The following is a 144,179-nucleotide window of genomic DNA, read 5'->3' on the forward strand; positions in this document are numbered from 1 at the left end:
AGTTGCATCATATGGAGGCCACACCCGCCCCAGCAATGCAAAAGTCACGCTACATGTACTGCTTTTAAATTGCCTTCAAGAACTTATCATGAGTTTGCACAAAATTGTATTTTTAAATTCTACACTTAATCAATGCCTGAATATTTACACTTTATTTTCTTCAACAGGCACGTAGAGTTGAATAGCCATCATGATTACAAAAACTACAGAGAGACTATACTGGGTCGGCCATTGGTGTTTTTCATTAATGTCAGAACAAAACATAATTCTACAAAAGGTATGTATCATAAGGCTGTTGTAAAATGTACAGGCTGACTGCCTTGCTTATAAAAAGATAATTGGATTCTTACTTTAAAATGGCATGATTGATTGAATTGGGGTAAAGGGGCAGGTTGTGATGTCTCTGTGAGACTGGTAAGATTAGATTGTAAGGGTATGAAATATTTTAATTTTATAAAAACATGGCTCTTGCTCTAATAGAGTTATGTTTTAAAATGCCAACTTCCTAAGGAGCATGTTGCTTATGAAAGTGTTTTTACATACCTTGGGTTCTTATATATGGTTAAGTAGGTTGCTTTTCTGTAAGAGATTCTGTAAGTAAAACAATAGCACCTTTAATTGAATCCAAGCCTTTCTCCAGCCAGCTGCAAGAAAATGGAGTAGTCTGTATAACTTAACAGCAGTTGAGCTTGTTATATCAACAAAGGTGCTATTCATAAGATTTACTAAAGTGGAACAGGATAATAAAATAGTCTTACAAAGTCAGAGAAGAATTCTGTTCAGTATTAAACTCTAAATCAGAAATATGTAGCATAAAAGCAATGAACTATACAATAGACTTTAAATAAGAATTCTCTGATGTGGCTTATTTGTTTTGAAAAGTTATTATTTTGGCTCTCCTAAGATAAAAATCATTTATAGTAGAAGGCAATAAAACAATTTAACTGACCAAGAACCTTGAAACATCAATAAACCTGTTAATAATTAAGCAAAACAGAAAAACCCTAACAGATTTATTTATAAAACGTATATTCCACATTCTTGTTTTAATAACAATACTAACAATATTAATTATAAAAATATTTACAATTAACCCTTTAGAATAATTATAATTAAAATTAATAATTGTAGTGTTATTAGAAAGCCCTATTTAGTTTATTTCCAATGCAACAGACCCAATTTTCATCAGGCAGATTGGTTAATCTTAAATAGTCCACATGTAATGTCATAAATTGAGATATATGATTTGCCTCATTTACCACATGGCATTATTACATTAATGACACAAATCACAATGACTTTCATATATATTATGTAGTTAAAAGTAATGGACATCCTCTCCCCCTAAGAATCTGTTAAAAGTGGTTTTACTGAAATTCAGTATAAACACTTAAAATGAAAGATATAAAACCACAAATTTCTTGAAAAGTTGTAAAATGAAGGCATTTCTATCCTGCTTAAATGCCCAGTTGTGGGGCAAACATAACTGAATAGGAGGGAATTCAAACATCATATTTACCTGTACTGAATGAAATTGTTTCTAAACAACACCAAGATAAGAAAATATTTTAGAAAGCGATAAGGAAGTCTGAAGAAGGCTGACTTGTTCCCCATAAAAATGCCTTCTTAGGAATGTACAGGATAAGAAAAAATAGTTTAAGAAATGCTTATTTTGTAGTGAATAGAACCACTCGGGGCAAAACTGTATTATGTATAAGTAAGAAAAATATTTGAGATCTGCAAAATGTTTATTATTATTGTCAACATTACCAATGTTAAATCCCTTTAGAAAAAACATACGCTTTGCTTGTGAATACTCGACACCCAAAGATGAGAAGGCAGATGGAGAATAGCATGAACAATGTAATCTCATCTGTGATTGGGGAGAGCTATAAACTTCATGTGAGTTGGGCAGATTTTTTGTTTAATGTAAGCTTGCTATCTTCAAGTTAGTATTTTGGATATGTTTTAAGGAGCAAAGGACATTGTTCTTTGGATAAATTAGAAAAGCAAAGTCTTTCCCCTAGATCAGGGGTAGGCAACCTTGGCTCTTTTATGACTGGTGGACTTCAACTCCCAGAATTCCTGAGCCAGCCATGCTGAGGGGAAAGGGACAGGTTTCCAAGCTGAGCCATGCTGGCTCAGGAATTCTGAGAGTTGAAGTCCACAAGTCATAAAGCGGCCTAGGCCTAGGTCAGAGGTAAGCCACTCTTTTGTGACTTGTGGACTTCAACTCCCAGAATTCCTGAGCCAGCATGGGGGAATTGTGGCCTCTTCATGACTCATGGACTTCAACTCCCAGAATTCTTGAACCAGTCTGGCTCAGTTTGGAAACCTCTCCTTTTCCCCTCAGCATGGCTGGCTCAGGAATTCTGGGAGTTGAAGTCCACCAGTCATGAAAGAGCCAAGGTTGCCTACCCCTGCCCTAGAAGGATATTCATACAACCATAAATCTACCCAAAGACAGGGACAAGTGAATGTGGATTCAAGTTTTCTAATATTTTGCTAGGTAGCAGCTCAGGCTTAATTATCCAACAGTTATTAAAACCTGAGCTGGAGCTCAAACATGCTCCAAAAACAGATTTAAATTAAGCTCTAGGATTCTTTGTGATAGAACATGTCTACATGTATGTTGCTAAATGCATAAAAGTTAGTGGATGGCAACATTTCTGATGGTCTGTGTGGAGATGTGCTTTATTTCCCCCCTCCCCCATTTTGTAAAATACAGTATACCCAAGCAGGCATTATTATATGGTACTTTCTGATGGCCATTTTAAACGATGGTAACAGACAAATTAAAGTCTTTATTGATTAGCCCTTGGGCCATATCAAAGTGCAAAGTTCCAGCAACAAATTGTTACTAAAATTTGATAAAAGCAATTTAAAATGGAATTTGGTAACAGACAAATTGCATTTCTACAATGTTTCCAGCAACCTTAATTCTACTGTCTCGTGTATACTGCTAAGCCCTCCCAAATTTCTGGAAGACTATATAATATTTGGCAATACCACGTACAGAGCAGAAGAGGAAGAAGCAGAACAGTCCAAGAATGAATTCAGATGTTGTAATAGCCATGAGGCCTGTCGTTTAAAATCAGATCTCAAGCTGAAAAATGTAGACAAATTGCATTAGTAGTCACCTGTTAATATTGCTGGTATCAGATTTTATCTACCATTCTGGAACGAAAATGTAACAGCTAATCTTCAGTTATAAAGATACAAAGGCTAACTGAAACTCAACTGTTTAAGGCATTGAGATTTAATACTACTGCTGTCATCCAAGTTAATCACCTGTTTGTTTGTTTATATGGCTGAACAATTTGCGGGGGGTCTCATTTTAGTTTTTGGTGAAGTGAGAGATAGTATGTCATGAATAAATATGGCTAGAATTTTGAAAGCTCTTTTCTAAGTGTTCAGAAGCATAGTTTTTTTAGAAGTTATTGTATGTTAAATATAGAGTTACAATTATAATGCATTTCCTAGTTCAAAATGGGAAGAAACCATGAAGTTAGTTTTCAGAAATGGTAGCTGTAAGGAGCTCCAAGGTTGGGGAGGCTTTTAAGGGCTGCATCCATTCTTGGAGCATTAGGCCAATCAATCAATCAATAACCATTTTTCTTTTCTCTGTACAGTTTAACTTTCAAGATGTTGTAAAGAAGTTTTTTCCTTCGGAAGCCTATCTGGTTAATGAAGAAAGTTTAAGTTTCTCCTATGAGTTCAAAACTGATGCCTTATTTGATTTCTTTTATTGGTTTGGGTTCAGCAAGAGCACTGTTTCAATGAATGGGAAAGTTCTTAATTTGTCAAGTACCAATCCAGAGAAGAAAGAAATTATAACTAAATTTCTGGATAAAATGAGTGAACCAAATTTGCGTTCAAACAGCTGTTCAGACAGGAAGTTCAGCATTATCTCTAGAGGTGAGTTGGTAAACTACTATGATATTTTAAATATTACATTCTTCATAGGTAGAACAGCTTTATTCTATGATTAAGTTCACACATTGCAGTAAGGCATTGCTGTTTGCTGAATAAGACACAATGGGTTGTGTTTCTACAACATGGTAAGATATAAGCGGGAGTTTACAAACCATTAGGTTTATACACTTTTTCAGTTTTTAAACATCCAGCGAACTGGAATATCTGGAAAATATTAATTTTTTGGATCAATATATTTGGTTAGGGTGGAGAAGTTTACTTTTTTAAAAAACATTACATATGTATTTATATTATCTTGCAGTTTCAATAGATGACGTGTTTAATGGCAACTTGACATCACAATCGACTTGGATGGAGTCTCCTTTAGCTCTCTGGACAGTTTCAGGCTCTCAGAAGTCTGAAGACAGGTCAAGTATTGAAGTTTGAGTCTCTTAACATTGAGAAAATATGTTGAAGAAAGAAGGAAGATAACCACAGTGGGATTATCTTATTGCAGAATGCAAGGAATTTCTGCCTTTTGTTGCAAATAATAGGAGTATCTGCATTCTATGTTGCTTTCATTGATTCAGGGTAAGACTCCTGATTACTGAAGTGATATTTACAGAGCTGGTTCTACATTCAGCATTAAAGGCTGTTGAAGCCTAGAGTTTTTGGCATTGCAGTTAGCCGTATAGCTAGAATGATTTTAAATCTTGGATTATTTCAGCAGTTTCTAAATAACTGCCAGGTTTTCAGAATCATGGAAAAATACATTATCTTTTTATTGCTCCAACATTTATCATACCTTGGCAAGTTGATAATTCCAAACAGCTTTGAATTGTAAGCAGCTACCACAGCAACTATGAACTGGAGGGTTTTTTGTTTGTTTTTGTAAAATGGTGATAAAGAACTGGCAGACCGAATCCTCAAATCCATGTCTTTGGATCAAGAAGTCAGCTGCTGTCAGAGCTTGGCTGTACTCTGGCTTGGAAACTTTTACTGCGTAGCCTAACTTTCACTCATTGGGCATTATTTTCATAAGGGTTGTGCAATGCTTAGATTTAATCCAAAAAAGAAAATTCAGGATACTCAACACAGCATCTGTTCAGTTCTTTAAAGCAGCTACATCTTTTCCAGGATTATCTGAATGCAAGCTGTGGTACTGTCCCAGGAAAGACAGGCTGCTTTAAATAGCAGCGGACAGGTGCTATATTATGCACTCCATATTTTGTTGTAATTGAATCCAAAGAGGGGTGCGGTGCACACATTTATTTGTCCCTCTCAAATATAGAATAAACTTTTCAGATACGTATGTAAACATAACACATTAAAAGAGGTGCTTTGAATCAGAGCTTAATATCTTGGAATGTTATAGAAAACATCAGTGATCTGTAGTCCACAGTAACTGGGAGGCGTATTGGCTGAATGGTTTTAAATTTGAGGAGTCACCTTGGGGCTACCTGATGAATATTTTACTTTTTATGACTTAACATTAAAACAATATTTTGACAAAGTATAATCTTTACATCATGAGGGCTTATAGCAGCCTTTCTCACTGTTCTAAAATTCCCAGCTGAATGGCTGCCTGGCTGTAGGCTCACCCAATCTGGAGAGTGCCAGCAGGTTTAAAGAATGACTGGAATGAATGTGCCATAAAATTATCTCTCTTTTTCTTAGTAGGCTTTTTATCATGTTAAATGTGTACATCTTAAGGAATGCAATATGCAGTCCCTTTATATTGAAGAGACTTCATGTATAAACAATTGCCTAATCAGTGCCTTCATTGTTTCACAATAAACAGAGGTTATATGGATCTCTTTTTCTTTTCTCAAGTTCACTTTCCATGTTGCACAATGTCAAAAACCACAGTTCATCTATAAACAAGCTAGATTACACTGCAGGAATTTAAATAAGGGTTGGAAGTAAGTAGTGAAAAAACCCACTAAAAGGTACTAAGTATGTAAAATCTTGAGCTATGAAATAGCTGAAATTAGCCCTAAATCTAGGGGGGGGGGGCTAATAAATGCTAAGAGCTATCAAATTAGAAAATGGAGAATATCATTGAGAGATTAAAAATTAGAATTAAAAGTTTGAAGGACAGGAAGGTTTATAAACATGATTAATTAGAATTGCAATCCTCTCTATTGATATGAAACCCAGTGAAACTTAATGGCTATTCAGGCACTAAATCTGGCTGTAAGAAAGGCTACTGAGAAAGTTGAGAGTTCCTTATTTAAAGACGTCACTTAGCAACTATTCAAAGTTACAATGCTCCCCCTCCATACAGGTGATTGTAGGATTCTGTAGTTACATGACTGATTTATTATGTTTTTTGCCGGTTTCCAACCTTTTCAGCCCATGGTAATACATTGGTTTGCTTAACGATCATCACAAACAAAAGAAGTTAAATTGGGTCTAATCACGTGGGTAAAACTCCATTGTGGTCCTAAGTCAAGAATTACATTTATTGCAATACATTTTTTCAAAAGGAAATTAATAGCTGTAAACCACCATCTTTATAGGGCGGTGCAAAATTCACTTGATTGGGCATAGAGTGTTCCATACATCTTTGGAACTTTCCGCTCTTCCAGCAGATGACATCAAACCTCTTTCCAGTCACACAGTTCTAGAGGCAATTTGGGAGTTCCTAGAAGTAAATCCTGCAAACTAGAAGCAGTTCAATGGAATACTGGACAAAACAAATGCTGTATCTAGGATACTCTAGGATACTTCAAACTGATTCCAGCATGGAGGATTTATTTTTGGAAATGATACACCACCCTAGAAGAGTATTCTTCAATATCTTCATCAATGACTTAGATGAGGGAGTTGAAGGGGAACTCATCAAATTTACAGATGACACCAAACTGACAGGAGAAGCAAACACACCAGAAGACAAACTCAGGATTCAAAAGATCTAGACAAACTTGAACAATGGGCCCTATCCAACAAAATGATTTTCAATGTGGAGAAAAGCAAAGTTTTACATTTAGGCAGAAAAAAAATCAAAGGTACAAGTACAAACTGGGTGAGATCTGGCTTAAAAACAGTAACTGTGAGAGGGATCTTGGAGTCCTCTAGTGGACGATCGCTTGACAATGAGCCAGCAGTGTGCAGCAGCAACTAGAAAAGCTAATACAATCCTGGGTTGTATAAACAGGCATAGAATCAAGATCACGCAAAGTATTACTACCACTTTATAAAACCCTAGTAAGACCACACCTGGAATACTGCAGCCAATTCTGGTCACCATATCACAAAAAAGATGTTGAGAGTTTGGGAAAAATTCAAAGAAGAGCAACTAAGATGATCAAAGACCTGGAGACTAAAACATACGAAGAATGGCTGTGGGACTTGGGTTTGGCTAGTCTAAAGAAAAGAAATAGGGGAGATATGATAGCAGTATTACAGTATTTGAGGGGCTACCACAAAGAAGAGGGGGTCACTTTCACCAGAGCACCAGAGGAAAGGACGAGAAACAATGGTTGGAAACTGATCAAAGAGAGAAGCTGACAGTGAAGACAATCAACCAGTGGAATAGCTTACCCCCAGAAATTGTGGGTGCTCCATCACTGGAGATTTTTAAGAAGAGACTAGACCAGGGGTGTCAAACTCAATTTCATTGAGGGCCGCATAAGCATTGCGGTTGCTCTCAAGGGGCCGGGTGGGTAGGGCCAGGGTGGGCGTGGCCTGATGGGTGGGCGTGGCTAGAGTGCATATGGCCTACTGGGTGGGCATGGCCAGCTCTACATTGTTCGCATCAAGGGTGCCTATGGGGGCCTGGGCAGGAGTGGGACAGATCTGAGGGTCTCTGGCTGAAGGAGGGTCTCTGGGTGAGGGCCAAGGCAGTGGGGGCCGTTCCCTCCCTGTTTCCAGGATGGCTTCGCGGGCCACAAGAAACCACTTCGCGGGCCGGATCTGGCCCCCGGGCCTTGTGTTTGACATGTCTGGACTAGACAATCACTTGTCTGAGATGGTATAGGTATAGGAGAGTGGGGGCTGGACTAGAAGACCTCCAAGGTCCCTTCCAGCTCTATTCTATTCAAAATATGCTTTTGAGGACAAAATTCATCAAGCACAAAAGCCCCTCACAAAAAACAGGAACAGTTAAAATTCAAGCTTTGTAGCACAAGTCTATTGCTACTTGCACATCAGTTCTTTATTTTGAACATCTATTGTCCCCAGCAATTTGACAAATTCACAGGAAGAATTCAGATTCCTATTGGCGAAGCTAGAAATGCAGTGGAATCCCTTGATATTTTTAACAAATATATTATAGAACATAAATGTGCTATGCAGATAGTTGTTATGCCATATTCCTGTTCACTGTTCCAGCTGGCTGTATTGTTTCAGCGGTACTCCATTCCATGTTAGTGTGCTGTGCCTTTTCTTCTCAACACAACCATGATCTGGCTATTAAATGACAGATTTTGAAAAGAGTGCAATTTTTTAAACTCATTTTTCCCCAGTCAATTTTAAGGTTTCTTTAGGCATGCATCTAATCTTTTATTTCTCAGTGCCCCTACTGGGGCTAAAAAAAAAATTACTTCTTTTCTAAATTTATTATTAGGAAGAGTTCTGATTGATGCATCTTTGCCCCATGCCACATTATATCAATTTTCCATTGTGGGTTTCCAATGACTCCTGTTCCCCTATTTAAAAGTACTCAGACTAAGAAAAATCTAGGACTGGGCAATCAGCCAACATCTGGTGATTCCCACAAGTAAAATCTTGAAAGAATGAACTCGTATAGTAAATCTGAAAACAATTTGGCGGGATAAATGGTTTGCATGAATATTAATAGTTTTGAATTCGGCTCAACAGATCTTGCAACTAGAAAGCTATGCTGCATGACCTTTCTAGCATATGAATAACAAAAGATTTTAATTATACCTTCATTTTCTAGTAGCGCTTGTGTTCCTAATTTTTTTTTAATCTTTTTTTAGTTCAAACCTAACTACAGAATAGGCCATTTTAAGGATTCCAGACAATGATGGACACAAAGAACTTCCACTTAGAGGCCTTGAAATAAAACAGCATAAATTGGGACTTATGGTTACTCATAGTATAAATTTGGGCTCTATCATCACACTAGAGATAATTTGCAGCAGAGAATTTCTATGTGCTTCTTAGTATCTGCCACCTCTGTCAAGGTAGGCCTGAGTGTGCATGTACACCCTCACATAGCACTATCCATTCGAAAACACCTCAAAGCAGTTTACAATACAAGCTAGACAATAAAATCATAAATTAAAAAAACAAGACATCCATGTGCAATAAAAGAGATGGGGATAAGACGCTTCATGGGTCAGCCACCCCACCCCCACCATCCTGCCAGAACCAATGAAGCTTTTTGGATAAGAAGTGAAACATCTTTTTCAAGGAAAAAACAGTCCAGTTGCTTTGAGATTCAAGAACTTTCCAGACCCCTCAGGTGGCCTGCCAGGAAACAGAAAAAGTAACATACACCTTTATCCTCTGCATCTTAACAGTGCAAGCCTTTCTCTAAAACCTAGAATGGGTCTGTAAATGTTGGTGGCTATCATAGCGAGAGAAACTAGTGACTACACAGCCATCTTTATAAAAAGGGCAAAAGTCTGCATTGCCTGCTCACTGAAACATTTGCTTTGACATAGCGGAATGCTAAAAAAAAGCCTGCACAAATAGTCCTTTGTAGAGCTGATGATCACAGCATTAAAGAGAGCTTACAAATTTGGGGACTTGTTTTAAACAATTAGGAACTTGATGGGTTGGTTAAGTCCAAGTATTCCTCTCTGAGGATGGTTTAGAACAGGGGTGGGCAATCTTGGCTCTTTTATGACTTGTGGACTTCAACTCCCAGAATTCCTGAGTCAGCATGGCTGGCTCAGGAATTCTGGGAGTTGAAGTCCACGAGTCATAAAAGAGCCAAAGTTGCCTACCCCTGGTTTAGAAATATGAAATATGAATAATTACATATGTAGGACATGATAGGCAAAACGTTTTACCTTTATTACTCCCTAATACAAATTCGTTACTACATTACATATACTATAATGTACTTGAAAGGGAATTTCAAACGATATATGTAATGACTGAAAGTGCAGAATAAACACTCGTGAGCACATATTTCATCTAATGCACAGATTTGAAAGTGTCTGTTAAGCACACCCATAAAGTGATCCACTTGTGTCTTCTGATGCATCTGCTGAAGTAAGCTGCAGCTCAGGAAAGCTTATGCCTTTTAATAAAATGTGTTGATTGGAAAAAGATACTACCAGATTCCTATTTTTTTTGCAACACAGACCAACACTTATCTCCTACATGTTTATCTTCAATCTGTCATATATCAAAAGCGTGTACATTAAGTTCATTGCCATAAAGGCTAGCACTGCTAAGAGATGCCTTTATAAATTCAAGCATCTATTCCTAGTTCACAGCTGTTTCCACACTTCCCCTTTTAATCAGAAACATAAACATTTGTAAATGAACTTTTCTATTACTGTGTTTGCATGCCAAGAAAAACTGCATTACCTATTTTTTCCTTAATATGGTTATTAAAGAATAAAGATCTTACTTTTAAAGAAGGTGACAACCTTACCTTGCTAACCATATTATTACTGCATTAGATTCAATGTAGAGCTAAACTCCTTATAATTATTGTTTTCTTGGAGAAAGAGGAATTTTGGCAGAGTCTTCCATGTGACCCACTGGCTTCTATTCTAAATTCCTTCACTTCACTCACCATCTGAAGGCTCAAATTCCAGAAAAGTCACAGTGTTCCTCTTTTAAAATATGAACAATTACGAAAGAAAGAAAAAAAATCTCAGTGAAATCTCAAATAACTGAGGCATTGCAAACTTAAAATATTCCCCATTCAAAACGCTCTCCTTGTCCCTTTCCAGTTAAATAACCCTTTTCACAGAATAATACTCCATTCTATTTTAAGATGCCACAACAGTCTTTGTACTTTTATCAGATTGCTCAAGCTAGGCCAGATTATGTTTGGCTACTTTTGTTGTGGAGTCTACATAAAGATAAGCTCCAAAGAGATTTTATCTGATCATAAGAAAATGAGAACTGTAACTATCACCCATCCCTTATTGTGGTCCTTGGGGGTCAGGCCTCTGACTATATACTCTACTCTTTCTGAGTAGAAGCGGTGGAAAACCTGGAAGCAGAGTTTTGTGCCCCTTTCACGCTACAGTGAAAATGAGAGCATAATAATGACATTGGAAAACGCCAGCACACATCTGAGCTGCAAAAATCCAGACTCTAGTAGATGGAAAGAGAAATGCAGAAAACTCTTTGAAGACTGCCGCTTATAAATAGCAGCCGTTCATCACAGATAAGAAAAAAAAAGAACCCCATCCCTCAAAACCCAAGTTTGAGGGGTGTCCCCTTTTTCTGCCCTCTGCCCAATTTGTGACTAATAAGTTGCCAATCCTTCAAGGAAGCATGCGTTAGTGTCTATTGGCATTTCTTTCGGCGTCCATCCCGTCCCTTTGTTTTTATTTCTCCCCATCTTCTGGAGTCGACCAAACGTCAAGCAGGGAGCGCGCGTGAGTGGGGAGGAAGGTGTCCCCATCCCCAAATGGTTCTTGGTTTGCATCCAGGAACCAAGTCATTTTCGTTTCAATAATAACACGCGGGCCTAAAATGCTCGCTGACGAGACCCAGTCTTGCTTTGCCGCAATCATCCCCAGCGCGGTCGTTCCCCAGAGCTCTGCCCAAGCTGGAGGGAAAAGGGTGCAGCCTGCTCGCTCCCTGGGTCACAATCGCAAAAGTGGTGTCTGGGCAACCGGCAGGTCTGCCGGGAGCAGGGAAGGAGGCAGGCAGCAGGGTTTATTGCGTCTCCCGCTTGCCAGCGGCTCAGTGACAGGACGGCCTTCCCCCACCCTCCAACCCCCGTCTCCTTTCCCAATTCTTCCCTGCTCCAGAGCCAGGCGGAGGCCGAGTTGGACTAACCCACCCGCATGCAGTTCCCGGAACGCGATAAGAACGCTGTCCTTCCCCCGATTAATGGGGCCGCCCCAGCGCCTCCCGCGTCCCTTCCCGGCGCACCACCATGGAGACCCAGGTCTGCGCGAACAGCGCCGCCGCCGCCGCCGCCTGCTGGTGAGAATCCTTCTCGGGCCGCCTTGGAGGGAGGGAAGAAGCGGGGAGATCCGAGCGCCGCCATCGGGAGTGGGTCTGCGCCTTGGGGAGCTTGGAAAGTGCGCCTCTAAACTCTTGAGAATACGAGGAATGCTGGAGGCGAGGGTGATAATAACAATCATAATAATGCAGCGCCTGGAGACAGCAGAATAGACAAGAAAGAACTGGAGAAGATAACAAAATACAAAGACCTACAAATAGAAATAGAACAATAGTGGCAAAGGCAGGTCAGGGTAGTACCAATAGTAATAGGTGCTTTGGGTACAATCCCAAGACAACTGGAGCACCACTTGAACACAATTGGCATTGACAAATTCGCCATCAGTCAATTGTAAAAGTTGGCCTTACTAGGAACTGCTTCCATCCTGCGAGGATATCTGTAATACCATCAATTCAAACATCCGCATCTACCTATCCCAGGTCCTTGGTAAGGACTCGATGGGCTGACAAAAATGCCAAACCAAGGCCTAGAACAATGTTTGACACCTCTCAGTGTGGTTATTCAGTAGCCCAAAATTTCTGTTGCTAAGCGAGACAGTTGTTAAGTGAATTTTGTCCCCTTTTACAACCTTTCTTGCCACAGTTGTTAAATCACTGTGGTTGTTAAATTAGTAACACAGTTGTAAAGTGAATTTGGCTTTCCCATTGACTTTGCTTGTCAGAAGGTAGCAAAAGGTGATCTCATGACCTGGGATACTGCAACTCTCATAAATATAAGCCAGCCGCCAAGCATCCAAATTTTGATTGCACGACTGGGGATGCTGCAACAGTTGTAAATGTGAAAACAGTCATAAGTCACTTTTTTCAATGCCGTTGTAACTTTGAACAGTCACTAAACAAATGATCGTAAGTTGTGGACCATCTGTACTGTAACAGGCAAGAATTCGTTGCCCAACTCTCCAGTGTAAGCTCTGTGAATTCAGATTGTGCACCTTTGCATAACGTTACAATGTGGTTTGTTGCGTTGAATGTAAATCGTCGGGGGACTTCACCCAGGCATTGGAAGTGTCCAAATCTTGTTGCTGGTTTAGAATACAATTATATTCTAACCAAGCATGGCTCTGCAAGCCATGGCATAGTGCAATATTTGAACCAAAATATATTTTCTTGCAGTAGAGCTGACATAGTCAGGTATGAGGCCTGCATTGTAACAAGAATCTCTTGGTCTGAGTAATACTTACAGTGAGGAAAAGGCGCAATATCTGCATTTGCCTTGTGTTTGCCTTTGGCCTGAAGTGCCAGGTGAGTGCAGGGAAACAGAATAAGCCAAACAGAGCAAAAAGAGCATATTCCGAATGGGGATCGTAAGAGTGTTCTGGAATTGGAGAGGTTACTGCTTCAAGGAAGTTTGGTCACTGCAATTCCATTGGAAGATCTCAAGTTAGAGAAGGAAAACGTGTAAGGTCTACCTGTTTTAGATTACTCTTACAAAAGCAACAATGATACGTGTGGCACTTTAAAGAGGAACGCATTTATTGTGGCATCCTGTGAGCCATTTTCATAGCTTTTTTCTATCCCCACTCCCCTCCATTTCTGGAACTGTGATGGGTACAGTTAGGAGATACAGTTAGGCATGAAAATCGGCTGGGTGACTTTGGGTCATTATCTCTCAGCCCACAATGTCAAGCTCCAGCAACAAGCCTGTCAGTCACTTTCTGATTTAACAATGGGTCAACATTCAATTGATCCCTCAAAAGTGGACCCTGCATTTGTGAAAAATGCTAGAAAGAAATATGAATGAATGAATGAATGAATGAATGAATGAATGAATTGAATGAATGAATGAGTTTCTGTCACTTTGATGAAGAGAAGAAAGCCTCTGTGATACCGTTACTTTAAAACAAGTTAGGTGAGAAGCCTGAATGTTGTGTAGTAAAGGTTCTATAATTGCCAGTTGGCAATGAAAAACAGAAAAAGAAATGCAGAAAAGAGATTTTCTTCAATTTGTTAAACCGTAAGTGTTTTCTTTTTTTCTTTAGAGGTGGTAGATAAGTTATTACTGTTATACGAAGCTGTTCAATTATTATTAATAGTATGATGAAAGTAAATAGTACCTTTGGGTGGGAGAAAAATGAACTGGATGAAAATTATAATGTGGAGACAGATACTGTTTCTTTGTCTATCAGAAACCTGATCCAGATTCCCCACCCAATTTGCCATTTACTTTGATAAGTAATTCCCATCGATGCCAAGACTTTTGGAAAGATCTGTTGCCTAACCGTAATTTTGTTCATTCTTGGTTAGTAAGACAAGAAACTTTAGGGACTATTAAAAAGACTAGCACTTAACAGATACTGTTTTTAGTAGGTAGACTAAAGTGGGATCCTTATGAATCGACAATGAAACATGATTTTGTCTTTAAATCTACAACAGACCCTGAAGCAGATTGGTAAGAATATACTAATTTAACTGATGTAAACTTTTTATTTATGTTTGGTTTATTGATTTCTTTTGAAACATTCTTATTTTCTTTTATTAACCTGTTTCTTAAAAGTTTATGTTATTTTTTTCTGGTGGCATATGAGACTAGTTTTAAGATTTTTCATGTTTTATGTGTGCTGGAGACTATTTAGATTGAGAACAATTCTGTTTCCTTTTATTTTATCTATATTTTTTGCACCAAACCAGTGTGTAATTGCAATTTCCACCCATCTTAAGCTTTTAAAATAGGTTAAATTAATATTTTCAGAATCCAAATGATACATCCCTCATGTTGTTGTTTTTAAGTGGGTTTAAGCCACGTCTCTTCTGAAGAAAAATATACCACATACCGGTAAGTTTCTAGTTTAGAACCGGCTCTGAGCAAGATTGCCATGCTCATTTCTTGCCAAAGATTATCCTCTCACATCTGCTGTTTGTCATAATAGATACAGTTTATTTCAACCAAAAGTCCACATAAAATGTAATTTCCCCCCCTGTAAATTCAGGGTATGTTATTTTCAAATTGGAAACATATTTTCAATCAGAACTATTTTTCTGGAATAGAATTAGCTAGTTTAAACATGTAAATTACAGTGTGGAGGTAATATCAAAAACTCATAATGCTCTTCTAGATCCTTATGACCCAGATGTGGATGGAAATAAAGTCCTTACTTCTTAGTGGAACATATTTTGTTTAGGGTTGACAATTTTTTAGCCAGGAATGTTGATTCTAAAATTCCTCTTGAGAGAGAAACATCCTCAGTTTATGAATTTTTCCATGATACACATTTCCAGAGTCTGGATCATCTTATTTTCATGTAATATGCCATTGAAAATAGCATCAGCTAGATTTTTTAACATTCAGCCCAAATAGCTTTTGATTACTGTGAATCAAAATATCTATAGTATTTTCATATCATTTATTGCAGATATATACAGGTATAAGAAAAATTGTAATATGTCATACAAACTTTCCAGTATATTCATAGGTTTACCAATTTCCCAAGTGGTCAAAAGTTCAAATTATGGGCTATCTAGATTTATTTCCCTTGGAAAGGAGAGGTATTTATACATAGGAATAGACTATAAATAAATCAAGTAGGATAGCCAGTCCTAAATTTGTTTTCTAGAAGATATATATCTCATGGAAATATGCTTTTAGTCTTCAACTAATTCTCTGCCCATTTGAAGATTCTGTTGCTATAATATATATCAGATGTTGTTGATATAAAGCCAGAAAGACAGACAGAAGGCTATTTTATTGCCAATGTTTTGGCCTCATTGATAAGGTATCCTTGTATCCTAATGGCTAGTCACACCTCAGAGGACACTGTTTCAATAAATTATCTACTACCAAGTAGAAACAATAGAATAAATCTACTACTATGCTAGCCATTCTCTGCCTTTAAGAAATTCCCAAGACAAAATCCATTGTTGTAATAAGTTTTTCCTGTTAAAACTCTGTGCCAACAAAATTACCGTACATTTTTAAAAAATTTCAAGACTGGCTAGAAAAAATTAAAATCATAGCTGCATGTACATAGATAGATCACTAAACCAAGATTTTCTAATCTAGGGTTTGCTAAACAAGATGCTCAGCTAGATGGAAATAACCTGTATAGTGGCTTAGCATTATATACAGCCCAAGTATTACATAACCCTTGATTGCAGATCTTATGATCCATATGTGAATCTGCTATAGAAGAGAAAGAAAGACTGGTTCACCAGTCCTACCAATCATTTGTTTTACTAAACAATCTATCAAGAGACCTCTGTTCATTTAATCTAGCACTCTGTTCCACCCAATTCCACCCTTTGTATTGCAAAAATAGTTTCTTTTATCAGTCTTGAATATTTTTGTATTTAGTTTCATGGGTCTATGTCCATGTTCTAACAACTCCTCTTTTTTACAGCATATAATTTTATAGACTACAGTTTCCTAGCTTGCTTTTATCCCAGTTATTGTCATCCTTTCATAGTCTGCATTCAATAATTCCCACTGATTCTCAGTTGATGTCAGGGTAGTTGTCATGGTGTTGTATTTCCTGGATCATGGTCATCTGGTTTGCAAATATTTCATCCTTTAGCTGAGTTGCCCATGGCCATACTGAGTGGGAATTCCCAACACACCAGGAGAGTTAGGTTGGGGAATGTTAATGAAGACAATAACAAACTAGATAAACTTATGGTATCAAGTCAGTTTCTTATGGGCCTATTTATTTAATAAGAACTCATATGATGTTTAGATACACTTTATTGAAAAAAGATGTTGAGTAGAATTAGAGATAGGTGTAGGTTCAGGTCATTGACATTGTCTTGTTTCTTGCAGTGCCAGAGCAGGGACAGGACACGTCATTCCCTTTCAAGTAGATGAACCGACTGCAAAAAGTATCTACAGAGATGAATTCTGCTGGAAGCCATATTCCAAGGCAGAACCTATAACGAACGGGTTTGTGACAGTAAAGGACAGGAACAATCCTCAACCTGGAGAAGTAGGATTCAAGTTATTGTTGGTTCAAGTTATTGTTATTTCAAAAATGTCTTACTTATGGTTCATATTTAAATTTTTGATGATTTTGGATATATGATAACTTGGTTTTGAAATCATTGTTCAAATATAATATCGTGGGAAGGGAAAGGCTTAGTTATAAGAAATATTTAATAGAGTTGTGAAAAGCATTTGAAATGTCTTTGACGTGTTAAAACAACTGGATCTGCTTACAGATCCAACACTGGAAGTTTTTAAGAAGAGACTGGCCAGCCATTTGTCTGAAATGGTATAGGGTTTCCTGCCTGAGCAGGGGTTTGGACTAGATGACCTCCAAGGTTCCTTCCAACTACTTCTTCTTCTTCTTCTTCTTCTTCTTCTTCTTCTTCTTCTTCTTCTTCTTCTTATTATTATTATTATTATTATTATTATTATTAGCCAGGCTTATATGCTTCAAGACTTCCTTTTTTTCTGCACTTAAATTTGCACCTACAGACAACACTTCCACTGAACTGAAAAGTGCCAGTAGAGTGAATTGGCTATATACACATATCTATCTGCATCTAGAGATGTGAACAATATGCAAAACAGCCATGTGAGCCTTGTAAAGGATGCAGATATTTTATTTTTTTTTATTAAAGAGTTTTACAAAAAAAATTTACAATACATATCCCCAAAACCCACCCGCCCCAAACTACCCCCCTCCCTCCACTTCCCAGAGCTGAATACAGGGTCATAGATATAACAATCATATTCTAACTAAAAGTATCCATTATAAAATTAACCAAATTCATAAGGATGCAGATATTTTAATAGTATGCTCCACTCTTGCTATTACACTTTGCATAGAATTTATTTCTATTGCTTTGCATTGCCTGAATTTAGTGTCCAATTTTATATGTATTTATTTATCACTGAGTTTTATGGAGTCTCATGATATTTCCACCAAGTGTGAAGCCTTCAGTTCTGATTAGAATTACACTCAGGGCAAAAAATTAAAACCTTTCTCCATTCAAACTTTACTGCTTTTTAACAAAAAATTATATGCACAGAGCCAGGTATGTGTGTAGCATCATTTATGGCAAGTCTGTTAACAACCGTGTGTTTAGCAATCACTGAAGTTTTGATGGTGCTGAACAAAGGGACTTATGACTAGTCCCTGAAGATATGGCTATTGCAACAACCCCACAGTCATGTGATGGCAGTTTGGGTGCTTGGCAACATGTTTGCACTTACAACTGGTTGCCAAGTACTCTGAGATCATGTGATCCCCCTTTACAACCTTCCTTGCCAGTTTCCCTAGAAAATCAATGGGAAAGCTGACAGGGATGGTCACTGGGTTAAGCCTCCCTCACCAGCCTTTCTTCACTTGCACACACCCCTGCCCTCTTTTCATAGCCTCCCTGTACTTGCATACACATATGCATGCACACCACATCCTCTTTCCATGGCCTCACTGCTATTCTATGCATGCATACATCCTGCATCCTCTTTCCTTGGTCTCCCTTATGCATGCACGAACCCCGTATCCTTTCCATGGACTTCTTATGATCTTATGCATGATACTGTCTCCTGGTCTCTCTGTGATCACATGCACCTCACACCCTCTTCCCCTGGCCTCCCTAGGATTGCAAACATGCTTGCACCCTGTACCCTTTTTCCATGGCCTCCCTGTGATTGCACACGCCCTGCATGCTCTCTCCATGGCCTCTCAGAGATTGCATGCACGCTGTGCCCTCTTTCCTTGGCCTCCCTTAAATTGTGTACACGCACACACACACACACACACACACACACACACACACACTCCTTTTCCCACGTCCTCCCTGCAATTGCATGCAGCTGAGCCCTCGTTCCCTGGCATTTTTGAGCTCTCATCACACCAAGCACCCTTTCTCTAACTCTTGTGTGGCCTGTGCTAGGCCTCCTCTCCCCACTGCACCCCCACAGTCCTTCCTGGGCAACTTCTCCACTTTCTACTTAATGACCCACATGTCTAGGGATATGACATCAACAGGACAGCCTGGATTGGCATTGCTGAGTGATGTAGTCACATTACATCACAGCTTATAGCCACATCAGTTAGCAATTCCAGTCCCAATAGCTGTTGTAAACTCAAGGTTTATCTATAATGCTAAATGTGTACCCAGACAATTGTTCACCAATTATTTTACTGGAGTACAAAATTGTATTTATCATTTCATAGTATACAGGTATACATGGTGTATGAAAATTTCCCCAAAGGAGACAGGGGCAGTTGTAGAGTTTAAGTAGGGCAGGAAAGAAGCTAGGAAAGCTTTTTAGAAACAAGATTCTCTGCCTAAAAAAAAGTCAGTGGCCCAAAATTGCTCTTCTAATACATATGTGCTCAGTTGTTGATGATGATGTTATCCATTCAGTCACGTCCAACTCTTGGCCAGGTCTCTCCACGGCTTCCAATCACACACTGCTTCTTTAAGTTGTTCTGTGCTCTTGCTGGTTTCAGCTTTGATGGTGTCCAGCCACCATGTTCTTTGTCAGCCTTTTTTTCCTTTAACTGATAAAAATTTAAAAGAAGCAGTTCAGAGTTATGGAAGATATAAATAATATTTATGATCACAGGCATCTTTTAGAAACAACAAAAAATTAAAATGCTGTAAAAAGACATAATTGAAAGCACATTTGGATGGATTCTTTAAAAAAATCAAAGTTTTTGTTCTTTATCATTTTCTTCTTTCCATTTTTTAAGCGTTTCCTGATATGGCAACTGCCTCGAGAAGAAGCAGCATTACCTACAGATAGCTTTTCACCATGGACAAAACCTTTTAGGAAACAAGATTTGGAGGAGGTACTAAAGAAGCAGTACAAAACAGTATACACAAGAGATTATTTAGGAATACAACCAGGTAAACATTGTGCTTCCTTCCTTCTCTTGAAACATGTATGAAGTACACATGAAAAGTTTTGACTAATAGCTGAAAATATCCCCAGAAAACTTTATGATTAAAATATTAGTAGGAGATTATAAAAAGTAATTGCACACTGAACTCCTGTCAGGGTGTAACCCTGGAGTACTTGAAAAGAAGAATTCTTGGACAAAGTCATGCATTAAACATTTATAATGTGAATTTGTGGTGAAATACATGTGGGGTACATGTAGGGTACCATCATTCAGTTTGAGCCTTGGTGAGATCAATAGGATTTGCTTTCAAGTGTTTCTAAGACTGCAGTTGAAATAATTTTCTGCCATTTGCTTTTCACTTAATACCCCTTCCCCATCCCTTTCACAATAATACTATTATTAAATCTTTTCAGGTGCTCCAAGGGATGATGTTGCTGTCCCTCCAGATTGGAAAACATTACTGCCAAAGCCGCCAGATACTGAAGTCAGGCGCCATTATCAGCCACAAGTCTGTGCACCTGAATTAATGGACTTTACTTGGAAATATGGATGTAACGCAAAACGTAAAATTCCGGTCAAAGGTGCTGGTAAGCAGTGTTTTTCTACAGCTGAACTATATAGTGTCATAAATGAACTATGCAGGTTTTTTTCTTCCATTGTTAGAGTTTTCTTTCCAGCTCCCAATGATCACAGATGCAGTGGACAGAATGGGCAGAGATCAGATTTTTAGGCTAATATTCAATATCTATAACCTAAGGTGTGAAATAGTTCTGTGTTAAATTTCATGGACTCTACACGACCCATTTTGTCCCTTATTGTAATAAAAGGAAAGAAAGAGAGAAATGAGGTTTTAATCAGATTTGTCACCAAACTTCAGGAGACACAGAATAAGTGCTGGGCGGTGTGTGGGTGTGTGTGTGGGGGGGAAATAAGCATATGTGCTCCAGCTCTGAGCTAAAGAATGCTAGTCACCATCATGTTGCAAGTATTCCTACTCTCCTGGCAGAAGATCACCAGTCCATTACGTTGCTCCTCATTCTCGCAGGCATCTTCTCCTTGGATTACTCTAAGAGTATCATTCTTAAGGGAAATAAAGTAGTACTCTATTCAGTTTTACAGTGGACAAATACAGTTTTAGATTCCCACAGATTCAAGGCCTATAATTATAAGAGAAGAGAGCATATAACATGCCACTTCTTATGAAGGAGGGGCATAAGATTTTGTGACATGGAGAAACAGAAAGACAATACTCAGTTTTGTTGCTTTCTAGTTTGACGTGACTGTTAACTGCTTTGCCTGCATAGTGCCTTCAATGACAATTGCTCAGATCTGGAATCACGAACATAGCAAACACCTGTCCACCTATCAGAAGGATTTTGGAAATGATTATCTTGATATCCTATCAGTTCTGAATTCTGTAGATCCAGAAGAAATTAAAGAATATGTGGAAAGAGCTCCTAAGCCAGGTAGGTGATACAAAAAAAAGAGAATTTTGTATAGGACTTGATAATGTTAAATATGATAAGACTTTGTGTTTGGAAGAGACTGGACAACCATTTGTCTGAAATGGTATAGGGCAGGGGTGTCAAACTGCATCATGTGGAGGAGGCCGTGCCCACCCCAGCTCCAGCAATGCGAAAAAAGTCACTATACATTGCGACACATCACATGACACAGAGAGTTTGAAACCCGTAGTATAGGGTTTCCTGCCTGAAGAGGGGGTTGGACTAGAAGACCTCCAAGGTCCCTTCCAACTCTATTGTTATTATTGTTGTTGTTGATGTTGTTGTTTGTAATGTTTTCCCTCACATATGCACTCACCAACACACACACACACACACAAAAAGACAACCTTATGCCCACCCATACGCCTATACAGTATATCCAGTTATAACTCATCTTAAAAAAAAGTCCCTTTTATTTACATAGTAAGTTTTTAAATTGTTCCATTTGCAAAGTTTCTCTCAAGCCCTGGATCTGTTGCTCACCTAAATAAACCTAAAACATACAAGGTAGGAGAGAACCATCTTTTAATATGGCAGACACCATGGCCCAACAAATGAATATTAAGAGTGTTAAAAGGTAATTGTTTATATTAAAAGCTGCACCATTTTCATATAAAGTGATGTGAGACATCAGAATTAAGAATTTGAAAGCATTGATTTTAAAATAATGTTTGAGTTTGGGTTTTGCGGATGTCACCTGGGTTGTTTGGGAATGGTTTACCTATCTTCAGGCATCTTCAGGATTATTAACTCCTAGTATACTTGAGCAACAATGTCTAATTATTCATATTAATTTAATTCTAAGATCTTAGCGATCTTTTCAGGAAAAACAATATTAGCATCTGGATCACTTGATACATGTAGCTCAGTGGAATCATCTGACCTTAGGGGAGATGTTGATTGCCAAGTGAACAGACAGGGAGAAGCAGTAATGGATCTGGCAAGAGACTGATGGCAGATCCTGTTTGGAAGTATGGATGTCTGCATGCCTGATAATAGGAAGCCCTTTGGTATATATGAAAAAAACTGAATTAATGTGAGAAGTATTACTTTGTTATAGCTCTCCACTGTACCTTAGTGAGACTCAAACTTTTAGATTATTACAGAAATTTGGGTAGCTAGTGTGTGTTGGCTGAGGGCAGGGAATAATGGGCAATATAGTAAATGTGGGAATACAGTTTTATAATTTGAGCCCTTTCCTACTTTGATTTAAACTAAACTGTCCTACTCATATAATTGACTTTTAATAGAAATCTCACACTGTGACAATACCATGATTAGAGGAATAATTTTCGTAAGTACCACAGCAAGAAAAAAAAGTTTAATCCCTTCCTAATCATTAATTTTTGTCAACTCTTCCTCAGTAATTTGCATTTTTTAAAAAATGTATTAAATACAGAGAGTTATTTTAATATGACATCTAGGCAAAGCTCTGACAACCAATCCATACTCCAAATGAGAAATAATTAATAGCATTTATTTTGTCTGGTTCTTCAGGTGTAAATGATAATCTTCTTTCCATTTTTCTCCAGAAAAAAAAATCCTTCAGAATTTCCTTGATAGAGTCAGTGGAGACAAAATATTACAAAGACCTTCCTCATCAAAGAAGTCAAAAGAAAATCCAATCAAATGCATCTGATACTTTTCAGAAGAAGTTTCATCAATATTGAAGGGTGGCTGTTTCAAAGTTCAATATCCTTATGCTCTGTCTTAATAGTAAACATTTGCAGACTACTTTAACTTTTCTTATACTTGAGAGTTTATTTAGAAGCCTTAAAAGACTGCAGTGGCACTACTAGTTCTCTAGCACTGACAATATAATATAAATTGAAGCAGTTTTCAGTTATTATTATCTAAGACATGGTATGCTTGATATATTGCAGATCAAATCTGTTATTCCATTCTAGTTGCACTGGGGGTTGATTTTCATCCTGCGCTCTCTCTCTCTCTCTCTCTGTGTGTGTGTGTGTGTGTGTGTGTATACACAGACATACATGTATATGTATGTGTGTGTGTATATATATATATGTAAAATTTATAAATAAATTTAAAATACATACATACACACACAAAAAACATTTATTTTAATTAAATGTACTGACATAATGATCAGATACTTTAATTGGGACTCTAACCTTACAGATTTAATAAATAGATAAGTTTTAGTTGATAAATTTCTTCTTTTTTACAACCTGATATCCTTCCAATTATGCTAGGGTTGCACCCCCAAGAATATCCACTCAAAATATTGATTCCAAAACAGTTGAAAATCCCCCAAAGATAAAATTAAACAATTGCATTTGTATAGGTGAATATAGAGGTACAATTAAATCATTAAATTTGCACAGTAAAAGTAGGAGGTGTCTTCTTAACCATCTCAGTATGAAAAAAGCTGAATGCCATAAGAGAGTTTGCAAAACTATTTTTACCTGACATTAGGTATTTACATATTTTCTGTAAATATTTCTCTGGTTAAGCATTAACATTTGGTCAATCAAACACTCCATTTTAATCAATCAACTATAGTTGCAAGATTTTCATTCTTCAATGAACCTCTTTATTTCTTTGAAGCCCTATTTTTACATGTTGCTAGATAAAGATCTGTATTTTTACATATTAGTTATGTTCATTGCTTTATAAATCTGGTCAGAAAAAAAACCCCAAGACAAGCTCATTAGAAAATATTTCTGTTGTATATGTTTATTTTATATTACTTTCAGTCAATTCAGTACTCAGCTATATTAAAATCCATAAATACATCCAAGGCCGTGGAACAGTTAGAGGAGGAAATTAAGGCTCACAATCCTTTGCTCACTTATTTTGAAATAAGCCCGCTGATTGTGCTATTAGAAATCTAAGACCCTTGACATTATGATAGAATGTATAATATTCCTGCTGTGCTTCCTAACAGCCTAATCAAACCATATGCAAATTAGGAGAATGTTTATGAAAAAACTGCTTTTCAGATACAGCTGAGTACGTGTATGAGGGTAGGGAAGGATAAAGATAAAAACCTCTGCTCTTTAGTGACATCAAATAGAAGTGCAAGGAATTAAATACAAAGACAAAGCTAATACAGCTGGTTTGCTGCAGTGCAAGAGGGATATTACCCAGTTGCTTTAATACATCTAGGAAAGCTGGTTTGGTGCAACATGCTCCTTTCAAATGTTTTGCATAGCTCTCTAGAAGATGCTGCTAGGAATCAGTTGCCCAATTAGTGCACTTCAATCCCTAGCACACAGGTCTGCAACCTGCGGCTCCAGAGCCGCATGCGGCTCTTCCAGCCGTCTCCTGCGGCTCCCAGTTCTCTGCCATGTGCAGTTTGGAAAAAAAAAGTGGGACTAAAAAAGTTCAACCAATCCAAATATGCAGGGTAAGTACATATCTCACCTTGGCTCCACTCTTCAGTCAAACCCTGTTCTGCCCATGCGCGCATGTACGTGCATGTGCACACATTTTTTGCGGCTCCCAGTTTTTCCTTTTGTGAGGGAACCGGTTCCGAGTGGCTCTTTCACTGTTTCAGGTTGCTGACCCCTGCCCTAGCATAATACAGCCTGTTTAATTTTGGCATCAGATTGTGAGAACCAGATAGGTTGATTTTCAGAACTGTGGTTTATGATTTAATGTTTTGTGTAGATGCAGTTTGATTTCTACAACTAAGTTTAACAATCCTAGATTTGAATTATGTGTGGACCCAGCCAGTGGTGTCTCTAATAAATTGTCAAGGCATCTGACACAAGTACATAGGTTGTGGCATTTGTGTGATTACGTCATCATCACGTATCACAGAAATTTGTCTGCATAGTTTCTTGCAGGCACCACTAGCTATAGCACCCCTAGCCTCTTAGTCAAAAATCTCTAGATGTATTGGTCAGCAAAGAAGATATCTAGATATCTTCTTCAATTTGACTGGACTGTAATATATTTGTTCTGTAAATAAAGCCCTATAGATTATTTATATTTGTATTTGTACCTCTTTCACAACATGAGTAACAAAATATTTAATATTTTATATGTATGCTAAACTGAAGAAATATCTAATAAACATTCAACATTAGAAATCACAGAAATTTATTAGAAATGTATTATTAGGCCCAGTATTCTTCAACATCTTCATAAACAATTTAGATGAGGGGATAGAGGGGAAATTTATCAAATTTGGAAATGACACCAAGCTAGGAGGAATAGCAAACACTTTAGAATATAGGCTCAAGAGCCAGAAAGATCTTGACAGACTTGAACACTGGGTCCTATCCAACAAAATGCAGTTCAGTGGCGAAAAAGGTAAGGCTTTTCATTTAGGCAAGAAAAGCCAAATGCACATGTGTAGAATAGGTGGTACCTGGCTCAACAGCAGTAACTGTGAGAGGGATATTGGAATCCTAGTGGACCATGAGCCAGCAGTATGCTGCAGCTGCCAAAAAAAAATCAATGCAGTTCAACAGGTAGTCCTTGCATTACAACCATTTGTTTAGTGAGCAAAGTTACAACAGCACTGAAAAAAGTGACTTCTGTTTTTCACTCTTAATGACTGTTGCAGCATCCCCATAGTCATGTGATCAAAATTCGAATGCTTGTCCAGTGGCATGTATTTATGATGGTTGCAGTGTCCTGGGTTCACACAATCACCTTCTGTGACGTTCTGATAAGCAAAATCAATGGGGAAGCCAGAATCACTTAACAACTGTGTTACTAACATAGCAACCTGCAATGATTTACCTAATACTAAGGTTCTAAAAGGGAGCAAAACTCGCTTAACAATGTCTTGCTTAGCAATAGAGATTTTGGACTCAATAGTTGAGGAATATCTGTATCAAGGAGTCAAGGAGAGAAGCAACCTAGAACTAAGGAGAAACTTCCTGACAGTTAGAACAATTAACCAGTGGAACAACCTGCCTCCAGAGGTGGTGAATGCTCCAACACTGGAGGTTTTTAAGAAGAGACTGGACAGCCATTTGCCTGAAATGGTATAGGGTTTCCTGCCTGAGCAGGGGGTTGGACTAGATGACCTCCAAGGTCCCTTCCAACTTCTTCTTCTTCTTCTTCTTCTTCTTCTTCTTCTTCTTCTTCTTCTTCTTCTTCTTCTTCTTATTATTATTATTATTATTATTATTATTATTATTATTATTATTATTATTATTATTATTATTATTATCACATGGAGTATTAGTGAAACTCGAAAAATTAGAATATTGTGCAAAAGTTCATTTATTTCAGTAATGCAACTTAAAAGGGGAAAGTAATATATGAGATAGACTCATTACATGCAAAGCAAGATAGTTCAAGCCGTGATTTATCATAATTGCGATGATTATGGCATACAGCTCATGAAAACCCCAAATCTACAATCTCAGAAAATTAGAATATTACATGCAATCAATAAAAAAGGAGTGTACATAGAACAATATCAGACCTCTGAAAAGTATAAGCATGCATATGTACTCAGTACTTGGTTTGGGCCCCTTTTGCAGCAATTACTGCCTCAATGCGGCGTGGCATAGAAGTTATCAGCCTGTGGCACTGCTGAGGTATTATGGAAGACCAGGATGCTTCAATAGCGGCCTTCAGCTCTTCTGCATTGTTTGTTCTCATGTCTCTCATCTTTCTCTTGGCAATGCCCCATAGATTCTCTATGGGGTTCAGGTCAGGCAAGTTTGCTGGCCAATCAAGCACAGTAATCCCACGGTCACTGAACCAGGTTTTGGTGCTTTTGGCAGTGTGGGCAGGTGCCAAGTCCTGCTGGAAAATGAAGTCAGCATCCCCATAAAGCTCGTCTGCGGAAGGAAGCATGAAGTGCTCCAAAATCTCCTGGTAGACGGCTGCATTGACCCTGGACTTTATGAAGCAGAGTGGACCAACACCAGCAAATGACATGGCTCCCCAAATCAACACAGACTGGAAACTTCACACTGGACTTCAAGCATCTTGCAGTGTGTGCCTCTCCGTTCTTCCTCCAGACTCTGGGTCCTTGGTTTCCAAATGAGATGCAAAAGTTGCTCTCATCAGAAAAGAGGACTTTGGACCACTGAGCAACAGACCAGGTCTGTTTTTCTTTAGCCCAGGTAAGACGCTTCTGATGTTGTTTGTTGTTCAGGAGCGGCTTGACAAGAGGAATATGACATTTTAAGCCCATGTCCAGGATCCATCTGTGTGTGGTGGCTCTTGATGCACTGACTCCAGCCTCAGTCCACTCCTTGTGAAAGTCCCCAACACTTGAATGGCCTTTTCCTGACAATCCTGTCCAGGCTGCGGTCATCCCTGCTGTTTGTGCACCTTTTTCTTCCACACTTTTCCCTTCCACATAACTTTCTATTAATGTGGTTTGATACAGCACTTTGGGAACATCCAACTTCTTTTGCAATTACCTTTTGAGGCTTTCCCTCCTTATGGAGGGTGTCAATGATGGTTTTCTGCACAACTGTCAGGTCAGCAGTCTTCCCCATGATTGTGATTCCTACTGAACCAGACTGAGAGACCATTTAAAGGCTCAGGAACCCTTTGCAGGTGTTATGGCTTAATTAGCTGATTAGAGTGGGACACTTTGAGCCTAGAATATTGCACCTTTTCACAATATTCTAATTTTCTGAGATTGTGGATTTGGGGTTTTCATGAGCTGTAAGCCATAATCATCACAGTTATGACAAATCACGGCTTGAACTATCTTGCTTTGCATGTAATGAGTCTATCTCATATATTAGTTTCCCCTTTTAACTTGCATTACTGAAATAAATGAACTTTTGCATGATATTCTAATTTTTCAAGTTTCACCTGTATAGTGCCTTGGTAAGACCACACTTGGCATACTGTGTCCAGTTCTAGTTAAAAGGTAAAGGTTCCCCCGCACGTGCATGTTAGTCGTTTCCGACTCTAGGGGCCGGTGCTCATCTCCGTTTCAAAGACGAAGAGCCAGCGCTTGTCCGAGGACGTCTCCGTGGTCATGTGGCCGGCATGACTAGATGCCAGAGGCGCACGGAACGCTGTTACCTTCCCACTGTGGTGGTCCCTATTTTTCTACTTGCATTTTTACGTGCTTTCGAACTGCTAGGTTGGCAGAAGCTGGGATGAGTAACAGGCACTCACTCTGTTACGCGGCACTTGGGATTCGACCCGCCAAACTGCCGATCATCTGACAAGCTCAGTGTCCTAACCCACTGAGCCACCGCGTCCCTTGCCCCAGTTCTAGTTACCACAATACAAAAAAGGTCTTGAGACTGGAAAGAGTGCAGAGGAGAGCAACAAAGATGATTAGGGGCTGGAGGCTGAAATTTAGAATGAAGTGTTGCTGGAACTGGGTATTATCTAGTCTAACAATGAGAAGGACTAGGGTTGACATGATAGCAGTCTTCCAAAATTTGAGAGGTTGTCACAAATAAGAGAGGGAAACCTATTCTCAAATGTGCCTGAGTGCAAGACAAGAAATAACAGATGGAAACATATCAAAGGGAAATCTAATCTAGAATTAAGGAGAAATTTCCTGACAAAACAGTTAATCAGTGGAATGGCTCACCTTCAGAGATTGTGGGTGATCACTGGAGATTTTTAAGAGATTGGACAGCCATTCATTTGAAATGGTATAGGGTTTCCTGCTTGAGCGACTAGAAGACCTCCAAGGTCCCTTCCAACTCTGATACTCTTTTCTGTTATTCTATTAAAATTATTTTTCAGAGTATTTTTAGAGCAAATGCTCAACTGTTTACATTTTTCACTACAATTCTTACACAGATTTATTAAAGATTTTAAACATATACAAGAATCTTAAAACAATTATGTCTGTTCTTTTAAATTTTTAAACTATTCTGTCTAGAAGTCTTTTATGAATCATTTTGGAATTTCTCTACATATTTTTGTTTAATCTGAAATGCAGGAAATAATACTTAAGAAAGGAGGGAAAGCCTTCAGAGCCACATTCCTATGTCTTGTGTAACCCAAAAGAGAAAAGGACATTCTGGAATCATTTAGAGCTATTTTCATATTTGTGTTCCAGTTAAAAGATTGTGAGCTTACCAGGCATTTGATTTGTGTACATGTGTTTTGTATAAATAACCATGTGATTTGTAGCTTTTTTAAAATTAAAAAAAGGAAGCACTCAAAGGCATTTTTTCACAAGTATTTTTCATTGGCATAAAAAATATTTTTTCCCCTCATTGGAGTGGGAGAGGTCCAAAATGTCAAGATGGAAGCCACAAATATTGACCAAAGTCCTGCTGCTTTTTATATAGGTCACAACGCTAAGAAAAGGGCTTTGTATCCTTGTGACCATCATTTTTATGTGTTTGACCCCTCATGTGAACACCCCTTTTTTCAACTCACTTTTTTTGGTGGCAATTGTTTAAGACTTTAAGCCAGGGGGCTTCAAACTTGGCCCTTTTACGACTTGTGGACTTCAACTCCCAGAATTCTTCAGCCAGTGTGCCTGGCTGAGGAATTCTGGGAGTTGAAGTCCACAAGTTGTAAAAGGGCCAAGTTTGAAGACCCCTGCTTTAAGTAATGCAAACCTGTCAGATCTAATCTCACCTTCCGGGTGAGATTCAAGGTGCTGGTGATGACCTATAAAGCCCTAAATGGCTTGGGTCCGGGATATTTGAGGGAACACCTGCTGCCGGCATCAAGCTCCCTTCGTCCTGTGCGCTCCCACAGGGAGGGCCTTCTCAGGGTACCGCCGGCAAAAGATTGCCGGCGGGTAATACCCAGGGGGAGGGCCTTCTCTGTGGGTGCGCCTGCCCTTTGGAACCAGCTGCCCGTAGAGCTCAGGACTGCCCCTGACCTTCGTTCATTCCGCCGGGACCTGAAGACCTGGCTCTTTGAGCTTTCCGGCCAGGACTGAGAATTTTAATTGTAATTTTATTTAATTGGTTTTTAATTGGAGTTTAATAGGGGTTTTATTTTATTCAAGGACTAAATCTAATTATTTTAATTGTTCTTAACTTTTGTAATGTGTATTGTTATTTTAAATTCCTTGTGAACCGCCCTGAGTCCTACGGGAGAAGGGCAGTATATAAGTCCAATAAACATAAACATAAACATAATCAGATAGAAACAATTGGTGAAAGGTGGTCCCACAAGTATCCAGTCCCCAGAAGGACTCTCTATAAATGACCATCAGCACTTTTAATTACACTCACACTAGTAATCTTTGCAGTTTGTGAACTAGCATCATTACATTAATATACCGTGACACGTCCATTGGTCCACTGTTGCATTCTGGATCACTTTGTGCAGACCATGTATAAAGTTCAACCTTTGCTATCTTTAGCCAACAGAGTAATATGCAGCACAACAAACAAACTCTTTCACATCTGGATCAAGAGACCGAATGTAGTGGGAGATCTGAGGAAAGATGGGGAAAAAAATAGTACCTGAATATTTCCTGTAGTTCTTCTTGAAACTTGTCATAATTTTAAGAAATATATGTTCTGAAATACATGTGACATGTGACAACTCCACCAGTAGCTAGGACTATTCCCAAGCTTCGCTTCCTTTGATGTTTGGGGACTTAAGGGAGGTGCAAAGATTGGAGTAACCTGAGCATTGCAGACAGACTTAGCAGCAGGTTCCAGGCTCTTGAACAAAAGGAAGCACAAGTTGTTGCCTTATGAACGAGAAACAAATCCAAGATTTCAGCCATTGGCATTAGGAAGACAAGGATTCAGCTTCCATAATGCCTCTGAGGAAGAAAGTGCGACCAAGTTCTGCTTTTGGGAAGTTAGAGACCTCCCCGCTGACCAGGTAAGGGGCAATAATGGAAAGAAAGGTGTTACTTCTCTATACATTAAACAGAAACACATTGCTGCCTTTATTTTATTTTTTTTTCTTTCAACACAAAACAAGAGCTGTAGCTGCCAAGGCAGGCATGTTTGGAAAGCTTTTGTGGTTGTCAAGGAACCCAAGCTGCTGGAATTTGGCATTTGTTTTTCTCCTTGTGTAAAAATTATAACTGTCTATGCCTGGCACTATGGTTTCTTTACTTAGCAATGGTTCTATCTTGTCAGGAATTCAGTATGTATAGTTGACCTGTGGATTTAGCTTCAGTGAAAAGTGTGAACATTTCTTAGGCAGGATGATCTGTTAGCTCTTTTCTTGGGAAGATGCAGTGCATTATAATCACCTTCAGTCTCCTGAGGACTTCCTGATGACATATTCTCACAGGAGAAACTTAAGAATACTGTGTTCCTGCAAAAAAAAAAAGCTTGTTAAATTTCTGACATGTTGATTAAATTCACAGAACAGAGGGAATATTTTTAATATTTAATATAACTTTTGCAGGATTCTTGCTAAGAGTACGCTTCTGAGCAAAAGCACTTCTTGTAGAAAGGAAAATCTCGTTCCTTTGTATACTTTATCTCAGTCAGGAGTGGCAGGAATAAGCTGAAAGTGGTTGATTCATTGATCTATCACAATTTTCTAGGACAAGAAAAAAAACCAACCCTGAAGTATGGACAGAGCCAGCTATTCAGTCACACAATCTTATCCATTGACAGTTTGCAATAGGTGCAACATGCTACTACTGTATGCTGTCTAATTTTATTTAGTCATTCATTCTTTGCTTGAAAAGTCTCGGGGTCTCACAAAACTATACAGAAAACGGGCATATTTAATGGCTACCTTTAAAAACTCTGAACCTTCACCATTTAATTGATGGAGAAGTTCAGTAATTTTCTAAAACTCTTTTAATTAACAGAAGGGCTAAATAAACATCCCCTAATATTTGAATTATCCTCTGCCTTTCAAAAAGCATAAGCATTTCTCCTTCAAAAACCACCTTGATATGAAATGGTATGTTACTAATATAATATTTTGTAGAACTTTGCTAAATCACCAGTTTTGATGTAAGCATCGAAAGAGTTGGGCCCATACAATATGCTTTGTCCCAAGGTTACATTAGGTTTCCTCTGTTCTTCTGTATACACATAAATTATACATTCCTCTTTTTACAGAATTGCATACCCTTTTCAATAAGCTATTCTCTGCCAGAGATGCTCAACAACCAATAGAAGACAATATATGTAGCTTATATCATACTCAAGTCTATATCATGCTCAACCATGTCAAGTCCAAATATCCAGTGGAGTTCATTGGATGACTTTGAGCCACTCAGGCCTCACGAGGTTGTTTTGATATGGATAAAATGGGACAATTACCTTAACATCCCACCCCATCCCAGTTACCCATCCGCAAGAATAAACAAAACAATATAGACTGATTATGTCACATATGTGAATCACAGCTTAGTTTTTTATATTCTTACTAGTGCTGTGACCAGATGTGCTTTAGTTAATCAGAGTGAGTGAGAACTTTTACCATATGGGCCTTTTTTTCAAAAGAGGAAATGACAAGCCCTTTGATAGTATTAATATGAAAAATATACAGATCCATCTATGACATTAAACTCAAAGGAGATTTTGCCTTTTTAAATCATTTCTATATAGTCTAGTTCAGGGGTCTTCAAACTTGGCCCTTTTATGACTTGTGGACTTCAACTCCCAGAATTCCTCAGCCAGGAATATTGGTTTGAAGACCCCTGGTCTAGTTTATTGTATTTTCCAGGATATTTGAATAATATCTAGTTGGAAAATACCACGGAGATATTTTAGCAAAGATCATGTCTTTTCAATTAGCTTAAGTGTAACCAAGCAATATTGAAGAGTAAACAAAACATGGGAACAGTGTTTAAAACTATCACTCACCACAAAACTGTAGTGTATGTTTATTTTTGGTTTGGCTTTCAGCTTGTGCATTTAAAAAGGATCATCTAAGGAAATCATAGTAAAACTAAAGAGAATTCAGCCCATTCCTCCATACATCACTTTATTTGTTGTCATATGTTTATCCATTAAGAAACGCATATGATCTGGGAAGCCAGGAAACATATACTAGTCTATCCATTGTGGTCTACTGTTTTCTAGTGGAGGTGGATGTTCTAAAGATATAGACTTCCCACATCATCTGGGATGCAATCTGTAGCTCCACAAAGCCTTTGGAGCAATCCTAAGGGTCCAAAATTGTAATTTTCAATTGAAATAGAAGAGAAAAAATATTAAATTCCCAAGAAGTAGGAGTTCTGACATCCAGTGGCCAGTTGGATACCAGTAGATTTATATATGATTCAAGATAATAAACATATTCATAGAGTAAAAAAGGCAGTAGTTTATTAAAGCAATACAAATTACAGGAGAATGTACACTTAAACATCCTTTCTGCAGATAAAACTTTGAAAAAGATTGTAGGTCAGACATGTCAAACACAAGGCCCGAGGGCCGGATCCGGCCCGCGAAGTGGTTTCATGCGGCCCGCGAAGCCATCCTGGAAACAGTGAGGGAGCGGCCCCCACTGCCTTGGCCCTGGCCCAGAGACCCTCCTCCTGCCAGAGACCCTCAGATCTGTCCCACTCCTGCCCAGGCCCCCATAGGCACCCTTGATGCGAACGATGTAGAGCTGGCCACGCCCACCCAGTAGGCCATACGCACTCTAGCCATGCCCACTCAGGCCACACCCACCCGGCCCCCTGAGGGCAACCGCAATGCTGATGCGGCCCTCAATGAAATTGAGCTTGACACCCCTGTTGTAGGTGAACCCCTTCTTGGGCCAGCTGGAATATAGACCCTTCTCAGTCATGTCTACACCAAGTCCCCATCCTATTCTGACTTTTCTTGGCTTAAGTACTTTTATATAAAAGGAGGAGGTTGATCTGTTTTAGCTCCTGAAGATGCCTGCTCAAGAATGTCTCTTCCTGGAATTCCACAACTCAATTTAGCTTTTGAAAAGCTACTCTTATATTCAATTGAGAGATAAGGTTGAGATAAATAGGACAGAAAGCGCACATGCATCAAGGTCAGTACTGTAAATATAATTTTTTTACAAAGAAAAAGTAATACAGAGTGCAGAAGCAAGCAAGTTGTATAATATTGGATGATAAAAAATAAATGTGGAATTTATATAAACCAGGAGAAAAGTGGATCATGTCATTATGTCTCCTCACCATTTTGTTTGCATAATAATTACTATTATTATGAACTTATTAAAATATAGCTTAATTAATATATTTACAGCCTAACCAACTCTATATGATTAATTCAATTTTATTTTACTTATATCACCATCACCTGGTTGTATCATATTTATCTGGAAACATAACTGTCAGAATGCCACTTAAAGATCAAGTATGGCCCTTGACACAAAAAACATTTCTGTTTACCATGCTACCTTGCATATAGCCTGCATTGTGCCCTTGCAAGCTGAATGTCTTTTAATATATGAGCAGAAGACTTCAGCATCAGGCAAAAGAGTGGATAAATCCCTCTGATCTAAATCCACACGTTTCTGGAGGATATTTCATGTTAATCCTGCAACAAAAGAGAACAAGAGCTTTGAAGCACCATAAAAATTAAGAAATATATAACTACTTTGTTACTTTGACTTAGAATGAAAGAATGATAGAGTTGAACAGGAGAATTTAGATTATTATGTCCAATCCCTGTCAGTAGGTTCAAGTGGTTGGAGAGTTGGTGGGCAAACGCACTTCAGTTGGGATGGGTTGGGGGACACAGCAGAAGAAATTGGGAGAGCCATTTCAGCAAAAGGAAATACTCATGGCTTTGCATCTATATTCTTCAGATAGAATTGAGTCATCTGAGTCAATCTCAAGTTAGGGTGTTAAGTGTACACACACACCTAATCATCATGCTTTGCTCTGCTCTGCAAGATCAGGGGCATGGATAAAAGAACATGTGGTAGTATTTGCTGTCTATGGAATATTTTGTCCTCAGAATATTCACTTCATTCCCCCTGTTGAAAGTCAGATAGTCAGCCAAACTGGAGCTCTTTCATAGAGATGTTAATGCATAATTGTATGTTTTTGGGATGCTGTGTTGGTTTTTAGGTTATGGATTTAATTGGATTTTTATGAGTATTCTTGTAATCACTTACAAAGTAAGTGATTTCCAAAACTGTATACAGTATAAATAGACAGAAACTCTTAGAAGTGTCCATAATGAAGCACATTTCTTCCTTCTTCTTCCTCTGTCCTTCTTTCTTGCTTTGTTATCTGCAGCTTTAGTCCAAATTTTAGAAAGTCACTTCACCTTTTAATACCTCTGGCATCTTTATTTGTTAGTAGAATAACTGTATTTTATGGATTAAAAAAACATGTCTCATTGTGACGAAGAGAATTAACTCTAACCCCAGTCTGGAACCTTACCTCTTTTGTTACTATTATTCACAAAACTGGTTAATAATGAATGAACAATAATACCATTTCCCACATGGTCACCTTCTGTTTTGTGTGCTTGGACAGCATTCTGAATGAGCTAACAGAGCTGACATCGACAAAAGACTCTCTGTTTGGAAGGGCACAGACTTCATTAGGAGGCCCCAGATTGCAAACTGCCTCTCCAGTTTCTATTGGCAGCTTCTCAGAAGGCCAAAAGAATATTCCCAGACCTCCAGAATGGCTGATGAGGGAATTGCTGAAACGGCAGCAAAGGAGTCACTCCATTGGACTCATGGAAAACATCTCAGAGAGCGAAAGTATTCATCATCGTGCCGATTCCTCCCGAAGTCACTGGAAAGGCAAAGTATAACATATTCTCTTGTTGGCTTTAGTAAGGATTTTCCAGAGTTAAAGGCTATGAAGAGTTGTGTAAAAGATTATTCAAATGTCCTTTGTACAGAAAACATCTGCTTAGAAGTTGCTTATAAGTCAGGTGAAAACTGAGCCACATATTTTTCATCATGCTATAAATTTTTATTTAGGACTGTAGCACACATTTCAGTCTCCATGGAGATGCCACAGAACTGGCACTGCAGTCTGTTCAAAACCAGATATGGGGATTCATATCTATTTTTCTACTTAAAAATATTATCAGTTTGGGGGTGGGGGGGAGAAACTGGACCTACCATTCAAGGGTATGAAATATGGTTTTTTTGCCTATGTAGGTGCTGATCTATGTATATCTAAATGAAAGCACGTAAATAAAACAGTTATAACAAAGGAAAACTTAATTAACTCTCTCCTATATAATTTTCTCATATTCTACCTTCCTTTTGGATACATTCTATATTAATGGGGCTTTATGTTGCTTTGAAACATCTGAAGCTTTAGCTCAGAGGAGCAGAGTAGAACATTTGAGGGCTTATTTATTAATATTTTGCATTTACATACTGTTTTCATGTATTACTTCTATTTTGTTACTTACCTTCTAAGAGTGTATATTCTTCCTGATGCTTTAAGAGGGGACCGGACAATTTGTGGCAGATATTAGATATTGTCTCAAGGTATCGAATGAGAAACTTCTCTCTGAAATTTAGCTGTGTACCATACAATGCTTGCATTAATCCATCTTGCTCTTTGTCTTGGCAAGATCGAACAGCAGATTACTCTTGATCAGCTGCAGAAACTCTACACAGCCTTTCAGGTACATCCTATTAAATAACTGGTGTCAAAGTATGTAATAATCTTTGGGTGGAAATTTTTGATGTTGCAGTTCCAACATATCTGGGAGTATCTAAGTTGAGAAAGTTTGTAGATGTTATCCCATTGGGAAATACAGATTAAAGGCACCTATTGATTGAAAAGATATTATGCTTTGGCATTGGTTTGATTTTAATGTAAGGTGAGCGTGAAAGAAAATATTCATTGTTGAAAGGGTCATTGTCAAGAGACGTATGTCAGCAACAAAGTAATATAATCCTTGCAGTATCTGATTGCCTATACTGGCAAGTGTTTTCTTGGCATAAAAGGATGAATGATGATTAAGTATTGCTATTTTATTGTTTTAATCTTTGCTACAGATGGAGCACATGTTACTTAGGTTAATTGGGATTAAAGTGGTTTGTAATCACTGATTAATCAAGAAATTGTCATCATTGTTCTTACTCAACTTTTTTTTGGTTTTGGCTATTGGCTGGAAATTAAGACAAGGATAAATATTGACCCAACTTAATATATATCCATGCCTGGCCTAGTTTCCATATTGATGGCAAATACTTTATTAAAAATTACGATCTTCTGGACTCATCTGTCCAACTACTGTAAAAGTGGAGACATGAAAACCAAGGGTCAAGGAAATATGTGGCTGAGCAAACTTTACTGAACAGATTGTCCACATCATCTGGCATTAAGGACTAAAACACCTTCAGAGCTCCAGTCTCATAATCATCTTTGTTACTCTGAATATTCATTTTGCATAGCAAGATGGATGGCATACAAACTTAATAAATAAATAGAAAATATTACTCAAAACTGAACTGCACAAACTGTGGAGTTTAAGACATAACTAATCTGACAAATGTTGATTTTAGTTTTGCTCAAATATCACAGAGTGCTATTGAGATAACTCTTTGATCTATAGCCGGACTTGAGCTACTTAAGAAAGCCCAACTGAGTAACACAGAGAAAATAAAATGAAAGAGGAGAAAAACGGCTTTTCCCGTCTTTTACCAAACAATAGGCTCAAAATGTTCAAACCAATTTAGGATATATTTTCCTCTACTCATTCCATTCATCTCCCAACTTTTTCCACTGCACTCAGCTGACATTTATTGCTGCCCATCTCGCAACAGTGACTCAGTATAACATGACTGAATGAGTTCCTCTTCATGAAAAATATCCAGGGGTTAATATGTCAATTGATGTTCAGACTGTAGAAATAATGCAGAGAAGAGCAACAAAGATGATTAGGGGACTGGAGGCTAAAACATACAAAGAACACTTGCAGGAATTGGATATGTCTAGTTCAATGAAAACAAGGACTAGAGGTGATATGATAGCAGTGTTCCAATATATCAGAGGCTGCCACAAAGAAGAGATGATCAATCTATTTTCCAAAGCACTTGAAGGCAGGAGAAGAAACAATGGATGGAAATTAATCAAGGAGAGAACCAACCTAGAGCTAAGGAGAAATTTCCTGACAGTGAGAACAATTAATCAGTCGAATGACTTGCCTCCAGAAGTTGTGAGTGCTCCAACACTAGAGGTTTCCAAGGAGAGATTGGACAACCATTACTCTAAAATGGTATAGGGTGTCCTTCTTGAGCAGGAGGAGGATTGGACTAGCAGATCTTTAAGGTCCCTTCCAACTTTGTTATTCTGTTATTAAAACATATAATATTACAAAAGCCAGAGCAAAATATAATATCACCATTACTCCATCACTGAAATCGTCCTCTCTGCTTTGGCATTGTCTGTAGAAGGGTCAGCCTATTATCTGCCACAGGTCTGGGGAAAGTGTTTCACCTACTTACTGAAGACCTCTAGAGCCAGGGGGAAAGAAGGTCCAGTTGAGTGGGTGTCTTTTTACCCAGGACCAGAAACAATAAAGATCACAAGAGCTGTTCTCATCAGGTCGCATGATTTATTGAGTGAGCTGTTGAGGCAGGTAAAAGTATCAATAGAGACAGAAGCAAAAATATGTAACTTTGGTAGAGAAACAGAGTCATCTCATTATAGTGAAAGTGGCTCAGAATCCCTCTTGAATTCCTGGGGACTGCTGTATCTGTCAGGCCTCAGCCGAAAGATAATATACTGCAGTGATGGGGAACCTTTTAGAGACTGAGTGCCCAAACTGCACCCCAAAACCCACTTATATATCATCGGGTGCCTGGTGGGCATGGCCCATTGGGTGGGTGTGGCCCATTGGGTAGTCGTGGCCCATTGGGTGGGCATGGCTGTGGTGGTAATGGCAGACTAGGTGGGACTAAAAAGTTAAATCAATCAATTCCAACTTTGCCATGAACTTTTTTTCCCCCCGCAAGAAGTTGAAATGATTGATTGATTGAACGTCTTTTTTTGCACATGGAGGCAGAGGCCTAAAGTGAAAAGGTTTTATAAAACCCATCTGAAGGCCTAGGACTGGGGTGACGGGGAACGTGCCCACAGAGAGGGCTCTGCGTGCCACCTATGGCACGCGTGCCATAGGTTCGCCACCATGGATATAATGAATCCAGTTCTTTATTTGCTTATGTCTAATAGACAGAATCTTGCCAGACTAAAGCTATAAACCTCTAACCTAATACTGTAGATATACCCTGGGAGATTTTAATTCTACCCTGAATCTTTTCCTTCCTCCCCCATCTAGTTCAGGACTACATAGACTCTTGTCTTAATCTCTTGTTTGGAATGCGCTGCCTTCTCCATGGGAAGCTATGGTGCTACTGCCAACATTCCCCCAACTCTTTCTTCATCTGCACATTTCTTCACAGTATCTGATTTGAAGAAAATATTGAGATTATGGTACTTTAGTTTTACATTTAACATTGCTCTCATGTTTGAATTATTCAGAAAGAAAGAAAGAAGTGACATAAGAAAGAAAATATGATTTGAAAACCTAAGCTAATATTTTGCCATGTCTACTGCTCTATATTAATGCTTAATAATGTTTTGCTACTTTATTTGCCTCCAGGGCTTGGAAACAAGTGGACATAAATCTGTGGATGTAGAAAGCTTCAAGCACATATTAAATACATGTGTGGGGTCACATAACACAGTAAGGAAGCAGTTTGAAATTTCTTGGGATATTTTAACATGTAGCAAAAGTTATAAGTAAAAGGGGGATGGGAAATTTCAGGCTTTCTTTCCTGGCCTGTTTTTCGGTGCTGCATCAAATTGGGTGGAAGGGAATAGTGAGCTCCAACAAAATGTGTCTTACAAAATTTCAATGCTTTGTTAATATAAAGATCTTTTGCACATTTTACTCTCTTTATAGACTGATGAAGAAGTGGAAAAACTATTCATGAAAATAGACTATTTGGCAACTGGCAACATCCAGTGGGTACATACATATTTTGATTAATGGAAAAGTAGATGAGATGTAGTCAAGCATTTGGCCACAACAAAACACGAAATCATTTTTAAAAAAATGTGAATTAGCAGAAGTTTTTGACTGTGGCACCATTAGAAAAGTGTTAAATAAATAAACACAAAATGACTGATGTTTCCGATTTGGAGCACAAGTAGCTTCAACAATTGATTGAAGGTGTTGGAAATAAATGGTGTTACAGTATATGTGGAGGTACTGAAATTAGTATAAAGGCAAAGATTTTCTTTCTTCTGTAAATATGTATAGTGCCATGCTCCATAAGTTAGTAACATTACTTGTCAAACTTTACATATCTTTTACTTGGCATGTTTGTAGGATGGAACAAATAAATTTGACTCAATGTTCACTTAGGAATAAACCTATTAGATACTGAAGGATTCAGATCTGAATAACCATGCATGCCACTTGCATGCACAAATACCAGGATAATAACTGTCTCTTTTTCTCAATGCAGCATGATTTCTGCACATACTTGCAGATAGAATACGCTGAAATGGACAGCTCATCTACGCGCCTCAAAGAGGTTGCCTTTTCACTTCCTGCCACAATGCAAGAGATCCCACATGGAGAGCCTGTACTGCGCATTTGCTCCCTGGTGGATAGCACCTTAATAACAGCACAAGAAGATGGGCAAATTTCCTTCTGGTCACCAGAGTTCAAACTCAAACGAAGCAAGATGGTGTTTGTATGTCACATGTTTTTATTTTGCAGTATTTAGGAATATAGTTCTATTTGTTTCCATTTGTATTGCATTCTGTCCAAAGGAGGTTACATTTTAAAAAATCTTCCTGCTAAAGTGGAATCCCCAGTTGTTCAAGTCCACCTATCCTGGCATGTCATACAACCTTTTCCAATATGACTTTCCAGATATTTGCTGGTGCTGAAGGAAATTGCACTGCATTACATCCGATAGTCACTGGATTAGGAAGAACTATTGTCTCATCTCTTTAGAATGGTTTTTACATGCCTTTTGCACCACGGCCTTTCTGCCCTTGACTCTCAAGCAAATTTCTTCATACCTGTGGCCAGAAATGAAGTTGGCTTATGAAATACCTTTATGGATTCTAGACTCTTTCTTCACTTTAGCCTCAGTGTTAGCCAGATATCCCAACAGAATACCAATTACCTTCACCACCAACAATGGAACCTCTTCTTCTTTAATTCACCCTCCAATTGCTTTCTTGGATAATTTTTCTTGTGGACTGCAAGGAAAAAATAATTAAAAACACCAGTGTTGGCACTCTTTCTGTTTCTTTGGCTTCTAAGGAAAAATGGAAGAACTCTTTCTATTTTCATCAAGATTATATTATGTGAGTGTTAAAGAAAATACTCCAGCCTTTCAAAAGTTTATTGATTAATCTGTATTTTTTTTAAAAAATCCATCTTTTTCTGGCGCACAGGGCTTCAGCATCCACTGGCAGCCAGCCCAATAGCCCAGGATGAAATGCTGGATAGTTACCAGCGCTGGAGAGCATGATGCGTTCCCACCACAGCACATGTTAGCCAATAGAAGTGGAGGCATTGCCTGTCACAGAAGAAAGTATTGCAGTTCAATTACTTGGATTGCTGGTGTCAGCACAAGACAGAAAATACTATTTTTGATACAGAGTAAGAAAAGCCAGAAGTTGACTTCACCACCGATAGGGGTTGAATTGAGGGTGATGTTGTATGTTCCGGTCCTTAGGAAAGAGTTAATGAGCCAATGCAACTTTATGGCTTTTCATGGCCAGCTATCACCCTGAAGGGCTGTGAATGGGCAGTACCTAATCTTAAACCACAGTCCATTGATTTAGAGCTCCAAGCAGATTTTACCAGCTCTACTTAGAAAAATCTTCTTAAGCCATTCCACATACCTTCTCCAACCAGCCAGATATCTTAGTTGCATAACAATTCTAGAATTTGTCAGGGCTTTATCCTTGGCCAGATTCAATGCCCTCCCAACAGCTGTTACGGAAGGGAGATACCAAAAGATCCCTTTGAAAAGTAACCGCGTCTGTATGAAGAAGGAATAATTGTATTATTTATTTATGTATGTATTTGTTTTTATTTATTTATTTATCAAACAGACTTCTTAACTGCCCAGCTCCCTCGAAGAGGGGATCTTATTTTGTAATGTCCCCTCTTAGGAGATACTCTCCAAGAATTATCCTCATTCCTTACTAACGTCTGGTCATTCCATTTTGTTTCATCTTAAGTTGTTATTATCTAATCAATTTGATTTTATTTCTTTGGCCATAGCTACAGTAAATACTGTTTTGTATTTTGCACAATACACCATAATATTTCTTCCAATGCTTTTTTAGATATTTTAGAACAATGCTTTTTTCTTTTTTTATCTTAAATAATTGTGGTTCTGTTGTTCTATTTGTTGATCAATGACCAAATTCTTTAAAAAATGACTTTTTGATTAATGAGCCATCTCTGCACCAGGAGAAGCAGGAAGTATGGATCAAATCTAAGTCTTAACATGAGGGAGAGAAATGTACCCTACAGATGTTGCTGAATAACTATTCCCAAGGTCCATCAATATTGCCTATGCTAACTGGACAGCTGGGAATAGTAGTTCAGCAATATTTGGAGAACTGTGGGTTTCCCACTTCACTCCAACTGGATTCTTTAGACAATCCAAATACCAAAGAAATCTCTTTCCTTATATTAGTGTACTGACAAGAATTTCTTCTTAAAACTATTCCCCTTATTATTCTCTCTGTACAACCAAGTCCTCTCTGCTTTTTCCTGTATCCAAGTGATTTTTTAAAAATTTATTTTGATTTTGAAAGGAGACTTGCCTAATTAATGATTCAGAAATGCCAGCTGAATTTTAACTGTTTTTCCCCTTTGTAGGAGAAAATCCACAGAAAATCTAAGTGGCTGATGGATTTTACTGTCATGACACCATACAATAAACTAATTCTGGGAACTGGGTAAGTATCTTATATATACATTCACTAACCTGATTGATCATTTCCTTTTATTACAGAGCATTGGGAGAGACATTTACTGGAACACAACAAAAGCTACAGGATATGGTAAAACATTTCAAGATGGATACAGGTTGTGAGCAAACCTTGTACCATCATGTTTTTAATGTCAGTCAGTGGATGTTGCAACAGGAGAGGAAAATTTTTAAAAAATAAAATAACAATGAGTAACCAGAATATTATTCATGCCAGCTGGAGGAGATTCCTCTTGAGGTGGATGTTGCTGGGTGGGGCTGGAATTTCAGCCAAGGAAACCAACAATCACAACTCTTTCAATGTAGAACATTAAAAGCTATATAGCCAGCAACACAGCATAGACCCGCTCTGGGTATGCAGTACAACCTGTTTGTGAAGGCAACAACATTTGAATGGCATGATTTCTTGCCTCTATGGAACAAGAATGAAGCAGGCAAAACAGTGATGTGGATATGACCTGTGGTCCATTTCATAAATAGATGCAACTCTTGTGACACCTGCTGCTGTAAAGGAAAGGCTGCCATCTTGGCTTTGCAGTTCCCCCTCAGTAACCCAGACAAAGGAGAAGAGCTGAAATTGACAAGAGATTTGTCAGTTTCTCATTCTCCTAGAAAGGAAGAGGGTATCTTTCCCTTCTTTTCTTTACAAATGGGGTGGAGCTAAGGGATTCTTGTTGCTGCAGAGATTTTTGCTTTCCCCCCCAATATTTTTGGTGTTGGCAAAAGCCTAAACAAATCATGCATCATTTTCTAACTTCTCTTGAATGCAGAGAGCGGGAGTGGTGGTGTGGGGACACTAAGTTATAATTCATAGTTTAACTAAATGAAACAATAACTTTTATAATAGAAGTCTCCTATTTCCATTTAAGGAAATATCAGATAGTGTGCAATTTAGAATAAATGGATACACACAGTACTAAATCAAAATGAAACAAACCCTACAATGTCTTAGATTCATGTCTATTTAATCCCCCTTTAAAGCTGAATTCTGGAACTTTGGAAGAGGGTGGAATTAAATATCCACAGCATCCATAATTTTACAAAACTCATGTCATCTCTTACACTAAAACCTCTTACATTTTTCTCATAGCAGAATTGCTATGAGGAGCATGTGGAAAGAGACACAGCGCCAACAAAATTACAATATGTGCTTCATCATGACATGAATGATTAATAATGTATTAATATCATGGCCTCTGATGCAAATACATAAATTGCATCATTTGCATGATTATATGACACAAATGTCAGAATATCATCCATCTGAACATAAATAGAACTGTACGCTATGTTCCAATTATGCTGTCACAAATATCTAGCAGCATTACAAAATTGGTTTCATTTCCAATCCATTTTGAAATTAACCCTAACTAATCCTTGTCTACAGCTAATATTTACCACTGTTTGTCTTACTTTTGGGGAAAGTATGTCTTTAAATTCTGTGATGTTAACATCTGAACATATTTTTAACTGGTGATAGGGATCGTGAACTTCAGTTCTATGAAAGCTCCAACTTTGAACCCTACCTTCAGATTAGTGGTTTGGAAGCCATACCTTTGAATCTAGATTACTGGTAAGCCAATATAGATCCCTATCACATACCATTTATCATCACATGATGATTCCATATTATTATATATGACACTAGATCTATTATTATGCTCTGCTTTGGCATTTGGTACTCTAATATAATTGTGGAATATATTTTTCTGCCTATGATTCTTTCTTTTGTTTTCCTTTTGCTTCAGAAGATGTTCTTGTAATTTTCCTATAATGTCCCAAAATGTTGCTTCATCAACTATTTGGGTGTATAGGAGGCTCCAAGAGTCATGAAGGTTGGGGAAAACAGATTTCCTGTGGCTGTGCTGGCATTCTGGCCACACTAACTAGCACTGGTGGAAATGATAGTTCAGTAGTATCCAGAGAGCCACAGGTTCTGCACTTATGAGATAAAGGTAAAGCATCATTATAGCATTAACTATCCTTTCATAATTAGGCTTCAGAAAATTATGGGAACCTGTAAGCATGAGAACCTTTATAACAGGTCAGGACCTTAGAGTGTTAAAATGCCAAAATTCCAAAAGTCCCATTCAAAATCTCTATGCATGATAATGCACATTTAGAAAATGATTCAGAGGATATCCTGTGAATTTTTCATAAGCACAACAGCTCCCTGCTGTTCATTAAACCAACCTATCCTTTCTTAGATTTCTTGCTCAAACTGAAGGGGAAAAAAGATGGTGGTTCCTTTAAGAATTGTTTTAATGAGGCAGTTTTTAAAGCATTTTTGACGCTTATACTGAAGCCTGAAGAAAAGTAGGTCACTTTAATAAGTAGCAGAGGTGGGTGCTAGTCTTTCATGGGGTTCAAAGTAATCCTTCTGAATCATTTTCAAAGCATGTTAGCCTTACTCTGTACTGAGGAGAAATGGAACTGTACAGCTTTGCCTCATTTTCATTCATCTCTGACTTTGTATGTTGGGCAGGAAGATTTGCAACCAAAGAATTTTGTTCAGATGAATGTAGTTCAGATGAAACTGATTACAATTTGTTTACAAATCTTCCTGATGTATGGATGTCATAGGCTTCAGAGTGCATGTATGCATTCCAGGCCTATGCCTAGATGTTTTTAAGGGTTTGAAGAATGCAGTCTTGTTTAGATTTCATTTATACACTTGCAGGATTCAGATTTTCTTGAAATATTATATGCAATTTATTTATGAGGGTCAAGAAATTCTAACAAAATGAAATTCAATGGTGAAAAAAGTAAGGTTCTACATTTAGGCAGGAAAAATCAAATGCACAGGTATAGTATAGGTGGTACCTTGCTCAATAGGAGCAACTGTGAGAGGGATCTCGGAGTCCTAGTGGACAATCATTTCACTATGAGCCAGCAGTGTGCTGCAGCTGCCAAAAAAGCCAACACAGTGCTAGGCTGCATTAACAGAGGGATAGAATCAAGATCACGTGAAGTACTAATACCACTTTACAATGCCTTGGTAAGGCCACACCTGGAATACTGCATCCAGTTTTGGATACCATGATGTAAAAAAGATGCTGAGACTCTAGAAAGAGTACAGAGAAGAGCAACAAAGATGATTGGGGGACTGGAGGCTAAAACATATAGGGAACGGTTGCTGGAATTGAGTATGTGTAGTTTAACGAACAGGAGGGTGAGGGGTGACATGATAGCAGTGTTCCAATATCTCAGGGGCAGCCACAAAGAAGAGGGAGTCAAGCTATTCTCCAAAGCACCTGAAAGCAGGACAAGAAGCAACGGATGGAAACTAGTCAAGGAGAGAAGCAACCTAGAACTAAAGAGAAACTTCCTGACAGTTAGAACAATTAACCAGTGGAACAACCTGCCTCCAGAAGTGGTGAATGCTCCAACACTGGAAGCTTTTAAGAAGAGACTGGATAGCCATTTGTAGGAAATGGTATAGGGTTTCCTGCCTGAGCAGGGGGTTGGACTAGATGACCTCCAAGGTCCCTTCCAAATTATTATTATTATTATTATTATTATTATTATTATTATTATTATTGTTGTTGTTGTTGTTGTTGTTGTTGTTGTTGTTGTTATTATTATTATTATTATTATTATTATTATTATTATTATTATTATTATTATTATTTTTCTCCTATACTTCATTTCCAGCTGCACAGATCATGATGAATCTATGATTCTTTATGGTGATGACCAGGTATTTATTCTAAAAACAATTGCTCAGAGAAAAGAAAACAAACAGAAGTATGATATTTGCTTCTAAAGGTATAATCGTAGAATTATATAGAGTGTGGAGAAGTTAGTTAGATCCGAATTGCTGCTCATTGCGTGAATCTAAATGAAAAAATCCTGAACAAATGGTTGTCTAGACTGTACTTAAATACATCCAAAGAATGGTAGCCCACCTTTGATAGGACGTTTTTTCTAAGATTCAGTTCTTCCTCTTCCTGTAATTTAAATATATTCTTCTGCATTCTAAAAAAACAAACAAACAGGTTTTTATTTACTTCCATCCTTCCAGGTATTTGAAAAAGAGCATTATACAGTATCTCTGCTGAGTTGGGTTTTCTTTTTTCTCTTAAGGTCAAATATACCCAACTCAATCTCTTTTCATATAGTTTAATTTTTAATCCCATTTTTATTACCCTTCTCTGAACTCTGCTTCAAGTTCCCTGAAATGTGATACCCAGAACTGAGTACAGTATTCAAAGTGGAGGCCTGACCAAAACCAAAATATAGTGAAAAGATTATTTCTTGTGATTTGGAAATTATACTTCAGTTAATGCAACCATTAACTGAATAACCCACAAGTTATACAGGTAGTCCTTGAGTTATGACCATAATGATGCCTACCCATCATGGTCATATTGTGATGGTCAAGTGGGTCAGTCAAGTAGCCCAGAAGTCCCCAACCTTTTGGGCACCAGGGACCGGTTCCGTGGAGAGAGGTTTTTCTGCAGACTGGAGGGGGCATGGTTTCTCATGCTGCCTGCATCCCACGGATGTGGCTTTGCTTGTTTGCACGCACTGGTTTCTGGCATGCCACGGACCAGTGCTGATCCACGAACCTGGGTTGGGGACCCCTGATGTAGCTAACCCAATTTGAAAATCCTTTTTACAGTGGTCATTAAGTGAGTGCTGCAGTCATTAAGTGAACTAATGGTTTGCTACAGATGCAGTTTTGTCAAAACCCAGAAGTTAATACTGGTTTTCAGCAAAATTGTCATAAAGCACTGTCATGTGACTGCCGGATGTTGCAAACAGCCATAAATGTGGCTCAGTTCCTGAGAGCCAGAAGTACAGTCATGCGATCATGGGGAGGGGGGCAACCATTAGATGTCGGTTGTAAGTACTCCCCAGGTAGGTTCATTGGAATTTCAAATGGTCTCTACTCTAAGCAACCAGTCATAAGTTGAGTACTATCTGTATATGGAAAGAAGCATTCCCCCTTCTAATGTTCTGGCCACAAGTCGTTAAGAGTTTTAAAATCACCTTCAAAACTTAGAATAACAAAATGCCTCATATCCTAAGAATCCATAATCGTGACCTTTCAATTTGCTTTCAGCACCTGACCAGAATCTTATAACTTATAATTTTGTAATCTTATAAGATAACATAAATATCTTTGTATTCCCCTTTCTTTCCTTGCTTTGTTGTAGGGATGTGTTAATATCTTGCAGTTACATTCTGTGGGTGAGACCCTGAGGTAAGCACTTACAAAAGTACAAATATCAATTGTGGTAACATGACGCATTGTCAACAATTTGCAATTCCTGCCTGGTACAGATATGGCATCAGCTCTTTTGGATGACTAGTTTCATAATGCAGAAGAAGCATAAACCTGTTACATAGAAAGTTAGAAGTGCTGTCACCATTTTTATTTTAGGGTGACTGCTCACCCCATGTTGATCTCACTAACAAATATACTCTTTAACAGTCAGGCACATCTTCTGGTTGACTCCAATAGGAAGTGCATTATTCTTTTAGACAACAATCTAAAAACTGTAGAGATTGCATTTCTGTATGTAGTTATCAGGAAATGATTCCCATGCAATTGAATTGGACTTAGGGTTATTTTGACTGCATTATTAATTTGGTAATCCAATAGATAGTTCCACAATGGAAAATTTTCCACCATTATTTCTAATTAATTTGCATTGGGTTGCTGGCAAAATTTTATTAAAATATATGGTACTTTAAATATTATACAGTATTCTGACAGTTACACATTCTATAATAGATACATGTTTACTTGTTTTTGTGCCTTCAAGTTGTTGTTTTTTACTCTTGGTGACTGCCTGGACTAGTCCCTTGGCAAGGTCTCTCTCTCTCTCTCTCTCTCTCTCTCTCTCTCTCTCTCTCTCTCTCTCTCTCTCTCTCTCTCTCTCTCTCTCTCTCTCTCTCTCTCTCTCTCTCTCTCTCTCTCTCTCTCTCTCTCCAGTAAAGGTTGTTGTTCTCGAGCCACATGTACATCCACTATGAAATTGTGCAATTTTTTAAACCAAAGTGTCACAGATATAAGAAAAATGAAGTAAACCACGGTTTACTTTAACCATGGTAAAGTATAATGAATGGATTTAGACATCACACAAACTACACCAAATAAACTACATTATAGTTTGTCGCAACATGCATTTTATCCCATTATCCATGTTCAAATGTTGTGCTAATTTTTAAACCATGTTCCAAAGAGTAAAATGGTTAAATTCACACTGTATACTAAGCCAATATCAACCAAACCATTCTGGGTTTAGCATGTTATTAATCTCTACCATTATCTATTTAAATAAAGAATTTTGATTTAAGAACTGAACTAATTTGTCAGTCCAACTTGGCAACTTTGGGGACTCAAAATTATAGTGCTCTGAGGCTCTTAATGTCTCAGATTATTAATTGGTTTGTAAGGAGCTCGCAGTGTTATCCTGAATCTATGGCAAATTTGGATTTGCACATATTTGAGCGAAGTGTAATATCTTCGAATGTGAAATTAACATTCTCACTTTTCAACTTTCTAAACATTGGTCACACGTTTTCTTTGGAAATGATCACTTGAGTAATCAGACTGAATGAGTATTTTCCAAGGTTATAATTATCTTTTCTTGATGTGTTGCAGGACATGGAAGAAGCTGCCCAAAGTGGAAAGTCTCCCTAATATAAGGCTTGAGAGTGCTATACTGTCTCCAAATGTCACTTACATCCGTTGGAAAGTTCATGGAGATTGGGTGACTCAGGTAAAAAACAGAAGGGTTTTCCACCTTCTGATCTAAAGAGAACATGGGGTTCTATTCAGTTTTTTTTGTCTACATTCAAGTCATGTTTAAGCTTCTTACAGCAATGCAAAAATACATTTTTTTCCTGAAAGGCAGGAAGAGTTCATTGTTGAGAAACAGTTAAATTTTGACTCTAAGTCTCATGATCCTTTTGGAGAATTGATGAGTGTATTTTCCCAGGATTTTATAATGGTTAGACAGATATGTTCTTTTTCTGTGTGGGGGAGGAAATTAAAACATTCTCTTCTCACTAGTATATGGTTGGATAATATTCTTTTCTCTGTCTTTTTAGCTGAATTACTATGATTCTATTAAGGCAATAATTTCTGCATCAAGCCATGAGCCTACAGCCTTAGTAATAGGTAATTATATAATTCCTTATATTTTGTTTGTAAAGTCTCCCCTTAAAATTAGTTCATGATTGGTTATACGCCATCAAGTTGGTGTTGTCTCTTAGTAACCATATAAATAGATTCTATCCATAAAAATCTATCTATCCAAAAGATTTCTCCATAAAGATCTGATTCTTCAAGTCCTCCACCAAGTGCATCCATCATCACCAAGTCAATATGAATTCCTGCTGTTCAGCTTCTTCTTCTCTTTCCTTTTAGTTTCCCAGCATTAAAGCCTTCTCTAGAGATAGGGGTCTTTGAGTAATGGGTCCAAAATAGAATAATTTGAGCTTGCCTTTCATCAATCAAGGCCTTTATATAACACTTATGTGTAAGATGGAAACAGTGTGGATTAAGCTTTCATTCTTAGCTAGTATATTGAGACATACTTCCAATATTCTTTGTTTAATTAATTTATTTGTATCCTGCCTTTATTTTTACAAATAACACAACAAACATATACAACACACCTTCATCCTCCTATTTCCCCCCCCAACAACCCTGTGAGATGAGTTGGGCTAAGAGAGAGTGGCTGACCTGAGGTCACCCAGTTGACTTTCACGTCTAAGGCAGGACTAGAACTCATGGTCTCCTGTTTTCCTAGCCTGGTGCCTTAACTACTAGATCAAATTAGCTCTCATAATTCAAAGAAATCAATGCATATTCACTCTGTATAAGAATATTGAAGCTTAAATTCTGTGTAGGAATCTTTTACTAAATTCTCATATCCTTGTACAGGTTGCATTGTGGGCGCTACCAACGTTGAGCAACAAATGAGAGAAATAAAAGAAAATAAGAAAGATTCAAAAATGAAGAAAGTACAGGAAATGCTAGGAACTCCTTCCCAGAGAGCTGAAGGGGATCAGATTATTTTTCGGATTCATAAAGGAGTCAAAACATTTGCAGTTAGTAAAAAGAACAGTGCCATAGTAACTGGTGGAATGGATCGAATTATTCGAATATGGAATCCATACATGCCCGGGTAAGATATTGCAACTATTCTTCTACAGCTCTATTATAGTCCTTAGCCAACTATTAGTTATTTTAAATGCGTAAGGTTTTATTTTTTATTTAGGATATGTATGCATGAATTAGTGTGATTTTTAAAGAAAAATGTAGAACAGATGAATTCCTAATTCACAGTTAGTTTAATACCTGTTTAAGAGATCCTTACTACTGTTATGGAAGGAGCGGATAATATTTTTCTTGTCATTATCAAAGATATAAATAAATCTAAGGGTTTTTAATATTATTTATTCATTATTCTTTAGATTTTCATTAAATTTCTAAAAGAGCTCGTGGCAAAATAGGATTTGTTGTAGGGGACAAATTCAGCTTTCCATTTTCACTCATGACACTCTCCTACTAAGAATTTCTTAGCTTTACTTTCCCCTTCCTTGACTATGAAGAATAGAAAGATATTCCACTATCATCCAACACTGATTTGTCTTTTGGGACCATTGAAATATAGCTGCCCCTTCATGAAATCTTAAAAAGTATTACCTTAAGGCAGCTTTCCTAGTAGTACATTTCACAGACCTCTTGGTCTTTGAAGAGGGATTGTTTTGTATTTTTCCAACCATCCCACAAAGTAATAATAGTTTTGCAAATATAATTCACAACTGAGTCAGGTGAAATTATTTTTGTTGTACATACTGGTACTTGTAAATCTGTATTTATGGCCATGTTCTCCAGCTAGTTGACAGGAGTCAAGAATGGCTTGAAACACCAAATAAAAAGGCTATCATTATTACTGGCTCATTTTAATATATAGTTCATTATGCGTTTCAAATTGGTCAAGATTTAATGCTCTCACTGAATTTTAGAAGACCCACAGGCATGCTCAAAAGCCACATGGCCCCCATTTTTTATGTCTACGTATCTGAGGAGGATAAAATATTTTCCATATCAACAGACAACACAGTTAAGGTCTGTCTTTTTCATATTTCAAATTATATTTCCTTTATTCTAATTCTTGCTCTTTAGTATAACCCATTTTTTCCTTGCAGATATGGGATATGGAGGATCAGACTTGCTTATTCACTGCTTGTTCAAAAAACAATGGAATTAAAGGAGAGATTACTACTTGCCACTATATATCAGGCATTCGATCACTCTGTGTTGCCACAGATACACTGGCCATTCTTCACCTAAGATTACGGTAAAATACAAAGCATCATAATCAGAGCTCCTGATGTTTAGATAGACATCTAAGAGTTGCATTTATGGAAAACCCAAAATGTAAGAAATTGCTGAGAAAATTCTAGGATTTTGGAAATAGTCTGATTATTATGTTGGGGCTAGAATGTAGCAACAAGAGAATACTTGAAATATTGTGTCATTTATCAGGATTGCACTCTTAAGAAAAATATTTACAAGGATATAACATTTTGTAAAATCTAGATGAACATTTAATTTCAAAGAATTACCAACGTGATTTTTAGATTAGCTTGTTGGAATCTATTAATCAGTTTTTGCGGATTAATGCTAGGGAAAGTGTTAGTTCTCCCAATATACAAGTATTAACTGAAGTAGAAGTACTTTCCAATATTTATCAGCCTTCTAATGAACTATAAAGCACCTGCTGCCGGCATCAACTTCCCTTCGTCCAGTGCGCTCCCACAGAGAGAGCCTCCTCAGGGTGCCGTCGGTCAGAGAGTGTTGACTGGTGGCCCCCAGGGGGAGGGCGTTCTCTGTGGGCATGCCAGACCTTTGGAACCGTTTACCGGTGGAGCTCCGGACGGCTACCGACCTTCGCTCCCTCCGACGTGACCTAAAAACATATTTATTTGAACAAGCCGGCCTGGTCTGATGGGTTTAGGGGTATTTTAATATTAATTTTATTAATTTTTACTGTAATTGGGCTACAATATTTAATTCTTTCTTAACTTTTGTATATTGTATTTTTATTGTATTTATTGCCCTGTACACCACCCTGAGTCCTTCGGGAGAAGGGCGGTGTCAAGCCCCGCCGGCTTGCCACCCGTCCGGGCCTTGCCATCCTCACCGTCTCCACCGTCATCCTCGCCGACTCTGCCCCCCTCAGCGGCAACACACGCAATGGGTGGTGGGTGTGCACGGTGATGGGTGGGGTCTTTATGGGGAAATGGGCGGATGCCGGTTTGCTTTGACAGGGTGGGTTTAGGGTGGTGCTGCACTATAAAAGAAGCGTTGAGGCAGGATGCCGTCAACGCTGACTTTTTCCACGGTTTGTTTTGTGTGTTGGAGAAATAAACCTTGTCACCCGTACCTTCGTTGTGTTCGTGTTTCATCACTGAGGACGTCGTGACAGGCGGTATAGAAATTAAATTATTATTATTATTATTATTATTATTATTATTATTATTATTAATAATAATAATAATTATTATTATATAAAATCCTGAGACACGGGCATTTTCATTACTAGAGTATGTCATTATGGTGTTACTTTCTCTTTCGGGATAGGTAATCTCTAAATTTCCCGTATTGTATTGCAATGCTGAATCAGGCCTAGAGGAACTGACGTTTATAATCTTTAATTAACATATGTGCACATATTAAACTAATACATATCAGAAGAGTTAGGAACCACAGAGGAAAAGTGATGCCCAAATATAAGCAGGCACTTTCGGGGTTGTTGTTGTTAGTTGCGAAGTCGTGTCCGACCCATCGCGACCCTATGGACAACGTTCCTCCAGGCTTTCCTGTCCTCTACCATCTTCTGGAGTCCATTTAAGCTCACGCCTACTGCTTCAGTAACTCCATCCAGCCACCTCATTCTCTGTCGTCCCCTTCTTCTATTGCCCTCAATCTTTCCCAGCATTAGGCTCTTCTCCAGTGAGTCCTTCCTTCTCATTAGGTGGCCAAAGTATTTGAGTTTCAACTTCAGGATCTGGCCTTCTAAAGAGCAGTCAGGGTTGATCTCCTCTAGGACTGACCGGTTTGATCGCCTTGCAGTCCAAGGGACTCACAGGAGTCTTCTCCAGCACCAGAGTTCAAAGGCCTCAATTCTTTGGCGCTCAGCCTTTCTTATGGTCCAACTTTCACTGCCATACATTGCAACTGGGAAGACCATAGCCTTGACTATACGCACTTTTGTTGACAGGGTGATGTCTCTGCTTTTTAGTGTGCTGTCTAGCTTTGCCATGGCTTTCCTCCCGAGGAGCAAGCGTCTTTTAATTTCTTGGCTACAGTCCCCATCTGCAGTGATCTTGGAGCCCAGGAAAATAAAATCTGTCTCTACCTCCATTTCTTCCCCATTTATTTGCCAGGAATTGAGAGGGCCGGATGCCATGATCTTGGTTTTCTTAATGTTTAGTTTCAACCCAACTTTTGCACTCTCCTTCTTCACTCGCAACAAGAGACTCTTCAGTTCCTCTTCACTTTCTGCCATTAGAGTGGTATCATCTGCATATCTTAGGTTGTTGATATTTCTTCCAGCAATCTTAATTCCAACTTTTGATTCATCTAGCCCTGCCTTTCTCATGATGTGCTCTGCATATAAGTTAAATAGGCAAGGCGACAGTATACAGCCTTGCCGGACTCCTTTCCCAATTTTGAACCAATCAGTGGTTCCGTGTCCAGTTCTCACTGTTGCTTCTTGGCCCGCATATAGGTTTCTCAAGAGACAAATAAGATGGTCTGGTACACCCATCTCTTTAAGGACTTGCCACAGTTTGTTATGATCCACACAATCAAAGGCTTTAGCATAGTCAATGAAGCAGAAGTAGATGTTTTTCTGGAACTCTCTAGCTTTCTCCATGATCCAGCGTATGTTGGCAATTTGATCTCTAGTTCCTCTGCCTCTTCGAAATCCTGCCTGAACTTCTGGTAGTTCTCGATCCACATACTGCTGAAGTCTAGCTTGTAGGATTTTAAGCATAACTTTACTAGCATGAGAAATGAGTGCAATGGTGCGATAGTTTGAACATTCTTTGGCACTGCCTTTCTTTGGAATTGGAATGTAAACTGATCTTTTCCAATCCTGTGGCCACTGTTGAGTTTTCCAAATTTGCTGGCAAATTGAGTGTAGCACTTTTACTGCATCGTCTTTTAACATTTTGAATAGCTCAGCTGGAATACTGTCACCTCCACTAGCTTTGTTGTTGCTCAGCTTTTCTAAGGCCCACTTCACTTCACATTCTAGGATGTCTGGCTCGAGGTCAGTGACCACCTCATTGTGATTATCAGGGACGTTAAGCTCATTCTTGTATAGTTCTTCTGTGTAATTTTGCCACCTCTTCTTAATCTCTTCTGCCTCTGTTAGGTCCCTGCCATTTTGGTCCTTTATCATGCCCATTTTTGCATTGAACGTTCCCTTCATCTCTCCAATTTTCTTGAAAAGATCTCTGGTCCTCCCTATTCTATTGTTTTCTTCTATTTCTTTGCACTGTTCATTTAAGAAGGCATTCTTATCTCTTCTAGCTATTCTCTGGAATTCTGCATTCAATTGGGCGTATCTTTCTTTTTCTCCCTTGCCTTTCGCTTCCCTCCTTTCCTCAGCTATTTGCAAAGCTTCCTCAGACAGCCATTTTGCTTTCTTGCATTTCTTTTTCTTTGGGATGGTTTTGGTTGCTACCTCTTGTACAATGTTGCGAACCTCTGTCCATAGTTCTTCAGGCACCCTGTCTATCAGATCTAATTCCTTAAATCTATTTGTCACCTCTACTGTATATTCAACAGGGATATGATTTAATTCATACCTGACTGGCCTAGTGCTTTTCCCTACTTTCTTCAGTTTAAGCCTAAACTTTGCAACGAGAAGCTCATGGTCTGAGCCACAGTCAGCTCCTGGTCTTGTTTTTACTGACTGTATAGAGCTTCTCCATCTTTGGCTGCAGAGCACATAGTCAATCTGATTTCTATGTTGACCGTCTGGTGATGTCCATGTGTAGAGCCGTCTCTTGGGTTGTTGGAAAAGAGTGTTTGCTATGACCATCGTATTCTCTTGACAAAATTCTATCAGCCTGTGCCCTGCTTCATTTTGTACTCCAAGGCCAAACTTGCCTGTTATTCCGGTTATCTTTTGGCTTCCTACTTTAGCATTCCAATCCCCCATGATGATAAGGACATCATTTTTTGGTGTTAGTTCTATAAGGTGCTGTAGGGCTTCATAGAACTGGTCAATTTCATCCTCTTCAGCACCGGTGGTTGGGGCATAGACTTGGACTACTGTGATATTGAATGGTTTGCCTTGGATTCGAACTGAGATCATTCTGTCATTTTGAGGATTGTATCCCAGTATTGCTTTTCCTACTCTTTTATTGACTATGAAGGCTACTCCATTTCTTCTGAGGGATTCTTGCCCGCAGTAGTATACCTGATGGTCATCTGAATTAAATTCACCCATTCCTGTCCATTTTAGTTCGCTGATACCTAAGATGTCGATGTTCAGTCTTGTCATCTCTTGTTTGACCACGTCCAGCTTTCCTTGATTCATGGATCTTACATTCCAGGTTCCTATGGAGAAAAAATCTTTACAGCATCGGACTTTCCTTTCACCACCAGACATATCCACAGCTGAGCGTCCTTTCGGCTTTGGCCCAGTCGCTTCATTCTTTCTGGCGCTACTAGTACTAGCCCTCTGCTCTTCCCCAGTAGCATATTGGACGCCTTCCGACCTGAGGGGCTCATCTTCCAGCGTCATATCGTTTTGCCTTTTGGTACTGTCCATAGGGTTTTCATGGCAAAGATACTGGAGTGGGTTGCCATTTCCTACTCCAGTGGATTACGTTTTGTCAGAACTCTCTGCTATGACCTGTCCGTCTTGGGTGGCCCTGCACGGCATAGCTCATAGCTTCATTGAATTACACAAGCCCCTTCGCCACGACAAGGCAGTAATCCATGAAGGGGACTTTCGGGGTACCAAATTGTTTATCTAATGAAGTGTTATGTTTAGATACAGAAGTGACATTAATTAAACCTGAAATACAGCTTTTAGTTACTAATTTTTACTTCAAAAGCTTTGTTTAAACTTAAAAGATTTTATTTTCTTTATAATTTCAGATTCATTCAGAGAAAAACATAATTTCAATTCAATTCTACTGAATGAAGAATTAGCCTCAGTAAATGAAATTAAATTACAATAAGTGTGAAAGATTACACATTCAAATATGTATTGTTATAGCCTTAAATCAAAATATAATCAAAATACAATTAGTAGAAATGAATAAAGCAAGTCAAAATTAAGACTTTAACAATATGATATAGTTCATCCAGGTTTGCTGAATGCTTGTGGGCCAAATAATAGTCAACAAGCTATATAAATGTTTATTTTAGGGTTCTGTTTGTCAGTTTATGTCAGAATAAAACTTACGATGTAAGAGAATATGATCTGTCAACTTGCTGTCCTCTGTTTCACAGAGGGATAAATTTGGGGAACTGTAATGTTATCCTATTTACTCTGTAAAATTGCCAGTGGAACTGAATTGAAAGGGGTACAGGTGAATGCCCAGTGGAATGAGTGGAATGAGTTAGTTTAGATAATCTGCAGGTGACTGTCATTGTTTGAAAAAAATAAAATTAAATTTCTGCATTTTCAATTCACTACTCTATAATACCTGTAGTTTTTAAAGGCCAGAAAATAATAATAAGAGTTCTGGAAAAAGTCATGGGATAGCACTTTTTTGTGATATTTTCCCAACCGAGTACATCTGTATGTATCAAAAGTGATTACTGAAAGCAACCCAGCAGCCTAGCCAAGCAAAGAGAATAGTGTGTTATCTAAAGATAAAGAATACTACATATTGAAAAAAGGCGGGCACAATGGCTTAGGGGTTAAGGATGCTGAGCTTGTCAACTGGAAAGAGCTTGTCTGGGTTTGAGATCTGAGTGCCGTGCAACTCCTGTTCCTTGCTCCAGCTTCTGCCCACTTAACAGATCGAAAGCATGCAAATGCGAGTAGATTAATAGGTACCACTTCAGTGGGAAAATAATAGCATTCCATGTGCTTTGGCGTATAGACATGCTGACCATATGATCACTGAAATGTCTTGGGACAACGCTGGCTCCCTCAGCTAAGAAATGGAGATGAGCACCACCTCATAGAGTCAGGCACAACTGGACAGGGGAAACCTTTACGTTTTTACATATTGATTACAAAAATAATTTTACAATGGTTAGATGTTTTATTTATGTTTGGTTCCTGAAATTTCAAAAAAACCAACCCTAATTATCTATGTGATTTGATAATTCTTAAATATAGGAAAGTTTTAAGTGTCCTATTTTCATCTGAGGTTTTAGAAGAGTGATACAGAAGGCATGTATCTATTCTGGTGGATATAGAGAAATGCAGATTTCACTACCTACTATTTTGTTAATTTTATAGAGACATAAAGGAACAGTTTATCTTGTCACTAAGATTGAAGAATAATGAACAGAACAGATCAGATCGGAACGGAACGGAACAGAACAGAACGGAACAGAATAGAATTCTTTATTGGCCAAGTGTGTTTGGACACACGAGGATTTTGTCTTTGGTGCATATGCTCTCAGTGTACGCACATACAACTTTATTTAGAGATACTAAATTCAATAAAACATACTTAAGATTAGTATATTAATAAATTTGTTTGGACAGTTATTCAGAAAAAGGATGATTAAAAATTAGGCTTTGGAAGATAGATTTTTGAATAGTTGGACTGCTCCTGATTTGTACAGGTTTGATGTACTGAACTGGTAGCGTTTCCCTTTAATTATAGAATAGTGCCTTTATTTTGCTATTTAAGCATTAGCATCAAGACAAATAACATTTTAATTTATTTATTTGATTTTCTTGTTGTTGTCTGTAAAGTAGATCAGCTCCAGATCGTTATGTAGTAACTTCCCATAAAAAACCAGTTTTGTGCTGCAAATTCAACAAAGTATTCAGACATGTTGTGAGCTGCTCTGAAGATTCTGTAAGTGAAATAATCATAAAATTCTCTTCAGTTTTGACCAAGTTATATAATCAATATATTTACAATCCTCAGAATTCTGAGTTTCTTTGTTTTAAATATGAAGTCAGTTGTGATTCAAGATTGAGCCTTCTCAAAACGAATTCCTTGCCAAAAGGCCTGGTAAAAATGGTTTTTAAAAATATTTCATATATTAACAGAGAATGCAGTTATCTCTAGTTACTCTTCAGGATCAGAAGCAAATGCTTTTAAATAAGTACTTAAATCGAAACAAAATCTCATTAATCTGCTTCTCATTCATCTGCTGGAGCCTGGCGCTGATCCTCGCGCTTCCGCTGAGCCCTGATAGCCCTGCAGCTCCAGCCATCTGCCACCGGTTCAGCTCATTCCCCTCCCTCACTACCATTTTTCTAGGATGGTCCCGTACCACCTGCCAGGTGCCAATGTACCACAGGTGGTACCCGTACCACTGGTTGAAAAGCCCTGGAATAGGCAGCATGTTGAAGTCCGCTTTTATTAAATTTGCAGAGGTTGAGAAACACTGCTTCAAATACACTCTATGTTATTATGAAATGGCCTCCCACAAAACAAGACTTCCTGTGTATTTGTTTTAGATTGCAGTTTTATAGCCAATAATATATCTTTCTTCATTTTCTTCCCCTCCTCCTCCTCCTCCTTCATGGTCAAGAAGGTTTACTCTCAGATAAGCTGGATACATTAGTCTACTGCTTAAAACCAAGCAATTTAAAAACAATCTAAAACTAAGGAGGAATTTCCTAACAGTGAGAACAATTAACCTTGGCTAGCCTTCAGAAGTTGTGGGTGCTTTTCAAAAGAGATTGGATAGCCATTTGTCTGAAATGGTATAGAGTCTCCTGCTCAAGCAGGAGTTGGAATAGAAATTTCCAGGATCGCTTCTAAGTTCTATTATTCTATGTTCAATATTTTATAGTGCAAACTTCTGCCTATCTACTCTTATTGAAGTCAATAAAACTTTATCATCAATAAATTAGCCTCAAATCATAGTCTCAACAAACTTGTTAGTTTATTAAATTTATTTGCCTCCCATCTCGCTACAAGGCAACTCTGGTTACCAATATGTTTTTAAAACTGTTCTGTACACTTTAATTTCTGAACCAAGTTTCTATACTGTCTGTTACATCTCTTTGGCTACATTCTAAAACAGAAAGAAAACAAGTAAGTTGTGTTGTAAATGAAGGAGAGGAATGCCTGGCAAAATCAAGGGATGAAATGGCCATGAACTTAATACTTATAAACACAAGATGCTGAAGCAAAGAAAGATAATGTTACTTTAGAGAAGCATAGCTGTGTTATGTGCAGAAGGTCTCAATTTCAATATCTACCATCTCCTGGCTAGGAAATAAGACTTCTCTGGAACTCTAGAGAGTCACTGATATTAACCATACTGGCTTAATAGACCATCAATAGTGTGACTTGTATAAGGCAACTATACATGTTTTTACATACATTTGACCTTGGTTGTTGCCAAAGAAAAAGGATCTGTTTGCTGGAGCTATGTGGGCTTCAAACATAATTCAGAAGAAAATAAGGTGTAAGCAGAAGTATCCTGTCCCTCTGCTCTTCATTAAAGAAGCTCCACTTCCCAGGTCCTACAAGATGACAGTTTAATCAATGAGACTTGGAGCATGCCAACTCTGTCAGATTGTGTGGGGTGGAAAGAAAAGATGAGGGATAGGCTCAGTGGTGGGATTCAAATATGTGAACAACAGGTTCTCTGTATGGATGCTGCTTCCAGAAGTCCATTCTGGGCCTGGGCAACAAAAAATTAGTTACTGGTTCTGCTGAAGTGGTGCCAACTGGCTGAATCCACCACTGGATAGGCTGTTTTTAGATGACCAGACCCTACATCATGAGGGGTTTGAGAGGTGACAACCAGCACTTTGAATTGCATTCAAAAATCTACTGGCAGAGCAGCTTATAGAATAGATTTCTCTGTAAGATACACGTTTTAGGATCATGTCAATAGTGTTTCTATATATGTCTCTTTTTTCTTCTTTTAAGGTGGTCAAGGTATGGGATTTCGAAAGCGGAAAGCCTGTATTTGAATTTGGTAATGCTCATGGTGATTCTTCAATTACATGCCTCACATTTGATTTCAGTGGAAGAAGGTACATTTTGAGAGTTTCAGTGTGTAAGGAGGGTTGTAGTATTTTTCACAAATTGCTAAAGAAATAATTAGGCACTGCAATCATGTTCCAGACTCATTACTGGAGGAAAAGATGGCTGCTTGAAAATATGGAATTATAATAATGGACAGTGTCTTCACACTTTGAAAAAGGGTAAGCAGAATGCTGACTAAATTATCTAAAAATTCATTTCAAGAAGAGGAAAAAAAAATTAAGTCCATGGCTTTTTCTTCTGTACAGAAGACAGATGTGATGAAGTTCGTGACTGTGCTTATGTGGAGATCAATAAAAATGAGTAAGTTATCCACACTTGTCATAAAAGTGTGACATTTTAGTGCAGGAAAGGCTAATGAAAAACATGTGGGGGGGAGGGTGTTGTGGGGCAGGTTCATATAAACAGGCCTCTTCCTAAGAAAATAATCTTCAAGCCATGAGGTTGTTTTGGCAGATGCCGTAGGAAAGATCTCATACACTTCCCTCGTGTTAGGGACCTGTCTGAGTCTTCAGGTGCAAAAATTGAAGATCTTGATCTGTCTAAGCCCCAGTCTGCACCAGAGCAAATAAAATAAAAGAGCGCACCTGAGGAGACACATGTGCATACTAGCACATATCCAGTGTCTGAGTTCTGGAAGCTCATGACCCTAGTATCATGGTGTAAATTCAACAGAGAAAATCAAAAGAAAACCAAGCTATCTACAGTATTTGATAGAAAGAAAGCTGCTTTTTTCATTTCAGATGCCAGGGATTAAACATAGAGACTTTAACATACAATCTTATGCTCTGTCACTGAGTTAAGGGGATCCCCTTAATTGTTGAGGTATTTTATTAAATTCAAGGATAGAGAGTAGTACTGGAGAGCTTGGCTTGCTTGTGTCTTTAGCAGTTAAATATGCAGAAATAAGCATGTAAAACCTAATGGCAAGAAGGAATTGTTTCCTACATATAAAATCCCATTAAAAGAATTAACTGCAATGGTCATTCACAAGCTGATATATATTGAAAAGAGAGCTGCAGAATTAAGATGAATACCTGAGTTTTAAAACTTGAAGAATTCTAATAATATGAAACGTTTTACAAAAATGAAGAATGAATGAAAACGCTGAGTGTATACCGCTCAAAATACAAACTCCACTCTCTGCAGTGTGACAACTGCAGTTTGAATTGGAGAAAAACCCTTTTTAGCTCAGCTCAGCTGAAAATGAGTGAACTCCTTGAAAAATTAAGGATGACTGCAGATTACACCTATATCTAAAAAATGAACAATAGATAATTCAACTCCCTGGCAGTTTAATAACAGAATTTATATGAGAAGGTTTGTGCAATATAGGTGACCCTAGCAGCTAGACTATTAATTGCTGCTGCATAACAGAAAGAATATATCATTCAAATTTTGGTAAACATTAATTGCTTTTGCAGGTATATCATAGGTGTGGGATGGGACAGAAGAATAAATTTGTTTTATGTAAGTAACAACTTTGCATTAAAAAAATGGTATCACTGTTAATGGTTGAAATTGTTGTGCCAAAGTACCCTCGAACATAAATAATGGCTTTCTGGTGAGGACATTTTCTGGTTTTCACTGAGAACTGGCTCTATTAGCCCATGACTAAATGGCCAAAATTGTATTACTTAATTAATCATGGTCCCCAAAAACTGGTGTTTTGCCACACTAGGGGCTCTACATTGCCATTTGTAAATTCAAGAATAGATCAGCAAGAAAATCTGAGAATTCTGTTAGCTATTACCTGAATCTATGGGCAAATACCACTTATCCTTCACATTGGTCAATCCACATACAGCAATGAGAAGGCTCTTTCATAATAGAACTCTGTTCTACTTTGTACACAAGATACAAGCGGATGGGTGGATTGATATGTTTGTGTGTGTGTATGTTTATACACATTTCCCGAAATTTGAGCTTCATTCCTAGTGATTATACAGGTAATCCCCAAGTTACGACAGTTCATTTAGCGACCATTTGAAGTTACGACCTAACCCCCCACAAGTACTTACAACACAATCCTGAAATGACGAACATTGCATCACCACAGCACTCATTCACATTTACAAATGAACACAGAGACTCTGCAACATTCGCCCTGCCTATTCCCCCCACCCCTTGGGGTCTCTACAGGCACTAGGCCTGTGGATACTCAACTTGCGAAGATCCAGGGAGCCTTCCGTTTCTTGGCCTGTTCGATGCTTCAGGCCTTCGGTGCATTTGCAGAGAATGGAGGCCTAAAGTACTGCAAGATCACGCGAGATCAGAAGCACAAAATTTCACACTACTGATTTTGCCTGATCTCACAGTACTTTAGGCCTGTTGTCTGCAAATAGAGGCCTAGACAAGATCTGTAGCAAAAGGCTTTGCAAATGGAGGGAAGGCCTGAAGCACCAAAGCCATATTTGGGAAGACTCTTTGCTGATGAGAATAGAGGACAGGAGGGGCATGTGCATCCCTCCGGGCCTAGTTGGGAAAAGAATTCAGACCCGGGTTGATAGAGATGCTCTGAACCAGCCAGGCAGCCTTGTCTCTCCAAAAAACTCCCTGAGCAACTGCCCGCTGAACTTTTATTCACCTCCTCTTTCTGAATACCAAATACATTACATAAACCCCATCAATCTAAAAAAAAAATAGGATACATAGTGATAATTGGATACATAGTGAGAACTACTCAGGTGCCTATGAGATCATTACAAAAACAAGATACTAAAAGATATATGTGAAAGCTGTATCATAGCGTTTCCCAAACCTCCCACATGCCATCCTGTGCGAACCAGGAGAGTGTGCTCATCACTGTAATTCACGTAGAGGCCGATAAGAAACGTTTGGGAAAGCTGAAGGTTGGGAGGCCAAAATCTGGCCGTTCCCACAGGCCTCCTTTCTCATCAGCAAAGGCCTCTGCCAATGAGAGCAGAGGCCTGGAGGGATGCACACACACATACAGACACACACACACACACACACACACACACACACACACACACACACTCGAGGCTCTGTTTTCTTGGCAAAGTGCTTGAGGAGGCAGCTATCATTTGTCGGGGGCCCTGTTAATGGCAAGAGAATCACAGCTTAAGTGGACAGAAGTGTATGAATGCATTACATTTAACGGATGTGCTTGTGAGGCACGAGAGGATGAAAGTCAAGAATTCTCTATATGTGGTGGAGCAAGAAACAAGGATGCAATAGGACTGGGTATAAATTCTAGACTGGTTTCTTATACGCAGAGACTATGGCTACTGTTCGAATATTACAATAAAGATTTAGTTCTGCTCTGGGGCTTTGTGACTAATTTGTAAATGTGCTGGGAATCTTTGAATCACTGAAACACATTAAATTCAGTTTGATGTCAGAATTGAATAACTGCTTAGGAAAAAGTGTAAAGTAAAATCGTAAGGTTTCAGCGGAAGGATGGACAAGCATCAAGGAAAGCCACAATAATCTACTCATAGGAACAAATGCTGGTAACTTATTGAATGCACGACTCAGGTGAGAAATAGGCAAGTCAGATTTGGGTAACTTCAAGGGAATAATAGAATTAGAGCTAAATTTTACTTTTGTGTGTCTGGAAATGCAAAGTTCATGTTGGAGATTATAAATGATTAGCCTTTTGATTAGACTAACCATTGAGGCTTGGTGGCGCACTGGTTAGAATGTAGTATTGCAGGCTTCTTCTGCTGACTGCCGGCTGCCAGCAGTTTGGCAATTTGATTCTCACCAGCTCAAGGTTAACTGAGCCTTCCATCCTTCCAAGGTCGGTAAAATGAGGACCCAGATTGCTGGGGGCAATATGCTGACTCTGTAAACTGCTTAGAGAGGACTGAAAAGTGTTGTGAAGCAGTATATAAGACTAAGTGCTATCGCTATTATTAAATAGCTATTGCTATTATCTTGGATATCATTTTCTTTGGATATTTTCTGTTATAGGATTCCACCGATGATTTCTATCATATCAGGAAACCACAGCTCCACTGGCAGGATGACATAGTAAGAAATGTTTGGCATATAAAGTGCTACATAAGCAGTTTGGATAGGGACGCGGTGGCTCAGTGGGTTAGGACGCTGAGCTTGTCGATCAGAAGGTCGGCAGTTTGGCGGGTCGAATCCCGAGTGCCGCGTAGCAGAGTGAGCGCCTGTTACTCGTCCCAGCTTCTGCCAACCTAGCAGTTCGAAAGCACGTAAAAAATGCAAGTAGAAAAATAAGGACCACTACGGTGGGAAGGTAACAGCGTTCCGTGCGCCTTTGGCGTCTAGTCATGCCGGCCACATGACCACGGAGACGTCCTCGGACAAGCGCTGGCTCTTTGGCTTTGAAACGGAGATGAGCACCGGCCCCTAGAGTCGGAAACGACTAGCACGCATGTGCGGGGGAACCTTTATCTTTACCTTTAAGCAGTTTGGATAAGCAGTTTTATTACATTTGGGGAGCTCGATAATGTAAGAGTGGAGATAAATCTCTGATCCAATCCATCCTTGTGGATTGCAATGCTGGATAAACTTGAAGGATCTTCTTTGTACTTTCCCTAGGAATAGATCACATGGGCTAGCTCCAGATAAATTCACATACCACCTTTCTGCATAAAAGAAGGACAAAGCATAAATAAATCAGAGACAGGGAGGGACCTTCATCCATACATTGTGGACTGGAAGCATTATTCTGGTGAATTAGATGAGCCCTACAAGTTGAAGCTTTCCACCTGGATGATCTGTAAATCCTGGAATCATCACATGACCAATTTGTCTTATTGACTCATCAGATGTGGGTAATCAGATGTTACTCCAAGGGGTTCAAACCCTCTTTTTCTGATGAGTTCCAATAGGATAAAATTGGATAAAATAGTCACATAGTGCTTCCTTGTGATCAGTGTGACTGAGACCATCCATAATTGAATGAACATGGCAGTATCCAAAAGTATAGGCTTATTTTCCCCCCCATAAAAGTCAGCCTATGAACTTTATTTTATAAAGTAGATTTATTTCCAGGGTATATGTAGTCGTCATGCTGAAAGTTGTAGACTTTGCAACTCATGAGAGCTTATACTTATACTCATGAAGTTATACTGAATTGTGTAATTTCACCTACTTATTGGTTTGCGTATTGTGTAAAATACAGTCAAAACCAAAACAGAAAGAACTTGAAACAGTTTTGTTCACTTTTTTCTTATTTTTTTCTTACTTTTTTTTCCTTATCCAGAACTGGGGACACAAAGAAGACATTCTCTGTGTTGCTCAGTGTCCCCCTAATCTTCTTGCAACATCCAGTTATGACGGTGAAATTATTGTTTGGAATATGGTCTCAGGTCACATAGACCATAGATTCTGCATTCCAATGACCACAACTCCCTCTGTTCATTCTCAGAGTAAGTTCACTAATCAAAAAAAGACAGCAGAATATAATTCTCACATTGCCATGAATAATTCTTTATGAATCATTGCATATGAAATTGCATAGAAATGGAAAATAAGGGGAAAATTCACACTTGAAGCCTAACCCATGTTGAGTAGCCTTGAGATAGTTAAAACAACTAGGAAGAATTCAGTAAGCCCATTAATTTTGTTGATGTTATTTTAATATATACGTCACCTCCTGATTTCCAGATGGGTGGGCAGGAAATGATCTTCTATTTGGTGTAAGCCCTAAAACTGTTTAATTAATGTATCTCAGTCATGTGTTCAACACAGCTCTTTTGACTAAGATTAGAAATAGATTTCTGCTGGAACTTGGTCTAGAGCTTACATCTTTGAAATAAGAACTTGAAAATAACTTCTCTATTCCTTTATTTCATTCAGATGAGGTTTTATCTGTTGTAGCACAATCTTAGGGCATGGCTTACACAATTAAGAAGGGTAGATCACATTCACTATCAAAATAGCAGGCAATGGATCAAGGTGCCCCCCCCTAAAACTTACAGATTAAAGCGATGAACCTCTCTAAAAAGTTTGATCCCAAAAAAATCTCCTCCAAATATAAATTCAGATAAAATTAAATTAAGTGTATTTGTAGCAGATATATACATTTACAAATGTAGTCTTAAAAGGTATATAACATTCCCAGAGCAGAGGGCATCTTATTTACTTATGGTGAAAGAGGTTGAGAATTTAGTCATAGAAATGAAATTTTAACTTTAATAATATAGATATTTGACTGCATTCACATATTGTGCTAAGCCTTGGTTAGTTTAAAAAGGTAAAGGTTCCCCCGCACATGCGTGCTAGTCGTTACCAACTCTAGGGGCCGGTGCTCATCTCCGTTTCAAAGCCAAAGAGCCAGCGCTTGTCCGAGGACGTCTCCGTGGTCATGTGGCCGGCATGACTAGACGCCAGAGGCGCACGGAACGCTGTTACCTTCCCACCGTAGTGGTCCCTATTTGTCTACTTGCATTTCTACATGCTTTCGAATAATTATGGCTTAATTGGCAAACTATAAATGTCTGGATGGAAAGTCAAGCCAAACAAATTTCATAATAACATATTCGGATGAATGCAGTTGGGCTATGCCTTTTGTACAGTGTACTGAAAAACTCAAATTTCCTTACAGTGATTATATATATTTTTTCCTTCCCCACCAGTTGATGTGACACGGATAATTTTTCTAAAGACTCGTGCTGTGAAATTTGATTCAGCTACTGCATCTCTGGTTTCCAATGGGCCACCAGGTAGGATTAATGGATGATATAAATAATTAACAAAACAACCATGGTAATAATTAATTGATGACCCCAACTTGAAGATAAATTCTATCTCATTTTTTTGCTTATGTTTTTACAGACTAGATAAGGAAATGATACTTTGGTGTCAGGAACCTTGTTTACAGTTGCCACACCATTATCAATCATGCCAAAACAAGGAAAAATAAAGTAATGAGATTAGAAGTTGTAGAGAGGGACTAGCAATCTTAAGCTTTATATAGTCAAATTTACTGTGGTTTTTATAAATTTGCCTTCAGATTCAGTTACAGTTAGTACACAGTTATGCTTGTCTAAATGCTACCAAATATTTCATCTTGTGTCTTTATGATTTTTCCCCCAGGTTATCTGCATTTCTGGAGCCTGTTTTCAGAGGAACCACTAATAGCAAGTTTTCAACCAGTAAGTTTAATCTGTAAAATTAATGGCTGCAAGAGTTAGAAAGAAAGCCAGTTTGCTATAGAGATTAAAACTAGAAACTGGGAGACTACGAGTTCTAGATTAGCTAACCTTGGGCCAGTCACTTTCTCTTAGCCCTAGGAAGAACACAATGCCAACATCTTTCCAAAAAACCTTTTGCAAAAACTGCAGGGACTTGTCCAGACAGCTGCCAGGGTCAAGGCTGACTTGAAGGCAATAATCATAATCACAATAATATACTAATTCCAGTTTAAATATCTGGCTGATAGAGTGACAAATCATAAACAGATCTTCAGCATGAATACTGGTAGCATCTGAAATATATCAAAAACATTCTCTAATTTGCAGTCCTTTATTTCACTGATTGCAGCTTGAGATCATCATCGCACAAAGTACCAATTCTTTACACTGCATTCTGTTAAACCATTATGAGTGCAAGATTGCCTTGTGGTATAAACCAAAGATACACACTACAATATGGATGTTATTGGAGTTGCTTAAAGAATTCAGTCCCTTCAAAATTTAATGTGAGCAGATGATAGCTGATGAGAAATTCCTGGACTCACATGCAAATCAGAATCTCATTCTTTGGAATTTATACCTCTCCTTATACTGTATAGTCATGCAGTTTTTAAAATAGTGTGTAAACAATATTTTACAGTGTACCACTGTATACTCCAGTCTAGGGGAAAGTCCCTGATCAGCAGCATTGCTGTGACTGCAGATGATTCATATATATATGCAGCTGATGAAGATGGTTATGTGTATGTCCATGACATCCAAAATTATGCCCTTCAGGATACAAAAGAAGAAACACCAAAATGTATGTGTACAGCTTTTTATCTAGAACTGGAAGAATTAATTCTAAAAAATAAATACAGAGTGCATTATTTTTTAAAAAGGTGAATTGGTCCAGATACCACTCCCACAGTGGTATTCCTACACTGTATGGTTTAAACAGGCAATATTCTTCAGAAAAGGCTGGTGAAATAATCACTTAAAATGTAAATTCAAGAGCTTTGATTATTTCTACATACAATACTCCTAGAAGAAAAACGATAGAGAAAATATTATATTTATAAAAACTATAAATTGTAAGCTTGGGTGGGAGTGTTTAAGTGACCATTCTGCCCTGTAGCCTCTCTTTCAAAGATGAGGTCTACATATTACTCTGACTCTGCATGACACCCTCCTATAATCATTACTCAACTCAGTAGTTTTTTAATAGGGCATATGTTGCTCAAGTCATGCTTTGTGTAAATTATGCGTATTCCCATAGAAAAGAAACCTAGTTTTTTTTTAATTTTAGAAGATAAAGAAGACAATACTACCTGTATTTTGAAGAGATCTGAATTTGGAATCTCTCTGAAAGCTAAAACACAGGAAAAAAGATTTGGTTTATTTTCTTTCAGTCTTTGTTATGGAATTATTTTTATGTCATCTCCAAGCCTGAAGTAAACTTTGTATGGTAGGTGTTGATGGGGGCAAGGGAAAGTGGGTGTTATACAGACCGGAAGAATATTGGAGCCCACAAAATTTCCACTGATTTTTTTTCCTGTTCTGAATGCTACTGTGGAAGTTTTGACAGGAGCAGAGCGAGGTGTTCCAAAATTACATTCCCCCTATAACCTCACACTCCAATCCTGGACCCAGATATTTTCAGAGACTACAATCCTAAGGTCTAAAATATTTTATGTTTAAATATAAGACTTTAATATTTATACTATAGTATTTTTCCTCTATATAATTCTGAATAGTCCATGAATAAACTGATACTTTTCTTTTTTGTTGCTTCAGATGTGAACCATTGGCGAGCTCATTTAGGTCTGGTTCTAACGTAAGTATGATTTTAACCATTACAAAGGAATAATTTGTGCTTATATAGTAGGTCTGATCATTTTCTTTCAATCCACAGGTTAGAAATTATTGATGAAGATAATATTCTGTTATCCTGTTCTATTGACTGTACAATTCGTTTGTGGAGTCTGAATGGAGAGTACATTGGTAAATCAATATGTTTGTAAAGCATGAGGATAATGAGATACCTTAAATGTTAGTAAACATTTAGAAGGCAAATTGGATAGTTGTAATAACAGAATTGATTTAAATATATATCTTTCTGTATCATTATAATGCAATGGAATACCATGACACAATTTTATTGCCTGACTTTGTGGCACTTTAAATAAATCATCATGTAAGAGTCTTATCAGATAAATGAGAATGATTCACAATATAAGATAAAATTTAGTATAATATAAGATGTAGTGGAGCTCTTAATAATGGTAAATAAATTCTTATAATGGTAAAGTATCTGTGAATCTAACTTTATTTGTATATTAGCTTCCAGATTTTTTTTATCCTGCACCTCTCTCTCGCAGTAATGGATAATTAACTTTTTTTGTTCCTTTGTCAGCATTGTATTTTGAAGACACCTTTCCTCTCTTTTACTAAGTCTTGTCTGGTCTCAGATTCTTCATATTTGCTAGCTTCAGCATTGCAGTACATTTCCTTCTTCCCTTCATAGGAACCTTTGGCCAGGAAGAACCTTGGGAAATTTTTAACACATCCTCCTGGAAACATCCCATGGTCCCTTATGAGATTTTGATAGATCCACAGAGTATGCCCGTATATCCTATGCTGGAAGACACTTCCTCTGACATGCAGATCATCAGTCAAGATGAGAATAAAAATCCTTCCAAGGTTTTGTTATGTTAACTATAAGTTTACTCAGACTGGGCTTTGGTGCAGCTTGCAGAAAAATTTTAAACTATATTGGGATGGAGTATGGTTAGTGTGGCAGACTTCCTGTCACAGAATAACCAGATCAATTTGTAATTTATTTGGTTCTTAAATTCACTCCTTTGTGTCCTTCCTAACAATAAGTTTCTTACTCTAGTGTCTACTTCATGCTTACAGGGCTGGGATACCAGTATTTCTCCCTCAATATGAAACCTACTTGTTTAGGTAGACCTATAGGATTTTATTATTAGACTGAGTTCAACTTCAACTTAAAGTTTCAATTTCTAGTAAATCTTTATAGTGTATGTTGGAAGAAGCCGCTTTGGGAATAATAGCAATGTTTCTTCCAGTTCTTAATAAGATAAATGATTAACAAAGTTATAGCTTGTAAATCATGCCTGAAACCAATAATAGAACTCACAATCATGCAATCATCTACACATAGCCCTGGACTTACAACAGTTCATTAGGTGACAATTTAAAATTACAACGGCACATGACTGTTGCAGTATCCTCATGATCACATGATCAAAATTCAGATGTTTGGCAACTGGTTCATATTTCTGATGGTTGCAGTGTCCTGGGGTCATGTGATCAACTTTTGCAACCTGGCAAGCAAAGTCAATGGGGAAGCCAGATTCACTTAACAACTATGTTACTAAGTTAACAGCTGCTGTGATTCACTTAACAACTGTGACAAGAAAGGTCATAAAATGGGGCAGAATTCAATTAGCTGTCTTACTTAGCAACAGAAATTTTGGGATCAATTGTGGTTGTAAGTTGAGGATTACCTATATATTCAATAGATGTTAAATGTGACCTTTCAGCAGCATATGAGAAATAATACTCAAATTCTCCTGTGAGGACAAGAAACTAATCCTGATAAGATACCATGTGTATCCTGCTGAAACAACTACCTGTGCATATTTTTGTAACTGTGTATATAAATAGAACCTAGGGATCAGTACAACTATATAGCAATTAGAAAATTAGAATGTTTTCTATCCTTGTTTTAGTCTTTTGCCATCTGACATAATTTGCTGAACAGCTTTTCAAGAGCTCTTTAATGCACGTTATGACAGCAGCAATTCTGATTGCTATGACAATGCTAACATCAGCTGTCTTTATACTTTCACCAGAAGACTACTTGTAACCCACACTCCTCACAAATTACTGTTACTGATGAGGACATTGAAGAAGAAATTAAGAAGAGGCTTTACTCACAAGCTTCAAGCAGACGGTAAGAAGTTGAGGTTGACAAGTGAATGGAAGCATTTTCAGAGCGTTGTTTTTCTATCTGCAATTTCCTTTCCCTTTTTTTAGGATGAAGTACGAGAGATCCAAGCTTTCAAATACATGGATTAAACACAGGGGACCAAGTATTTATCATGCCATCGACTATTATGAAGTTGTCAATTTCCCAGGAAACTGTGAGAAACCTGACCTGTCTGTCCTTGGGGTAGACATATTCAGTGCTAGTTATCAAGGAGCAACGGAGCAGTAACATACCAAAACACATCAGTAACTTGTTAATCTCATAACTGACATTTACATAATTGAGAATTTTTTCCCTGTTAAACCTAATATATGGTATTAGTTTGCAGATTTTGTTCACACACGCTAAGCCATGGTTTGCTTGTTTTACTGAATTAATCACAGTTGGTGGGGTTCACATTTAATGAAAGATAACCATGCTTTTCCAAACCATTTGCACAGATTGTAACATACAGTACTAGGCTAGAATGTAGAGACTAAAACTAAACAAGTTTTATTTGACAGTATTTGGCTGCAAGGGCTGGAAGGACAACATAATGTGCTAAAATGTATTTCTTTGGTGGGTAGATATTTAAAAGTTCTGTTAAACCTACTCCACAAATATACTGGTGTTTGGGCTGCTAATCTGAAAATGATGTAAATTGAAATTCACAGTGGGTGGAAGCAAAATAAGGTTTTAGGACGCTGCTAGATTATCAGAAATCAAAATAAGACAAGTCATGTTAAGATTTAGATGGCAGCGTGAACCTATAGGTGCCCATTCTTTCTTCAAAATATTTCAAACTGTAGGAGTGAAGAACCAAGATTTTTCAAATGCTGTTGGAATCCAAAGTTCTTGTCAGCTTCAGATTGGTTTTAACCGGATCTTGAAAATTTTAATCCTTGTTTTCTATATATTGTAAGCCACCAAGAATCACTTTGATTGTGACAGGTAAGGTTTTTTAAAAAAAGAAATACTACCTAAATGTGATAAAAATAAAGAAATAAAAAATATTGTGGTTATCTGGATGTTTGAAGACTACCTTCACAACTTCATATTGTAATGTGGCATTGGCCTCCTGCTCCAGTGGTTGCATTTTTCTTCCATTAGATTTTATCAATAAAATGTTACATAGAAATATTCTGAATCAAATAGCTGAAATTATCATCTGAACTATCCACAAAATGTGGAACTTGGCCTTATTTTCTGTTTATTGCTCTACTTCACTTTTTTGCATTGTTGTTCACTGTGCAGTACTCAAATGTTTGAGTACTGTGCAGTACTCAAACACTTTATTCTATTCCCCTCGTTCAAACTGCAGTCCTTGGCTATCTATTCAGCTTCTTATTCTTAATTCTTTTTTCCTCAGACTACCACAGTAAAATTCTTAACGGACCTTTAACATTTTGGATTCAGTAGACAAAATTTATGTGCTACTGCACATAAGATACAATCCTACTCCCAATTTATTACATACAAAATGCATAAAAGGTCATGTGCATAATCCCAAATTTAAGACCTCTGCTTTAACGGACACCTTTCCCCCACTTTTCCTGTGTTTTGTCACTATCACCATATTTTTTAATCCAGTTCTTTATTAATGACCTGCTCACACTATCAATTCTTGCACTTGTGTTTTCATAAAGGATCCGTAAAGTAGCTCTTTCCTTTCAAAAACATCCAGTTTCTTTCTAAGCTTTCATTTTAGCTGAAATGAAGCTACCAACCTCTGCTTACATTTTTTTTGTCCACCATTTACTACAGTTGAAATTTGGAGATTAGCAAACATTCAAGAACAGCTGTTATGAGATGACAGTTCAGTCTTGAAGAATATCTTTGTTTTCGTCAATTTGCAAGAATAGAGTTTTCTTTTCACACTGCCCTCAAATCTGGCAATACTGTTAGTTTGATCTGGCTATGCCTGTTTCAGCACAGCATGTACATAAGAGTGGAAAAAACAGGATGGGGACTACCTGTGATCCATAGGGATTCATATACCTCTTATCAAAAACCTTTCCTGCCCTGGTAGGAGAATCTAAGGATTTGCATTTGGGAATTGGGTCATGAGAGCAGAATGGTGGCTGCTTGTATACTTTCCCTCTCACTATAAGCAAACTTTCAATGTGAAATGATAAGGACAATCTTGTTGTAGTGCTGGAGAGTGAAGAAATTGAGACTGAAGCTTGAGCTGGAGTTTGAAGGAAAAATACTCAATTTTGGATGAATTTTAAGTGAGACTTGTAAAAATATTATGTCCTACTAACTGTTGGCTTCCAAGACAAAGACATGAAGCTGAATAGGACAAACAAACAAAGCCAACATTTTAAGAATCATAACCATTTCAATGAACTTTATTAAAGCTCACTAAAGGCATCACAGGAACCAACAACAAAACCCATGTATTACCTTCATCTGGTTTTCCACACATGAAAGTGAAATGTAAGCAATTGTGCATGCTGCTTCACATACTTGTTCTCGTCTTCTAGCAAATGTTTCTGACAATGATAGAAATAACTTTTTAAAGCTTGGCTTTCATTTTGTTTTTGACTGAATGCCTTTCCAATGGAAGAAATGTTAACAAAATTGGAGACAAAAAAACTACCTTGGCATCTACAAAAGCTCTAAGTGCACTCATTTCAAAGGAGCAGTGCCTTTTGCAACAACTTCAAGATTCTTTAGCCTTAATTGGTACAAAGGGTTAAATTCCTGCACAGAAGATTTTAGTCAGTGTTCACAATTCCACAGGAATCTGAAAGTTACCAAGGCAATTTTCTTTTTAAAATTATCATGATTTCCACTTCTAGCTTGTCAATATATTCATTCCCCACATAATACAACAGAATTCCAAAATATAAATAACTCCCCAAACATATCTTCCCCAATACATAATACATTTTCCCACAATGAAATTGCTCATTGAAATGCAACAGCCTAGTCCAAGTCCATGCTAACTGGGCTTTCATTCACATGGCAATCACCATTTTGTTGTGTGGTCTCAATATTTTTTATTTCTTCTTCTAATTCTTCAGTTTTATTAATGAAAGGTGTATCTGGTGGCTCTTCCTGTTTAGGAGAATCTACTTGTGGCTTTGGTTGGTTAACGATAGGCTCACATAAACTGTGTATTTCCTACAAGAGAGAAACATAACAAGAGTGACATAATGCAACTCCCACTGTGAGTCCAAAAAGCAAACGTTTTGTTTTTATTTAGGTTTGAATTAGATGTGATTGACTCTGAAAGTAAGGCCAAAATTATTTGAAGTACAAGCATGCTTACTAAGAAATGCAGCAGCCCTACAATTCTCAGTAACTGAAGAAATCACAATACATAAATGTAGGAATTTAATAAAAATAAATACCAGACATTACTGATTTTTATCTTGCTCAATTTTTCCCCTCATTTTGGCCTCCAATAGTTATATAAGAAATGATGAGAGAGCATGGAACTATTTAATTCTATGCAATACCATTACATTTGTTATGATACAGATCTACATTTGTTATGCTGTCTTTTTATTCAGACTAGATTTAAATTAGATGTGACCAGAAAAATGAACCATAAGAAACATATGTGATTACAAGGAATTTAAATCTGCATCTTAATTAAAACTTACCCTCAGCTTTCTTTTGATTTCATTTACATGAATAATAGGATCCTGATCAAGACTTTGTTTAGCTTGGATATTTATAATGTTGTTTAGCCATTCTGTTGCATCGCTGATACACTTCTCTACTTTATTCATTTCACTTTCGTCAATATGAATATATTTCTCATCCTGAAACAGAAATGGAGTATATTAGTTATTGCTATAAGCATTTTTTCACACTATCTCAAGCTTTAAGTATCAGCACTAGTATTCTTGTTCACCAATTAAGGACTATTTTGTTTGCCAATAATATTTATTTATTAAACAAATTTATATAGCTGCCCAACTCACATACAGTAACTCCAGGCTCCCCCCCATCACACCCCATAGCAGTAACAGAATCAGATACCATATTTTTCGGACCATAAGACGCACTTTTTTCCCCCCAAAGTGGGGGGGAAAACAAGGGTGCGTCTTATGGTCCGAAGGTGATCCGTATGGCTAGCCCCAACCTCCGCAAGTGAAAGCAAGGGAGATTGCAATTGGCTCCTGCAATCTCCCTGCGGCCCGGCTTTCTCTTGCAGAAGGCAGGCTGAAACGGAGCAAGGAATGCAAATCGGCCGATCTCGCGCTCCTGCATTCTCCTCCGCTCGGTTTCAGCTTCTCTTGCTACAAGAGAAAGCAGGCTGAAACAAAGCAAGGGAGATTCCCTCGCTCCGTTTCAGCCTGCCTTCTGCAAGAGAAAGCCGGGCCGCAGGGCTGCCTCCGTAGGTACTGCTCTAACGCGGAGAGGGAAGGAAGAAAGAAGGAAGGAAAGAAGGAAGGGACAATGGGAGAGGGAGGGAGAGAGGGAGGGAGGGAGAAAGAGAAAAATAGAGAGAGACAAGGAGAAAGAAAGAGGGAGAAATAGAGGGAGAGAGAAAAAGAGGGAGAGAGAGAAGGAGAAGGAGGGAAATAGAGGGAGAGAGAGAAAGAGGGAGAGAGAGAGACAAGGAGAAAGAAAGAGGGAGGGAAACAGAGGAAGAGGGAGAAATAGAGGGAAAGAGAAAAATAGGGAGAGAAAGAGGGAGAGAGAGAAGCAGAAAGAAAGGGAGGGAATTAGAGGGAGAGAAAGAGGGAGAGGGAAAGAGGGAGAGAAAGAAAGGGAGAGAGAGACAAGGAGAAAGAAAGAGGGAGAAATAGAGGGAAAGAGAAAAAGAGAGGGAGAAAGGGAGAGAGAAGGAGAAAGGGAGGAAAATAGAGGGAGAGAGAGAAAGAGGGAGAGAAAGAAAGGGAGAGACAAGGAGAAAGAAAGAGGGAGGGAAATAGAGGAAGAGGGAGAAAGAGGGAAAGAGAAAAAGAGAGAGGGAGAAGGAGAAAGAAAGGGAGGGAAACAGGGAGAAATAGAGGGAAAGAGAAAAATAGGGAAAGAAGGAGAGGAGAAAGAAAGAGGGAGGGGGAGAGAGGGAGAGAAAGAGAAGGAGAGAGAGAAATTAAATTAGTAACATGATTGTTAAGTGAATCTGGTTTCCCCACTAACTTTGCTTGTCAGAAGGTTGCAAAAGGCGATCACATGACCCTGGAACAATGTGGCCATCATAAATATGAATCGATTGCCAAGCATCCGAATGTAAATCACATGACCCTGGGGATGCTGCAACGGTCATAAGTGTGAAAAATGGTCATAAGTCACTTTTTTCGGTGTCGTAACTTTGAACGGTCACTAAGTGAATCATTGTAAGTCGAGGACTACCTGTACTTTATCATTTTTTTCCTTTTTTAGGGGGGGGTGTCAAGTTTTTGACACGTTGCTGGGTGACATTGCCTTGTCCTAAAAGTGGTACAATGGATGAAAAGGTTGAAAAGCCCTGTTTTAGTATACTGGTACTATTTGGTTCAGAATATTTTTTTCTTGTTTTCCTGCTCTAAAAACTGGGTGCGTCTTATGGTCAGGTGCGTCTTATGGTCCGAAAAATATGGTAAGTCACTTGATCAGGTCCGAGTGAGGCTCCCAAACCCACTAACAAAACCATGTCTTCAAGGTATTGTGAAAAAATAAGGTGGGCGCCAATCTTATCCCTGAAAGAATGATGTTCCAATGGCGGGAATCATACGAGAAGACCCTTTTTTTTTTGAGGTCATATCGGATATACTTCCTTGATAGTTGGGACCTGCAATATGTCCTGCATTCTATTCTTGTGGGCCGCTATTGGGGAGAGGTGGTTCATCAAATAATCGGGTCACAAGCCATTTAGGGCTTTAAAGGTGATCATCAGTGCCTTGAATTGCACCCAGAAGCAAATTGGCAACCAAGTGCAGCTTTCACAAGACAGGTGACACATGAAAATTTGGACTTGCACAAAACTATGTGGGCTGCTGCATTTTGAGCCAAGTGAAGCATCTGGATGCTCTTCAAAGGCAGATCCATGTAGAGTGAATTACAATAATCCAAATGGGAGGTGACCAGAGCGTGGGTGACTGTAAAATATAAATAAGTTAATCATAATTAACTTAAAATCAAAATGTAAGTAAATCATGTACATTTTTCTAGTTCCTTCCACTCACTCTCAGCAAAGCCACTGACTTTTTATGTTATAAGATTGCTTATTATGTTGGCTTACTGCCATCACTAAATTGTGGAGAACTTTTTTAGGACTGTAGCTGAGTCATTAGATTGTTGTACTTTAGATCAGGGGTCCCCCAACTCCTGCCTGAGGCACTACTGGGCCACAGCCTATTCAGAACTGGGCGTGCTCAATTTCTGTGTGCGAAGTTCCATGGAGTTGTGCACGTTCATGCACGCGCCTGCCGCTCACACAAAACCATCTCCTCCCCGCCTGCCGCTGATCCAAGACAGAAAGTTGAGGACCACTGCTTTAGATTACAAATCAGATTTATGAAGTTCACATAAAATTACACCACCTGGCATGTCATTAGGAGCTTTAAAATAGCCTACTCGTGTTCCTTGCACTGAGAAAGATTCTTCCCTCTCCACCAATAAAAATCCTATCAATTTTCTGATATAACTTTTAGCTCATCAAGATTTCAACTTGACTAACATAAATTTTATGCAGGTTACTGCATTGTAAGAGAAAACAAGTGTTCACACAAATATAAAGATAATGGAAAATGTAAATAAAACAGTTGCAAAGCTTGTCGGATTGTTGCAATGACCAAAAAGTGTTACGTAAATTGATGTAAAAAGTAGCTTTTTACAAATATTGCATTCTGTCCTTGGCTGGCACTTATAAGTGTTTTTTAGGTGTATTCAAAATAAATAGTTCATGCATGAAATAGCCAGGTTTAAGTTATCTGTACACAGATCAAAATGGGCAGATCTGGTGGTTTCCTAGCAGAAGACTGTGAGAAAAATACCATTGGGAGAACACAACTAAGGGACGTTAAGGGGAAAGAACACGTTATGGTTTCTGGGAAAATGGGTGGGCGATGTGAGAGTACATTCTCACATACTCATTGCCAAATAACAGGCAAATGAAAATAATTTCCTGGTCATAATAGGGTGGAAATGAACAACAATCTTACTTGACTCACAACATCCTTCTGAAATTTGTCTTGGACCAAAAAGTTCCAGGGTTCAGTTTTGCTGAACGATGAACTAATTAGAACAATTCAGCCTAATTATTAAAACTCAATTTTCTATTTTGTGTGCACCTCTTCCATATTTTATGAAAAGCCCCATTGTCTTGTACCAGAATGATAATCATAGTATCTCAGGATAATCTTCTAAAATCAGGAATTTTTAAAAACTTAATGTTTTGGTAGCAGTGGGGTCTATATAACCGTAGGCTGTAAATAATATATCAATGGTTAAGTAACATCATGCAACACTGAACATCATCCATTTGACAAACAGAACTCAGAGCACTTCACAGTTCAAATGTGTATTTTAACCACAATTACATACTTTGTTCTTATATTCCTCTGTAATACCAGCATATATGCGAAGCTTATAGCCCAGGTCCTCTAGCAGCTTTGGCCGCTCCTCTGCTTCTTGATATCTAATTTCGATGGGAGTCCCAAATTTCTAAGAGAGATCAGAATAGTAACAGGCCATTTCAGCAATTAATAGCACTTTTAAAATCTAACATATCAAATAAAAGTTAGCTATACCTTTAACTCAATCAATTTGTCCATGTAGACTTGTTTAGCTTGGTCTTCTCCTTCTTCATATAGCCAATCTTCTATTTCTGACAGCAGTACAGAAAAATTCTGGCGATCCTTAGCAAGAGTTAATAACAAGTTTATTTTTTAACAGCACTGCCTACTAGCTAATAGTTGGATTAGTTATATTCACAATACAAAATTGCTCTTAATTATATATAAAATAATAATCACAATTAATACATTTTAGGAAGAAAATAAGTAAACAAGCAGAAGGGAGGTACATATGCTGAACAGAATTGAACAATGGAATCTTAAATGCTATTGCAGACTTAAGAATTTGCCACTTAAAGCTGATGATAAAAATTAAAGCCAATTTAAATGGCTTTAAATGAGGATTAAATGAACCATCCTCCTTCAATCTGATACATTACAAATATGATGCACCTCTACCCACAAAATCCCTAGCCAACACATGCAATGATTGTGCTATCAATGAGTATTTAATTTGTGCACAATAAATATCCTAAAATGGCATTCTGGATGAAATATTTTAAATAAATAATTTTAAATAAAATAACTACCTGCTCACACACAAATTTTTCATAGGGTCCAGACAGCTTGTCTCTAAAATCATAAACATATTCTTCAACTGCATTCTTTGCATCATTTCTCTCCTTCTCCAATTTGTCCTGCATGATCATCTTGCCCTGTTTACAAAAAACAGTAATCAGAACAGTCTTAAGTACTTAAGATTTTGAATAGTACAGTATAATTGCCTCTTCAATTAAATCTCTCCAAAGGCTTTGTTTACAGTGAATAATTAGCAAAATGCATTTTGTATTGTAAAGCTGTGATTTTCTTTTTTAAACACTAACTTTGATGCAGTAAGCAGCATTCTATTGCACATAAGGAATATATGACAATAATGGGAGTATCTAAAAACATGTACACAAATATTGACCAGATTTACAGCATCAAGTGTCAACTGCATCTATTGTGGGCTTTGAGTATTTATAAAATATTTTTGTACTATGTACACTGAGAGATAAAATTTGGCAACTAACTAAATGTAAACTCTAAAGGCTGAACATTCATTGCACTCCATGCCCCTCCTAGTCATTGACCTGATTCAGCTAAGTCACCTGCCACTCATGAAGGGGCAAGAAATTAAACTACACTTAGTCTACAAAACCTAATCAACCAGGTTTCTAGATTGCATAGTACCGTGTTTCCCCGAAATTAAGACATGGTCTTATATTTTTTTTGCCTCCAAAAGATGCTATAGGTCTTAATTTCAGAGAATGTCTTACCTTAGGACAGTGATGGCGAACCTTTTAGAGACCGAGTGCCTAAACTGCAACCCAAAACCCACTTTTGTATCGTTGGGTGCCAGGTGGGCATGGCCCATTGGCTGGGTGTGGCCAACTGGGTGGGCATGGCTGCGGTAGTAGCGGCAGGCTGGGTGGGACTAAAAAGTTCAATCAATTCCAACTTTGCAAGATGTTTTTTTTTTCACTGCAAGAAGTTGAAATTGATTGAACCTTTTTTTTTTTGCACATGGCGCTGGAGGCCTAAAGTGAAAAGGTTTTATAAAACTCAGCTGAACACCTAGGACTGGGACAATGGCACGCGTGCCCAAAGAGAGAGCTCTGCGTGCCACCTGTGGCATGCGTGCCATAGGTTTGCCAACACGGCCTGAGGACCACCACAGCCAGGCCTCCCACATCCTGACAACTGTCGTGCCGCTGCTTGACTTCTTCTGGGCTGCTTGCCACCACTTGCGGCCGGACACCATGTGGCACATTGCGCCATTGCAGCTCCTCCCGGCAGGATGCTGCATGCTGCTTTGTGCCATTTCTGCTGCTCGCAGCAGGACGCTGCATGGCTCTTTGGGCAGTTTCCACAGCAGAAATGGCCCAAAGCGACATATGGCATCCTGCCGCAACAGAAGAGTCCTGAAGCACTGCGCAAGCAGTGGAAGCAGCCCAAAATATGCAAGCAGGCGAGGGGTGCGCCTCGCCCCAAAACTAGGCTTAGTTTTGGAGTAGGGCTTATATTAGGCCCACCCCCAAAAGTCAAGCTATGGTTTACTATCGGGCTGGGTCTAACTTTGGGGGAAACACGTTAGTTTCCCGTTGTATGAGGGTCAACAACCCAAAACATCAATAAAATGGTATCAACAATTAGATCTAATAAATATGGAAATGACCCAATTATTGATATAAAAATCAACATACTCTCATCTTCAACAGTTTAACTGATCAGTGAAGTGTTCATTTTCGTTTTTTCCCCATATTATAATTAGCCTCTATACCTTCCCTAGAACCAAAGTTGCAACCAAAAGGAAAAAAAAACAGAACACAGATGCTGAAGATCATTTAACACACCTCTGTTTCAATGTACATATTCAGCAGATCCTTCCCAAGCTGCCATACCAAATTAGCTTCAATAGGTAATTCAACATTTTTCACTTTTATTTTGGGTTTCTTGGCATCTGGAGGCTGATCACTTTTCTTTTCATTTCCCTAGAGTAAACAATATAATACCATGATTACTTCAGGGACTAACAGAAAAAAAACAACCTGTATAACAGAATCCAGTACTTCCAGTACTCTGGTTTTCTCTTGGGTGCAATTTCAAGATTACAGCTCCATGAAATCTAGCCATTGCAGGTTTGCCAGAGCACCAACAGATTATTATTTATATGAGATTACCTCTATGTAGAGTTACATTTATTTTGTTTCTCCAACAAAAAACACTCACTTTTTCACCACTGGGGATTTTATTTTCTTCAGAGGGAACCTCAGGAGAAGGGGGAGACTGTGATGTTTGCTGACCATCTGTTTGTACCTGGGACTGAGATCCAGCCTCAGTGTTCTCTTGCTGGATATTTTTCTGAAATGGGAGTCCAGGCACAAAAGATGTGAAAATGTAACAACAAAAAACCATTAAGGAACCAAAATACACTTAACATTTGATACAATATAAGATAGAGGACTTACAAGCATTATAAATGGATGAAAATTTATCTCGAGAGCAAAGCATTATTAAGCATCTCTTCAATGTCCCCAGATAGATGAATCACTAATACTGAGCAAATTATATAATCTATCACAATCTCTAACTCTCCTCTCGATGCTGCAGAATTACCTCTCTTCCCAGATTTGAGCTGGAAATGCCTTCTTTTAATGAATAAGCTATTTCATACTCAGGCGCTTTTGAAGTATTCCAAGACAGGCACAGAAAAATTTGACACTCAGTATCAATCAGCTACTATGTCATTTTTCTCCATTACCTGTTAACTGAGACTCGTAGCTGAAGGGGTTCAGGATCATGCACTTTGAACTCATAACATATAGAACCCATAGTCTATCAATAAGCAATGGGGAGTTTGCTAGATAATCTTGTGCTCTCAGATATTGTGGATTAAAATTTCAAAATCCCTTACCGAGGAAAATAAAAATTTACAGTCTATAATACCTGTACTGCTCCAATAGTTGTTTCCTGTTGATAGTTTGCAACATTTCTTTGGCTAAACTAGAACAAAACCCGTTCAGGTTAAACTCAGTTCCAAACAGTTTTCAGCACTTGGTATTTTCATCCATCTGTAGCATAGTCTAGAACTTGAAAGAGTTCAAAAAATATTCCTACTGACCCACCCTTAAAAGCTAATGTATTTTGATTGTTATGTTTTGAAATGCTACCACAGCTAGTTTAAATGAAAAAGATTCTAAATTTTCTATACGAGGAGACCAACTTACATTACAGCTCTCAGGTTTTTGACTTTGAGGTTCTATTTCAGCCTCAATACTGGAACTTTCATTTTCTTCCATTTTCATCTGCTCCACCATTGATGCAGTAGAGACACTAAAAATGCCATGATTGTTGATGCGAACTTTAACTTTAACTTTAGTTTTTTCTCCATCATTCGGAGCTGCAATATTCTGGATAATGTATTTGCCTGAATACAAGCAAACAATCACAAACATGGAAGAAAAGGTTAGATTTCCAAAAGCATAACAATTTTAGTTTCCTAAAGCAATTTGTTTTTTAGGATAGGAAACCCACACTGCCCATGATCTGTTATATAAACTTGTTACTTACTCACTGCTGTATGTTGCAAAGTGGCAGAATACTAGGACATATTTTGTTCCAAATGAATTTCTGTCCTGATCATAAGTAGGCTAAACATAAATATGCTAAGTAACAAGAATGGAGTTCAAGACAGATGGAAATTTATAATACTGTTACTGTGTTGATTGTAGCAAACCAATTTTCTCCCAAACATACTGGCATATCATTCTATGGAAAAAAGGGTCTGTAGCTTCAGAGGTTTATCAGCCAGCATTTGACTATTATTTCTTTTACATATTCCATTTCTGCAACAGATCTCTTTAAGCAGCATCAACGATTACAATAACAGCATACAGCAGAATGGTTTTCATTTAACAGAATAAAAAGAGTTGGAAGGGAACTTGGAGGTCTTTTAGTCCAATCCCCTGCTCAGGCAGGAAGCCCTATACCATTTCAGACAAGTGGTTGTCCAATGTCTTCTTAAAAACCTCCAGTGTCGGAGCATTCATAACCTCTGGAGGCAAGTTGTTCCATTGATTAATTATTCTGTCAGGAAATTTCACCTTAGTTCTAGGTTGGTTCTCTCTTTGATTAGTTTCCATCCATTGCTTCTTGTTCTGACTTCAGGTGCTTTGGAGAATAGCTTGACTCCCTCTTCTTTGTGGCAGCCCCTGAGATATTGGAACACTGCTATCATGTCACCCCTCACCCTTCTCTTCATTAAACTACACATACCCAATTCCAGCAACCGTTCCCTATATGTTTTAGCCTCCAGCCCCCTAATCATCTTGGTTGCTCTTCTCTGTACCCTTTCTAGTCTCGACATCTTTTTTACATCGTGGTGACCAAAACTGGATGCAGTATTCCAGGTGTGGCCTTACCAAAGCATTGTAAAGTGGTATTAGTACTTCACTTGATCTTGATTCTATTCCTCTGTTAATGCAGCCTAGGACTGTGTTGACTTTTTTGGCAGCTGCAGCACACTGCTGGCTCATATTTAAGTGATTGTCCACTAGGACTCTGAGATCCCTCTCAGTTACTACTATTGAGCAAGGTACCACCTATACTATACCTGTGTATTTGCTTTTTCTTGCCTTATATTATTCCTTAACTTATATTATTGCAAGTTATGGGGAACTTTTATAAATACTTGTGTTACAAATAAAAATTGTAACTCTGCTGTTCCATTATTCCTTATTCACTTAGCTACATAAACAAAACAATAAAATAAACATACAGGTATAGCAGTCCTCAACTTACTATTCATTTAGTGACTGTTCAGTTACAATGGTATTGAAAAAAGTGACTTATGACTGTCTTCACACTTATGACTGTTGCAGCATTCCCATGATCACATAATCAAAATTCGGATGCTTAGCAACTGGTTCATATTTTTGACGGTTGCAGTGTCCCAGGGTCATGTGATTACCTTTTGCTACCTTCTGACAAGCAAAGTCAATTGGGAAGCCAGATTCACTTAACAACTGTCTTGACTAAGTTAACAACTGCAGTGATTCACTTAACAATTGTGGCAATAAAAGTCGTAAAATAGGGCAAAAGAATTGTCTCACTTAGCAACAGAAATTTTGGGTTCAATTGTGGTTGTAAGTCAAGGACTAAATGTATTGTCTATGAACGTAGTTAAAGCCCTTTCCTACAAAGGTTATTTTTTGTTGTTGTTAATTTATTCAGTTGCTATTATACCAAGGCAGGCATGTCAAACTGCCGACCCACAAGCCGGATGCATCATGCCAAAACTGCGCCCACTCCATTGCCGGCAATGGGGAAAAAGTCCCGTGACATCGCGAGTGTTGTGACTCAGGGCCAGCCTGTGGGTCCGACAGCCGGGTCCGATGTATCGGAGGACTCAGATGTGGGGGAGGAGGGAAACGAACCGGCTGATGATGATTTGGAGGCTTTGCAGAGTCCTCAGCCGGGGACCTCTTCTCAGCTGTGTGAGCCCGAGAGTGCGGAGGATGATGACCCACAGCTGGCCCTGTTCAAGGATGCCCGACGTAGGAGGCAGACGAGCAGGGACAAACAAAGAAAGACTATGGGACTCCTCGGGAGGAGGCACAGGGAGACCACGCCCTGAGCTCTCTATAAAAGAAGTGTTTGGGGAGGGGCTGGTTGCTGAAAGCAACTTTTCCGCTTGAGAAGACAAGCTCTTGTGTTTTTGTTAACTGCGTAATTAAATCTTGGCAGAAGCCTTTTAGCCTTGGACGCTTTCCAGACTCTTCTCTTAATTAGGGGTTGCGAGAAGAGGGCTGGTTCAGAACAGTTTGCTTTCAGCCACCCACCCCTTAATACTACGATGGAGCAGCTTCTTGCCGAGAATGCCCAGCTCAACCAGCAACTCACCTTGCTGGCCACTCAGGTGGCACAACTGCAGGCTCAGGTACATGCTGCCCCCCCACCCAGGAGGAAATGTCAGTTAGCTATGCCGGATAAATTTGCTGGTAAACCAGAACTGTTTCCTGCCTTCCTGGGACAATGCCAGCTTTATATCAGCGTGAGAGCAGCTGATTTCCCCACTGACCGTGATAAGGTGGGATTCGTGTTGAGCCTTCTGTCGGGAGATGCAGCTCGTTGGGGCACGCCTCTGTTGGCACAGCCTAGCCCTTTGTTGGATAACTTTGGGGGGTTTTGTGACCATATGCGCCTCATGTACGAGGACCCGATTAAGGCGCAGACCGCCACCCGACGTCTGAAAGCTTTGAGGCAGGGTCAGCGCCCCCTACAGGCCTATATCAGCGATTTCCGGCTGCTTAGCCAGGATTCCGCCTGGAATGAGGCTGCGCTCGTGGATGCCTTTCAGGATGGCTTGTCAGAGGAGATGTTGGATGAGCTGGCCCGCGTGGACATTCCCTCAGACCTGAATGGGCTGATCCATCTTTGTCTGCGGATCGATGCCCGGCTGCAGCAGCGTAAGAGTCGCCGTGCCACCCCACAGACCCCTGCCGCCCCTGTTGTGCGTGAGCCCCCAGTCCAGAGGGAGGAGCCAATGGAGCTGGGTGCCGCCAGGTCCCGTCTATCGGTGACGGAAATGGACAGACGACGATCGGAGGGGTTGTGTTTTTACTGTGGGGACCCTGGACATTTGGCTGCTTCTTGCCCAAAGAAGCGTCAGCGGGCGTCAGTGACCAAGCCTGCCCCGAGAAAGTCCCCTGCTTTGCTATCGGGAATACGGTCCGAGCCCGATCTAGACGGTGTGAAAGATCGGGCGACCCACAACGATCACGCCGAGCGACGCCGTTTCGACGGTGCCTGTGAACCTCCACGGCATTTGATTTTGGAGGCACGACTGATCCTTCCTGGCAAGCCAGAGGGGATTCCGGTCCATGCCTTAATTGACTCTGGGGCTACCACTAACTTTATGGATTCGGCCTTTGTGGCCAAATGGGCTGTTCCCCAGTGTCCGGTGGATCCGCCCATGCTTGTGGAGACCATCGATGGTCGAGTGCTCCTGTCCGGGCCTATCACGGCCGCCACGCAACCCGTGTGTATGGCCATCAGTACCCATGTGGAGGCCATTCAGTTTTACGTCACTTCGGATCTGCACTTCCCCGTGGTCTTGGGACTGGCGTGGCTCCGGGCGCATGATCCACAGATCTATTGGTCTCAGAACTTGGTCACCTTCCCAAGTTTGCAGTGCGTGGACCACACCCGCCATATCTGTGCCGGACAGGTGGAGGGTTCCTCAGGGGTTTCCTTGCCTCCCGTACTGTCCGACTTTGCTGACGTGTTCAGCGAGTCAGAGGCGGACCAATTACCCCCGCACAGGCCCTACGACTGCTCCATTGACCTAGTCCCTGATGCGCCTCTCCCAGTGGGGCGTTTGTACTCCATGTCGGAGCCCGAGTTGGCCGCATTGCGGGACTTCCTGACAAAGAACTTGGCTCGTGGATTCATCCGGCCCTCGTCCTCGCCAGTGTCTGCGCCCGTGCTCTTCGTCAAAAAGAAGTCGGGCGAGTTACGGCTTTGCTGTGACTACCGGAAACTCAACGCTATCACGGTGCGTAACCGCTACCCGCTGCCCCTCATCCCCGAGCTCTTGGACCGACTCCGGGAGGCTAAGATCTTCACGAAACTGGACCTGCGTGGAGCTTACAACCTCGTCAGGGTTCGGCCGGGTGATGAGTGGAAGACAGCGTTTGGTACTCGCTATGGACATTTCGAGTACACGGTGATGCCGTTTGGCCTGACCAACGCCCCCGCTGTGTTTCAGCATTTTATGAATGACATCTTTCGGGATCTGTTGGACCAGTTTGTTGTGATTTACCTGGACGACATCCTGATTTACTCCCCGTCGCGTGAAGCGCATCATCAGCATCTCCGTCAGGTCCTGCAGCGCCTCCGGAAACATCGGCTGTTTGCCAAGTTGGAGAAGTGCCAGTTCTACCAGGTGACCATTGATTTCTTGGGCCACCGCATTTCTCCCGAGGGCATCGCCATGGATCCAAGTAAAGTTGAGTCGTTGCAGAGTTGGCAACCCCCGCGTCGCGTGAAGGATGTTCAGCGACTTCTTGGATTTGCCAACTACTATCGGACATTCATCCCTGGCTTTGCTGCCTTGACAGCCCCCCTCACCCGGCTCCTGCAGAAGAAGACTCGGTTCCAGTGGAACGCCCCCGAACAACAGGCGTTCCAAACTTTGAAGGACGCCTTCATGAAGGAGCCCATCTTGAAGCATCCTGACCCGCAACGGCCGTTTGTCGTGGAGGCGGACGCCTCCGACATTGCCATTGGGGCCGTGTTACTCCAGGCAGCGACGCCCAACGGTACCCTTTTCCCTTGCGCGTATCACTCTCGGAAATTGAATCCCTCGGAGCGCAACTATACCATCTGGGAGAAGGAGCTGCTGGCCATCAAGGCGGCGTTCGAGGCTTGGAGGCATCATCTGGAGGGGGCGCGGCATCAAATCGAGGTCCGGACGGACCACAAGAATCTGGAAAGCCTGCAGACCGCTCGGAATTTGAACCAACGCCAGATCCGGTGGTCCCTCTTCTTTGCGAGGTTTGACTTCCGGGTGCGGTACATACCAAGCGGGCACAACCAGAGAGCGGATGCTCTGTCCAGGAAGCCCGAGTACACCCGAGTGGAAGACAAGCTTCCGCCCAGGACAGTGATCCCCGTCGAGTCTTTTGCTGCGGTACGGGAGCCGGTGGATATACGGGCTCGGATCCGGGAGGCGCAGCAGCAGGAGGCGTGGGTGGCTCAGCGGAAGGAAGAGGTGGGGCCAGATTCGCCTTGGTCGGTCACGGATGGACTCCTGTATTATCGTGACCGGCTCTATGTTCCAGGAGGGCCACTCAGGGGACTCGTCCTCAGCCAATGTCATGATAACCCGGCTGCGGGGCATTTTGGCCTGTTCAAGACTCTGAACCTGGTCTCCCGTACTTTCTGGTGGCCCCGAGTCCGACACGATGTCCAGTCTTATGTCACCTCCTGCGTCCCATGCAGGCAGGCCAAGTCAGCGACAGGGGCCCCGCCTGGTTTACTGCAGCCTTTGCCAACGCCCAAGAGACCCTGGGGGGCTGTGTCCATGGACTTTCTGACGGATCTACCCCCATCCTCCGGCTTCACGACAGTGTTTGTGGTGGTGGACATGTTGACCAAGATGGCGCACTTCATCCCCTGTCGCGGCTTACCGTCAGCTCGCGCCACTAGTCGCATGTTCATCCAACAGGTGTTTCGGCTGCACGGCCTCCCCGATAGAGTCGTCTCCGATAGGGGGGCCCAGTTTACAGCCCGCTTCTGGCAGGAGTTGATGCGGGCGTTGGACATTAAGGTTTGCCTCTCGTCCGCGCATCATCCTCAGACTGACGGGGGTACCGAGAAGGTCATCGGCATCTTAGAGCAGTATCTGCGCTGCTATGTTAACCTGCAGCAGGACAACTGGGTGGACTATTTGGCCATAGCCGAGTTTGCCTTTAATAACTCGCAACACACCTCCACGCAGATGACACCGTTCTTGGCCAACGTGGGTTATCACCCCAGGTTCTTCCCTCTTTCTCCCGTGGACTCACCGGAGCCGGCAGCGAACGAATTCATGGCGGAGTTACAGGCGATCCATCGGTTGGTGCGACGGCAGCTGGAGAAGGCCAAGGCCGACTACAAGAGGTTCGCCGATCGGTCGAGAAGGGATACGCCTCCACTATCGGTGGGGGATCGGGTCTGGCTGTCCACCAGGAACCTACCATCCACTCGGCCGGCGAGGAAGCTGGACCACCGTTACCTTGGACCGTTCCCAGTCGAGGCCGTCATCAACCCGGTCGCCTATCGTTTAACTCTGCCACGTTCCCTGCGCGTGCACCCCGTCTTCCATCGGTCCTTGTTGGTCCCCGAACAACCGGCCTGTCCACTTCGCCAAGCGGAACCTCCCCCATCAGGAACTCGTGATGGAGGCAGCACCCCCGAGTACGAGGTCGCCAGCATCAGGGATTCCCGCTGGCTGAAAGGTCGCTTCCAGTACCTGATCGAGTGGAAAGGGTACGGGCCGGAGGACTTCACATGGGAAGACGCGACCGCCGTTCATGCCCCTGCGTTGGTGACTGCTTTTCACGAACAGTTCCCATCCCGACCGCATCCGGATCGGCAGACCCGAGGGAAGGGCCCTGCGGTGCGGGATAGTGTTGTGACTCAGGGCCAGCCTGTGGGTCCGACAGCCGGGTCCGATGTATCGGAGGACTCAGATGTGGGGGAGGAGGGAAACGAACCGGCTGATGATGATTTGGAGGCTTTGCAGAGTCCTCAGCCGGGGACCTCTTCTCAGCTGTGTGAGCCCGAGAGTGCGGAGGATGATGACCCACAGCTGGCCCTGTTCAAGGACGCCCGACGTAGGAGGCAGACGAGCAGGGACAAACAAAGAAAGACTATGGGACTCCTCGGGAGGAGGCACAGGGAGACCACGCCCTGAGCTCTCTATAAAAGAAGTGTTTGGGGAGGGGCTGGTTGCTGAAAGCAACTTTTCCGCTTGAGAAGACAAGCTCTTGTGTTTTTGTTAACTGCGTAATTAAATCTTGGCAGAAGCCTTTTAGCCTTGGACGCTTTCCAGACTCTTCTCTTAATTAGGGGTTGCGAGAAGAGGGCTGGTTCAGAACAGCGAGTTTGATATGCCTGTACTAAGGATATGAAAATTTCCTGATTGAGGAACAGATAATTCCTGGATACTCCAGAATGTTTTGCTTCATTCTCTGGCCCATGCCATTCCAGATGATCTGAACATGTCAAACTACTTTCAGATCAGGGTATTTTTTTTTCTCACAAAGAAATCACCTCTGGCATGGCTTGCACCAGAGCGGGGACAGAATATTCTGTTTCTGAATTGCCAAATATTGCAAATATCCCACTTATACCCAATAATATTAAAAACATTCAGAGATTCTTACATACACAAACAAATTGAATTAATTAATTAATTAATTAATTAAATAAAATAAACACTTACCTATCTTTTTTTCAGGATAGGGGACATTACTGAGATCAGAATAAAATGCCTGGAGTTCAAATGGTCCTTTTCTATAAAATGTCAAGACTTTGGAAAAAGGAGCTGCATGATGCCTGCTGAAAACTTCATGAATTCTAGAGTTAGATAAAGGAGGAAAATGAGTTGGAGGTAGCTATGTGAAAACAGCCTCATTGTATTATTACTGTTCTGCCAGTTCCTAACTGCTTAATTATCTATTTATTCATGATTCCTATATCTTAATCAAATCTTAATCAAATAACATGAATACGAAATAAAAAATATAGACGCTAACACATATAATGTATCATCCTCAATCTCAGACTCACTTTAGGTTCTGGGATAGTATTGAGCTATATTGTACCCAGGGCTTTAAAGGTGTGGCTGTGTGGGTGGGGGAGGGGTGCCTTTGGATCAGTTTTTTTACTCCTGCCAACAGTCTGCATTAGTCTCTGCCTCTACCCTGACTGGATATAGTTAGAGAATAATCTAACATTTCAATTCCTGTGCATAAGTATAATATTTCAGTATAATTCTTTTTCCAATCATTTATAATTTTGAAAACAAAAGCAATTTGGTATTAGGAGGTTCTACTGTCAAGCATGGACCAAATAGAAAGAGCCCTTGCAATGAGAAATCCCTTTTGGAAATACTGTATATATTCTGGAAAATCCAACGCAAATGAGCTGAAGCCTCAGGCAATAAGATAATCAAGATCTGAACCTGGCAATGTATTCACACCTGCCAATTTATTGTCAAATGAAAGATTTAGTATAATTGCAACATTACAACTGACAAATTTATATGATCTAAAAGGCCGAATATTAAAACCAATGTCACAGATGATTGTGAATACATTTTGAAAAGTATGTGAGTAAAGCATGAAAAAAAAACCTGTTCCAGTTCACATGTGACTATTGCAATTGCTATTTAATTGAATTATTACAAGTCTTGGTGATATAGGTGGCCTTATAAATTGAATGAATGAAATTGATCGGAAATTGAGATTTCTGACTTTGTCTTCACCTCAAATGGTTATCATGAACTGGGATCACAAACTACTCTGTATTACAGGGCTATTGCAGAGAATCATGAAATTTGATGTTATGACTCACCCATCACCATCTTCAGTCTCTGTACTCCACATCAATGATATTGGGAATGTAACTGTATCTGTGATGGAGATTTCTCTAACTTTAAAAGCTGGAGACAGAATTGCACACTGGAAAATGAAAATGCAATATAAGGCATTTTGTTATTGCCTTTCCAACAGGTCAGACTAAAATAGTTTATAAAAGAAAGTGAGAACTGATAATTATTTGAAAAAAGGGTTCTAACTATTTATTATAAAACCTAATCTCACAAAGGAGATTTGTAAAAGAGAATATTTTTAATTTCAACAGTTTCACCAGAGTAATATTTTAATAAATACTATTACCTAATTTTTCTTTAAGCTTAGTATTATCCTCAGAGCATTTTTTCAAGATAATCCCATTAGTCTAAAACGGCAATTATGAAAGGGGTTTTTTTTTGCAAAACCTTAAAGAAAGGTTTAAACTTGGGTAAGGTGATATAGATGCACAAACTGTTAAACTGGATCTGAAATCCAGCTTAAGGAAGGAACTAATAGCCTTAATGGGGTTTTTATATGTCAAAAGATTCTTGGGGTGTTTTTTTTTGCTTATTTTTGAATTAAAGCTATTTTAGGAAAGAAAAACACAGAAGTGGTTCAGGAGAACATATTCAATGTTTTTACACCAAACAATCCCTCTGGAAAGGAGACTTTTTTCCTACTGGTTTCCAGGTATATCTTTATCAAGTCCCTATTTTAACTTGAGAGAAAGATCACAGAATTTATGAGGGTGATTAGAGCAAAGAAATTTTTAAGCACCACCACTGTTAGTCATGCCCAATTATAAAAAGTTCCTTCCAAAAACTGTTCTTTTAAAAACTGTCTACTTCATAAAAATAAATCACTACTGATTAAGCTTTATTGCTTCAGCCTGACTTTAAACAATTTTTCCATGAAGACTTTTTCCACAATAAGTAATTGTTCAGTACCCAAAGAATTTCCATAAATACCTAGTGATATTTAAGTACACACTTCAAATAAGCAAAGATAACAAGGTTAACTTAATTCTCGTTCTTGTCATCTGCTTTCTGCTAAATTTCCATGCAAAAAGCCACAAAAAGATTTGGATGAGTTTGGGAAATGAAAATTCTGTACAACTGAGAACTAAACATATTTTTCCACCCAGGCCTACTTTTGATTCAAAAATTGCTTTCCTGGAAATACCTGCAAAGCACAGCCTCTTGCAACAGCTTCATCTGCATTCAGTGTTGTACTGACATCTTTGCCAAAAAACTTCCCTATCTTCTCTTTAACAGCTGGCATACGTGTAGCTCCACCCACAATTTCAACAGCATTCACATCTTCTACTTTGAGTGGGATTTGTTCCATCAAGGAACGAAGGGGAATCTCTATTCTTTGCAGAAGATCACCACATAATTCTTCAAATTGGGATCTAAAATAAAAACATGTAAAAAGGCATTAAAAATGTACCAAATTTTCTGACTCAAGAATGGGCGATTCCAACTTCAAAAACAGCAACTTAACTACTCCAGAACTACTCCAACTTGAACCTGAACTATGTTCTAAAATGAGACTAAACCATTTCTGAAAACTGAGTAACAATGTCCATTTGCTTATGGCAAAATGTCACAAAAAATGCTCAACATTCCAAATATCCTAGTTAGGCTTGAAAGATTGCTTACTTGGACCTACAGCTTTATGAAAATAGCGAGAAAGTACTAAATATTCTAAAATACATGACGGGAAGACTAAGGAAGATGCTAGCATTGTCATTTGTGTTTTGAATGTAGATTACCTGGCATGTTTATGTATGCTATAGTCAACAACACGTGTGAACAAAGGAATTAGTAAGTTTCTGAACAGCTGGATCAAAGGAAAACCTGAAAAGCAGTTAATAATAAAATTCATTAAAATAATTAAATTCATTCATCGCCGACAATAACCAATGGCGTACTGACGAACATCCTATTCCCAGGATGGTGGGGAACGGCAGAAGGTGCACAAACAGAGGGCCGTATCGTCACCGGGAGTGTCATCTCCGCTCTGTACAAGCGGTGAGACGCTCCGACCCTCTGTACTTCCCCGGAGGACCCGGGAGCGAAGGTGTGCAGCCTCCTATGCTAAGGCTGGTCTACCTGAATGCCAGGTCCGTAGCTAACAAGGCACACCTTGTTCGTGACCTAGTGGAGAGCGAGCATGCGGACCTGGCTTGCATCACGGAAACCTGGCTGGGCCAAGAGGGTGGTGTCCCTCTGGTTGACCTCTGCCTGCCAGGTTTCCAGGTGCTGCACCAGCCTCGGACCCATGGGAGGGGCGGGGGAGTGGCAGTTATCATCAGGGAATCCCTTAGCCCGCGAGAGATCACCGTCCCTCAGATGGTCGGGTGTGAGTCTCTCCTACTGAGATACGGCCCGGGGGCGCAGTTGGGCCTGCTGCTGGCATACCTACCACCTAATCGTGCAGCGGCAGCCCTGCCCGAGCTACTTGATGTCCTCTCAGGGTTGGTGGTTGAATTCCCAAGACTCATGGTCTTGGGCGACTTTAACCTACCGTCCCTGGGAGGATCGTCCGATCTGGCTCGGGAGTTCATGGCTTCCATGGCGGCCATGAACCTGTCGCAAATAATTTCTGGACCGACTCATGAGAGAGGCCACACCCCAGACTTGGTGTTCTTGTCTGGACGGTGGCGCGATGATATCGGTGGGGGTGCCACGACTGTTATGCCCCTGTCATGGACCGATCATCACCTCGTGCGGCTAGACTTCCCCTTTGCCACCCCCCGCCGTGGGTGCGCGGTGCCAACCAGATGGTACCGCCCTAGGCGCCTAATGGATCCTGATAGGTTCCAGGCAGCGCTTGGGGACGCACATGCACTCCCTGCTCACAGCTCGGCGGATGCCTTAGTGGAAGCCTGGGAAAAGGCAGCCACGGAGGCTCTGGACCGAGTTGTACCCTTGCGGCCTCTGACCCGGCGCAGATCCCAGCGAGCCCCATGGTTCACCGCGGAGCTCCGGGAGATGAAGCGTCGGAGACGGGGCCTAGAGAGCCGTTGGAGATCCAGTCGATCCGAATCTGACCGATTGCGATTAAGAATCCTCACCAGGTCTTATCTCGCTGCGATAAGGGTGGCAAAATCCAACTACTTTTCCACCCTCATCGCGTCCGCAGATAATCGCCCGGCTGCCTTGTTCAGGGTGACTCGCTCCCTACTGAACCAAGAGGTGAGGGAGGAACCCTTGCAGGGTCGAGCCGAGGAATTCGGTCAATATCTGCTGGATAAAATTGCTCGGATCCGAACCGGCCTGGACTCCAACTGGGCTGAGCTGGAAGAACAAGGCATGGACAGTCTTGTCGACGTCATCTGGGAGGAATTTGATCCTGTGACTCCTAAGGAAGTGGACAGGATTATGAGGAGGTTGAGCTCCTCCACATGCTTACTGGACCCGTGCCCTTCCTGGCTGGCATATGCAGCTCGAGAGGGGACACGAGGCTGGTTCCTGGCGGTCATCTCCGCTTCTCTGAGTGAGGGTCACTTCCCCACCGCCTTGAAGGAGGCGGTGGTGAGACCTCTCCTCAAGAAGCCCACCTTGGACCCATCCTCATTGAATAACTTTCGTCCAGTCTCCAATCTTCGCTTCCTTGCGAAGGTTGTTGAGAGTGTGGTGGCGCACCAACTCCCTCAGATCCTGGATGAAGCGGTTTATCTAGACCCATACCAATCGGGCTTCAGGCCGGGCTACAGCACGGAGACGGCATTGGTCGCTCTGATAAATGATCTCTGGAGAGCCCGGGACAGGGGCCATTCCTCTGTCCTAGTCTTATTAGACCTCTCGGCGGCTTTCGATACCATCGACCATGGTATCTTACTGCGACGCCTCAGGGGACTGGGAGTGGGAGGCACGGTTCTGCGTTGGTTCTCCTCCTTTCTCCAGGGTCGCTCGCAGTCGGTGTTGGCAGGGGGACAGAGGTCGACCCCGAGGCCTCTCGCTTGCGGAGTCCCTCAGGGGTCGGTCCTCTCGCCTCTCCTGTTCAACATCTACATGAAACCGCTGGGCGAGATCATTCGCAGCTTTGGAGTAGGGTACCATCAGTATGCTGATGACACCCAGCTTTTCATCTCAACTCCAAACAACATCAATGATGCCCTCGACGTGATGTCCCGCTGCCTGAAAGTGGTCCGGGAATGGATGGGGAGGAACAGGCTTCAACTGAACCCGGACAAGACTGAATGGCTGTACGTACCGGCAAGCCAGGATACTCAGAACATCCCATCCCTTAACATCGGAGACAAGTTACTACCCCCTGTTGATAGGGCCCGCAACCTGGGTGTCCTCCTTGACTCGCAGCTCTCCCTGGAAGATCACATAGGAGCTGTGACCAAGGGGGCCTTCTCCCGGGTTCGACTAGTTCGCCAATTACGGCCTTATAATTACGGCCTTATCTGGACCTGGATGCCTTACGTACAGTCACCCATGCTCTTGTGACCTCTCGCCTAGACTATTGTAACGCTCTCTACATGGGGCTGCCCTTGAGATCCACTCGGAAGCTTCAACTGGTGCAAAGTGCAGCGGCACGGACACTCTTGGGAGCCTCCCGATACTCCCATATCACACCTCTCCTCCGTGCGCTGCACTGGCTTCCAGTTGCCTTCCGTGTGAAGTTCAAGGTGCTAACAATGACATACAAAGCCCTACATGGCATGGGTCTGGACTACCTACGGGAGCACCTTCTGCCAATGTCAGCACCCCACCGTCCTGTGCGCTCCCACAGAGAGGGCCTCCTCAGGGTGCCACCGCTCAAGGAATGTCGGCTGGTGGCCCCCAGGGGGAGGGCATTCTCAGTGGGTGCGCCAGCCCTCTGGAACAGCTTACCAACCGAAATCCGGATGGCCCCCGACCTCCGCACCTTCCGGCGCGAATTAAAAACTTACCTGTTCCAGCAGTCCGGCCTGGCCTGATAGCTCTAATTGGGGTCCCAGTTTGTATTTTACTATTGTTTTTTTCACTATTGTTCATTCTGTATGCCTACCTTATTCTGTACACCGCCCCGAGTCCCTCGGGAGAAGGGCGGTTTATAAAAACAAATAAATAAATAAATAAATAAATAAAATGACAAAAAATATGATGCCCATAACCAGGACAGTGTTCTCAAAACAATGTTCATCTACGTCAGTATTAGATTTTTGTAAGTTTGATGAGCTCCTAGAGTAGAAAGTGAAGTCGTAAGTAATGGGGCCTGTACGGATATAACATGACAGAGTTACAACATCTTCCCAACTGTAATTTGAGACAGCCTCCATATCTAAGAACTGAACAGAAATTTATGAGCAAGAGAAGGTGGTTTCTATTGCACTTAGTGGTCTTCTGGTTGTTCAATGTGGGGAAAAAGAAAGAATAGCTAAATCGCAGCCTGAACCAGCAAAACGATTAAAAAATACTCTAGCCACATACATCTCTTACCTATTCATCTTTGAAGAGATATCAGTATCATTCATAAAACATTCGATATTAAGTGGAATATCTGTGCTGTTAGAGCTCATTAGCTTTTTCAGTTTCTCACATTCTTGATATAAACGAAGGAGGGCTCGTATTTTTGATTTGGGGTCTAGTTTGTACTTGGATTTTATTTCTGCACAGAAGTAATCCACTAGTTTTTCATCGAAGTTTTTTCCTCCCAAAAAGGGATCAAAAGCTGTGCCAAGAACCTAATTTGAAGAAAAAGAACAGAATGTGAATTACTCAATCTGTTATCATCCACGTATGAAATATTTTCAATACTGATGTAAAGGCAAAGAGATGAACCGATCACCTAAAATTATTTAAGAATAATGTCAATGCTTAATTATGGATTTATTAGTGTTTCCAAGGCATGGCAAACAGCACTGCCAGGAATCAAAAGTTTCCATTCATCCAATCAAGTTATGTATTTCCACAACAGAGACTATAAAGAAACCTGACAGACATTAATTCCAATGTAATATTTTGCAAGCATGGATAATTTTCCCCCATTTTTTCCACTTCCATTTTCTTACTCTAGAATGCCTAGACAAATTATACCTTTTAAAGTCATTTTTACTTCATCACAGAGGTATTTTTCTTCACTTATCTATGTTTGCTGTCTGCTATTTACTGTCTCTTCTATGTACAAAAAATAACCTAGGAGAATATATAGCACTCTGTTCGCTTTTATTTTGATATTTATTTATTATATTTTCTCTTGAGAGCTGAAGGCAGGATATATTGGAATAATCTCTCATTATATCCTAATAAAAAAATCCTGTGAGGAAGATGAGGCTGAGAAGGAATGACTGGCCAAATGTTACCCAGGGAACCCTGTGTCTGAATGGTAACTTCAACCTACATTTCTACAAATCTAATCCGACATGTTCACAATTACCCTGCTTTGGACCATCCATAAAACTGGACTTCATATAAAGGCAACCTTGCCTGTTTCCTAAATTCTGTTTACCTTGAGTTTTCCCTTGTTAAAAGCACAAGCTGATACTTGAAATGCTGAATGACCCATATCTATGAACACTGCTATTCGTGGCTTCTCTTCTGCATCTGGAAGGTCCTGCTTATAAATCCCATAGTTCAGGGCCACTGTAAACAAAATAAAATAGAAATAATAAAATGTTAACTTGCAAGTGAGGGATGATGCAGCTGTAATCTAACATATTTGAAGAATATCAGGCTGTGGAGTGCCAGAACTAGAATATCAATTGCATTAGCATAGGAGAAACAATGGAGAATCTGAACGTCTTGACTTGGAAATGTACACAACCGATCCAGCTGCAAGTGTTACATGAAACCGCTGGGCGAGATCATTCGCAGCTTTGGAGTAGGGTACCATCAGTATGCTGATGACACCCAGCTTTTCATCTCAACTCCAAACAACATCAGTGATGCCCTCGACGTGATGTCCCGCTGCCTGAAAGCGGTCCGGGAATGGATGGGGAGGAACAGGCTTCAACTGAACCCGGACAAGACTGAATGGCTGTACGTACCGGCAAGCCAGGATACTCAGAACATCCCATCCCTTAACATCGGGGACATGTTACTACCCCCTGTTGATAGGGCCCGCAACCTGGGTGTCCTCCTTGACCCGCAGCTCTCCCTGGAAGATCACATAGGAGCTGTGACCAAGGGGGCCTTCTCCCGGGTTCGACTAGTTCGCCAATTACGGCCTTATCTGGACCTGGATGCCTTACGTACAGTCACCCATGCTCTTGTGACCTCTCGCCTAGACTACTGTAACGCTCTCTACTTGGGGCTGCCCTTGAGATCCACTCGGAAGCTTCAACTGGTGCAAAGTGCAGCGGCACGGACACTCTTGGGAGCCTCCCGATACTCCCATATCACACCTCTCCTCCGTGCGCTGCACTGGCTTCCAGTTGCCTTCCGTGTGAAGTTCAAGGTGCTAACAATGACATACAAAGCCCTACATGGCATGGGTCCGGACTACCTACGGGAGCACCTTCTGCCAATGTCAGCACCCCACCGTCCTGTGCGCTCCCACAGAGAGGGCCTCCTCAGGGTGCCACCGCTCAAGGAATGTCGGCTGGTGGCCCCCAGGGGGAGGGCATTCTCAGTGGGTGCGCCAGCCCTCTGGAACAGCTTGCCAACCGAAATCCGGATGGCCCCTGACCTCCGCACCTTCCGGCGCGAATTAAAAACTTACCTGTTCCAGCAGTCCGGCCTGGCCTGATAGCTCTAATTGGGGTCCCAGTTTGTATTTTGCTATTGTTTGTTTTTCACTATTGTTCATTCTGTATGCCTACCCTATTCTGTACACCGCCCCGAGTCCCTCGGGAGAAGGGCGGTTTATAAAAACAAACAAACAAACAAACAAACAAATAAATAAATAAATAAATTCATCTTTGCTAGTCAGAAAATAGCTGCATTTTGTACCAATTGCAGCTCTTAGATGGTCTTCAGTGACAGTCCCAGTAAACTGCAATGGGTATGCTAATTTGGCATAGAATTGGAATTTATACTGAAACAAGTCGAGGGTTTCAAATATTGAGATGCTTGATTTCCATCCATTAAACATGGAATTCAACTTGCTGGTTTTAATCTACAAAAACCTCTTTAATTTGGCTCCTAGGTATCTTCTGGACCACCTTCATGTGGAAACAACTCATACAGCACATGTTCCCAGATAAAATCTCTAAAGAGTTCCACATTATCAAGAGATTAAGGGGGCTGGAGCTGAAGAGTGTGTCCTTTTCTTGTGGCCTCTTACCACCAAAATCAGATCAATGCCCATCATAAGGGCCTTCTGAAAACTAATAAAGTTGACAAGCGTGCAGCATTTGTATTATTGTAATGGATTACTCTGTCATTATCTTGGTTTCAGCATTGTTTAATTATAGAAAACTATCAGTTTCCAACCATTGTTTCTTGTCCTTCCCACCAGAACACCAGAGGGAAGGATGAGAAACAATGGTGGGAAAGTGATCAAAGAGAGAAGCAACCTGGTATTAAGGAGAAACTATCTGACAGTGAAGACAATCAACCAGTGGAACAGCTTGCCTCCAGAAATCGTGGGTGCTCCATCACTGGAGATTTTTAAGAAGAAACTAGACAATCACCTGTCTCAGATGGTATAGGTTCTCCTGCTTGAGCAGGGGGCTGGACTAGAAGACCTCCAAGGTCCCTTCCAACTCTATTCTATTCTATTCTACTCTACTCTATTCTGTTAATTCTATTCTATTCTTAGTCTAGTCTATTCACATGTAGATTATGCTAGAAATAAATGTGAAATGATCTTAAATTACTCACCCGCTGTCATATCATTCATTAGTCTGAGACAATTTAATCCAACAACCTGAGCTGCATCAAGCAACGATCTTCTTTCAGCATCAGTAAAAAATGATGGCACCTGCAGAAAGCAAGTATGCCCATGTAAATCAGATATCCATGAGGAAAATATTTTGTTTTAAAACTCAATTCCTCTGAAATAAATGTCACATTACTTTAACTAGCTATGAAGTCATCCACAAGTACATTCACTTCTAGTGAGTGAAATAATTTCCCTTTAGGAACATACTAAGAAATGCTTAAAATAGAAATTAAAACAAAAGATATGTTTCATTTTATAAGCAAATTTTTGGAAAACAGATTTAATCTATTTCAATGAGGATTTCTGGAATTTCTGGAAGAAAAAATGGATTCAAGTGGGGGTTTTTTTTAGTCAACGAGAAGGAGAATAATTTTGGTGGTATTGTTAACATTGTTGTTTAGTAACAATGCTTTCTTTCTGTTTCAGATCTATGAGAAAATAAGATCTTAAAGAGTTTGTAGTATACTTTCAACATTGCTTTATAATGCACCATTTCTAATTTATTACATTTACATGAAAGAAAAACAAAATGTCCAAAAATAACAGAATTTTAACTGAAACAAGTTTTTCAAATAAATTACGTGCAACATGCAAAACATCAATTTTCATATATAATGCTCCCCTCCTTTCAACTTTTGTTCAATTTTCAGAGACTGCCTGGACAAGTCCCTGCAGATTTCTTGGCAAGATTTTTCAGAATTTGCCATTTCCTCCTTCCTAGGGCCAGTCCAAAGTTACCCAACTGGTTTCATGTCCAAGGAGGGACTAGTTTCTAACCTAATGCATTAATCACTACACCAAACTGGTTCTCTTATAGCGATACTACTATATAGAATGCTACTAAAGGTAAAGGTTCCCCTGCACATGTGTGCTAGTTGTTTCCAACTCTAGGGGCTGGTGCTCATCTCCGTTTCAAAGCCAAAAAGCCAGCATTTGTCCGAGCCAGCATGACTAGACGCCAAAGGCGCACAGAACACTGTTACCTTCCCACCATGGTGGTCCCTATTTTTCTACTTGCATTTTTACGTGCTTTCGAACTGCTAGTTGGCAGAAGCTGTTGACGAGTAACAGGCACTTACTCTGTTACCCGGCACTCGGGATTCGATCCGTCAAACTGCCGATCTTCTGATTGACAAACTCAGCGTCCTAACCCACTGCGTCCCTAGAATGCTACTATATAATAGCAAATCATTTGCTGAATAGCTGGAAAAAAATCAGTCCCCATAAACCAGGAGTCCCCAACCCCCAGTCTGTGGACCAGTATCGGGCCGCAGCATGCCAGCAACCGGTCCACACAAACAAGCAAGCCCCATCCGTGGGATGCAGGCAGCGAACGAAACCATGCACTCTCTGGTCCGTGGAAAAACCTTTCTCCATGGAGAAAGGTCCCTGGTGCCCAAAAGGTTGGGGACCTCTGCCATAAACCAACCAGGTGTTACAAAATGAGTCTGTTCATCTTTAAAAGTATTCACTATCTGATTTTTTGTTACTTTTCATTTTAAAGGATTTGTATCCTACACTATCGTGGGAGGTGGGCACTGTTTCATTCAGATTTTAATGTTTTGTATCTACTTTCTTTCATCAATAGCACAATGGCAAGCATCTCATAGAAGCAGTCCCCAATCTTTCTGGCTCCATGGACTGGCAGCAGCAGCGCAGGGTGGTGGTGAGGGGGATGGTTTCATGCGTGCAACCTAGCTCCCGCACATATGCAAATGAAGTTACACGCACTTGCCCACCGCTTGAGTGGCTTAATTCCCAACAGGCTGCAGACTGGTCCTGGGCCACGGACTGGGGGACCCCTGCCATACAGTTCTACCCTACCTTCAGATTCAAGTGATATTCAAAGTTGTTTACATTGTTTAAGAAACTATTAGACAAACAAAAAGCTTCAAGTGAACTTAAAATTTAGTCAATTTACTTACTGAAATAACACAATCTGTTACAGGTTTTTTGAGGTTATTTTCAGCTGTCTCCTTCAGTTTAGTCAGCAGCATAGCTGTTATCTGCTCCACACTAAATAAATGTTCTTCATCCATATAGGTTACCTGCAGAAATAAGAAAAGAGGGAAGTAAGCTATGTAGCATTTCAAACAGTTCACTGTTACTTTTTAGACACTGAATTTCCAACACTTCTCCCACACCTTGTTTTGAAATATAACGCAAGCCAATGCTTCTTTTGTTTCATCTCCACAACTTGTTCACAACTGGTTTAGTTTTTGCTCAGGAAATTCTAAATGTAATACTGACATTTTTACCTTTATTCCAACACTCCCATTTTTCATTGGAACTACATAGTAGCTCAAAAGCTCTTTTTCCTTCTGAATAAAAGAATCATTATATGGACGACCATGGAACCTCTTGAAATTATATACAGTGTTGTCAGCATGTGTAATTAGCTGTAAAAGGAGACAGTAGTATCAGTGGTTAAAAAATATAATAGTAAACTTATGAAAGAAAAGAGAGAAGAGACATTTCTAACTTCTTGCCCTAATTATGCTTTTTTTCATATTAAAGCAAATGTGGATCTGATCAAACTGTTATTAGGCTATCTCATAGGAACTGGGCAGCTATTCCTTTACATTGAGAGAAGTGTCAAGGGGATCCACTGGACCACTAATTTTCATTTTGACCTTACCAGTATCAAATGCCAAGAACTAAGCTTTATATATGTATATAAGCTTATGGGGTACGGTTTGATCATGACTAAATAGCCTTTCTAATCTAGTGCCCTTCATATGAAGGCATGATACTAGAAATATAACATTTTTGGAAGAAACATTAAATATGGCTATTCTTATGGTATGAAATATTGGATTTCTGATTTAGTTCTTGGATTTAGACAGTACAGCAGAACCATATATTTACTTTGTGCTTTACTCCAAAAATATTACTATGATGTGTTTATCAATTACATCACTGTCCAATTTGTATACCAAAAATACAAATACCATTTATCTTGCTCTTTTCAGAATGCAACTTACCTGATTTTTAGCAGACAATCCAATTGCCCTGTTTTTCGACCCAAATGACACTACAGAGCTGAAAAGTGATATAGAAGCATCATTGGAAACTTTATTCATATTCTATACAAAGGTGTAAAAACAGCAATACTTAGTATTTCCTTGAAAATTCTGAAGAATTTGCAAATAAGCCAATTGTTTTAAGGGCTAGAATTATCTACAATGAATGATCTGTGGGCAACCCTCAACTATTTAAACTTTTTAAGAAAAAAGCTTAAATCAAAAGACAGCTGTGTTCCATGTATGCAAACAGTCCACTAATTATAGAAAGCACAATCTGAAAATGAAATTTGGGTTGTTTGTCTCCTTCACAATACATAGTGCTTATTCTTATACTGTACTGATAAAACTATGCTGTGCAATCTTCATTTAACTGATCATATGAAACAGTTTTTGGAAACAAACTACGCAATGTCATAAAGAATAAGTAAATGAATGTTGTAATACTTTCAAAATAGCTTTGTTAAAATTAAGCCTGAAACAATGAAAACTGTTCAATCTCTTAAAATCTATTCTAAATTCCGTGAAGATTTCTTATTTTTTAAATTAGAGTTTCCAATGACTTCTTAAACAGTTAGCTTAAGAGTTCCCAAAGGCCACATATGGCTCCTGAAATATAACTCCATCATTAGCCTCTACAAGTTTCAAAGCCTTATTTTTAATATGACAAAAATGGGAAATTGTTAACATAATTGCCAAATAAGTATATTAATATATATGAATGTTATATTAATTTCATTTTATTAAGTTAACAATATATAGTTCTTTTCCAGGCCCCATCATAAATTTTGAGAAGGACTCCTACAAGCTTCCCAAGCCAAGTGGGTCCTTTAGCCTGGAAAAAGTTATACATCTCTATTTATATCTTGGTACCAAGAAGAATAAAGATATATATCTGACTGGCTAAGTGCTAGAGCTAAGATTAGAACAACTGAACAATCATACTGAACAAAGTTAAAAGCTAACAATGGGGAATCATATCACTGAGATAAAAATTATAAAGCATATTAATTACATACAGAAATTCTGCATCCAAGGATTAGCAGCTTGCATATATCATACAGCCTCTAACCGCAAGAAATGTCATTGTAGAATATACCTATTTGAATTAGCAGTGTCCAATCAACACCTCTTTTTATCTTATTTATAAACATTACCTTTTCCACCCCAAAATATAGTCCAGTAAATTCACAACTTTTGATTTTATAGTGTTAAATACCTAACAGATTATCATGAATTTAATTTTAATTTAATTCCTGCAGGTGTCAAGGAATACATCTCAACAATCTCTGAATATGCAAAGAAGTGGACATCCCAATAGCATGGATATGTCAAGTTCGATTTTTTTTTTACCCTGGGCAAAGAAAAATCCAAGCTTTTAGGGTTTTTTCCCCCCTGTCTTTTACCTCCTACCTTAATCTAGGAATGGAAAACTCCAGAAGCTTCCAGATTCTAGTTGAAGTTGGCCTGATCCTATCATGCCTCTTCAGAAACAAGCAGGCTCCTCCTTCTACCTCCTTATCACCCTCCACTCCTACCTCCTTCAGAACATCACAAGTAGAAAGAAGCTCATTATCCGGGGAATATGCCTAAGCTACAAATTGTGAAAAGGTACTGCAGCAGCATCCCACTCATTAATTAACTAACACTCAAAAGAAAAAGAAAAAAGAAAAACCAAAATATCCCTGCCGTCCTACCATAACAGTTCAACCAGTCATACACCAACTCCACTCACTGCTATTTTGGGAGGGTGGGATTTTTTGATTTTTTTTCTCATTTCATTTCCCGTGCTCGAGCTACAGAAGGGGTGCAATAAGGTTACACGATGAGGTGTAAAATAACCCCCGGGGGTGGGGAGGGGGTAACCCGTATGCTTGAAATACGGTGCAGCCATTACCCCGAGCAGCGATCTTTTTCTTAAAAGAGGGAAATGGCCTTCTGCCTCTACGCTCACGTTGAAAGACAGGGAGGATGCTCGCAGGCACAACTACTCCACAGAATGCTCTGTGGCTTGACAAAGGGATACAAATCTGCAAAAGCATCATTTACGTGTAACTTTGAACGAAAAGCAAGGCGATGGGAATAAGGGCTCTTAAAAATGGAGGGGGGGAGGGGGGGAAAAAGGCAGCCTGATTAAGAAATGATAAGACCAAAATAAGCCACCCCCTTCCCCGCTATAAAAAAAGGGAGTGCTGCTAAGTCTAGCCAGGTCCAGTTCTTGGCGAATAAGCGCTATCTAACCTCGAATGCCAGCCACACGACCTGGGGTAAATTTGCAGCGTTAAACTCCATCCCCAGAAATACGCCTAACGGGTATTTTTCCACGTTTCCTGAGTTGACAAGCCCCGTTATTGAGGACGGATTGCCTCCACCACCATCCCTTCTGGCAATTCTTCGCCGCCACCACCGCCACCACCGCCACCCCTCCCGGTAGCCCACCCTCCGCATCCACCCTCATCTGCCAGTTACTTACGGGGTGCATCGGTCGCTGAACTCGTTGGCCACGGTCTCTATCCCGCCTGCTCTCGCCACCGCGATGTAGCAGCTCTGCGAGCCTAGATCAAAGCCCACTACAGCCATGACTGGGCAGCTGTACCCGGCCGCTCCTGGAAGGAAACCCGCTCGCTGCCTTCTACTCCCAATCAGTCCGAGACGCGAGGGCGTGTTGTGTGTGTGTGTGTGTGTGTGTGTGTGTGGGGAAGAGTCTCTCATCCGCTGCGGGAAGATGCCACGCTCGCGCGCGCCACCCGCGCGCAAAACTCGCCACCTCCAGCGAAAGAAGACTTTCCAGATGACAATAGGCAGAAGTTTCCAGAATCTGCGGCGGCTACTCGCCGGCTCCACGTGCGGCTTCCGCTTCCGCCTTCTCGGGTATTCTCGAACCCTCCCGGCCAATGGCAACGCCCGGAATCTGGGGGTGTCACGGTTGTCATGACGACCTCGGACGCCGAAGCATTTCCAACGTTTCGCCGCTTGACGCAGGTAAGAGGCGTGCCTCGCGGAGGTCCTGCCAGGAGGGCGCGCGCTGATTTTGTTCTCTGGATGAACTGAAGTTATCGACAAGCTGCTGTATTGGGTTTATCTTAGAAAAAAGTTGTCTGTCTTTGAGTAGAGAATGTCGGTTATTAGGTGCTTGCAAATTCTTGGCTTCGTAGGTTTTCACTTTTTGAAAGGTGTTGAACTTCATTTCGATAACACTTGCCCGTGAGTCTGTCACGGTTCACTGTTGTATTTTTGTATACTACATTTGCGTCATCATTGGGGGGGGGGAAAGTAGCTCTTTCCATTGTGGTGAGGGTGGGTGGGTAGTTCACTTGTACATTTTGTAAAACTAGTCAAACTAGTCAAGGAGAGAAGCAACCTAGAACTAAGGAGAAACTTCCTGACAGAACAATTAACCAGTGGAACAACCTGCCTCCAGAAGCGGTGAATGCTCCAACACTGGAGGTTTTTAAGAAGAGACTGGACAGCCATTTGCCTGAAATGGTATAAGGTTTCCTGCCTGAGCAGGGGGTTGGACTAGATGACCTCCAAGGTCCCTTCCAACATCATCATCATCATCATCATCATCATCATTATTATTATTATTATTATTATTATTATTATTATTATTATTATTATTATTATTATTATTATTAAATTGCATTTTTGAACATATGCCATTGTCATCAAATGTCGGACCATGACGCTGTAAAGCAGTTTTATGGATTTGCTTTTTTTTTAAATTCCATTTATATCCCGCCCTTCTCCGAAGACTCAGGGCGGCTTACAAGCTTAGCAGTAGCCTTCATTCTATGTATATGCCTGCTTATTAGGGCTTTCGCCCCCCTCTCAAGCGGCATTATTACAAAGTCAGCTTAATTGCCCCCAACAATCTGGGTCCTCATTTTACCTACCTCGGAAGGATGGAAGGCTGAGTCAACCTTGAGCCTGGTGGGACGCGAACCTGCAATAATTGCAGGCAGCTGGTGTTACTTAAGGAGGTATTAGCCCACTGCTCCACCAAGGCTCTTTTCTTTTGCTTTTCTTTTGCTTTTCTTTTTTGCTGGCCTGTTTGAGCGAGAATGTGGCAAAGCTGGGGTTGTGGATGTCACGTTGGGCATCTTCTGTGCTAATGGAAGATTTGCTAAAATCTCCATGTGTCAAAATGTTTGTTTCTGCTGCACTGAAACTACTGAAACCGCTGCATACATGCTGCTCTAATGCCCTTACTAGTAAGCAGTTACCAAACTGTATTGTCTCTTCTGCTACCATACCATCTAGATCAAAATAAAATTCCACACATGTAATGTAGGTACCTGGCTATTTCCTTGCACATTGGGGCCAGGGTGTTTGCAGTTTCCATTAATAGAGGGTAACAAATTGTGAGTTTTTCATTACCTATTAAGGGTTATGTAGTGATTTTAATTAGAGTTGCTTGCCCTATTTCTGTTCGTTTGGGTTTCTTGGAAGCTGCTTGCAGTGCTGAAGATGGGCCATGATATACATTTTTCAGATAAATAAAGTACATATACTTCCTTCGCAAGTTCTCTCCTGTTCTAGTTACAACTTTTGAATCCTTGACAAAATTCCGTCCTTTTCTGGTTTCTCTCTTTTTTTAAGATGATCTCCATTTTTCCTTTGGAGAAATATATTCTGCCTTTTTAATATTTCCCAAATATTTCTTTCTCTGGATTCTTCCCACTTTGCAAATTGTAACTTTTTAAATTAACATTTTTATAGATGCCTTCAAGGAGCTCAGAGTACAATAGTGTATGTATAGTTATCCCTTCCCCTCCAATAATGTTAGGCAAGGTTATGACTTAATTACTAATATAAAACCACCTACAATGCTTTATGGCTGGCAGAAATGTATAATATGTTAGCTCTAATCAGTGTTTTTCAATTTCTGCAACTTTTAAAACCTGGAAACTTTAACTTCTAGAATTGCCCACCCAGAATTGAAATCCATGAGTCTTAAAAGTTGCCAGGTTTGAGAAACACTGCTATAAATCCTTCATAGTGTTGGCATTCATATATACTATATATCTGGTGTTTGAATAAAAATGAGTAACATTGCATAAATAATGGAGATAAGAATTGAACCAATTTGTTCTTTCACTATTTCATAGAGAATTGAAAGCTATTTCAACTCATCTTACTGTATTTATTTTAATAAGTCCAACTTTGAAGTAATATATTCAAGTCTTTAACATAAGCACTCTCTTCATTACTTTGACATTTTGGAAACCCATGTATGTTTTTCTTACTACCGGTAAATACAAGCATTTTCATATAAATGACTCTATCATTTCTGAAAACATTGTCTTCAAGAAAAAACAAAATAAACAACCCAGAATCAAATATTACAAGAATTTCAGTAAGGAGAGTTAGAATTTACTTGACTTACAATTCTAATTAGTGGTTGTAATTAACCATTTCTTCCCTGGTGATCTTTTATAAAGCAATTTATTCTCTATTTTTAATAGAGGCTTGCGTGATTAGTAGCATACAGTAGCATTAAAATAAAGGCACACAAAATCCTTAAGCCTAATTAGAATACTAGGGGGAGCTCTTGCCACACAGAAAATATTAGCATTATTCACTTTTTGCTGAAATTCACCAGTACTAAAATTATTAAGAGATGGCCATTATTTCTTCATAACTTTAGATGAGTCACAATATCTCATAAGTTATAGGTAATAGCGCCTCTTTTTAGCCTAAAACAGGCATGTCCAAAGTCCGGCCCGCGGGCCATTTGCGGCCCGCGGGGCGGTTTAATACGGCCCTCAACAGCCCTCCCTGCTGTATGTAAATGCGGCCCTCCCACGGCACTCCCATCTGATTGAGGGCCGCCCCTTCGGGAGCTGCTCCCGCCTCCCCCGCCGAGGGGCCGCCCCAGGAAGCGCAGGCCGGCCCAGCTGCCGCCCCCACCCCGCCAGCCAGGCTCCGGGGCTCCATGCGGCTTCCTCCGCCTCCTCCTCCTCCGCCAGGCCTGCTCGGGGCCCAGGGCGGCTCCAGTGCGCAGGGGAAGCGCGCGGAGAGCGGATCGCGCCCTCATCCCGGCCTGCGCAGCCCAGAGGAGGAGCCGCTGGGCCGGGCATGCCCTGAGCGGCCGGGGGTCTCCGGTCGGGCCATGCGGCGCTGTGGGCGAGGCGGGGGTGGCCGGCGGGGGTCTCGGCCTGCCCGCCCGTCCCGCTGAGCACCTTCCCTGCGCACTGCGGCTGCCCATGGCGGCGGCTCCGGCTCCGGCGGCGCTGGGGCTCCCGGGCGCGGGGGCTCCGGCGGTGCCTGGCTGGCCTCTCTGGTATCACAAGGACCTGAGCTGGGCGGCAGCCGAGGAGCTGCTGGCGTGGGCCGGGCGGGCCGGCAGCTTCCTGGTACGCGACAGCGAGAGCGTGGCCGGCGCCTTCGCCCTCTGCATGCTGTGAGTCCGGGGACCCGTGGGCGCCGCCTTGGGGATGGGCTGCGGGAGGGAGGGAGGGGAGGGGAGGGGGCCAGGGCACGCCTGCAGAAGACTCCCCCCCGAGGCTGGGCATTCCGTGGCGGCGGCCCCGGATCCTGGAGCGGGGTCTGTCCAAGCCTCCGATTTCTTTCTTTTCTCTTTCTTTCTTTCTTTCTTTCTTTCTTTCTTTCTTTCTTTCTTTCTTTCTTTCTTTCTTTCTTTCTTTCTTTCTTTCTTTCTTTCTTTCTTTCTTTCCTTCTTTCTTTCTTTCTTTCTCTCTCTCTCTCTCTCTCTCTTTTCTCTTTCTTCTTCCTCTCTCCTGCCTCCATTCTCTCTTCTTCCTTCTTTCCTTCCTTCTTTCTCTCTTTCTCCTTCCCTCCCTCCCCCCATTCGTCCTTTCTCCTCCCTGTCTCCTTCCCTCCCTTTCTCCCCCCCTCCCCCTCTCAGCCCTGCCTGGCTCTGGAGTCCCGGGGGTGACCTTCCGCCATGGAATCCGAGACGACTTTTTCGGCTGCAGAAATGTCAGCCTCCCGGGACGGGCTGGGCGACCCCCCGGCGGGGAGAGGTGACTCCCCTCCCCCTTCTAGTGGCTTTCCCGACTCCGGCCGCGCCGATCTGCCGCTCCTCTGGTGGGTTGAAGGGCCGGCTGCCTGGCCGAACCGCCGCGCTCCTTCCCCTTGCCCCGGGCTTGGCGTGGCGTCTGTGCCGGTGCAGCGAGGCTGACGGTGCGCGCCTGGCCTGGCTGAGTGCGTGGCGGTTCGGCCAGGCAGGAAAAGGTGCAGGAAGCGGCCGCCGCCTGGTAACGGCGCCCGGGCTCACAACGTGGAGGCGGCGAGCAAGCGCGTGCTCAGGGCGAGGCGGCCGCGGTCCAGTGAGGGAAGAGCGCCGAGGGAGTGGCCGGCCGGGCTGCACTGCTGCCGAGCAAAGCTCGGCCGGGGCGCCCGCTCTGCTCTGCCTGGCGCCAGCTCAGAGACTCCGCCCGCCAGGCCCTTCTCCCGCTCAGCCAGGCCAGGCGCGCACCGTCAGCCTCGCTACACCGCCTCCACGTTTTGAGCCCAGGTGCCGTTACCAGGCGGCGGTCGCTTCCCGCACCTTTTCCTGCCTGGCCGAACCGCTGCGCTCCTCCCCCCCGCCCCGGGCTTGGCGCAGCATCTGTGCCGGTGCAGCAAGGCTGACGGTGCACGCCTGGCCTGGCTGAGCGGGAGAAGGGCCTGGCGGGCGGAGTCTCTGAGCTGGCGCCAGGCAGAGCAGAGCGGGCACCCCAGCCGAGCTTCGCTCGGCAGCAGCGCAGCCCGGCCGGCCACTCCCTCGGTGCTCTTCCCTCACCGGACCGCGGCCGCCTCGCCCTGAGCGCGTGCTTGCTCGCCGCCTCCACGTTGTGAGCCCGGGCGCCGTTACCAGGCGGCGGCCGCTTCCTGCACCTTTTCCTGTCTGGCCGAACCGCCACACTCCTCCCCCCGCCGCGGGCTTGGCGCGGCGTCTGTGCCGGTGCAGCGAGGGCGCGCCTTCTGGCTCCCCTGGGCGAAGGCGACGTCCAGGGAAGGGCGGGTGTGTCTGTGTGTGTGTGTGTGTGTGTGTGTGCACGTGCACACATTCTGTGTTTCACAGCCATTTTATGGGCTGGGATGTGGGGAGCTGGACAGGGGTAGGTAGGGCCCTGGCCTAGCAGAATTTGTGAAGTGGTGGAAGTGTGTGAGCTGTTACGAGAGTCTGACCTTGTCAAAGTAAGTTTGCTCACACAGTAAGTTTTTTTTTAAATTTATTTAAAATACATTGTGAAAACTCAGCTGTCAGTTGATCTTATGTTATAAAATGAAAAGTATGCCATTTGCAATTAACTTGGCATAAAATAATTCATTTGCATTTAATTGTAATTGTTCAAAGAATGTTCGTAAAAATGTTCGGCCCTCCAGCATGTTCACTTCATCCAATCTGGCCCTCTTTGAAAAAAGTTTGGACACCCCTGGCCTAAAAGCATAAGACATCATAATGCTGCTGAACATGTATACAGCCTTTTTCTGCTATTATATAACTGTTGCAGGTGCTCAGATATCTTTTATTTTCAGCCTCAAGGAATTTTATATAATGACATTGGTAATCTGAAGTATAATGTTATGGCATGTTTTATTGCTGTACACTTATCTTCCAGGTTTGAGAGGACTTGGGACAAAATATCCTTTAAAGCATCAAAACACCAGCATCTTATGCGCCAGCAGCCTATTGCAAGCTGGTATCTTTCTCTACCTCTCTCATATTTTACTACTGACAGCTCCTCTTCTCCAAAATGCTCCTTCCACTGATGTTTCAATTATCCTGCTTTCTTCTGCTTCCTTATCATATTTTTTCAAGGCTTGTGTTTGTCTTTGCAAAATACTAGCTTACTGGTTTAAATTTAAATAATTTAAATAATTAAGTAAAGTAAAAGTTATGTTGTTGCTCAGTTGCTAAGTCATATCCAACTCCATGAGTTATAGTGTGCCAGGCTCCCCTGTCCTCCCTGTCTTCCAGAGTAGCCTCAAATTCATGGTCATCGACCTAATGAATATAAATTTGGGCAAATTCCAAGAGACAGTGGAGGACAGGAAAACCTGGCATGTTATGGTCATGAAGAATCAGACACGATTTAGTGACTGAACAACAACAATATGTGTAGTCTTACAAGGTAGTCCAGACAAAAAACATGACTAGCTCTATCTTTGTAGTAAGGTCACATTAACAGAATCTTGCAATTCTGAAAGTACCCCTGCCATCCCTTATTTTTACTCTCCTGGAAAGTAGGGAGGGTTACTTCTGAGGTGCTTTCTCCCTACTCCTTTGAATTTAAAATTTGGTTATCAGACTGTTGCCCAGGCTGTGGAGTTTCCTCCTGTCTCCCAAGGTCATTCTCACATACCATTACAATGTACTACTATCTAGTCCTTCCTTAAATAGGTAATAAAAGTGGGAAGAAGTGCTAAAAAGTAGAAGTTTGGGAACTGGAATTTAGGTTAGACATTCTCAACGTTTTTACCCTGGAGGATAATTTTCAGTCTCAAGGAACCCATGCATAGAAATTGTTATAGCTACAGCTAGTATTCCATGGTGCATAAAGGGTTCCAAGGAATCCCAGTTGAGAAAGCCAGTTTAAATGTTGGGAAAATTGGAGATTACAGAGCTAGAAAAACAACTGGAAGAAGCAAGGAAAGTAATAGAGGAGAGCTCACAAAGTTATAAATACTTAGAGGCAAAGCAACATAAATTGGAAGGAAGTTGGAGTATGAGCCCTTCCCTTTATAGGCTGAATCTATGGATCATATGTCTACGTTGGGCTGCATTTGGGAGGCAATCAATACTTATTTGTGGGGGAGGGATGATCATACCTTGCCACTTGAAGGGGCCCACCCTGGATATGGCTTGTTTAAAGTTTATTTTTTAAATTAAAAAAATTACTATCTTCTCTTCAACCTCTTCTTTTGAATTTCTCAGCCCTAGCAGCTATCCCTGGAAGATCACATAGGAGCTGTGACCAAGGGGGCCTTCTCCCGGGTTCGACTGGTGCGCCAACTACGGCCTTATCTGGACCTGGACGCCTTACGTACAGTCACCCATGCCCTTGTGACCTCTCGCCTAGACTACTGTAACGCTCTCTACATGGGGCTGCCCTTGAGATCCACTCGGAAGCTTCAACTGGTGCAAAATGCAGCGGCACGGACACTTTTGGGAGCCTCCCGATACTCCCATATCACACCTCTCCTCCATGCGCTGCACTGGCTTCCGGTTGCCTTCCGAGTGAAGTTCAAGGTGCTAACAATGACATACAAAGCCCTACATGGCATGGGTCCGGACTACCTACGGGAGCACCTTCTGCCAATGTCAACACCCCACCGTCCTGTGCGCTCCCACAGAGAGGGCCTCCTCAGGGTGCCACCACTCAAGGAATGTCGGCTGGTGGCCCCCAGGGGGAGGGCATTCTCAGTGGGTGCGCCAGCCCTCTGGAACTGCTTACCAACTGAAATCTGGATGGCCCCCGACCTCCGCACCTTCCGGCGCGACTTAAAAACTTACCTTTTCCAGCAGTCCGGCCTGGCCTGATAGCTCTAATTGGGGTCCCAGTTTGTTTTGACTATTGTTTTTTCAGTATTGTTTCATTATGTTTACCTACCTTACTCTGTACAGAGCCCCGAGTCCCTCGGGAGAAGGGCGGTTTATAAAAACAAACAAATAAATAAATAAATAAATAAATAAATTTCTGTAGGGGTTCTATATTTATTTAAGAAGCAAAGACAATTTTTTTTCAGAGAGCTTTTAGGCCAGGGGTGTCAAACTGCCAGCCTGTGGGCCGGTAGTGTCATCCGGAAGCCACCCCATTGCCGGCAATGGCGAAAAGGCTCCGATACGTTGAGTGACGTGACATCACAAATTTGACATGTCTGTTTTAGGCCTTTGCTGTTAATGGGCACAGGGTAGTGTTTGGTTTGAGTTTTTATTGTTTTAAAAGAAATATTAAACATTGGGAATGGTTGCTGGAATGTGGTGGTTTGTAAGAATGGTTAAACAAATGTGTAAATCACTAATCCATTGAACATTGTTTACAAATCCTCATATGCTAAATCAAAACCAAGAAAAGCACGTTCCAACTTAGTTGCTAACCTAATCAAAGATATTGGAAAAGAAAGTGAAAGCAGGAGCTAAGAAAAAGTTACCCAAATATTTTAAAATATAACTAAAAGAATTATTTTTTCTCAAAATTCTGTTTGATCCACCACTCAGTAGCACATACATATGATATAGTTTCTTTAAGGTGAAACAAATAGAGAGTCAACAACATTGCATAGCGTAGCCAGGAAATGACAAGTGATTGTGAGCTTTGTATTTCAGAGCAGTGCAAAATTCTGGACAAAAAATAAGTAGAAAGCTTATGAAAAGATATGGGATTAGTTGTGACAATGGAGATAAGGCACTTCAATAAAACAAGGCTATGACTAGGAAAGGACTATGAGGAACAGTCTGGGAGACCAAGTGAATTCTAGGTTAATCGAAACAGAGGTAAAACTTTGAATATGGTAGGAGACCAGATAGAACAAATGATACCCAAATCTAACTTCCATTACAGCAGGGGTGTCAAACTCGCAACGTCTACCACATATAGCGACTTTTTCCCCATTGCCGGTGCTGGGATGAGCGCAGTTTCAGCATGACGCATCTGGCCCGCGGGCCGGCAGTTTAACACCCCTGCATTACAGATTTCATAATGTGCTGAAAGATTTTAATGGAGCAGAACAACAGAATCAGTGCTGCAACTTCACTGTGTTAAAGTCAGCTAACTAAATCGGGCTAGTTTCTTTTCTGGAATTGAGTGTTTAGACAAGGTCTTAAGGCAATACAGTAAAAATATAAGACACAAATTAAATCTGGAGCCAGAATCTTTGAACTCATTAATAGCTGCAGACTTTCATAGATGAGTCTTCAAACATTATAGAATGTACTTGTTAAAGAGAAACATCCATAGTCTAGCTTTAAAAAATTGAACCATTTTGGTCAGAGCCAAGTAAATAACTTGCTTTATTCCAAACTTAATTTCAGTGCAAACTGGACTATGATGTATCTTTGGTGTCACCAGGAATAGAACAGACCTTATTCTTTGTTAACCAACTTTCTAACCTCTCTCTCTCCCCCTATCTCTTTCCTACCAATCTGTTTGCTGCTTTCCTTTCTTCCAATTTATCATCTATCTGGAATAAGAAATAATTTCTTAGCAGTGGTAGAAATTTGTATTCCCCAGTGGCCTTGGCACTCATTTGCAAGTTGGTGCCGCATACCAGGCATTTGTGTGGGAGGGGTAAGGTAGATTTCTATTGCTCTTCCCTCCGCTCCTGAATAGGTTGCAAGGAAAGAGGGGGTGTGCGTGGCAGAAAGAAGGAAGTGATTCTGGAGGCAGGTGGGAGATGAAGAACCTGTTGGTTCTCCAAGCAAAAAACTGAGCCAAAGATGAACCTTGGAGCATGCTTCATGTTTAAAATGAAAATTTTAAAATTTTTAAAATTAATTGTTATCAATTAAGGTTTGCATTCCAAAAGTAGGGAAGATGAGCATTTGTGGTATTATTACATTATTAACTGAATGTGGAAACATAACAATTTTTTTAAAAAAATAATGTTTAGATTAGCAAGCTAATGTGATTTTTGTCTAACTGTTCTGCATACTTGTAGCATTAACTTAATTCTAACAATATTTATACACATGATTTCCAGCTGAACACATTTATGAAAACTCCTCCACATCTGGAGTCTTTTTTCCTTGTATTTCATTATTCTGACAGCTAAAAAAAAACTTAAATAAATAAATATCTCCATTGCCATTTTTTTGCAGTTGCTGTGTGCAAGCGCCCTAGCCGTTTGGTGCCCAGATATATGTTTTTGTCCTTGCAGGTTAAGATGAGTCATAGACTGCCAAGATTGCATTTTGCGGAAAGACCTTCATGTTCCAAAGTAATATATTGTCATTATCTCTTTCAGGCAGAAGTGAGCGCTGAAGGTACTTGAAGCACGAGAGACAGCCTGATTGTTGCAGAAAGAAGGCAGGGTGGTATTTCATGCTCAGGGTATCTATGTGTTTGGCAGAAAAGAGAGTCTACTTCTGTAGTGCTAGTTTACTTGGGGGAACATGAATTTTAGATAAATCCTGTGTTTGTTCTCTGTGTAATGCATTATTGATTTAAAAATAGGGGCTTGGGCTATCAGCCATCTGTCAGCCACTATTTATGTCATAATTATAATTTAGGTAACAAACCTTTGGGCAAAACAGTTAGAAGTTTATTAAAATCTACTCAAGCAGAAAATGCAGTTTTCCTGCTTATAAAAGGTAGTTTTATTTGAAACTAGTTTCACTCTGGGCGCTTCATGGATGTATCTATGTAGTTTTTGTCATGTAATATGGATATGGTCTGCTGTTCCCTTTGTCTGACATGTCTTTCAACTTCCCGGTTTAGCCTGCAGTCTGCAGATTTCCTGATTTCCTATCCAGCTACTAAGAAAATCTAACCCTTCAGTGGGTTTTTGAGATTCTGTTTGTAACAGTATAAAGTATAAAAAGGATTCTGTTGAGCATAACCAGGCAAAACTTAGGTGTATTTTTCCCACAAAGCCAATATATTATTTTAAAAAATAAATTTAAAAATGTATTAAACTTTTAAACTAATTTACTAACATTAGTAATATTAATCAGATGAGACAAGATTGAATTTGGGTTGGGTTGGGTTGGCACTAGACTTCAGGATATCTTTGGTTATAATATACCGGGAATTGCCCTGTTACCAAATATTTTAATCACGCAGCCTATCATTACTACCATCAAATCTCCCTCCCCCACCTTCCAGGTACCAAGCTATCCCCAGGCCCCCACCCCCACCCCAAAAAGGAAACAGTTTCAGCTACTCTTTCATTACACACTGATTAAGAAATTACCCAAGTTAAATTATCCCCATTAGGTGATAATACATTTTTGACTCCAGCAATTTTTTTGCTTGTGGGTGCCATATGGGACTCATTCTCATAATAGCTATATAGCACAGCTAAAGAGAATTATTGGCCTTCAGATGTGAACAGATCTATTGGATGGAAGGAAGGACAATAAAACTATCTCATTCATTCCATGAATCCAATACAGATTACTGAGTTCCCTATAGCACAGACATGTCAAACACAAGGCCTGGGGGCCGGATCCGGCCCACAAAGTGGTTTCATGTGGCCCCCGAAGCCATCCTGGAAACAGTGAGGAAACAGTCCCCACTGCCTTGGCCATGGCCCAGAGACCCTCCTTTTGCCAGAGACCCCCAGATCTGTCCCACTCCTTCCCAGGCCCCCATAGGCACCCTTGATGCCGATGATGTAGAGCTGGCCATGCCCACCCAGTAGGCCAAATGCACTCCAACCATGCCCACCCAGTAGGCCACGCCCACCCTGGCCATACCCACCCGGCCCCCCAAGGGCAACCACAATGCTGATGTGGCCCTCAATGAAATTGAGTTTGACACCCCTGCTATAGCAGGAAGTGAGCAATCTATTCCTAGAAGGCCAGCTATACATGGTAATTATTTGGCTGCAAGCAAAATGAGTAGAACATGTTTGGCATAACTGGTCTCACTTTTTGCTAGCAAAAGTTGCATGGAATTGCAGGTTTCCCATTTTAATTTGTGAATTTAAAAGATAGAAATACCACTAGAGTCATCTTCTCAGCAGAATTTCAGAACCTGCAGACCACAGAGTTTGAGTGCAGTTGTTATGAGTCCTGTGTCTTCCCCCATCCTCTGCCCACCGTAGCAGTAAATAATAACAGCAAATACAATTTTTTAAAAAGGCAAAATGGTTGGGAATGAGATAAGGAACTTGCAAGAATAGAAAGTACAACATAGGAGGTGGAACGTATGGAATTCATCTTGGAGGGTTCCCTCATCCTTGGCAGTGTGACTATTAAAATAATGCTGCATTCATCTGTTTTGGGAGTATAATGCAGAGGCGCCATGACATCTACAGAAATAAGTGATTCCCTTTATTTACAGGCAAGTTTAATTACCGGTAAGTAAATTTGCCAAATCTGCTCTTAGCCTCATTGTGCTTCACAGCCAGTTTGTAAGTTCAGCTACTTAACATACATAAGCCATAAGTACCTCTAATTGATTTGTAGGTGATACAATGGAAACAGGGTCAAAAGTGACTAAGAAAAGTGCCTGTGCTAATAACCTGGAAACATTTTGGATCATCCATTCTTCTATGCCATTGTGTTGCCTGTTAATGTATTCCTAAAGAGTGGTCCTTTTGTAACAAGAGATGCATTTATTAAGGATTTTAGTATTTAAATGTAAATTACTCTAAATTTATATTTTAATGACAAAATTACAGTCTTAACGTAAAAACATTAGTGGACACAAAAAAATTTAGCCCAAAGTTTTCCTACTTCAGTCTTTCCTATCTGACATCCATAATGGCTGGGAATCCTAGGAGTTGCAGGCGTCATACAACTTGATCCAGTTTGAAGGGCTAGCTTATTATCTTCAACAACTTCTTTCCTATCTCTTTTCTATCCATTATTGAAAATACCTGAAAGTAAACTGCAGAATATCTTTATTAAAAGAATTTAAAGATTAGCAAATAGGTGCTAGATTAAGCAAATAGTCTTTTTTTTCAGGTTTCTGAGCCTGTCTGAAATTTAAAAAATAGGCCATTGTTTTAAGAACTGCATTAGATTGTCATGGAGAAAAACTATCCATGTGGTCTATAAAACTTGACACTGATTTAATGGTAGATAATCAATAAATTAATGGTAATTATCACTATCTCTTGTGTAGGTGTAAACAGTAGTCTGAAAGAAAGTGGGCTGGTTCAATGAATGTTGAAGAAATACCACAGTCAGGTTTGCTCTAAAACATGAGTTCTAAAACATTATTTTTAAAATATGCATCACCAAGAGCTGTGGTGGCACAGTGGTTAGAATGCAGTATTGCAGGCTAACTCTGCTGACTGCCAGCAGTTCGATTCTCACTGGCTCATGGTTGAGTCGGCCCTTCCATCCTTCCAAGGTAGGTAAAATGAGGACCCATACTGTTGTGGGCAATATGGGGACTCTGTAAACCCCGTAGAGAGGGCTGTAAAGCACTGTGAAGTGGTATATAAATCCAAGTGCTATTGCTAATACCAAACATTTGTATGGTTGGTATAACTGAATGATATTGCCTGGTGTACCATGTTCAATAATTGAAGCATGTCCTACACACCTTTACTTTGCCTTTTGAATCCTAACTAGGACTTGGATTGTTTGGCTTTTCAGTCAGATTATTAACTCTTGATATCTTCTGGTTATGAGTAATTCATTTTAGAATTAGGTTGTATAACTACTTTTTTGCTTCTCCTAATCTCTGACTGAGAATGGGACATTAGTTATATCTAACTGAATATGGCTATAGCCTAGTTCCCAAACTTTGATGGTTCACAGCAATCTTAATGTCTTAGTATTTTTTTCACAGTGCTCTAGTCTCTCTCAAGATGTGAGCCATGGTTCTCTGGCATACTGCAGTGAACTCACTAACATCTTCATTCATTAACTAGTAAAATATCCTGTGGCATGTCTGTAAGTTTGCTGCAGTGCCCCCAGGCACTATGGTTACAGTTTGGGAACCATGAGTCTAGTGAATAATTGAGCATCCTGGAAGATTACTCTTCCCTGTATTAAAGAGGACATACTACATTCAGCTGAACAGGACAACACTTTTGTTACATTATTTTTATTCACCATAGGAAGTTTGTGGAAGGAAGGGAATACATGCATTGAGTAGATTTGGTACTCTTGAATATGGACTTCTTGACGTTATTGTCACTGGTTTTCTCAAACTTGATTTTTTTTGTTGCAGTACTTGCTGTTATGTATTCTAGAGAGATATATTTTATTCTTTGTTCTATTTTCAAAGAAAGCACATGAATCAGTTACAAACGGAAATTACATTATAATATACAGCTATATAATAGCAGTTACACATTTATTGCTAGTTTCTAAATGTTTATGAGAGCACTTCACATAGGCAATACCTTCAGAATTCAAAATAAAAATAAAATAAAAAATGCAACATGCTGCTTCCTAAATTATCCAAGATTAATGGCCCTGTAGAACAAGTCACTCATAAGAAAGGCATTGCCCAGCTTGTAATTGGTTAGGATGGGATGTCTGGACCACAATATTAGGAAGCGTTTTGTATTATCCCATTTTATATATTACTGAACTGGGGAATGTATATTTACAAACAAAAGGTTTATATGTTTAAGTGAGTTAATTATTGTATTTTTGTATTATTGCCAAGCATGTCACATGCTGTTGGACTTGCTGGATAAAGCAGATAGGAATCATGACCAGATGAGCTAATTTTACTTTATTGTAAAGCTACATTGATTGGGATGAGCTACAATTCTGCCTCCCTTCTCCTTTATAGCCCAAAAGACTAGGGAATGTCTTTACTAAGCCTCCCACTATTTAGCTTTAGGGTTAGGCTGTCTCATATCTGGTGTTTCCTTGGTAACTTCCATTCACCTACCTCTCCCAAGTTCTTTCCCATATACCATTACACATGCCACTCCAACAATGGTTTAATTTTTTGATGATTCATTTGACTTCAAAAGCCTGGACTAGAGAATGAATCTGTACAAATATATATTGTTTTCATTAGGAGAAAGATGTTCAGCAATTCTCTAGTTGGGTGAAGGGTAATGTCAGTTTACCACATAAGGAGAACTTTCAGTGCATTTTAAAAATCTTTCAGTATTGTTCTATCATACATATTCACCACCAATGTAATTCACAATAATCTTTAGTTTTCCCCAAATGGACAAGCAAAATAACATATCAGGTATAGTATGCCATTCTGTCATTATGAGATTCAGTTTGATATAGTGATTAAAGGCATTGCATTAAAAACTGGGAGACTATGAGTTCTAGTCCTGCCTTAGTCATGAAACCAGCTGGTTGACTTTGGGCCAATCACTCTCAGCCCTAAAAGGAAGACAATGGCAAACTACTTCCAAAAATATTGTTAAGATTAACTGCAGGGATTAGTCCAGATAGTCACCATATACTAGTCATTAAACTGTTTGCATACAGATAGTCCTCATTTAGCAACAGTTGGGACTGATAACCGCTATGATTGTTAAGTGAAGTATCATATGACTGCAATATTTCTGAATTTTCTATTAACTCTGCTAGTTGCAAGTGTTTGGGAAACATATGTAGCGCCATCCCCATAGGGACCGCTTAAGTCCGGACCCTCCCGACGTCCCCTCCAAGTGACCACCATCCCAAGGAGGTCTCTCACGTTGGCGCCTTTGGCTAACAGGGCACATAACACGATGGGATTCAGTCAGGATCGGCAGCCACGCACATGGGGCAGTGATGGTCACTCTCGATGGTGATTCACGTGGTTGATCTCGGGCAATAAGAACTTACAGGGAAGATGGTAGTCAATCTCTAATGACAACAACTTGCCCAGAATGATGTTAATCAGCCTCTGGTGACAGCAAATTGCCTAGAACGATGGTGGTCAGTCTCTGGTGACAGCAACTTGCCCAGGATGATGTTAATCCATCTTTGATGACAACAACTTGCCTAGAACGATGGCAATCTCTGGCGCTGGCAGAGGCCTCCCTTGACCGCTCTCCTCGCCCCTCTCTGACCTCACTCCAGATAATCCATTTTTATCTCCCCAGCTGATCCTATAAAGAAAAACCCCTTACCTCCCACTAAAAGACATGTGTCAAACTCTTTCCTAACTCTCCCTCTGCCTAACTTACTCCAATGAGGGAAAGGAATTAAAAGTCCCCATACTTCGATCTCTCCCTCTCTTCGTCTGGCCTACCTGCAACAAAAGAGAAAAAAACAGTAAAACTTCACTCTTCCCCACCCCTCACTCTCTCTCTCTCTCTCTCTCTCTCTCTCTCCCTGGCCTGCTTCAAGGAAACAACTCCAACCAGCCACTCTCACTCTCTCTCTCTCTCTGCCTGGCCTGCTTCCAACAGCTCCAGCAACTACTCTTACTCTCTCTATCCCTTCCACTTTCATCCGGCTTGCCTGTAAGGAAGCATTAAAAAAAAGCAAACACAAAACCCCCAGCTTCTCTCACTTTGAACCAAGCCTTCTCTCCGCTTCCTCCTTTTTCTTCCCTCCTCCGAGCCACACCCCACCACCAGACCCATGGCAGCTGCAGGAGCTCCTATCTTCCTGCCTAATCGGCAGGGCTCCTGCAAAGCCTCTCAGCTGGCCCCATTCTCACCCCAACTCCGCTACACATGCAAATGAGAATCATTTGACCACAGGATGCTAAAACAGTAGTAAATGGGAGGATTGGTTACAAAACTGCTTCTTTGTAACTTCAAAATGAAACAGTTTGTAAGCAAGGACTACTTGTACAAACTTACTGAAATTAATTTTCCCCCCAACTCCGAACTAGACATAATCTTACCTTCATCAAAATCAGTGCAGCTTAACAGTCTAATCCTTAATGTAATTACTTAAAGAATAAATCCTGTTTCCTCACTGCATCTGCTAGAAAAATTGAAATCTTACACTGCAGAAATTTGTATTTGCCTGGATCCTGTCTCTGAGATTGCCTTTAATGCTTACTTTTATTTTAAGCATTACAAAAGATTGATTAAGTGTCATCATTTTCAACTCCTAGTGATTACATGCGAGATAGATTTTCTCCATATTGATCTATTCCTAACCTGTTTTTTACGTCTCCCAATAGTGCATCCATTGCCACTGTACTGACACCATCCACCTTGGGGCTGGTTGTCTTCTTTTTCCTCTTTTCTAACAAAAGAACTTTTTCAAGCACTCAGTTTTCACATAAGGTATCCAAAGTAGGATAATCTGAACCTACTGTGAGTATTCAGTTGTTATTAAAACAATGCCAAATACAAAAATACTTTGAAGAAAAAATTAGAAATGCACATATTAAAATTTGCTTTAAATGCTATTAATGTAGTAATCTTGTATAATTTATATTGATGAAATCCTTATAAAGAGTATTCATTTATATTGATATTTATCATATAATTTTTCTCTACATAAATTAGTCCATTTAGTCTATAAGATTATCTATTACTCCAATGAAAAATCTTTTGCACTTAACTAACTCTCCACGGGAAATCATTCATATGTAGTCTGTTAGTTAAATCCTGCATATTTTAGTAAATGCCTTAAAACCTCATAAAAATTAGAACACAAGGCATATCTACTTAGAAACAAGGGCTCTTGCTCCATTTTGTTGTTGTTGTTCACTACTGAGTGATAAAATTTTATGTCCAAATTTTTTTGAATTCTACAAACATAATTAGTACAAAATCCTTGTGATCATTATAGCATGGGAACATAATTTTGCTGGAGAAGCTATCAAACTTCAATTAATAAACCTAACTTACTTGGAGGGGGAAAGTGCCAGACAGCTGCAAGAAGTGGACTTAATTCATTGGTCCATGAAACTAATTGACCAAACATTTTTGGCAGGGGGAAAAAAAGGAACAAGAGATGAAACAAATTTGACTGAATTGAATTCAGTGAGATATACTTCCAAATATAGTAATTATATATTAGATTTAAGTTTTAGAATGTAATAGGGCGTACTATTGTATTCTTTTTCTCCCAGATGAGCATGTATACATTACAGTCCTAATTTCATTTAAAATAAATCAGTATTTCTACTGCAATTTTTTTGTAATATACTGTATTACACTCTATTCTTTTGTTAACCTTTCTGAAATACCTTAACTGACGTGTCATGGTTCTATTCAATTGATACAGTAATGTTAAATGTAACTGTGTTTTCTTTTAAATTTTCTGAACACTTGGTGAAGTGATAATAGAATTCACAAATAATTTTCTCTGGAGTGATAACATTTAACCTGTTTCTTGTTTTCCTTTAAGTGGGAAATGAGGAACCTGAAGCCCCTGGGTAACTTCTGTACCTTGGCTTGTGTTTTAAAAGCACATATGTTTTAGTTAACAAAAATGATGATTGTCCATGCACTTATGATCATGTGATCACAGTTTTGGCACTTGGCAACCAGCTGACATTTACAACCATTTGTAGTGTTCTGCAGTCATGCAATTGTGATTTGCGACCTTCCCAGCCAATTTCTGACAAAAAAGTTAAATTAGGGAAGCTATATTTACCTAATGATCATGTGATTTGCTTAATGACTGTAGTAAAAATTGGTTCTAATCATGTGATTATTTGCTTTATGACCTCCTTGATTTATAATGGAAATTCTAGACCCAATTGCGGTTGAGAAATATCTGTATTGAAATGTTTTCTTACTATACTACTTAATCATATCAAACACTCATATAGTTGTGTTCACACGTTAGTCATATATTAGCTTTTCAGTCAGAAATTCCTATTACCTTCTTGTGTACTCTGCCCATGTCCGGACTCAGATGACTTACCATCCCATTTGCCCAAATCTCCTGGTCTGACACTGAAAACAAAGCAGAATGTGAGGGTGAGCAATGTTCACACACTATATACTTGCCAGGATACAACTGTAACTGACAGGTTAACTGCTTTGCAAAGCCATAGTGCTTGCAAAGAGCTGACAGTGAAGCATAATGTGGTCTCCCTAGCCAATAAGTGAGTACAAAGATGGCTCAATCGGTTAATGTTTATCTGATGGCCCACATGGAATCCCTCATTCATTCTCTGCTCTTTCCTCATCAAAAGTAACCATGTAAAAACAAACAATTTCAGGTGCATTTATTTATTTAACTTATTTGTATGGCTGCCCAACTCACACATGGTGACTTTTAATAGAGGCAATCTGCCAAACCACCTATTCTGTCCTGAATTTGGAGCCCTTTCTGTACTGATTTCACTCACAGCAATAAGATGGTGAGAGATGAGTTACTGGACATTAAAAAATCATTCAGTAGTAGAAGATGGTTAAAAAAATCAAATAGAATTTAAACCAGAATTGTTCTTGTTAGGAATGATAGGTCCTAACTATGACAAGGAGAGCGGTTATTTAATATTACATGTATTAACAGCAGCGAGAATTATCTATGCCCAATACTGGAAAAATGAAAATTTACCGACTGAAGGAAGTATTAATAAAGAAAATACTAGATTGTGCAGAAATGGATAGATTAACTTTAGAGATTAATGAGAAAGAGAATTCAGTTTACTATAGAACTTGGACTAAATTTTATCAATGGCTAGATAACTGAATTAGAGAGAAAGGAAGGTGATATGTATTTTTGAATGTATTTTAGTAAGAAAAATATTATGGATTGAAAACTTATTATTTTTTATTATAATTTACTATATTTATTATTGCTATCAATCATTAACTCTAATATTCTCACTTATGTATATGTACTCAGACAATATGCCGTTTGCCAAACATTGAAGGTTATCGGGCGAAACCCCAATCCCTATACTAACTTTCCCTGTATTCTAACCCCAATCCCTACCCCTTCTTTTAACTCCCCATCCTTATAAAAACCAATAAAACCCTTTAAAAAAATCATCCAGTAGTGAAATTCTGTTGTTTTGGAGGCAATGTGAGCAATTGTTGCAGCTTAAATCAAAAATCCAGATTGCAATTCAGAATAGCAAAGATATAGGAAGATTTCCCCCCCCCCCCCATCATCCATTATTCCTATCCCAGATACAGTAACTGTCTTAGTCCTCCGAGCTTGGGTCTCTTTTGTTAAATACAGTATATTTATTTCTGCTCAAAATTGATTATGTCAGTTCTAATTCATATACAATTATTCCCAAACTGTAGAATGGTGGTGCTTCATTGCACTAGAGGCCACAGAATTGTGCACATTTCTGCAACTCCTTATTCTGAATTCTTAGCCTAGATTGTTTGGTAGTTGCAGAACAGGGCTGATCAGTTCCAGGAAAAAATGTTCCAATAAAGAATTGCAAATGGGTGCCATGTTCATTCCGCCACATATTTTGAAACATCCTTCAGCTTTTAAATCTGAAATGCTGTACAGCCCTAGAAAAAGTCTGCTGAGGCTTAACGTCCTATTTGGTGGGAATGTGAACAAAGGCATTTTTATGGCTTTTACCTAGCTAGGGAGGTCAAGCTAGCTTCTTGTGAAAGCCAGTCCAGAAAACTATGACTTTAAAAGTGATTACTATCTCTACTAGGTATATATACCAGGTAGCATTATTAGTATGGAATAGACTCTTAACCATCCTACCTAGAAATGTGAAAGGATAATTAAAAGTATTAAGTTGTACCCTGTAACAAGCCAAGCCAAGCCATTTTGCAGTTTTCAATACAGTTAAAATATAATACAACAACAAATAGTATCATGCTCCAAACGCCCATTAGAAGCAATCCATTCTCACATTCTCCTGAAAAGCAGATGATGGAAATGAAACAGTCCTACCATGGAAAAGCACTGCTTCCAAGCTTTGGCTCCCTTTAGCTGCTGAAAATGGAGACCAAACAGCTGCTGATCCTGGCAAAATCATCAGGCTGACTCGTGGGGAGGGTCAGTCCTGCAAGTAACTCTGGACCAAGCCATAAAGAGCTTTATAACTTTATAACTCAAATTGCACTTGGAAGCTACCAGGAAGCCAGTATAGTGTAATATGATCCCATCAACAGGTATAGGATAATTCATTCATTCATTAATGAGGACAGATATATAACTCATGTATATCTCAAGGTGGCTCAGTGGGTTAGGACGCTGAGCTTGTCGATCAGATGGTCGGCAGTTTGGCGGGTCGAATCCCAAGTGCCGTGTAACAGTGAGCGCCTGTTACTCGTCCCAGCTTCTGCCAACCTAGCAGTCCGAAAGCACGTAAAAATGCAAGTAGAAAAATAGGGACCACTACGGTGGGAAGGTAACAGTGTTCCGTGCGCCTTTGGCATCTAGTCATGCCGTCCACATGACCACGGAGACGTCCTCGGACAAGCGCTGGCTCTTCGGCTTTGAAACGGAGATGAGCACTGGCCCCTAGAGTCGGAAACGACTAGCACACATGTGTGGGGGAACCTTTACCTTTACCTTTATATCTCAAGGAAGCAGATAGAAAAATGTATGGTCAGAATTACGATTATAATTTCTATAGAAAGAGTTTATTATTTTTGTAAAAAGGATACAGACCAAGAAGTTCATAAAGGCTATACCTTTTGAGTACAAACTCATAATTAGTTTATTACCGACGTACCTTTCTAGAAAGCAGTGCTAAGGACATCTTTGACCCCTGATAACTCCACAGGTATAGTCATGCAGCTTTCAGTGGTAATACACAGTGGTTTGTCATTCAGCCTTTTGGTCTAACTTACACCATATTTTGGAATTCTCTGGTGTTCCCCTTTTAGAGGACTGTACTAAGCCAGCCTAAATAAGGCTAAGTTTGTCAGCCCAGACAAGATTGATGGAGCTGAAGTACAGTGCTGGAAGATGCTGTCATTTCCAGATGCCTGTTGTGGAACACCTACCACACTGATACAGGTAGTCCTTGACTTACAATGGTTCATTTAGTGACAGTTTGAAGTTACAACAGCATTGAAGAAATTGATTTATGATCATTTTTCACAAGACAGTTGCAGCATCCCCATGGTCACGTGATCAAAATTCTGATGCTTGGCAACTGACTCATATTTATGACTATTGGGAGTGTCCTGGAGTCATGTGACCTTCTGACAAAGTCAATGGGGAAGCCAGATTCACTTAACAACCATGTTACTAAACAACTGCAGTGATTCACTTAACAACTATGGCAATTAAGGTCGTACTTAAAAATCACTTAATAAATGTCACAGCAACAGAAATTTTGGGCTCAGTTGCAGTCATAGGGTGAGGACTTCCTGTATCAGATTTAAGAAGGGGAAAAAATGGGGAAACACAGGCATCATGAGTTCATCTTTAAGAATTCATACTATGAATTTGATCTGCAGGAAGTATATAGATGTGGGGACACTGGCCAATTTCTGGTGGATCACCTATTTACCTGTTGGTTAGTTATTTCAAAGGTTGCTCAATACCGTACAAGTTAGGCTCTTACTGCTAAGAGGCACTGTGCCAGCTCTTTTGCTTTATACTTTAAAATCAATCTGTGGACCTCAGGGACCCTAGTTCAGAAAGGAAAAAGAAAAGGTGCATTACAGAGACCAAAGGAAAGCTACCTCCACATCAGATATTCTTTTCCCTGTGATGTATCACAGTATCCAGCCACACAATGTATATTGATTGGAGCAGCTGAACTAGAGGGGGAAAAAAAAGTGTTGCTCCCTAGCCTGCAGCAGACACTGAATAATTATAACCCGCAACACTAATGCAGCACTACAGTGCAGTCTACCTGTGCTGCTAAGGCTTGCTTGAAACAGCCAAAAACCGAATCGCAAGGAGAGGGTATGAAACCAGGCAGCCCTGCCGGTGAAGGAGGACGGGTTTGGAGGGGGTGTGTGTGAAAAGCTAGTTCCGAAGGTTGGGGTCGACCCCCCTTCTCCGCAACCGACTGGCGAGGGGATCATTTCTCTCACTAGGTGGCGCCGCCGCCATCCCCAACACGGCTCTTTTATTTTCTTCCACAGAGCTGCCCGGCACCGAGATCTTTCCGAAGCCGCTGAAAAATCGGCTCCCGCTGCAGCAGACGCGGAGGCCGGCGCACACTTGGCGCTTCCCTTCCGTCGGAGCTGCGAACTCCAGGAAAGAGACGTTGTTGCTGCTGCTGCCGCCGCCGCCGCCGCCGCTGAAATGAAGCGCGGGGAGGAGCGCGGTTGGCTCAGGACTCCCTCCGCCTTGGCTGCCTTTTTCCTCCTCTCGTGCTGCGCCTGGGGTGAGTGAGTTGCTGAACGGGACCGGGGAGCCGGAGCAGGAACAACTGCTGTCGCCGCCTCTTTCCCTCTTTGGGGCGGGAAAAGAAAAGGCAGCTGCGGCTGCAGGCGCGGCACGAGAGCTGCTTTCTAGCCGCTAGCTCGGCCGGTCCCCGTCCGCCGCCCGAGAGGGGAAGCGGATGCGGCGGGAGCTTTTACCCCAGGGGTCTTCAAACTTGGCCCTTTTATGACTTGTGGACTTCAGCTCCCAGAATTCCTCAGCCAGCAAATGCTGGCTGAGGAATTCTGGGAGCTGAAGTCCACAAGTCATAAAAGGGCCAAGTTTGAAGACCCCTGTTTTTCCCTGCCTTGAAGTTTGTTCGCGGGATAGGCTGGCGGAGAACCGAAGGAAGTCACCTGCCCTTCGCCCCTCGGCGTTGCTCAGGGTTGCCGCTGTTTCCTGTCCCTCCTCGGTTTAGCGTTGCAGCCCGTCCGGCAGGGGGAAAAGTCCGGAGTCCAGAGCCCAAGACCTTGTTTTGGTGTTTTTTTTCCCTGAGGTTGAGGGCGGGGTGGGGGTGGGGAAGCAAAAGCTAACCCCGGAAACGAGTTGAAAACTCCGGAGAGGCAGGGTGCTTTTAACTCGCTGCAAGCGCTTTTCCCTTAAGCCAAGAAAGCGGGCATGGCGGGGAATTTGCCGCCGCCGCCGCCGCCGGCTGATCCTTATGCCACCGCTGCGATAACGGGAAGCGCGCTGGCCTTATGTATGGTGTGCAGGACTTGTTAAAGGCGAGGAATGGCTGGATTCCCCAGGCTTTGTGTCTCTCGTCGGATCAGTCAGGCGGGAAACGTCTCTTAAGTCATTCTCCCTAATAATTGGGGCAAAGGCAAGTTTTGAGAAATGGCTAGCAGGGCAGATGTAGCCGTCTGTTAAAATTTATTTCCATTGGAGCTGTTTTTGTGCCAAAGAAGCAGCCTACCAACACCTACCCCGCTTCTCTGAGCTGCCACAGAGGCGCCTGCTTTTCTGAGGCAGGGGTATCATGGTGTTCCTTGCGAGTGTGTCATAACCTTACTTACCGCCACATCTCTTTTCCCATTCAGATAGGTTTTTGCAGCTCGAAAAGCAATGATAGGATATAGTGGTTGGAAAGGCAGACTGACTGAACAAATGATGCATGAAGTTTAAATATGACAAAAGAAGAAGAAACAGGCATCTGAGTCATCTTGGCAGAACTGGCTTGGAATTTACACACTGGTTATGTATTAAATGTAAAGAAAAAAGCTAATCAGTTTCAGATGTGTGGGAAAACACAATATGTTCCCACAAAATGTATTTAATTAACCTGCATGCATGGGCCATGTGATTCAGCAGCCAAGATTGAAATTTTCCAATGCTTATGTCTTGGTTATGAACCCCCGAATGAATGTCATGTCTAGTTAGTATTCCCCTTTATTTGAAGCATGGTTTTTCATTACTTTAAATTTCTAGTTAGAAATGCAGCTGCTGTAAATTTGGGCAACACAATTAACTACAGAAAAGCCACTGGGGAGCTTCCTGAGATGGCAACAAAAAGCCTGTCAACATATGCACCTTGATGAGGTGGAGTTGTTTAATGTTTCTGTGGCCTCTTTTGTCATAGTATAGCTGTACTGTTAAAGCATTTAAGAGGCTTCAGTATCTACATGAGGAAAACTTAAGGGACCTACATTACAATGCTCTGGAAATAGCAAAATATATTTGAATACTATATTACAGTACCATACCTTTAATAAGGCTTATGATTACTATATGGGGCAACATTTTTAAAAGAAAAAAATGTTTGTTATGGTAGAAAAACTTATTTTAATATTTGTTTCTATGTCTCCAGGTTCAACTGATTCCTGGCAGTTGATAGATAGCATTTTAAAAGTAGCTTTTTTCTTATTGAATGTTGAAAAGGGGTTGTCGTTTATCTTTCTGTCTTTTAGTAATCACTTCCTATCTAAGTTTGCACACTGAAATTCTCTTAAGAGTAAAAATGGAAAAACTAGAAATGTCTTAGCATAACATTTTATCAGGTAGTGGATAAAAATTGGCTAGTTGGATATTTTCTTTTGATTTTCACTTCTGTTTCTGTTATCTGGTGGCACAGATGTCATATATGTTAAGCTAAGAAAGCTAAGTTTCAGTATAAATATAAGAAGTACTTCCCTTCATCCTGATGTTCTACAGCAGGTGCCATTATTTTGCAACTAGAAACACATAATTTTCCCTTTAGGAACAGACATTTGCTCGCTTTATACAAGGCAGTCTATAACCAAATAAGATTATAAGTCTGATAAGATGTATGTTATATCACAGACCTATCAATGAAAGATAAATAAAAGAAACCATCCAATACATGTTGATTTCAAAAAAGACTAAAACATCTCCAAGGAAAGAACAAAATTGAATGATAGTCCTTAATTTTTTGTGTGTATTTTTGCACAGGCTCTAATGGTAGTAGCATTCACAAACGTTCCAATTGCTATTCAAAAATTAAAATATCATGTCTGTAGGCCTACAAAACATAATACCTAAGGGAAAGTAATGAAGACAAAAAAGGAAAATCAATATATTAAGTTCCAAGTTATATAATCTCATTTATGTCACTTGGCATACAGAGAGAAAACAGTTTCTGAGGTCTGTCACCTTTTGTGTGTATTTGTCAATTACATAATAACACCTAAGAGGAAGCCCAATAAACTTCTGTGATTCATTTTAATGGTCTTTCACTTGTAGAAAAGCTTTGGATCCAACGTAGGCTTGTACTATTCATAGAGGCAGGGAGGCTGTTGATTCCCCATTTCCCCTGATGACACTGCCTGCTGAAAATGTGCAACCGGCAGCAATAGGGACCTTTCAGATCAGCAAGAAAGATAGTATTGAGAGGCAGGAGGAGAAATGGTTGAAAATCCTCTCTTTCCTACAAGAAGCCTTTGCTAGTTCACGTGGGAAGACTAACAGTGTAGGCACTGTTAAAATCATACCACTGAAATGTCAGCAATTACAAACGTTAACCGGAAACATATATTGTTGTGTATTAACGTTTAAAGAAACACCTAAGCATTTGTATACAGTCACTACCAGTATGTATTTGAAATGTAACCGTTTTGGCGGGAGTCGATTATGGTGGGAGATTTAGGTTCAATCTGATTGGTTGACTGTTTACTCAGAAAGGTATATAAAGAGTGCAAGTACCCCCTAACATCTCAGTACAGTCACTTCCCCCCAATAAAGATCTGCCATGCTGTACTCATCGTCTCGGCGTCCTTCCTACTTCCCAGAACCCAATACACAATATATATTATTGTTTTTTCTTTTTCTGATGTTTGGCTTATCTTATTTAATGTAGCCAAATAAGACTACCCATACATTGACAGGCCTAGAGAACCCAAGATTTAAATAAATGTTTAAAAAATCTGCAATCCCATGTTCGCACTTATCTCTGCCTAAATCCCATGAAACCCAAGGGAGTTACTTCTGAATAACACATAAGCCAACACTCTTAGTTAAATAATTAAATCATTTTCTCTGGAAATTTTCAGTGGAAGAAATCTAAAAGTAAACTCATATGATTGCTGGGCTGAAGCTTCATTCCCATCATTTATTAAGTGATTATCTGGGAATATGTTTTATTTAGGAAGCATTCACTTTTGACACCTAACTGTATTATATAATTTACCAAAACAATGGAGAAAAGGGCATGAGGCAGTGGAGCAGTAAGTAAACAAATGAGAAACAGAAGTACTGACTCAGTGTAAAAAGGAAATGCCCTGTGTACGTTTGACAGTGTAAACATGACTAAAATGAATTTTATATCCCCATCTCTGTTAGTGAGTCTCCTTGAACTCAACAAGTCTAATTTGCATAGGACTGCATTATGAAACACGTAAGATTTATTTACAGGGTTTCTTTCATAGAGTTTAGATTATTAAAAAAATGATTTTGACAGAATATTTATAGCTCAGGGATGAACTGTGGGATCCTTGGTGCTCTCTGGACTTGGTTGTTTTCTTGCAGACGTTTCATTACTCAACTAGGTAACATCATTAGTATTAGAAGGGAGTGAGGTTTGCTTTCATTTTGTATACTAGTGCAGCAGCCCCCAACCTTTTGGGCACCAGGGACTGGTTCTGTGGAGAAAGGTTTTTCAGCGGCCCAGAGGGGGCATGGTTTTGCGTGCTGCCTGCATCCCACAGATGGGGCTTTGCTTGTTTGCGTGGACCGGTTTCTGGTATGCTGCAGACCAGTGCAGATCCACAGACCAGGTGGTTGTGGACCCCTGTACTAATGGCTTGTTCTGTCATTGTTGGTGGGAATGTTTATCTGTTAATTAAAAAACGGGTTATCTGGTTTAATTGTGGATGGATTTAAGGTATTTAAATTATTCAGATGTAAGTAGATATCACTTGACAGAATATGGAGATTTCCTACATGATTCCATAAGTTTGTTGCTGTTTTCTTATCTAAATGTTTTTTCAATATGGCATTTATCACCATAATCTGCATTATTCCTGGAGGTGTACAATAAAACCCCTTAGGACAGATGGTGCACACTCATTATCTCCTAAATGCTCTCCAACAAAGTAACTTTGATAATATTTTTGATTATCTAAATAAAATTAAGAATGCAATAAATGCCCTTAGTTAAGTTTGCTAATAGCTGAGTAAAGAAACCAGATTGAAATTAAATCTGGACAGTATTATGGGTCAGTAGGAGATAACACTTGGGAATTCACATACAGCATGTTTTGAAAAGGATTACATTCCTCCTGAAAGAGCAGACTCAGTTTAAGATGTTGTTGCTGGACTGAAAGATAGCAGTTGCATAGAATGCATTTGCTTTGTAGTCTTTTATTGCTCTCATATACAGAAAACAAGGAATACAAAACAGGAAATAATTTGTCTTACAATACAAAAATAAATATCATCATCAGCATTAAACTTTGAACATACAAAATAATACTGGTCAACCTTTCCAAAATGTAAATAACCACTTCATAGGCACAGATTCAAAAATAGTGATCTTCTGGACTGCAAACTAGAGGTAATAGCTTTCTCTCATAATATTTTTTTGGCTAACGCTCTTGCTCAGTTAATCCTTATCTGCCTCTAGGAGTTATTAGGGAAGTGCAAGGCACAACTGGATGAAAAAGAAGAGTAAAAGGAGAAGCAGTAGAAAAAGTGGAAGAAGTAAACTTCAAAGGAAGAACTGGCTTAGTGTGGTGGTCTGGTAATTCGTAAATGAGGGAGATGCTGAAAGCAGCATAGGAGAAAAATTCTATTCTTGCCAGCACACAGTCAGTACTAAATGAGCCCTCAAAGCTGCAGCTGTTATGGTGGAGCCATTCGGCAGAATGTCAGTTGGGAGAGGAGATTCTCAGCAGAGTTGTGTAGGGTTAGAATGTCACCAAGCTGTCATATGTGTCTGCCAAGAAATACAAACCTATGGAATTGTGATTGATGTGGTAGCTTGACTAGGTCAACAGAAAAGATGGTCAGAGAAAATGGGCAGCAAGCAAAAATTGAAAGATCAGAGGAGAACCTGAAAGGCTACAGGCTCTGTGCAACATTTGGCAGTTGCTTCATCTGTTGTAATTCACCTATGTAGAATTACACAGTAACTTGTGTGAGATGGGTGGGGGGCAGAGAGACAGAGGGAGGGAGAGGGAGATACTGAAGCAATTAGAAGAGATATCCCTCCATCTCTAACTTTCAGAACAGCACTGATTGAAGTGCATTGAACAGGGAGATATAACCAGGGCAGATGGTCCCAAAACTAATCTGATCCAAGTTATGCAATGCTTGAATTGCACTTGGAAAAAAAGAGATATCTGATGTAGTACCTAAATCAGTGATCTAATCATCCTAAAGCAGTGTTGGCCACCCGAGTGCCCAAACTGCAACCCAAAACCCACTTATGTATCGCCGGGTGCTGGGTGGGCATGGCCCACTGGGTGGTTGTGGCCCACTGAGTCGGCATGGCTGACTGAGTGAGTGTGGCTATGGTAGTCATGGCAGACTGGGTGGGTGTGGCCACCTAAATCTTGCCCCTGGGGAGAGATTCCTGTGGGGGGTGGGCAGGGTTGGGGGAGATCCATGGGGTCTCTGGTGGGTGGGGCAATGGGCAGGAGGCTCGTCCTGCAGGGTGAGGTGAGGGAGGGGGGAGGGCAGGGCTGCCATTACCATGGGGCAAGGCAAGGTGAGGCAGGGGCTGGTTGCAGACAAAGGGCGGCTCCAGGGAGGAGGAGGTAGAGGAAGAGAGTTTAAACAAGCTTAGCAACTGGAGTGGGGATCCCCCCAAAAACAAACGTGTTTCATGGGTAACCTCAAAGCACGACAGAAGAGACCAAAACTTGCTGCAACCACCCAGTAGATGGGAGGGGAATAAAAACCAAACAGCCCCCCCCCCGGCCAATGCTCAACAGAAATGCTCACGACAAAGAAAGCCTTGGACAGGGGGAAGAGCGCGGGGAGGTGGGTGTCTTACCTGATGGCTTGGGGGGAGAAGGGGGCAGCTATACCCCCTCCCAAATGCTGCCCTCTCATGAAAGCAGGTTGAAAACTTCCAAAAGCGACAAGGAAAAAATGTTAAAACAGAAGAGTGTCTCACGATGGTTTTCTTCCCCACTTCCTTCTAGCTGCAGTTTAAATATATAAAGACCACAAAAGAAAAAACTTTCTCTCATTTTAATTCAGAAGACAGGAACAGGAGGATTGGGGGGGTGTTTGTTTCAAAGGAAGGGAGAAATGCTTGCTGAGGAATTCTTGTAGTTGAAGTCCACAAGTCATAAAAGGGCCAAGTTTGAAGATCCCTGTTGTACATTGTATGCCAATGTTTGGAAACACCTCCATGAGAGCCAGGTTTTGCATACTCATGTATGTTTGGGACTACATCACCCTGTTCCAGTCTGATCCCTCCTGAACATGGGTGTCCACTTAAAATTAGGGAGCTCCTAATTTTTCAGCCATTACAATGCGCAGCTCTCCTCCTTCATCAAACCGACACCCAACAGGGCAGGAATTGCCTGCAGACAGAAACCGATGAAAGTCGAATCGGTTTTCAAAATGGCTTAGTCAGGAAAAAGGTCTGAACATGCCCAGGTCAGTCGATCGCCTCAGATGCGGCATTAAACCAAACGCCGCATCTGAGCAGCCGCTCTGCCACTTCTTCCACTTACTGAGCCCAGGAGCCCCCCCTGGGCTTAAAAATCTCCCGGGCCAGCCCGACACACAGCTTTCCCAAGAACTGGAAGATGGATCTCTCATCATCCACAGCTGGCCATACCCTCGGTCTGCTCGCTGGCAACGATGCTGGAAAATCGGTCCAAAGGGAGCCAGTCGGTTAGCTCCGATTCTCAAAGCTCACAGTTTCGGAAGGAGAAAGTCCCCGCACAGTGGCAGAAGGACCAGCACCCAGCTGGGCCAACCGCAAGCCCTCGGGGGCTCCGGCGGCCAGTTGATCCCCTGAGTCGGAGAAGCCGTTGTCTGCATCAGACACTGAATCACGAGCCTGGGAAAAGGGTCGGCCGTGGGGGAGACAGACTGACCAACCGAGGTGAGCCACCGCTTCCCCTCCCATGGCCGCCGCTGCCCCCCTCCCTGCCCGAGGGTCCATGCAGGCCCACTCACCGCCAGAGCTTGCCCAGCGTCTTGCTGAGCTTGGCGTTACGCAGGTGCGGGTACTGGTCAGCCAGCTTCCTGCATGCCGCCTGCACCCACACCATGAAGGCGTTCATGGGCCACTTGACATGCAGCTTGGCCTTCACCGCCCTATGGCCCCAGGCTCCAGTCGTAGCCCTTCAGCACCTGCGAGACGGCATCCTGGATGCGAGCAGGGAAGTGCTCGTTCCTGCTCGTCCCTGCCTGGCTTAATCAGAGCCTGCCTGGGCCGCTGCCACCTCCACCGCCATTGCCGCGCACAAGGCTCAGCAGCTAACTTCTCCCCCACCCCTGGAAGAGGTAAAAGGGGACAGATCCCGATTCCTCCACCCAACCCTGCTCTCGCTGGCTGGCTCTTCGGCCCTGCCTGGCTTACCACAGCCTGCCCAGGCTGCCATAGGTTCGCCACCACGGTCCTAAAGCATTTATCAGTTGGGTTGCTATATTCTGTACATTGTGCTGCCAAAATAGGTTAAACAGTTTCCTTCTTTTGTAGCACACATTAACTTTAAAAGATTTCAGACTTAAAATAGTTAATTCCTGAAAAATACATTGCCCAAAAGAAATCCATACATTATTACAATACTCTTAGTCAACAGGCTCTAAGTTACCAGTGTATGTACAAAGTTATCATTGCCGAGAAAGATAGCCACCATAACAACACCATAACAACAAGTAATAGGGTTATTTAGCACAATACTATATACCTGTTTCTGCAGGGAGAATGGAACCATACCCAAAGATATTCAACTTCTATTTCAGCCAATTGACCTTTATCCAGCCAAACTTTGTATCCAAGCATAGGCTTGACTGTATACAACCACACTTGCCAGGTATAACACCTATAAAATCTTGTTGCAAGTCTTTTAATGACTATATCGAACTGCTTCTTGTAGATCATGTTGCTTTAGAAATTAAATATACTTTTGATATCCATATAGTACAGTATTACTTCCTGTGTGTATTTAGGTGAACTATTCTGTGGCCAAACATGAAGATGGTATCAAATTATTCAGGATAATTGATTTTAAAGCAGAATAAGAAAAAATTGGTGAGAGTAAGAATCACAAGAAGAAATAAGGTTCTGTGTAAGCAATTCAAAATAATGCATGTAAAATATATTAAAATTCTTTGAAAAACTAATTGAGATTGTGGCAGACAGTTCATTGGACTAACTAACTTGTATTGGCAAATGCTGTACTCTGTATTATTCCATTATTTATCAAATAAATTTGAACTCCAACAGTTCTGCTGATTATATTTATATTTTTATATTTATATTTATATTTATATATATATATATATATATCAAAAGGATACAAAGGTCTTAAGAACAACACTCATACCAAATCAAACCAGATTCTGATTGTGGCTCTTTCTTAGACTTGTTATCTTGGCATTGTTTCAGGAAAAATGGACTGTGAACAATTCCAGACTCGGAAGAAGTCCTCTTTAATAAATATAAATGTTAACCTAAGGGTAAAGGGAATATCGGTATGCCATGCACATTGTTTAGAAAAGTGAAGTGCTGGATGACAAAGCTATGTGTGTATTTATATAAGGCTGTATAGGTTTTGTTTTGACTTGAAACTATCTAAATTGGCTTCCGATCAGATCAATATTTTTTTTATTCCAGGAAGCATGGGAATAACATTTTCACACACTACTAATTTCAAATATAATTATACTTGAAAATAATACCTATAATAATGACTATTATAGACATTCTACACATTTAAGAGGTATCATTACCTAAATTGCTTTTTAATTTCTATGTAAACATAATTTCTCATAGTTAAAAAAACAAGACACAAACTTGAGAGGAGGATAACTTTGTTCTCCTTTTTTCCAGGTTTAATTCTACACGTTGCTGCTGAAAATAGAAAAGATTGGATTGAACGTCAGTCAGAGGTACCAAATCTTTGTCGAAAGATAGCAGAAACCTTTGAAAAGATTTACCTATAAAATTCATCAAGTTTTGATATAAATATTTTTTATTTATTTATTTATTTTATTGGATTTATATACCGCCCCTCTCCCGAAGGACTCGGGGCGGTGTACAGGGCAATTAAAACACAATATACAGCACATAATGTACAAAAATTAAAATAAATTAAACCAAATAGCCCAAGCAATAAAACACGTTCTAAAATTTAAAATTTGGAATTTAAAATCTAAAACCCCAATCCCTCAGTCCAGGCCGACAAGTTCAAATAACCAAGTCTTCAGGTTGTGGCGAAAAGAGCGAAGGTCGGGAGCCATCTGGAGCTCAACAGGAAGCTGGTTCCAGAGGGCAGGCACACCCACAGAGAATGCTCTCCCCCTGGGGGCCGCCAGTTGACATTCCCTGACCGACGGCACCCTGAGGAGGCCCTCTCGGAGCGCACAGGACGATGGGAAGTTAACGCCAGCAAAAGGTACTCCTGTAAATAATCTGGGCCCATGCCATTTAGGGCTTTATAGGTCATCACCAGCACCTTGAATCTCTTTTGCTTGAAATGCAAAAGAGGTTTTCCACAGCTCTGATTGTGAACAGTCTTGTAATTGCATATGTTAAAATTGAATACCCATCGTGCTTACTCTCCACTGGAGTTGAACGCTTATAAATTCCAAATTAAAAAAATATTGTTCATTTATAGTTTGATATACAGGTAATCCTGTACTTACAACTGTAATTGAGCCTGGAATTATAGTCATACGTTGGGTGGCTGTTTAGTGACTAACCATGTGACTGCACCCAATTTTATATATTTATTCATTTGCCCAATCTCTGTTTTTGCTGGAAACTGGCAAAAATTGCCGAAAATCTCAGTCATGTGACAATTGGACACTGCAAATGGCCATAAATGCAAGTCAGTTGCCAACACCCAAAACGAAGGGCTCTAATTTATTACATTAGAGATAGTGAATGATTTCTATCACTGATAGTTTAATTAATTATTTTGAAAGCTTACCTTTTGCAAACCATCTATTAAAAGTCTAAAAGCAAACTGCCAAAATGAGTATTAGCAGTAATCAACTTGATATGAACAACAGATTCTTATTCAATTTTTTTAAGGTGTAAAATGTCGTACTTCTCAGTGGAAGCTCAATAGCAGTCTTTCTGAAAGAATTCTACAAAAGGTGTCATAAAAGCACATAAAATGATACAAACAAGGCTTTTGTAAAAACCGCTACCTGACTGCAGGGACACTGAGATAGGTGGAATTTGGAGGACTTGTTGTCAGTCCCACCCTTTCAGCATCGTTGTAAGTTTGAACAGTCGCTGAACGAGTGGTTGCTAAATGAAGACCACCTGCAGAGTGCTCACCTTTCAAAACAAGCTCTTCCCAAAGCAGCAAGCAAAATGTAATATCTGCAAATGCAAGCAGCTTGCATAAACTTAATATCTAGAAATACAATTTTTTCTCTGCACGAACATTTCTGGTATTTACCCTTTTGAAAGAGGCTCCATGAACTAATACGGTGTATGTTTACATCAAGTATCTTTTTTTGTACTCCTGTATGCCCTGCATTTCTGCGGAAGGTACAGACTCCATAAAGCTGCTGTTGGTGCCCAAGAGTCACACACAATTTGGGAAATGTTGTCGGTTTTTTATGATGATGTGTATCTAATCTTTTAGGATCATTTTCCTCCATATTTTATTTTCAAAATGTCAGGAGAGTTCCCTATCTCAAAATGAGAACAGTCAGTAGTTAACAGCCAGAGGATGCGCAGAATGCTATAAAAGAGACCTCAAGGGCTGTAGATTACTAATGTCTGATGGAAGGAAGAGAAAGGAAAAGCAAAGTGATTATAGGGCTGGAGGAGAAATTCAATAAGCACTATCTTTAAAGTTAGATCATAGTGAGCTAGGATTTGGAATAAGTTAAAGAAGCTATACTTTGCAGGTTGTTGAAAAATACAAATAATTTCCTCGTGCCTCTTTATGTTGCTGCTATATTTCATTGGTTAGGAAAGCTTCCTCTTGAATAGTGAGATTGCCACATCAGATTGCCTGATGTATAGGCGATTTCAGCAAGTATCCGCTATCAGTTGCTTAGTCACTACTGAATAATAGTCAAGATATTTTTAGAACTTGGTTTCCAGGGTGATGCTATGGTGAACTTTTTGCTCCAAAGCACAGTGCTAAGTTCTGACATTTCTGTACATAACATTGAATTACTAGATTTTGTTTTGGCCTTTTCAGCTGTATTTAGATTGTAATATAATTTAGATTTGAGCTTTCCTGGGATATATGTTCTCATCAATATTTGACCATATGAACTTACTTGTAAAAGTATTTTCGTTTAATTATCTATATAAGTTCTAGTCGATTATAACAAACAGTAACTTAAAATGGCAAATTTGATCACAGGAGCTAATTTTTTATGCTACAATTTCTAATAAAGTGGTATAAAACAAAGTTCTGCCAGGGGCCCTTTTAATAAACCTACTTAAGCTAGGCATAGTATAGTGCACAGGTCTGCAACCCGCGGCTCCGGAGCCGCATGCAGCTCTTTCAGCCGTCCCCTGCGGCTCCCAGTCCTCTGCCATGTGCAGTCCAAAAAAAAAAAAGTGGGACTAAAAAAGTTCAACCAATCAATTCAAATATGCAGGGTAGGTGCATATCTCGCCTTGGCTCCACTCTTCAGTCAACCCGTTCTGCGCATGCGCGCATGTACGCGCATGTCCACACATTTTTTGCGGCTCCCAGTTTTTCCTTTTGTGAGGGAACCGGTTCCGAGTGGCTCTTTCACTGTTTCAGGTTGCTGACCCCTGGTCTAGTGTGACAATAAGAATGTGAACAGGGAATTAAAGAGCTACCAATGCATTTGGCAGCCTTAGGCAAGGTCCTGTTTTCTGCTATATGAAAATAATAAGATTAGCTTAATTTTGCAAAGGGAATTACTGAGTTGGTAAGTGTGAGGCTCATTAGATACTCAAAACTTGCAATATAAATGGTGCTGATATACTAAGATTTTTGTTAAAGGTTGTGAATATTTTTAACCACTTGTAACTATCTTAAAGAGTTGTTTTTTTCCTGTTATTTTGCATTTCCAATGTTTCTGATTTCTTAATACAGATGCCAGGAAAAAATGAGAATTCAAGCCAAATAAGCAAAGGTAAGTCAACATTTAACATTTATAATAAGTCTAACAATCAGGATGACTAATATATGTAGCATTCATTGTCACATTATGGCTGGTAGTATCTTCCTAGGACTTAATCCTTGTAACTACCAGTATAGTATTGTGATTGGATCACAAGTTTACATTGTTTTCTTTATCCTCACAAGAACAACTTGTAAGAACATAAGAAGATGCCACACAAGATCAGACCAAGTGTATGGTTTATGCAACTGTTTTCCCTCAGACACCAGCCAGATAGCTTTAAGAAGTCTACTTGTATAACAAAAGAACAGCAACCACACTTTCATTCCTGTTCTACTCCAATTGACATTAACTGCAAGCTGTACTGGGAAGCTGTAAAGTCCAGAATAACAAATACCCTTTGCTCTATTAAGTTCTCTTTTCAGTAAAAATACACTGATTTAAGTAGGACAGATTGTCCATCTAGCCTAATCCTATTATTCCAGGAATAAGAACTATGATATCTACTTGTACTGCAGTTATTTGCCATCAACTGTGTCACTGATGGGAGCTGAAGTCCAAAATATTGTGATTGGGGTGGGTCTTGCAGTAGGTCTTCATGGATAGGGACAGAGTTCTTTCTCCTCTTCTGCCACTGCAATGTGATTAGTTTTAGTGAAGATCCGAGGGAATTATGCATTGATTGCTGCGCTATGGACTCTTTCTCTTCCCCCTTGTATTTCTGATTAAGTACTTCTGATAAAAGATGTTCCTGTACTTCATCTTGGCAAGGTTATATTAGTCTCTGCATTAGACATTTATCTGCTTAATACCATTCTTTTCATGGTTATGTTTATAAATGGTTTGAAACAAGATGGTAAGAAATTATGTTATTACAAAAAGCATTATGAATTGAAAACTAAACAACATGATGTTCATGGGATACGGCACCTATGTGTCAGTGAGGGATGAACAGGCACACACGTTTGTAGTCTTTCAGTAAATGTCATCAGAGTAGGACAGTTTGTGACTTTTGTGTGCATTTGTGTTTGACTATTATGATTTGACTTCAGGCATCTG

At 40.3% G+C, this 144,179-nt stretch overlaps 5 protein-coding genes across 5 annotated transcripts in view; 4 read left to right on the top strand and 1 right to left on the bottom strand.

Annotated features, from left to right (window-relative positions):
* Window positions 1-5,722, top strand: part of MEDAG (mesenteric estrogen dependent adipogenesis) — a 12,497-nt gene extending 6,775 nt beyond the window's left edge. Inside the window, exons 2-5 of the mRNA XM_081326997.1 lie at window positions 168-277; window positions 1,790-1,902; window positions 3,633-3,918; window positions 4,238-5,722. Of these exons, the coding sequence (XP_081183123.1) occupies window positions 168-277; window positions 1,790-1,902; window positions 3,633-3,918; window positions 4,238-4,362 (634 nt within the window). The 3' untranslated portion in view covers window positions 4,363-5,722. The remainder of the gene's footprint in view (window positions 1-167; window positions 278-1,789; window positions 1,903-3,632; window positions 3,919-4,237) is intronic.
* Window positions 5,723-11,870: 6,148 nt separating this feature from the next.
* TEX26 (testis expressed 26) lies at window positions 11,871-23,073 on the top strand (the record flags this gene model as incomplete). Its single annotated transcript, XM_081326612.1, has 7 exons — window positions 11,871-12,012; window positions 14,356-14,440; window positions 16,802-16,964; window positions 19,689-19,845; window positions 20,255-20,428; window positions 21,146-21,307; window positions 22,879-23,073. The coding sequence occupies 7 exons, from the start codon at window positions 11,871-11,873 to the stop codon at window positions 22,983-22,985; spliced, it is 990 nt and encodes a 329-aa protein (XP_081182738.1). The 3' UTR covers window positions 22,986-23,073.
* A 7,931-nt stretch (window positions 23,074-31,004) lies between these two features.
* LOC308668058 (cilia- and flagella-associated protein 337-like) lies at window positions 31,005-72,679 on the top strand (the record flags this gene model as incomplete). Its single annotated transcript, XM_081327718.1, has 28 exons — window positions 31,005-31,072; window positions 35,637-35,916; window positions 36,703-36,756; window positions 39,742-39,825; window positions 40,045-40,110; window positions 40,613-40,843; window positions 43,003-43,082; window positions 44,595-44,687; window positions 46,769-46,814; window positions 50,180-50,249; window positions 51,018-51,261; window positions 52,106-52,208; window positions 52,289-52,440; window positions 59,056-59,158; window positions 61,199-61,305; window positions 61,397-61,476; window positions 61,564-61,618; window positions 62,740-62,785; window positions 65,255-65,314; window positions 66,522-66,687; window positions 67,897-67,983; window positions 68,357-68,415; window positions 69,115-69,256; window positions 70,231-70,270; window positions 70,349-70,437; window positions 70,961-71,136; window positions 72,315-72,415; window positions 72,499-72,679. 28 exons carry the CDS (start codon window positions 31,005-31,007, stop codon window positions 72,677-72,679), a joined length of 3,063 nt encoding a protein of 1,020 aa, XP_081183844.1.
* A 2,131-nt stretch (window positions 72,680-74,810) lies between these two features.
* On the bottom strand, window positions 74,811-107,371 carry HSPH1 (heat shock protein family H (Hsp110) member 1). The gene is made up of 18 exons (XM_081326778.1): window positions 107,097-107,371; window positions 104,585-104,642; window positions 103,859-103,999; window positions 103,526-103,648; window positions 101,540-101,639; window positions 99,225-99,358; window positions 98,216-98,460; window positions 93,960-94,188; window positions 92,779-92,885; window positions 91,646-91,779; window positions 83,883-84,082; window positions 82,885-83,016; window positions 82,509-82,646; window positions 80,703-80,828; window positions 80,128-80,235; window positions 79,922-80,041; window positions 76,045-76,206; window positions 74,811-75,559 (listed from the first exon to the last, which is right to left on the bottom strand). Exons 1-18 carry the CDS (start codon window positions 107,333-107,335, stop codon window positions 75,362-75,364), a joined length of 2,694 nt encoding a protein of 897 aa, XP_081182904.1. The 5' UTR covers window positions 107,336-107,371; the 3' UTR covers window positions 74,811-75,361.
* Window positions 107,372-130,102: 22,731 nt separating this feature from the next.
* Window positions 130,103-144,179, top strand: part of B3GLCT (beta 3-glucosyltransferase) — a 63,112-nt gene continuing 49,035 nt past the window's right edge. The window contains exons 1-3 of the mRNA XM_081326510.1: window positions 130,103-130,365; window positions 139,879-139,937; window positions 143,093-143,132. Coding sequence (XP_081182636.1) covers window positions 130,284-130,365; window positions 139,879-139,937; window positions 143,093-143,132 — 181 coding nt within the window. The 5' untranslated portion in view covers window positions 130,103-130,283. The remainder of the gene's footprint in view (window positions 130,366-139,878; window positions 139,938-143,092; window positions 143,133-144,179) is intronic.

The sequence above is a fragment of the Vipera berus genome, assembly GCF_964194415.1.
Source record: "Vipera berus genome assembly, chromosome: 4".
Classification (NCBI taxonomy): domain Eukaryota; kingdom Metazoa; phylum Chordata; class Lepidosauria; order Squamata; family Viperidae; genus Vipera; species Vipera berus.

What these genes read in the sequence shown, in the direction of transcription:
- HSPH1 (XM_081326778.1), bottom strand. Translation starts at nt 107,335, where the DNA reads ATGAGAGACTCTTCCCCACACACACACACACACACACACACACACAAC. An exon ending in ATGGGAGTGTTGGAATAAAG is followed by an intron (nt 103,649 to 103,858) that starts GTAAAAATGTCA and finishes TTATTTCTGCAG; the next exon opens with GTAACCTATATGGATGAAGA. An exon ending in AATGAATGATATGACAGCGG is followed by an intron (nt 99,359 to 101,539) that starts GTGAGTAATTTA and finishes TTTTGTTTACAG; the next exon opens with TGGCCCTGAACTATGGGATT.